A 139887-nucleotide genomic window follows, 5' to 3' on the forward strand; every position below is an offset into this window, starting at 1 on the left:
TAGTAATTCAAATACAATAAATGCAAATATATATAACTTTCCAGTTTAAAACATAACACAACAGTAATGTTTATAACATGATTGGGGGGGGAGGGAAGGCATGGATAAAGAATTCCTTATAAATTCAGGGGTCACCTGATAAAACTGATGAGCAGTAGATTCAGGACAAGTACAATAATGCATTTTGTTGGTACTATATAGTGTGACAAACTGCGTTATTGGAAATGCTTCATTCTACAGTATTTGGCATGGTTTTATTGTTTATAAGAATAACGAAGCCCATGGAAGTGCCTTCAGCTTAAAGTATGGTCTGGCTTGTTTATAAATTTGTATTATCATTTTCTTTTATTTTTTTGACCCATCACTGTCTGATTCCTGTAATAAGGAAAATAGAGAAACCATTAATAACAAAATAGCTGAAATAATAAGAAGCAGATGCTGGACTAGATGGGGCTCTTCCTATGTTCTACCCTTTGCAGAGACTAGGGAGGTCTTGAACTTCTTGCTTTCTTCCTCCTCCAGCAGCTGATATTCTGGCTAATAATAATAATAATTTATTATTTACACCCCACCCATATCCTTAGACAAAGTGAGAGGGCTGCCTCAGGTAGCAGCAGCAGCTCCTACACCCCATTTATCCTGACCTCCTCCACTTCTTTAGCTATCTTGCTGCTGTTGGAAGGGCAGAGTTGTGGGTGCCCCATGACCTGTCCTGCACCCCCATAACTAACCAGTGGCCCTGAGGTACAGAGATGACACACCCCCTTGGTCAACATTGAAGTCAGTTTCAACTACCAACCCAGTTGTTTTGTGGATATGGAAAACTGGAGGGCCGCTTACTGCATCCGAGGAGTGGGGAGAGGAGATGTCAGGGGTCTGGGAGCCCCTTCTCTTTCTTTCTCCACCTGCAGGGGAAACATCTGAGCGGAGAGTCATGGGAAGTGCAACGTGTTGGATACATGAAGCTATCACTCCGGGTGACGCTGCTTCTGAGCATGTGTGGAGCGCGCTTCCAAGGTTGGAGTGGGTGGACGGGCAGCAGTCAGTGTTTGAAACAGGGATTTGGGGTTGATAGGAAATGCCCCCCTCCCCAATCGAGCGGATTCTCTCCCCCACAAAAAAAATATATACCCCAATTGGGTACTGTATATGGGTAGCAATTCTCAATGAATTCAATGGGAGGTTGCAGTGGGTGGACTAGATGACTCTTGGGAGTCCCTTCCGACTCTAAAGTTCTATGCTTCCAGGGCCCTCGGGTAAGCGCGTCAAAGATCTCGGTGTTGACACGTCTCGTGTGAATGCAGCGCGTTCCCCTTTCCCGCCGCAGTACGGGCCGCCGCTTTTTGGCCAGGGGTGCGCCTCCCTCTCCCCATCCTTGCACGTGTGAGTGCAGCGCCACGAGAAGCCCTCGCGTCTCGGAGCCCCTCTCCTCCGCCGCCGGCGCTCTGTGCATGCTCGGGCGCGCCCTCTCTCCAAGCACTTCCGGGGCTGCGAAGAGGATCCGGGGCTAAGCCAGCCTCCCGGCCGGCCGAGGGAAACAGCGCCTGCCTAGCTGGCGGGGCTGGTGACGTCCGCGGAGCCGCCTCCGCTGCTGCTGCCGCCGCTGCCCACCGGGGTCCCCGTCCCCGACCTCCAGCCGGGGAGCCGCCATGTGGTTCTTCTCCCGGGACCCGATCCGGGACTTCCCCTTCGAGGTCGTCTCGCCTTCGGAGGCGCCGCCGCTGCCGTTGCCGGGGGGATCCTGGCTGCTGCACCGCGGCAGGAGGAAGGTCTGTCCGCTCGCCTTTCTCTGTGCGCACGCGCGGGAGGGAAGGGGGCGCAGGCTGAAGTCCAACCGGGAAAGAGAGAGAGATGGGAAAGGGTTTTCTCCCCTCCCCACTTCATTGGAGTTGCAGAAACCATTGCCCCGGGCAGAGCCTCATCTGGATTGAGGGTGGGGGGTGGCAAGTCTTCCCCATTTCTCCAGTGCATGCAGGCTGGGAGATGCAATGTTGGGGTGCCCTTAAAAAGACGGGAGGCCGCATCTGTGCTGCTGAAATGGAGGAGGGAGCTGGGAGAAGCACCCTTCTCCCACTTTTTGTGAGCGGGAAAAGTGATCTCTTGAGCCCCACGCGGAAGTCTTCTGTGGGGAGGGCCACAGTGCATAGGAGGCCAAGAATTTCACTTAGTAACTCCAAGCCAGTCTCTGTCTCTTTACTTCAGCTCAACCTACCTCACAGGGTTGTTGTCAAGCTAAGATATAGCAGCACCCTAAGGACGCGGGTGACGCTGTGAGTTAAACCACAGAGCCTAGGACTTGCCGATCGAATCCCCATGACGGGGTGAGCTCCTGTTGCTCGGTCCCAGCTCCTGCCAACCTAGCAGTTCGAAAGCATGTCAAAGTGCAAGTAGATAAATAGGTACCACTCTGGCGGGAAGGTAAACGGTGTTTCCGTGCGCTGCTCTGGTTCGCCAGAAGCGGCTTAGTCATGCTGGCCACATGACCCAGAAGCTGTACGCCGGCTCCCTCGGCCAATAAAGCGAGATGAGCGCCGCAACCCCAGAGTCGGTCACGACTGGACCTAATGGTCAGGGGTCCCTTTACCTTTAAGGTGCTATGGCACGCAGAAGGGTCATAGGTTCAGCCTCCAGTTAGGAATGTCAGGGAGCTGCTGATGGGGAAGACTGGGCTAGATGTTTTGACCCAGTCCACGGCAGTCTGCGCCCTCCCTGCATTCAGGGAATTGTTCTCCTCCTCCGCCAACTTGGGAGCTGCTCCACCCCAGAGGGAGCTGCCGTCACCATTGCTGGTCAGATCCTGACACCCCAGGTCCAGTCCTAGAGTGTGAGGTGTCTGCCTCAGGCAAGTGACTTTGGCGTTGTGAAATGGCTATTTAATTTGTGTTTATTCTATTGAAGAACGCGGGGCAAGTTCCTGTATCGCAATATTTACTATATTTAGCTATGGCAGGGGGTTGGACCCGATGACCGTTTGGGTCTCTTCCAACTCTGAAATTCTACGGTTCTGCTCTCAAGAGGCCACTGTGGGGACTCGGTTCCTCAGGTGCTTAAAATCATAGGGTCAAGCTTTGGTACTTTGCACCCTGGCTTTGAAGCCTGGGAGGTGGTGGGAACCCCTGCTCCACTTCAAAACGCAAAAGGTGTCCTTGCTCCTCAGCAGCTGCAAAGAGAGTCCTTTTCTTTCTTTCTTTCCGACAGGCCACGGGGGAACCAGTGTCTCTGTTTGTGTACGATGTGAAACCCGGCAACGAAGAACAGACTCAGATTGCCAAGGCAGCCTTCAAACACCTCAAAACCCTACGGCACCCCAATATCCTGTCCTACATTGACGGGTTAGAGGTAGTATATTGAGGGGAGTTGCTAAAGGGTTTTTGTGGAGTGCAAGGCAGGCCTAAGACATTTTGGCACCTGAGATGAGGCCCAGAACGGCGTCGCCAGGGAAGGAATGACTGATCAGGGAAGGTCTCCATCAGGAATAAGGGGGGAACGAACATCTGGGGAACAAGGCTGGGAGCAGACCAGCAGCACCTCCTATTCTCCAAGAGGCTGTTGTCAAGGTGGCATGGGGTAGGCCTGCTGAGGAGGCGGCAGACCTGACCTCCAAGGTTTCAGGTCCTCCAGAACTCTTCATCGGGCTGGATCGGGGTTTGGGAGACTGTGAGAGCCCTGCAGATGACACTGGGCCCTCAATTCAAACCTTCCCAGCTTTCTTGCTGGGGCTGATGGGAGTCGTAGTCCATCAGTTTGTGGAGGAGGTGGGAAACTGAGGTTGGAGCTACAGAGTTTGCATTTAGCTGCCCTGGTTAAGATGGAATGTGGCCATGGAGGTAGGAATGTGCTGTGGAGGTTTCGGGCAATAGAACAGAATAGAATCAAAGAAGATTGGATACAAAAACTCATGGGCTATGTAGAAATGGCAAAACTTACCAGGAAAAATAAGAAATCAAGACAACAAACTTTTTATTTATTTATAAAAGAATGGAAATGGTTTATAGAATATGTACAAATACATTGTAAACAGATAAGGACATTGGCAGGATTATTGTAACAGCCTGCAGTTTCCTAAGAGTAAATAAAGTAGATGGATAAAAGAATAAGTTAAGTTAATTTAGAATAGGCAGGAAATGATAAATAGAAATGTAAGGAACCACAGAAAGAGAAGTAAGTAAGTTTTGAAATGTTAAAATGACTGTAAAACTATTGAAATGTTTTTAACTGAAAATCACAAATAAAATAAAAATTGTAATATAACAGTAACAGCAACAACAATAATTTTATTATTTATAGCCCGCTCATCTTACACAGATCTGTCTGCATCTTTATGCAAAACACACAGAGGCTCCTTTGTAGGTATAAAAAGCAGGAATAAAGGAAGGCCAGGCTGTTTGTATATTTCTTTTATAAGCTGGAGAAACAATTAGGTGATGCCCTATGGGGGGAAAACACATAGTGACTCCAGCCACTGGGTTTCTTTCCCCCTTAGATGGTGGAACCTCAGAAGGCGGCCGACTCTCCTTCATTGGAGGTTGGGTGGCCACCTTGCCTGGGATTCCTGCATTTCGGGGTTTGGACTAGATGAACCTTGGGGGTTCCCTTCCAACTCTACAGTGCTGTGATTCTGTGACTCATTTCCAGCAAAAAAAAAAGTGAGGGTCCTAGTGAGGAGCGTGAAAGGGAGGGGGCTATGGCTCAGAGGTCCCGTCTGAGAAGCTGCTGCTTGTGGATTGTATTGAGCTGGAGCAACCAGAGTCGGATGTGTAATGAGGCAGCTTCCTGGGTTCTTAAGGGGACGTGACTCCTAACATGGTGACGTGTCCTTGGCTTTGGCAGACGGAGAAATGCTTGCACGTGGTGACGGAGCCAGTGATGCCGCTTCCGGCCTACCTGGAGTCCAGAGGCGAAGGGCGAGAGCTGAGCGAGCTGGAGATCTCGTGGGGCCTCCATCAGATTGTGGTGAGATGTGTGGGGTGTCTTGGGAGAGGACTGCTTGCTGCCCCTGGGCCCAGGACCCTGCATACGGGGAAAACACCTGCTGCTTGGGGCGGGGCTGTGGCCCTTCCCATGTTGCTGGACTACAACTCCCATGCCCCTTACCATCACCCATGCAGACTGGGGTTGATGGGAGGGGTAGTCCCAAAACATCTGGAATTCACTTCCTCCAGAAGCCGTGATGGCTACTCTAGGCCATGTGGGCATCCCATGAAACTGGATGTTGGAGGATTTGGGATGGATAAGAGAAAGTCCTTCTTCCCACAGCACCATGGAACTCACTTCCGCAGGAGGCAGGGATGGCCACTGGCTTGAGTGGCTTGAAAAAGAAGATTGGACAAAATCATGGAGGGGGTGAATATCAATGGCTGTGAGCCATGATGGCTGTGTCCTCCACGATCAGAGGCAGCAACACTTCTAAATACCAATTGCGGGAAATGGCAGGAGGGGAGAGAGCTCTTGTGGTCGAATCCTGCTTGCAGGTTTTCCACAGGCACTCTGAGAGAACTGGATGCTGGCCTCTTGGCTCGATCCGTCAGGCTCTCCTTACATTCTCATGGAGGCCACCAGATTGGTGAAGGCTGATGCTTTTGAAGAGTATAATAAAACAAACGAGGCTTTGTGGGAGAGTTGATGGAGAACAGGGTGGAGAGCTCTGTCCTGCTAACCACCTGCTTCCTTCCTGGGGCCGACGGCCTTCCTAGAAAGCCCTCAGCTTCTTGGTCAACGACTGCCACCTCATCCACAACCACGTCTGTCCGGCAGCCATCTTTGTGGACCGTGCTGGCGAGTGGAAGCTGGGCGGTTTGGACTACATGTGCTCAGCTCAGGGGGATGCTGCCGTGCCGAGGAAAGGGGTCCCTGAGCTGGAGAAGTACGACCCTCCAGAGTTAGCAGACAGCAGCAAGAGCGTTGGAGAAAAATGGTGAGCTTGCTTGGCTTCCCCCCCGCACCCTTTCTTTTAAAAAGCAGCCAACCCCCTTCTAGTTTGGTCCAGCCTCTAAAATGCAAGCAGTGGGGTTTCCGTTCACCTCTGCCGGTAAGGTGTGGTGGTTAGAATGTTGGACTGGGGAGATCCAGGTTCGAATCCCACTGCTCAGCCCTGAATCTCACCAGGTGACCTTGTAGCACTCTTGGCCTGATCTCCCTGGCAGGCTTGTCGTGAGAATAAAATGAGGGAAGAAAAGAAGTGCCTTGTTAAATTTGCTTGTTAAATTTATCAGTCCCCTCATGCCATGAGCCTGTGGGTGACCCCGAGAAGCTTGAGCGGGATATGAATGAAATAAAAAAATGAAAACAAGGGATCCCTGCCTCTTAAGAAGACAGCTTTCAGTCAGGGCTGTGGCTCAGTCAAGACCTTAACTGTGCAAACCTAAAGTTTTGGTATGTGCTTGAATTCCCTCCCGAACCATATGGACTGCCTGTAAGCCTCTGGAGCCAAAACACCCTGCAAGCTTTGAGCAAGCAAATCAAGATGGAAGCTGAATAAAGGGGTCAACTGGAGGAGCCCTTGGTCTTTGATTATTTTATTGGTTTTCTATTCCAAATTTTTCTTCAAGGAGCTCTGGGTGGCGTATGTGGTTCTCCTGCTCCTCCTCTAATCCCCACAACAACCCTGTGAGGTTGTGACTGGCCCAAAGTCACACCCAGTGAGCTTCAGGACAAAGTGGGGGGGATTTGAACCCAGGTCTCTTCCAGGTCCTAGCCAGATACTCTAACCACTACACCATCCTGGCTCTCAGGTGCCTCAGGACTCTCCTGAGCTTGCCATAGCATACCAAGGCAGCTGCCTTACTGGAATCAGGGCATGTTAGGAATATTTGTTTCTCTTTGGACTGTCAATAAGTTATGGGTGTCAGTCAAATTTTTTAAAAATACAGAATTTCTGTTTTCAGATGGCAAAGTGGGGTGGGCTACTCGGAAAGGGATTAGCAGTGCCCAAAATAAGGCAGAGGTGCATGGGTGCTTGTGTACCTATTTGTCAGTCAGAGCTGCAGTTTTTTTTAAAGGGGGGAGGCTTTAATCAAACACTCTTAACCACCCCTTTTGTGTCGTGACAGGTCAGCCGACATGTGGCGCCTTGGCTGCCTCATCTGGGAGGTCTTCAATGGCCCCCTGCCTCGGCCATCTTCCCTCCGGTCTCTTGGCAAGGTGTGTGTCCCTCTCTGTCCAGGAAAAAACAGCAGCCTTGTAGGTTAGCAGGTGGAGGCACGTGCCACTGGAGGGCTGCTGGAGCTGGTGGAACAATCTCAGGCTCCTGAAGACCTTAGGCTTTAGAGGAGCAATGGGGGACCTGCGGCTCTCCCGGTGTTGCTAGAAAAACCCCACCAATCATTAAAAAACAATTAAGCATTGATAAAATTAAATCTATATCTATCTATCATCTATCTATCTATCTATCTATCTATCTATCTATCTATCATCTATCATCTATCTATCTATCTATCTATCATCTATCATCTATCTATCTATCTATCTATCATCTATCTATCATCTATCTATCTATCTATCTATCTATCTATCTATCTATCTATCTATCTATCCATCTATATCTATCTATCATCTATCTATCTATCTATCTATCTATCTATCTATCTATCTATCTATCTATCTATCTGTCTGTCTGTCTGTCTGTCTGTCTGTCTATCTATCTATCTATCTATCTATCTATCTATCTATCTATCTATCTATCATCTATCTATCTATCATCTATCTATCTGTCTGTCTAATTTATCTATAGCTATCTATCTATATCTTTCTATCTATCTATCATCTATCTATCTATCTATCATCTATCTATCTGTCTGTCTAATTTATCTATAGCTATCTATCTATATCTTTCTATCTATATCTATCTATCTCTATCTATCTATCATCTATCTATCATCTATCTATATCTATCTATCATCTATCTATCTATCTATCTATCTATCTATCTATCATCTGTCTGTCTATATCTATCATCTATCTATCTGTCTGTCTATCTGTCTGTCTGTCTGTCTGTCTGTCTGTCTGTCTATATCTATCATCTATCTGTCTGTCTGTCTGTCTATCTGTCTATCTATCTATCTATCTATCTATCTATCTATCTATCTATCTATCTATCATAATTGCAGTAAAAACATCACAACACCAGTCCTTTCCTTTAAAATCAGCCAGCCTGTTAGGACAAGAATTCTAAGAGGGGCAACAATTAGGGAGCCAGTCTGGCTTCTCTAGCAAGGGAGTTCCTAAGGCTGTGAGCAGCCACATTTGACAGGCCTTTAGCTTCCTAACTGGCTGTAGGACCATAGTGGGAAAGTTGCAAGGGGGGTGCAGAAGGCCTGGACTGCCCCCCTCTCTCCCAGCTCTCTTGCCTTTCAAGGATGTCATGACTCTTCTCCCTTGCTGCCTCTCCCCCCTTGTCTTCCAGATCCCCAAGTCTTTGGTCCCCCATTATTGTGAGCTGGTGGGTGCCAACCCCAAGCTGCGCCCCAACCCGGCCAAGTTCCTGCAGAACTGCCAGGGGCCGGGGGGCTTCATGGACAACAGCTTTGTGGAGACCAACCTCTTCCTGGAGGAGATCCAGGTGAGTGGGAGGGCGAATCCTGGCTTTTTGCCCTGCAGGGGCAAAGTGCGGGTGTCCTTTGATCTGTTACGACTGAGCCACAGCTCAGTGGTGGAGCGCAGTTAAAAACAGGAATCCGAGGGCAGCAGCTTGCAAAGCCTTGACCTGCCCGAAACCCTGCCAGTCAGCACTGGCAAAATTGCTGAGCTGGCCTCCTGTTTCCAGAGGGGGAGCAACAGCCCCATTAGTCTCATGCAAACAAGAAGAAGAAGAAGAAGAAGAGTTTGGATTTGATATCCCGCTTTATCACTACCCAAAGGAGTCTCAAAGCGGCTAACAATCTCCTTTCCCTTCCTCCCCCACAACAAACACTCTGTGAGGTGAGTGGGGCTGAGAGACTTCAGAGAAGTGTGACTGGTCCAAGGTCACCCAGCAGCTGCATGTGGAGGAGCGGAGATGCGAACCCGGTTCCCCAGATTAGGAGTCTGCTACACCACACTGGCTCTCCAGTTCCTGGATGCCCAAGGGGATGCCGAGGCCTCAGCCAGGTCATGGCTGTGAGCCGGTGACTTCTTTTATCCTCTCCCCAGATTAAGGAGCCCGCGGAACGGCAGAAGTTCTTCCAGGAGCTCAGCGCGAACCTGGACTCCTTCCCTGAGGATTTCTGCCGCCACAAGGTCCTCCCACAACTGCTGACGGCGTTTGAGTTTGGCAGCGCTGGGGCTGTCATCCTCATCCCACTCTTCAAGGTGAGTGGCCCCCTGGACCGGGGACAGGCGCACTCTGTGTGAGCCCAGAGGAAGCGTCCCCTTTGCCCCACCAGGGTGCTCTGTCTTAACACAGACTCCCTCAGTGAAACAGGGAATAGCTGTAGCATCTGAGGAGGCAAGGAAGGGAGAAGGGAGAAGGGAGTGTGGCTAGTAGCAGAGAACCTGCTAGGCCTCTGCTCACCTGAGTTTCAGACTACAACTCCCATCACTCCCAGTTTAATGTTGTAGCAGGTAATTATAACAAATATGAATTATAGCACTCATAATAATAACAACAGGGCTATAAATTGCATTTTCATAATTAACAGCCACATCAGGTCTGCCTTTTAAGCACCGGGGGTGCTAATTGATGTAACACAAACCCACAAGTAAGTCCCATTGAGTTTGGTGGGGCTTATTCCGGAATGAGTATGGAATTGCAGCCTTAGCTGACTGATCATAGAATCCTAGATTTATGGGGTTGGAAGGGGCCACCAAAGGGCATTTAGTCCAACCCCAACTGATCTACCAGTTAGAACTGAGGCACAGAACAATACATGTTTGTTTTAGGTGTCCATGTTACCTAATAGTATATGGATGTTTTTTTCTCACTGCAGGTGGGGAAATTCTTGAACGCCCAGGAATACCAGCAAAAAATCATTCCCGTCATTGTGAAGATGTTCTCCTCTCCAGACCGGGCAATGAGGATCCGGCTGTTGCAACAGGTACAAGGGGTGGGGGGTGCACAACAGACTGCCATGGGGGTGGGGGTGGGGGGAGGTGTTGCACCCAGCTTAGGAGGGGTGTTAATCCCATTAGAAAAAAGCATATGAGCTTGTCATCACCCAGACTCCTGAGCTCAGAGCGTAATGATGCACTCCTAGCCAGGTCTACCTGAATGAAAGTCCTGCTGAGTTCAGTGGGATGTTTTCCCAGGTAAGTGTGTATAACAGTGGTTCCCAGTTAGGAGTCTGGGGACCCCTGAGGGTCCTCAGAACTCACTCAGGGACTCCGCGGCCCCATCCCTCACCTCTCCCCCAACTAATTTTTTGTCATTTTTGCATGGTAATTTATTTTATGGTCTGTTGCTTTTTAGTATAACTAAAACCCTTTGCTTATTAGAGGCTACCACACATTTTGTTCAAAATATTGCTTTGCAGAGGTAACTACCATAGTATCAAAAATTTCAAAAGTAGGGGGTCCATGGCTTGGCTTTTGAAAAATAATGGATCCTCAGTAATTAGCTAATTGGGAACTCCTGGTGTATAGCATTGCAGGCTAAGACAGCATTCACCATCCTGGCGTCCTCCAGATGTGGTTGGACTACAACTCCCATCATCCTCAGCCAGCACACTGATGGGAATTGTAGTCCAGCAAAATCTGGAGGGGGGGCCAGGATAGCGCAGGATGGCTGAATCATGGAGTAGAGGGTTGGATTAGACTAGTCTTCCTCAGTCTCCCACCGGAATGTTGGCCGATGCATTACATAATATTTATTTAGGGCATATTTATACCCTGCTCTTCAGCCAAAAAGGCTCCTACAGCAGCTCACAAACAATCGAAACAAGACAATCCCTACCCACAGGCTTACAATCTTTAAAAACTACAGCATGGAGACACACAAGGAAAAAGGGACAGGGAGGGTAGAGGAAAATCAGAATCAAAACTCAGACACCAATTTCCAAATGGTTGTTCCCATAATGACCAGTTGGCCCATTTCAGGGGCAGGAGATGGTTCCCAGCAAAGCTGATGAAGTGAGCCTTCTTCCCACCTCTCCCACTGAGGCCGTCTGGTGGAATGGCTTTCTCTGGTGACAGGGGAGGGGAGAAGAGGCCTAATGGGGCTGGCCTGTCACAGCAGAGCCGATGGAGGGCGCTCTGCTTCCCAGCTCTCAGTATGATAAAATGCCCCATGTTAGCCAGAAACACCATAACCAGACACTGGAGAGACCTGTCAGGAGTAAGCATGGACCAACGGTACCAAATAGTATGGGAAACAGCCTTACTAGAAAAATTAACCAATAAACTGAAACTGACACAGGGACAAACAGAAGAAGACACCTTCACCCCAGTATGGCTCCCCTTTATCACATACACAGCCCAGCAAGACAATGACAAAAATCCACCAACAACATACAAATCAATATGGCTAACCTGATCCAAAACACACACCCCCTCACACATCGCCACCCGACCCCACCCCCACTCACCTTTCCCCCCTCCACCTCTTTCCCCATTTTCTTCCTAATGTCTCAACAAATGAAACTCATCTGTAAAAAATGTTACTTGAATAAAAAAAAGAGAGAGAGATTGCACATACTTTTGTAAACCAAGAAAATCTTTAATTAACCCCCCCCCCCAAATGCCCCACGTTAGGATCCCTTTCCCCCTTCCTTATGAGTTCCGAGTCCTGGATCTGAATCTTCAGCAGGGACGACCTGGGTTTGAAAGCATGTGAGGAAGGGCATTGTGGGTGGTGGTCTGGGTCCTGAGAAGCAGGCCTCTTTCACCCAGCAAGTCCTTTGCTGACTGTGCGTCCCCCCACTCTCTGCATGTGCCCCTCAATCTGCCAGATGGAGCACTTCATCCAGTACCTGAACGAGCCCACGGTCAACACCCAGATCTTCCCCCACGTGGTCCACGGCTTCCTGGACACCAACCCGGCCATTCGTGAGCAGACAGTGAAGGTGAGGGGCCATGGGATGTTGAGAACCAGGATGCGAGAGGCTCTTTAGTTTAACCCGCTTCCGCAGGAGGCAATGATGGCCCCCGACTTAGAGGGCTTTAAAAGAGGATCAGATGTACCTCTCTTGGAAGAGAGGGCCATCGATGGCTACGAGCCAAGATATGGCTGACCCTTGACCTCTCCCTTTCCTCTCTCCCCGCTGGCAGTCTATGCTGCTGCTGGCTCCCAAGCTGAACGAGAACAACCTCAACGTGGAGCTCATGAAGCACTTTGCCCGCCTGCAGGCCCGGGACGAACAGGGCCCCATCCGTTGTAACACCACCGTGTGCCTCGGCAAGATCGGGCCCTACCTCAGCGCAAGCGTGAGTGGAGATGCCTCGTGGGGGTGGGAGGGCTTTCTGGAGCAGCAGGCGTGGGGAGAAATGCCTATTTCATTACAGTGATACCTCAGGTTAAGTACTTAATTTGTTCCAGAGGTCTGTTCTTAACCTGAAACTGTGCTTAACCTGAAGCACCACTTTAGCTAATGGGGCCTCCTGCTGCTGCGCCGCCAGAGCCCGATTTCTGTTCTTATCCTGAAGCACTATTTCTGGGTTAGCGGAGTGTGTAACCTGAAGTGTATGTAACCTGAAGCGTATGTAACCTGAGGTACCACTGTATTCGTTTATTGCATTTATAGCCCACCTTTCCTCCCAAGGTGGCGCACTTGGTTCCCCACCATTTATCGTATTTTTTGCTCTATAATACACATTTTTTCCCTCCTAAAAAGTAAGGGGAAATCTGTGTGCATCTTATGGAGCGAATGCTGGCTGCGCAGCTATCCCAGAAGCCAGAATAGCAAGAGGAATTGTTGCTTTCGCTGCACAGCGATCCCTCTTGCTGTTCTGGCTTCTGGGATTCAGATTTTTTCCCCCTTGTTTTCCTCTTCCAAAAACTAGGTGCGTCTTATGGTCTGGTGCGTCTTATAGAGCGAAAAATACGGTAATCCCCCAAACGACAACCCTGCAAGGTAGGTTAGGCTGGGAGGCAGGGTCTGGCCCAACGTCACTCAGTAAGCCTCATGGCCGAGTTGGGATTTGAACCATAGTCTCCCAGGTCCCAGTTCTCATTTAATTCCCCAAAAGAATCACCCTGTGAGGTAGGTTAGGCTGGGAGGCAGTGACTGGCCCCAAAGGTCACCCAGTGAGCTTCATGGCCAAGTGGGGATTTGAACCCTGGTGTCTTCCAGGGGAGATGGAAGAAGATGGACGGGTTGTGCTGTGTTGTGATTCCTGCGTTGCAGAGGGTTGGACTAGATGACCCCTGTGGTCCCTTCCGACTACAGTTCTGTCATTCTATGACCCTTTTAATTGCAGACGAGGCAGAGCGTCCTGATCTCGGCCTTCAGCCGGGCCACCAAGGACCCCTTTGCCCCCTCTCGCGCTGCTGGGGTCCTGGGCTTTGCAGCCACCCACAACTTCTACTCTATGAAAGACTGTGCCTTCAAAATCTTGCCCGTCCTCTGTACGCTGACGGTGGACCCAGAGAAGACTGTCCGGGACCAGGTGAGCTGCGGGACCAGGGAGGAAGGGTGCTGAGTGAAACCCCTTTTGGGGGAGGCACGGGGTATCCTTGTGCCTCCCTTTGAGGTCCACAGTCTTTTCTGTAGCCCTAAAAAACCACCCCACTTACTTTGCTTTCCCAGATGTCTCTGCCCACCACCACAATTTGCCACCAAACTATGACTTTCCATGCACAACTCTCCCCCCTCCTCCCAGCACCTCCAGAATTTGTCCACCAGCGACTTTGCATTGCAGGAGGTTGGGCTAGATGGGAATTCTGTATGATTCCTGCTTGCCTGGTTCAAGACTCCCGTGTGCAATTCAGGGATATGTTTTATTTTATAGCGAAGCAGATTTGCATATACTTTATATTGTGCTTAATAATAATATTTTGTGCATTATGGTTAAAATGCTATTTTAATCTGACAGTAGAATTACTCAGTTGCTTATATTATGAATTTATGAATGGGCTTCATGGAGGAGAAGTCTGCCAGTAGCTACCAGCTATGAAGGCTTTTCTCTACTGCAAGAACAGGCTGCTTGGAGTAGGTGGCCCATTGGCCTGATCCTGCAAGCTTTCCTTATGGGGCTCAGGTCCTCTTGGCAGGTTTTCCTGGGCACCTGGTCTTGGCCACTGTCAGAAAAGGGGCGGATCTACACTCATGGTTCGTAACGTGAAGGAAGGGTGAAGGAATGATTTTCGTAACGTGATGGACACATTCTGTTGTTCTTGTACAGTGGAACCTTGGTTCTCGAACTTAATCCGTTCCAGAAGTCCTTTTGACTCCCAAAACGGTTCGAAAACCAAGGTGCGGCTTCCAGTTGACTGCAGGAGCTTCCTGCACTCAAGCGGAAGCCACGTCGGACGTTCGGCTTCTGAAAAACGTTCACAAACCAGAACACTTACTTCCGGGTTTGTGGCATTTGAGAGCCGATTTGTTCGTCAGCTAAGCTGTTTGAGAACCAAGGTACCACTGAAATGTTAATAATGCATTATTAAAATGGGGCACCAGAGGGCGCTGCAAAGCAACCAGGAACCAGCAATAGGGAAACTGCTTTGTAAAGGTAAGGAATGTTTTTGATTTGAAAGTATGCCCTGTGATGTTTTAGAACAATTTATCTAATCCCGTTCTTATAATGTTATAGCCTGGCCTCATCCTGCAGGCTCCAATGTGCTTATGTTCACAGGCGACCCCTCTTTCTCTCTCAGGCCTTCAAGGCGATGCGGAGCTTCATCACCAAACTGGAAACCGTTTCCGAAGACCCGACTCAGCTCTCAGAGCTTGGTGAGCCGCCCTCCGTGATGGCGGGGAGGGTGGAATGGGGACAAGTGTGTGGGGAGGAGGAGGAGCAGCGTTTGCCCCTCCCCTCACTTCGAAGCAGACAGCACTGAATTGACCATTCTGCGCCCTCCCTGCAGAGAAGGACGTCCAGGCTGCCTCGGCTGGCCCAGGGGCGAGTGCAGCTGCCAGCTGGGCTGGCTGGGCCGTGACGGGTGTCTCGTCTCTCACGTCGAAACTGATCCGGACCAACGCCGGGGGGGTGCCAGTGGCCGAGCAGGCGCCTGAGGGGGCCCCTGCCAGCACACCAGAGCCCCCCAAATCAGGTCAGTGGAGGCAGGGAAAGTTAATGGGGGTATCGGCACAGAAGGTGTCTTGTCTCGGGGCAGCAGAGGCTGTAGGGGTGTAGTGGTTAGAGTCTTGGACTAGGACTTGGGAGAGACCGGAGTTCAAATCCCCACTCACTGGGTGTGGCCTCGGACCAGTCGCTGCCTCTCAGCCTAGCCTACCTCATGGGGTTGTTGTTGAGGGAATTAAATGAGGACTGGGACCTGGGACAGACCAGGGTTCAAATCCCCACCCAGACATCATGAAGCTCACTAGGTGACCTTAGCTCAGTCAGTGTTGGCCTACCTCACAGAGCTGTTGTGGAGATTAAATGAGGAAGAGGGGAGAACCCTGTTCGCCACCTAGAGCCCTTTGGAGAAAAAGGTGGGGTAGAAATGCAAACTAACAAACGAGGCCCGTTCTGTGGGTCTGTATTTGCCACAGCAATTCTGCTAGCCCAGTGCCTTCTTCCGCTAGCCAGATACAGATGCTTGGCTACTTCTTTTTTTAAGGAGCGGGCCAACCCTCTGCCCCAGAAGGGGCAGCCCCTGCGTCATCCAGCCATTGGGACCTGGAGGAGGATGTGACGGAGGAGGAGGAGAGTGCAGCAGACCGATGGGATGATGAGGATTGGGGCAGTCTGGAGGTAAGAGCGAGAGAAAGTGGTGGCAGGTGGGGGGGGGGGGCACACACACCAGAGCGATGGGCTTGCTTGCCTGTCCCTGTACAGGGCTGTCAGGTGGTGGCATGGGCATTCCTACCTGTCTCTACCTGCAGAGCTCATTTGCCATGGCAACAGCGCTGCTGGGCTCTTCAGCCTTGCACGGGCTCCGGGGCTCAGTTGAGGGAGCCTCCCTTTTATTTTCTTCTCCAAAGAGGCAAGCCAGCCCAGCTGTGATTCCTGCATTGCCAGGGGTTGGACTAGATGACCCTTAGGGTCCCTTCCTGCTCCACAATTCTATGATTCCATGATGGGAACCAACCTGGGCAGCCAAGAAGGCTGGAGAGAGAGAGGGTGGTACATCTGCAGGGGGGCTCCCCTTTCTGCCAGCTGGGGCTCCCCTTCTTTCCACAGGTGGGGGGCGGGGAAGCTGGAGCCCAGCAGGCATGGCCTTTGGGGCATTGCATAGGAGGAGATATTTGGTGTGGGAAGAAGACAACCCTGGGGTGCGGTATACCCCACTCCCAAACCTCTAGGTTTGGGTGCTTTCTGGCTTCTAAGCTTGCCATGGAAACACCATTCCTGTCTCAGCGGTCATGTGGACTAGAAACCTCCCCGTTTTAAATGAAAACTCCTATTACATTTTAACAGCAGGGGTTTGTCCTTGTCGCCTTATTCCCAGACCACCACCACCGCCGGGAAGGCAGAGACTGACTGGAGTGCCTCTGCCTGGGACCTGGAGCCTTCCTGGAGCCAAAAGAAGACACAGCGCCCCACTGCAGATGGGGGTTGGGGCGGCGCCTGCGAGGGGGACTTGGCCCCCAGCCTGGGTCAGAGGTCTACCACGGCCCCGCCAGATGGGACCAAACTGGCCAGTGATTATAACTGGGAGAGCCTTGGCAGCGCAGACAAGCCGGACCCGTTTTCCTCTCTTGCGGAGAAGCCAGCAGCGGACAGGCAGGTGCGAGGAGACCCGGCCAGCCTCCTGTCTCAAGAGCTTGCTTTGACTAGTCCAGGCTCTGAGTCGCAACTTTTGGGGAAGGGACTTCACTCAGGCACGGGGATAGTGCTTTGTGTGCAGAAGGAAATTGGGTTGCCCCAAACCCTAGAGAGCTGCCCATCACCTCAAGGTCCCGGAGTGGGTTGCAACATTTAATCTATTTAGAAAAGTTCAAAACATGCATCCTTCACGGTCAGACTCGGTGGCAGGCACCTCTGGACACCAGAGGCATTTAAGCAGAGGTTGGGCAGCCAGCGGTCAAGGATTCTTTAGCTGCAATTCCCACATTGCAGGGTGTGGGGCTAGAGGCCCCTTGAGGTCCCTTCCAGTTTACAGTTCTATGATCTTCCTCTCTTTAGGGGAAGGGCTGTAGCTTAGGGCTTAGAGGACATGCAGCAGCACGCAGAAAACCTCTTGCCCAGTCCCCAATACCATCAGGTAGGGCCTGGGGAAAAGATTCCTGCTGGAGATCCTGGAGGGCCACTGTTGTCAATTGTTAAAGACGCTGACAGTAGTTACAGTACTCCCCTTAAAAGAGCTACAATTCCCAGAGTGGTTTAGTTATCAGCCCCTCTTCCCAGGGAACTCTGGGAATTGTAGTTCTGTGAGGTGGATAGCGGGCATCCTAACAAGCTTCATCACCTTTAACAAACTGCAACTCCTAGAATTCTGAGCGGTAAGAGACTGCTTCAAAGGTATTGTGCAGATGGGGCTTTAGTCTGGCTGGTAACTGTCTGAATATCTTAATGGGTGGGGAAGGAGCTGCCCCTTCCGGGGTCTCTTATCTCTATATTCCCCTTGACTTTTTCTCCTCTGTCTAGAGGAACGTGGAGGTGCTGGGCGACTGGGACCTCCAAGACAACTGGGAGGCGCTGGAGTCAGAGCAAGGCAAGTCACCCCTTCCTGCCCCCCTTCCCTTGTAGCTTCCCTGGGGCTTATGGAGAGGCCAGCCTCTGACCCAGACTCAGGGGGGGCTCTCTTTGTGCTTTTTCAGGACCCAGCAAGGCTGAACTAGCACGGAAAAAGCGAGAGGAGCGGAAGCAAGAGATGGAGGCCCGGCGAGCAGAGCGGAAGGCGGCCAAGGGACCCATGAAGCTGGGGGCCAGGAAGCTGGACTGACACACCCCGTCCCTTTTACTTTTTTATTAGGGGGGTAGCAGGCTGCTGGTGGGGGAGGGCAGAAGAAGGGCTGTTTCTGGCATGTTTCCAAATCTCTTCCTTCCCCTAGGTTGTTTTTTTCTGGGCAGGGGGAGAGGGAAAAGATGCAGAGCCTGGTGGGGGTTTTTTTTTGGGGGGGGGGGAGTTTGCTACCTCCATCATCGCTTGCCAAGAAGCGTTTCCAGTTCACTGAGTCTTCCCCCTCCAGTGACGGAGACGCCTTGAATTCCAAATGCCCCCCCCCCATGGGGGGCGGGGAGAAGTTACCCAGCGGGGGGAGACAGTCTCTCTCTCTCTCCCTCTGTCTCCATAGAGTAGCTATTCTGTACAGCGGCTGGTGTTCCAGCACGGGATGTATGTTTGTATGTGTGTGAAATGTGATTCTTGCCTGTTTCATTGGTTTATGCAGAAGCCGACAAATAAATTAACTCTTTACCGATAATGTAAAAAAGCCTTCCATGCCAGCCAGCTTTGGAACCTGTGCCGGCAGGGTGAGGCTGCACCTGTGGGACAGCAGAGGCCTGCCTGCATCTGCTACTAGCCATGATGGCTATACTGATTGTGGCAGTACTGCTTCTGTTGCTGTTGCTGCAAATACCTGTTGCTGGAGAAACAGGAGGGCTCTTTTGCTTAAATCCTTCTTGTGGGTGTGCCTTTCTCCTCCCCAGAATGCAGAAATAGTAAGGGATACACACACACACACACACACACACACACAACTTGTGCACCCGTAAAGGGGATGATCCAAGGGGACGGAGCAACTCGCCTGTGAAGAAAGGTTTGCAGCACTGGGGACTTTTGCGATAGAAGTTTATAAAGTTATGTATGGCACAGATAAATATGTCCCTGCCCCTCTCATAATGCTAGAAAATTGTGCCCATCCAGTGAAGCTGGAAGATTCAGGACAGACGGAAGAAAGTGGTCCTGCACACAGCGCACAGTTAAACTCTGGAACTGTGCCTCTCCACAGGAGGCAGGGATGGCAAACTTGGATGGCTTAAAAAAAGAGGATTAGACAGGAGAGGACTTTTGATGCCTCCTAGCCTGTTCTGCCCTGTCTCCACAGTCAGAGGCAGCAGCAATACTTGCTGGAAACTACAGAAGGGGAAGAGGCTGTTGTGTTTGAATCCTGTTTCCCACAGGCATCTGGATGGCCACGGTGAGAACAAGATGCTGGCCCAGATGGACTACTGGTCTCATCCAGCAAGCTCTTCAAAGGCTAAGCCAAGCCACAACTTGGCAAGCATCAGCAAGTGGGGAGCGGGGGAGAGACAGCACCCACTTTGCTGCTCCTCATGTTCTTCTGCTGTTGCCTCCCTGCTAATCAGAGGAGAGCCCTGGTTTGACTTCAGAGTCCCTGCAGAGCTGGCCTTGCTACCAACGAGCTGCAAGCAAGGAACATACCTTGGTTCCAGCTTATGGTTGGGAGCGAAACAAACCACCAGCTGAGGTTTGCATGTTGTGCTAAGCCGAACCATGGCTTTAATTTGAATAGCACACCACAGCAGCTCCAGTGCACCCCAATCTGTGCTTGTTCATACACGCTTCATGCCAACCAGACTGATGGAGGAGCAAAATGGCATCAAACCTTTTATCCCCTCTCCCACTTTATCCAGTGACTCCCCACCCCTGAGAAAACCTGCCAGTGGCACTGTCTTTTTAACTCTTTAATGCATTTTCTTTCTGGCTGAGATTTTGCCATTCCCTGAGAGGGTCCCTCTGCTCCCTGCCAGGGTGCACATCCGGCAGGTTGGCCCTCAAAGGGCACCCGTTTGTCTTGCCAACACCACCCGCTGCTGCTGGCACGATGGTCTCAGGCTTTACGTAGAATATGGCTGAAAGTAGCATAGCTTTTGTAAAAAGTAAACGCTAGGGACTCTTTTAAAAATGTTTCCATCAAGGCTGGAGGGAGGCGGTTCTGGTCCCGTTGCTGCTTTTGCAGTGTGAGGGGAGAGGGGGTTCAGGTGCATGTGGAGAAGAGAGAGCTGGTGGGGCAATTGGGGGCAGGAGCAGAGGTGCTGAGGCAGCTGGGCGTGGCCTGCCATGTTCCCTGAGATGTGGGGTGGGAGAAGTTCTTGCTGCATCCTCATGGAGGTTGGCTGACCCCCATTCCAGCCCCGGTCCACCTTCAAAGGCTGAAGTGCTGCGATCCAGGCTGCTTCACAAGGGCTGGCAGTCTTCCGCTGCCTCTGGGCATCTGCCAGGTGGTGCTTTGCCCTTCGAGTCCAGACAGGGAGGCACATTTTGGTGACCAGAGTCAAGGGAGCCAGAGTCGTCCAAGGCAGGTCTGCAGCCGGGCAGTGATGCCTCCTATCATGTGGAACTGGTGCTTCCTGGGCACGGAGGGAGGCTCTGCGTTTTATCCAAGATCTGCTAGAAGAGGAGAAGGCACGTGGGTGGGGTGTGGGTGTGAAACAGTGGAGTGTGAAAGCCCTGTGTTTATAGGGTGGGCATCCTATTAGCAAGGGCCTGTGTGGGTAGGGAGGGCCTTCACCCACTGCTGTCTGAACATTCAGTTCCTGCACTGCAGCGGGGTGAACTAAATGAGCCTTTACGTCCCTTCCAACTATTATTATTATTATTATTATTATTATTATTATTATTATTATTAGTTATTTATACCCCACCCATCTGGCTGAGTTTCCCCAGCCACTCTGGGTGGCTCCCAATCAAGTGTTAAAAACAGTACAGCATTAAATATTAAAAACTTCCCTAAACAGGGCTCTATGGTTCTTGGGAGAAAAGAGGCAAGGACTGGTGCAGAATAGGGATGGGAGAGGAGAATGCAAAAGGGCAGAACAGGAATCCAGGCCCCTTTGCACAGGGATGCCTTACCTCTGCCAGCGTGGCACTGCCCACGCCAAAGCTCGGAGCAGCAGCGGAGGAGTCATCAGACATGGAGCTGCCAGACTTGTGCTTTACTGCGGGGACAAGAGGGTGGGCAGCTCAGCTGAGGAATTGCCACCTACATCCCCCCAAAAACCCACTTGCTTGGGTGCCACTGGGCCACAGGAGAGCCCAGCCCCCGTGGCCCTGATGAGGTCCCCGCCTCCCCTTTGCCATGGCCCCTCTTACAGGAGGAGGAGAAGGAAGGACCAGTGGCTCCCGGGGTCCTGCCAGTGCCGCCCGCAGCCGAGGGGCGCCGGGTCTCGGAGAGGCTGCTGCAGCGCATCCGGACTTGAGCCTCTCGCCTCTTCTCTTCCTGGGCCTGGAAACAAAGGCCGTGAAAGGATCACACTTGAGGGAGAAGGGAGGGTGTGTGGGGGAGAACAAGCACAAACAGGTTGGAGGACCCAAGGATGCTAGGACCTGTCATTTTCAACAGAGAAGGACCAGATTTCAGCCCTGAAGAATGATAGAAGTTCATAGAATTACACCTGGCATGGAGAAAGCAGATAGAGGAGAAATATTTCTCCCTCTCTCATAATGCTAAAATTCATGGGCATCTCATGAAACTGAATGTCGGAAGAATCGGGACAAGAGAAAAGAAAGCGTAGAGTTAAACTGTAATTTGCTTCTGTAGGAGGCAGGGAGGGCCACCAACTTGGATGTCTTTAAAAGAGGATGGGACAAATTCCTGGAGGGCTATTGACAGCTACTAGCCACAAAGGTGCTGCTCTGCTGCTACAGTTGGAGGCAGCGATGCTTCTCAATAGAAGCCACAGGAGGGAAAAGTTGCTGTTGTGTTTGAATCCTGTTTGCGAGTTTCCCCTGGTTGGCCACAATGAGAACTGGATGCTGGTTTTAGATGCGCCATTGGCCTGATCCAGCGGGGCCTCCTTATGCCCTTAAAATCAGAGGCTGCCCCTTTCTCCTTGGACAACCCCTGCAGCAAGGAAGCGTGTTCTGAGTCCGCCGCCACACAACTCACCACATGCAGGTCCTGCAGCTGGTGGTGCTTCTCGCCCGGCCCGACATGGACCAGGTGGTTGAAGTTGCTGGGGCCGGAGATGAGCTTGGAGCGGAGGGTTGGGTCGCGCATCATCTCCCTGCAAGAGACGAGAAGGCTAGCAGGAAGGGGAGGGTTGCAGGGCTGGAAAAGGGCAACCCAAACCATCCAGGGGCAGAAGCAACTCTACTCAGGGAAAGGGCCACAGTTCAATCTCCTGCAGCACCTTCAGGCAGGGCTGGGAAAGACTCCTGCCTTAAATCCTGGAAAACTGCTGCCAGTCAGTGTCAACAGTACTGGGCTAGATGCACAAATGGCCTGACACGGCAGAAGGCGGATTCCTAACCCAGTTCTTCTTCATGCACTGCATAGTTACAACTATGGAACTCACTCCCACAGGAGGCAGCAATGTCCACCAACTTGGATTGGCCAGATTCATGGGGGAGGATAAAGACTATATAAAAAAATAAAATGGTTGTTTTAACTCTTCAAATGTCTTAAATTATTGTTGCTCATTTTTCTTACTGATAATTCATTGCCTTATCTATTTTGTAAATGGCTTTGATGTTGTTGGGGTTTTTTTTACAATTAAGTGGTGCATAATATACTAGCCTCCATGGCTATCCTCTGCTTCCACAGTTGGAGGCGGTAATATTTCTGAATTCCAACTGCTGGAAAAAACAGGAAAGGAGAGCTGCTCTTGGGTTCGGATCCTGCTTGTGGGTTTCCCACTTGGTTGGTACAGGATTTCTGGACTAGACGGGCTCTTCTGATCTCTTACGCTCATTCCACAACACAGCAATGTTTTTAAAGGAAGCACGTGCCAAAACCCACATGCCAAAAACACTGCGATAATTAAGCATAAAGCAGCTTTCTGAGACAATAAGACAAGCATTTTAAAGCCTGGCATAAAACAAAACCCTTTTAGCAGATGAGAAAGAGCCCAAGAGGGCAGACTGTTGGATCTTTCGTCAGGAGTCTCCCACTTTGTTCTCATGTACAGGCCCCACATCCCCATTTGCCGCATGCCAAGGTCCCTGAAACAACCCCACCAACGTTTTGCTCCTTGCTTATTTCACACACAGGCGTCCTTCCAGTCATCTCCGCCTTGGAGGAAAGAACCCCTTGCAGCCAGCTTCTGAAAATGTCTGCATGTCCTCTGAGCCCCAAACACAATAGCAGCAGTGACAAAGACCCCACCGACAAGATGGCCGCCTCGTGCCTCACCTCCTCTGGTGTTGCCGCTCTTCCTCAGAGATCCGGAAGGAGAAGCGGCGCTTGTGCCTGGTCCTCACGAGGTGCCGCCGGCTGTTGTCCGTCGGCTGGGGGATTTCAAACTCATCCTGATCTGGAGGCAATAGGGAGGAGAAATCAGTGGCTTCAAAGTTACAAGGAAGGAGATTCCGACTAAACATCAGGATGAACTTTCTGAGAGTAAGAGCTGTTTGACAGGGGAACGGTCTCCCTCGGGAGGCGGTGGACTCTCTTTCCTTGGAGGTTTTTAAGCAGAGATTGGATGGCCATCTGTCTCGGATGCTTTAGTTGAGATTCCTGCATTGCAGGGGGTTGGACTAGATGCCTCTTGGGGTCCCTTCCAACTCTACAATTCTATGGCTCTGTGATACTTGAGGTGGTGGTATCATACTGATGCACATTTTATGCTACGAGGCTCAGTTTGGTCAGAATTGAGTACACACTTCCAGGTAAGGTAAAGGTTAAGGGACCCCTGACCATTAGGTCCAGTCCTGACCGACTCTGGGGTTGCGGCGCTCATCTCGCTCTATAGGCCGAGGGAGCCAGCGTACAGCTTCTGGGTCATGTGGCCAGCATGACTAAGCCGCTTCTGGCAAACCAGAGCAGTGCACGGAAACGCCGTTTACCTTCCTGCCGGAGCGGTACCTATTTATCTACTTGCACTTTGATGTGCTTTCGAACTGCTAGGTTGGCAGGAACAGGCACCGAGTAATGGAAGCTCACCCCGTCACAGGGATTCGAACCAGCAACCTTCTGATCGACAAGTCCTAGGCTCTGTGGTCCCATTACACACAGAGTTAACGCTAAATGCATTACTTCTTGTAAATGTGCCACCATAGCTGCTAGAGGGCTGTGAAAATTTGTGTCCCGGGCTTTTTAGACTTGTCTACCCATGTACTAAGGGCGCATTGGTTGCCAGATGTGAGATATATTGGTATTATTTTCAGTTCTCCCACCCCACCAAGTGGGATGCCCTGGAAAGTGTGAGGTGATAATTGCTTTCGGACAATGTCATATAACTTCCCTGGTAACACATCAGGACTGAAAAGTTGCCTGGAAGCAACATAAGCCCTGGGCCACCTTGGTGTGTGTGTGTGTGTGTATGTGTGTGTGTGTGTGTCCCTCACCTATCGTCTTGCTCCCTCCCCCCACTTACCAGCTGCCTTGTTTCTGAGGTACGTCAGGTGGACTTTCTCACTGCCAAAAGTGCAAAGGGAGCCCTCAGGATTCAGTGCTCGTACCTGGGAACCAGAGAAAGGGACACTTTTCTGAAATATGAAATTTTTGTTCCAGATGGGGTACTTGCCAACCTTCCCTGCGGCATGAGAAGGCAATTCTGCAAAGCTTAGGATGATGCTAACAGCCTCCCCCCCCCCCACCGAGATGAAGCCCTTGATCCATACCAGCACACCCACCCACCAGAGGACCCTGGAGCTCATCAGTTATTCCTGACCAAAACAATCCTGTTTTTAGCACACATATGCAAAATAGGTAAGAGGACAGCTGCAACCATGGGAGTAAGGCCCATGGATCTCAGTGCATCTTACTTCGGAGTAGACATGCATTGCCAGGTCAATTGATCCAAAGACCATCAATCAATTAAAAACACTTGCGAAAAAAACATTAGTTTATCATCGTCGTCATCATCACCCGCCTTGCACCCCAAGGACCCAGGGCAGGTTACAGTAATTAAAACCCAATATTAAAAACAGTTCAAAACAATGTAAAAGCACAGATATGAGTCCTAAAGAGAATATGTATCTCAAGTGTCAAAAGCCGGGAGGATAGGTGCGTCTTCAGCATTGCCGAAAGCTGTATAATGAAGGTATGCAGGGAGGGAGTGCGGAGGGAGTCCCCCAGTTTAGGGGCTGCCACAGAGAAGGCCCTGTCCCAGGCTGCTGAGACGCCAAACTTCTGAGGGTGAAGGACCCCCTCCACCAATCTCAGCCCCTGAGATTGGCTGTAAGGATGTGATAAACAGTTAAATGAAGTCAAGCGATTTGGGGAGTGGGGAGGGTAAACCCTACGGGTGAGGGATTAAGACCAAAAAACCTCCCAGAAGAAACCCCCACAAACCTTTTTCAGAGACACCGTCTGAATCCACTCAGCTTTCCTGACGTCAAACACGTCGACTGCGTTCTCACTGAATACTGACAGGTACGGAGCATTGTAACCTGGGAGGGGACAACAAGGACATGAAGACCAGATTGTCGGGCTAGGGTGCACATCTCCCCTCATTCATCCAGTGCTGCAGTCAGCACTACAAATATCTGGGCGCTTGGGGTGGGGCAGACACGTATGGACCCACAACCCTCTGGCTGCATCATTCAGCCTGGCAGATACAAGTACCTGTCTCTGGATTTGGGTTCAAGTCTTGCCTGGGTTGATGCACTCTTTATTTAATTTTAAAAACATTAACATTTCCACTGATTTCCTCCCCCCAAGAAAACACAGGCTGCACGCCACAGCTACAGATTATAATCTTGTATCTATTATAAGACAGAAACAAAAAACTCCCAAACCCAACACCACTGGTACACTCTTTATTAGTGGGTGGGACATTGACTGAGTGATGGAGCACCCACTTTACCTGCCAGAGACCCCCAGTGGCATTGCCACTTCCAAGGATCAGGTCAGTGGCAGGGGATGGGAAACGCCGGCTAGTCTGAGTGGACTGCACTGGGATAGATGGACCAATGGCCTGGCTTCTTCACTAAGGATTTATCCACACTTATCTGTCCTCTGCTCTTTCTTATCTGCCCTTCGCTCTCTCCAGGCACAGGCACACGCCTTAAAGCTCCATATCTGAGCACCCTTCTTTTTTGCTCCAGAGCTTTTCTTGCAAAACCCTGCTCTTTAAAGCTCAATCAGAGCAAACTGTAGTCTGCAGGAAACCCAAACTGACATTTGCTCCGATTAAGCACTAAAAGTGTAGTTTTTCATAGTGAAAGCTCAGACACAGAGCTTTTTTCCTAAAGTTTTTATTATGTCCCCCCAACTTCCCACCCCCTTTTCCATGGTGTTTCTGTTTCTCTCCCTCTGCTACACCCCATCTTCTATCTCTTAAACCTTAACAAAGCTATTGTAATTTTCAATCCCTTCAGTTGTTCATAGTTCAAATCCTGCTCGTGTGTTTATAGGCACGGGGCTTTTAAGAGCAGACCAGTGCCTGGAAAGAGTGGGGCAAAAAACTAAGGGTGGGTAAGCCCTGAGAGTCTGTCTCTCTGCCAACCACCAGGCCTCCTTCCTCCGCTGCCACCTGGGGGCAGCCATTCCTTAGGCTGCCTCAGTGGGAAAGACGGGGAAGCAGCAGACTCAATCCATCAGCTTTGCCAAACGCCCAGCTCCACCAGGCCCCTCTGACCCGAGCTGTGCCAGCTGGTCATTAGAAGAACAACTGCTTTTATTGGTGCCTGGGTTTGGTTTCCCTTCCTCTACCCTCCCTGTCCCTTTTCCTTGTATGTCGTGTCTTTTTAGAACAAAAGCCTGTTGGCAGGGACTATCTTTTTGGCTGCAGAGTGAGGAACATGAGAATAAACCACGAGTATATTTAAATAATCTAGACCCCCCCAACCCCAACAAAAAGGGGGCACTTACAGCAATTGAGGGGAGGCGCGGGCCACATCAGCTCCTGGGGGCGGCTCCTGCGCCCCTGCCCATCTACGTAGAGGCCAAAGCCACTGAAGCAGAGGATCAGCTCGCTCAGGCTGACCTCCACGGCCTTCAGCGCTTCCATGTGGGTCACGGCGGCCGCCCGGGGGTCCTCGGGGTGGGGCAGGCTCACGGGGGGTCCCTCGTTGAGCAGAGGGTAGAGGGAGAAGCTGGAGGGGCATCCCACGCACAGCCGGTCGCCCAGGATGTCCAAGCACTGAACGTAGCCAGGTGCCTGGATCTCCTTGATACGCCGGTGGGGCGGCCGTGTGGCCGTCAGCTGGAAGCAGAGGACCTGCCGCTTGCAGGCCACGCAGAGGACGGGGGTGGTCCCGCGGCAGACGAGCCCCACGGCCACCGCCTGGCAGCCCTTGGCCTCCACCACTTTGGTCCCCATGGCCTCCGGGGTCTCCAGCTCCGCCCAGGAGAAGATGCGAAGGCTGTGGTTCTTGCCGCAGAGGACGGAGAGCAGCTGGGCCTTGGGGGAGACCAGGAGCAGCTGTACCCGGCGGCAGTCCCCCACCTGAAGCACATCTGGAGGGGGGAATTGGGGGCAGGGAAAGAAGAGGCACAACTCCGTTACCAGCTAAGGACGGGAACTGTGAATTTGCAGAGGGAGGGGAGGAAATGGCAGGTGACCGGGGGTGGGCACAGGCCAGAAGTAATTCCTCCTCCCCTAAATATGTTTACATCTTACATGGGGGTTTGAACCCAAGGGTTTTGCACAGATGCAAAAACACATTAAAAGAGAAGCTTTTAATGTTTGATGCATTATAGTATTTTGATGTTTTGTTGGAAGCCGCCCAGAATGGCTGGGGAAGAAATAAATAATAATAATAATAATAATAATAATAATAATAATTATTATTATTATTATTATTATTATTATTATTATACTCAAGTCTTTGGAACAGTACCACCACATGAGCATCCCGGGGCTCCCAGAAATGGCTCCCAGAGTGGGCCTTATTTCCTAAGCAAGGCAGAGAACTTAAATCCTATTTTTGCGCCAGGTTTCCTCAGTGCAAAAAGCTTTTGAGCTCTCTGCCTTGCTTAGGAAACAAGACCCTCTCTGTGCACTGGCTTGGGAGGTCCTTGGATGCTCTTGCAAGATCTTGCGGGGCTGTCCAAGTTCACGGGAGCATCCCAGACCTGGAGTGATTCTTGCTCCCCATTAAATTTGCTTGTGTTTAAGTCGTGCGATTTCAACCAGCCTGCCTTCGACCGCATGTGGTTGAAATTACGCAAGTTAAATGCGCATCAGACGCGATCGTACTATATTGGGTTTTTTAAAAAAATTAAGGTGGGGAAAGCTGATAAGATATATAAATCGGTAAAAGGAGAATAGAAAACCGAAACTGTGACTGAGTAAAGTATAGAGGTGGTTTCAATATTAACATATTAACAAATAAACGTGGAGTGATGACTCAAGGTTTGTATCAGAGAGAAATCAGATCAGGAGCCATCAACAAGCAAAAAATTAACTGGGTGAGGGAAGGAGCAGTTTGGTGCAGTTGTAGACTAGGCAAGAGGGATATCGATCTTAATAGGTTAAACAGTCCCCCCAAAGGATCCTGGGAATTGTGGTTTGTTTCAGAGTGCTGAGAGACCCCTATTCCCCTCACAGTGCTACAGTTTCCAGAGGAGTTAAAAACCTTTAGAGCAGGCTTTCTCAGCCTTGGCCCTCCAGATGTTTTTTGGCCTACAACTCCCATGATCCCTAGCTAGCAGGACCAGTGGTCAGGGATGGTGGGAATTGTAGTCTCAAAACATCTGGAGGGCCGAGGTTGAGGAAGCCTGCTTTAGAGTCCCCAGGCACCCAAAATATTACAGCACTATGTAATTCGAAAGAGAAACAATACTGAACCATTTGTCCGGAGGTGAATCAAAAACAGGCCGTCTTCTGTACCCAAAGCAATCCGCTCTCTGTCTGCAAAAAGGAAAAGAGGACATTAGAAACACACTTCCTTCTCTCAGTTAGGGGCTCAAAAATTCTGCCCTCAGGCAGATCAGGCATCTCATAGATAGGAGTGCTGAGAGCCCTGCCCAAGCCTTGCTCAGCCCCAATGGCTGATGTTTATGGGTGCCCCCAGCACCCTCTCCCTCCCTCCCTCCGAAAGCAGGCCTGCCCTCTTGCCTGCGTACCTATGATGGCTGCCGACAGGGCATGGGGGATGAAGGGCAGGGTGTTGTCGTAGGCCTCCTTGAGGATGTAGACGGTGCGGTCGTGGTGATGGTTCTCCCGCAGGATGCGGTGCAGCTCTGCCAGAACCTCCACCCACTTCCTCATCTCCCCTTCGCTGTCAGCCAGGAACAGCATCGAGCTGGTTGTGTGTGGGGAGCTCAGCTGAGAGGCCGTCACCTGAGGATGGAGGCACAGGTAAGTTGTTCTGGTCCCTGAGGGGCAAGCCCAGAGGAAACTCCAGGTCATCCAAAGGTTGCCAGGAAGAGGAGGAGGAGGAGAGGCAAAGGGGAGCTGGCCTCAGGGGCACCCAGATGGAGGAATCCTTGCCTTGACTACCTGGCTTTCAGGTCCCCCAGCTCCCTGCTAGGACCCAGATCTCTTCTTCCCCTGCTCTGCATCATGTTGGTGATATTATGTTCTCTGTAATTGCTTTTGGAAACCGTTGCTAGTTGTATTGAGATTTTTACTTATTCTGTCCAGCTAAATATTGTAACATAAGATAATTAGAAGGTACTTGAAAGTATCAGATAGGCCTAGGATTAGAATAAGAATGTTGTACAGTGGTATCTCGGGTTAAGTACTTAATTCGTTCCGGAGGTCCATTCTTAACCTATTCTTAACCTGAAGCACCACTTTAGCTAATGGGGCCTCCTACTGCTGCCGTGCCGCCGGAGCACGATTTCTGTTCTCATCCTGAAGCAAAGTTCTTAACCCAAGGTACTATTTCTGGGTTAGCGGAGTCTGTAACCTGAAGCGTCTGTAACCTGAAGCGTATGTAACCCGAGGTACCACTGTATGGATTTAAGTCAATAAGAAAAGAGATGAAGATAGTAAATTGAAGGAGTAAATAGTGGTCGAAAGCTGATTTTGGAGAACTGTTACAAGGTGATACAATGAAATTCAGTTAGGGGGGGATTCTAGGAAGTCAGTTAATAATGGAATTTAAAATGAACTTCAGAAGGAATGTGTTTTTATTTTTTATTTTTTATTTTAGTATTGTAATGTCTTTTCTTTTGTATGTTTTATACGTTATATCTGTTAAAATCAATAAAAATGTTTGATAAAAAAAGTTTTTATTTATTCTGTTTTATAGTGCTGTGGGGGTTTTTTTGGGGGGGGGTCAGTCTGGATGATGGCCTGCATCCCTTTTGATTCTTGTGGTCCCCAGGGAGGGTTAGTAGGAAATGGAGGTGGTTGCTGAACAACTCAGGCATCAGTAAGAAAGGAGATTCTGGTGAAACATCTGGAAAAAACTTTTTGACAGCAAGAGCTGTTTGACAGTGGAACGGTTTCCCTCACAAGGTTGTGGACTCTGCTTCCTGGGAGGTTTTTAAGCAGAGGTTGGGTCGTCACCTGATGTGGATGCTTTAGCTGAGATTCCTGCATTGCAAGGGGTTGGACGAGATGACCCTCAGGGGTCCCTTCCAACTCTATAATTCTGTGATTCTTGATAAGACAGTGGCCTTAGCTGGCCACTTAAGTATCCTCACCAGCATCCCAAAAGAGGTTGCAAGAGATGCAGCCAAGTGATGGTGCCCTCCAAGCCTGTTCCTGGGTCTCCTCCACCCACCCAACCCATCTAGCTGCTAGGGAGGAGAACAACAACCTGTGCGGTGAATGTGAGCTGAGCTGGAAAAGCAGGCTGGAAGCTGGAGACACAGAGACCTGTTTGCTTTGTGCTGGATCCAAAACTGCGACTGAAGGAGAGGCAAGATCTGTTGGGGTGTTGGTGCTGTGAGCCCCTCCGTCCTATGCTCAAGTTGTAGAGATGTGTAAATAAAACCATATATCCTAAAGACACCACAATCTCCACTAACCCTCATTCCAAGGAAACCGAGCCCTGGAACCGCGAAAGTCTCTCACCACTCAGATTGTGGTCATGCATAATATCTTTGTGGTCAGATAAACTGGGGAGATCATTTCATCAAATTTATTCAGAGGACAGAAAAATTCGCTTGGGTTTTCTTAAGGGTGGGCTCCCTGTGTGCTGTAGCACAACCTCTTTCTTTTTCCTAAGATTTTGTTTGTTTCTTGCTGCTGCTGCTGCTGCTGCTGCGAGGGTCAGGAGTAGCCATCGTATGGCAGTCCAGCCTCCATTCTTTATCCTCCCCAAGGCCCCAGATCTCATTCTAAAGGGAACCTCACCAGCCTGCTGCCTTCCAGATATTTCGGACTACAACTCTGATCATCCCTAATCAGCACAACTGTGGTGTGTGGGGCTGAAGGGAGTTGTAGTACAGCACATCTGGAGGGCGCCAGGTTGGCAAAGGCTGTGCAAAAGATGTCTGGGGTGAGGAGGTTGGCAGAGACGAATGGCAACTGCCAAAATTTTGGGGGGAGAATATTCGGAAGAGAATGGCCTTTTTTCTCTAGAGGAAAAGAGACACCTCAGAAATTTTCTCTGAAAAATGTCTTCTGAGAAATGGGGGCTCCTCTCTCCTTTCCTCTCTCCTTCCTCACCCGGAATATGCAGGGCACGTCTTTGCTGCTGGCATGGATGACGTCTGCTGCCAGGACTGGAGCCACGGAGAACTGTTCATCCCTGTTGCCAAAAGAAAAACAGGAGCCTTAGAGACATCCCTCTCTCCCCTGAGTGGAGGCTGAAGGGGAGCCTTGTGTTATCTGCAGGACCACAACCACAGCAAGCTACCTCAGGGCAGCCATGGGGAACCCAGGGCCCTCCAGATGTTCTTGGACTACAATTCCCATCAGCCACAACCAACATGGCCAATAGTCAGGTAAGATGGGAGTGCAACAACCTTTGGCGATGGAGGTAGAATCCCTGTTGCTCCCTCTTTCATTTTGGGCTATTTCCCTCACCCAGGTGACAAGGGAGAATTAAGGACTACCTAGGGCTGCCTCTGGAAATGGCAATTCCTGGGTTGAATTCTCCTAAAATTTGCACGGTGTGCTGGCACCAGCTAAGGTGTGTCTCCCCACCACACCCCCAATATCACCTGGCATCCTTGGTTACGACATTTGGCATGTCTAATTCCCTTTGGGGGTTAGAGGAATGCCTGCACTTATTTATTTTTTATTTCATTAAATGTATACTTTCTAAGAAAAGCAGTTTACAACACAGACAGAGCAATAATATTCTTGGTAAGAAAAGTTAACAGCAATAATTTCAGACTTTCAAAAAGTTAAATCTCGCACCAGCTTTCTAAACATATTGTCTAAACAGGACTGTTTTTAGCAGGCACTGAAAAAAAGCACAGCGAGGACACCTCCCTAACGTCAATCCTCAGGGAGTTCCAAAGTGCAGGTGCTGCCACACCAAAAGATCAAGCTCTTACAAATGGGGAAGGGGTATTATTATGTGGCACCTGTAGCAGTCGCAGTTCTGCCAATCGAAGCAGAGGGCATTTGGGAGGAAAGCATGGAATTCTTGGCAGCACAACCCCGGCTGCGCATCCCACTGAAAACCAGTGGAATCAAAGCAAACGAAAAGAAACAGAAGGGGGTAATGGAACCGTTTGTTCTTTACTTGGGCACCCCTAGAGATAATGGGTGGTTTCCTTCTTCATTTAGGGTTCCTGGATAATACTAAGGCTCTGTCAGACCTCCACCCCACGGCCGCCCACAGCACCACTTCCTGCGCAAGTTGCACCTGCTTACCTCATGTCTGTAACGTGCATGATGCTCACGTCGCATTGTGCTGCCTTCCCCTCTGGCACATCAAACAAGAAGATCTTGAAATCGCTGACGATGGCAAAAGCCCTCTGCCAGCCTTTCTTTACCCCGGAAGGCTTGGGCACCTTTTGGGGAGTGAAGGTGGTACAATCAGAGAACATTATTTCAGCTGCAAGGAGTCCGCCCCATTCCCCTTCCAGCATCGCCATTTTTGACCACCATTGGCCAAATCACTGGGGGCCGCATGCCAGAGGGATGTGCGGCCAAAAGCCTCGTCCACCCCACAATCTCGCAGGACCCACCCACAGGCACCCAGCCCCTCTCTCTTCCTAGCAAATCAGTTGAGGAAGGTTATTCCCCCTTCCCACTCATCCAATGATCAATTTGATGGTCAGAAGGGGAGCATTTTTCATCCTCAAGGAGGCTGGGCTCCTGCAGTGTCTCCACTTCCATTTTCTCCCCCTTTTCGACACTGCAGTCAATGTTGATGGGCTCTTGGTGTTTATCTGGCAGAATGTGCCCAATCAGATCCCTGAACTGGCGACAGCCACCCTGTCCACATGGACTGCTCCATGCTCTCTCAGACTCGGGGGAGACTCAACCTCTTACCGACAGGAACCCCTCAAATGCCGTCCCTGTTCCACTTGTTGGGTTGACCCCCAAGGTTTTCTGGAGCTGTTCAGGGGGTAGGGGGCAGATGGAGGCCCCTCCAGCACAGGATACGTGGCAGACAAAGTTACAGGCTGGGAAAACAGAGGAGGAAGCGTAAACAGGCAGCCAACAGGACCCCCCTGAGTCACTGCAATGGTGCATGAATTTTATGAATTAAAGGAAAAATGAATCAACAGACCCACCAGACCCACCTCCAAACTTGTACCCTCTCCTATTCTACAGCACACAGGTTGGCCCACAGCTCTTCAGGCAGGGAAGGGGTGTTTCACATCCCTACTTAGAAACCGAACCTGGGGACCTCCCCTGACCTGGACCCCCTTCTCACTCCACCTGACAAGATGCTACTCACCTTCGCAGGTCAAGCCTTGCCGGACCAGCCCCACCAGCAGCGATGTGCAACGCATACACTTGGTGGGTGTGGAGAAGCTGTGGGTTTTGAAACTGTGCGATTTGGGCTGGGGAAATGGAGCAGAGAAGGGGGCGCAGGAAGGATTAGACATATTATTTAGTGCCAGCCAACTTTTTAAAGTCTTTTAAAAAGCACATAGACACACATACACACAATCATAAAAGCTAAGACATCCCCTCCTCAAAAGTGCAGGGACCAGAGCAAACAGGTTTCTTTTGGGGGGGTTTTTCCCCCCAAAGATAGATCAGCCTACAGTGAACCCTCGGTTTAATGGGTAATGTAAACTTCGGGTTGTGAAAGCGGCAAACCCGGAAGTATTTTTCCGGGTCTCTACGCGCTGCGTGCATGCGCAGAAGCGATCCTCCGGTTGCGAAATCCTCGAGATGCAGCCGGACCTCTGGAACGGATCCCGTTTGCAACCGGAGGTACCACTGTATGAAAGCTATTCAACTTAACGGACAATGTGCCTTTCCCTCCCCACTAAGCACCCTTCTGCTACACCATCCAGAGCTCAGTTTGGAAAGGCCTGGGGAGGAAAAAGGGCAGCCCCCTCAGAAGCGGGGTTCAGTCCAGAAACAAGGGAGGGAAATATATTTAAGCCAAGAGCTTGTCACTACCTTCAAGGATCCAGAACTGTTACTGCTCTCTGAAGAACCCGCAATGGATTGAGTGGAAGACATTGAATGTGGCACCTTTGGGGAGAGGGAAGAGGAGGAAACAGCAGTGGGAGAGATCATCATGCCTCTGTCTTTGAAGGTCTCCTGGCTCATCCAAACCTCCCAACACCCATCTCCTCGCCATTGTCAGCACAATGCGTAACACTCAAATCTGTGCACAGCCAACTGGAAGATTCAGGACAGACAAAATACAGTAGTACCTCGGGTTAAGTACTTAATTCATTCCGGAGGTCCATACTTAACCTGAAACTGTTCTTAACCTGAAGCACCACTTTAGCTAATGGGGCCTCCCGCTGCTGCCACGCCGCCGGAGCATGATTTCTGTTCTCATCCTGAAGCAAAGTTCTTAACCCGAGGTACTATTTCTGGGTTAGCGGAGTCTGTAACCTGAAGCGTCTGTAACCTGAAGCGTCTGTAACCCAAGGTACCACTGTACAGTCCTTCTTCACAAAGCACATTGTTAAACTGTGGAACTTACTCCTGCAGGAGTCAGGGATGGCCACCGACTCCTTCATGAATTTTTCTAATCATTTCTTAAAGCCGCCCAAGAGGAAAATGGCAGCCTCGCCACTCCAGAGCTGGCCTGTTTTGGGATTGCCAAAATGGCGACTCACACTGGACCGCAGGCTCCTCCGCCCTTCGGGGTGCAGCTGGACCTCTTCGGTGGCCTTCCGAGCCTCCTGGGAATCTGGGGCACCCCCAAAAACAATAGCGTCCTTCTGGCAAAGAGGGTGACACAGGTAGCAGAGCGTTTAACTGGACACAATTCAGATTTTTGCTAACACACAAACCTCCCCAGAAGCCCTAAGAACATAAGAGCAGCTCTGCTGGGCCCGGCCAACGTTCCATCTTGTTCTCACAGTGGAAAACCAGCTCCTCTTTATGGACCATCCATGGCTACTAAGCACAACGGCTATACTTTGTCACCACGGTCAGAGGCAGCAAAAGCTTCAGCATGGCCAGTGGCTGGGAATCACAAGTGGGGAGAGTTGCTTTTGTGCTTGAATCCTGCTTGTGGGTTTCCCACAGGCATCTACGTCTATCTGGCTGGCCACTGTGAGAACAGGATGCTGCAGGATACAGACCTCTTGGACTGATCCAGCAGGCAGGCTCTTCCTGCCTTCTTATGAAGGAGTACAATTCTAATTTTACTTCTCTTCTGAGTCCAGAGATCCTGCCTCTTGGTTTCTCCAACTAACATTATCAGATACAATTATAGCTCACAACTCATGTGTATTAAACTTGTGTGCATTTTTTAAAAATAAAAAGGGGGTGGAAAGGGAGCGGGTGTCTGGGGAAAAAAGACTTTGGCAATCCCACCTGCCATCTATTGGTTTTTAAAAAAGCACAAATGCAATAACCATTAAACACTTAGCCAGCAGTGCATCTAATGGTGTTTGTTTTAGCCATTGTCTCTAGATGTACACATTCAACATTCAAACATATTATTTAATATAACCCTTCCACTGAGAATATGTGGTTTGGGCTTTATGAGCGATCCCCAGAACGTTTATCCCCTGCATAAACTGAGAGTCGCCTTTTATACAGAAGACTATATTTGTTTCACAAAAAGACTTACGCTGGCACTTCGGAAGGAGAGGAACGGAATCAGAGGTCCTTGGTGTTTGGTGCCTGTCAGGAGAGAAGAGAAAGGACACACACTGGGAATGGGCCCTGTTCTTAACCACAGTTGTCACTGGCCGGCACAGGAACCTGAGTCCATCTAGCTCAATACTGTCTACACTGACCGGCAGCAGTGGCTCTCCAGGGTCTCAGGCAGGGAGATGGTGGAGACTGAACCTGCGGCCTCTTGCAGGCAAGGAAGATGCTCTACCCCCCTCCGAGCAAGGGTGTTCCACTAAAAGGGAAGCAAGGTCCCAGCACTCATGGATCTGAATAAAGGCCTGATTTGAACAGAAACATGGCTCCATCTAGCCCAGTGTTGTCTGCACAAAGTGGCAGCAGCATCTCCCACATCTACATGGAGGTGTTGGAGATTGACCCTGGGGCCTTCTGCATGCCAAGCAGCTGCTTTGCTGCTGAGCTAAACCCCTTCCCCATAGAATCTCCCAGGGTTCATGGGTATTTTACAGTACAACACAAGACACATAACCCTACAGACTGAATACAAACATGGCGTGCTCACTGCCCTGTCCCCTCCTTCTGAAAACTTCACCCTTCTTTAGAAGCTCTTGGGGGGCCTAGACCTCATTTTATCCCCCAAACAAGAACCCTGTGAGGTAGGTTACGCTAAGAGGCAGTGAGTGAGCTCGCCCAGCGAGATTTGTGGTTGAGCAAGGGGATTTGAACCCACATCTCTCCCAGGTTTTAGTCCAGCACCCTCACAACTATAGCCTGAGCAATGGAGAGACTGGCCCCCTACATTCTGCAAAGGCCCACCTCTTGCCCCACTGCTGGGATATGCCATTGGGGGTGCTGTGGTGGGGCTGTCGCCCACCCACGACCCAGCCTGTAGCTCACCTTCCTGGGACCGTCCTTTCAGCTCTCCCTTGGCCTTCTCCAGCTCCAGGCGCAGAGCCCGGTTCTGCTTCTCTGCCTCCTGCAACTGGCTTTGGGACACAGGTAGAGGAAAAGATAAATATGACTTTATGGCATATAGGGAAATTCAGCCTCCAGTAAGAGGGGCTTCCCTTCACTCCAGGTATAACATTTAGAGGAGAGGGGGTTGTGCCATGGACCCATCAAGGGCTCCTTCTTGGCCAGCTGGTAGGAGGAGGAATCACAAAGCACCCCAAAACTCTATCTTGCCTTTGTAAAAACGTGGGGTGCAGAATTTCTAGCTTCCCTAGGCCTCTCCCTTCGCGTCAAAGGCACCTATCCCAATTAACCCCCGTCTCCACAAATTATTGCACAGACTCTTGGGGAGGGAGTCTGCCCTCTTCCACTGCGGCTCCTCCTCTCCCAATTAACCTCCATCTCTGCAAATTAATGCAGAGACACTTTCTGGGGACGTCACCAGATGCCAAGCTCTTAGGTCGTCAGGGCTGGAGTCATTTCAAAAGACGCAAGGCTGTCAGTGAAGTTAACTCTTTATTCAAGGGAACGACATTCAATCCAGAAAATTTTCCTGGTAGGCCTTTCCCCTACGGAGCAGTTGCCAGGACTGAATGTCCCTGCCTTCCACCTTTCCTAAGGCTCCTCCTCTCCCAGATGTTTCCCAAGCAGTCTCAAACTGCGTCTGCACACCTCTGGCCTCTGTTCTGCTCTGTGAGTTTTCAGAGAGGAGGGTGGGGGAGCTTGCTGCAGTAGGAGAGGGAGACACCCCAGATTATTGAGCAGCCTCTTGACTCCCCCATCCTCTGCTTCAGCCTAGGAGTCTGAGCTGCTCCCTGTCACCGGCTCTTCCTGCTCACTAAGCCCTGTTGCCCCTTTGGCACCCAGCCCCTGCTCCCAATCTTCTCTCTCTGGCCTCACCTCGGTGTCCCACCACCAATCCCCTGGTTCTGACTCTTCCTCCTCCGGGGTTTCCCTTGGGGGTTCCCCAGCTGGTGCCTCCCATCCTGTCGGTCCCTGACACAGCTTTGAACCCTGAAACCTTATGATGCAGGATGCAACCCTACTCTTGCACCACCTGCTGCCGCCACCACTGCCGCCTGCTCACCGCTCAACCGCCAGGTGCGAGACCTTCAGCTTATCCAGCTCCTCCTGGACGCCTCCCTTGGCCCGGATCTCGGCTTCCAGGGCCGACTGCAGCTCCAACTTGGCAGACGCCTCCACTTTCTGCAGCCGCCGTGCCTTCCAGAGGGTGTCCTGGAGCAAGAGGCAGCAGGGGGAAATGTCTGCAGAGGTCCTGGGACTGTTGCAGCTCTTGGGATGTGGGGTGAGAAGAGGGGGAAGGGGGAAGAGGCCCCCTATCGCTACCAGGCATCCTGAGCCTCTGGGGGCAAGGGCTTCTTCTCACTGGGGCAACCAGAATGTGGGTTGCAAAGGGGGTAGGACTAGATGACCCTTATGCCCCCCTCCCCACTTCCTCAAGGCATCCACGGCTCTGAGACAGGCTCTCTTACCGGAGTTTTGGGGCTCTGTGCCCCCGTCTGCTTCAGTGCTTCCACTTCCTCCATCATGTGGGTTGCCATGGCCTGGAGGTAGCCCCTCGACTCCTTCTCATCACTCACCCTGAGATGCGGGCAAAGAGGCACACAGAGTTCAAGACAGATGAAAAAAAATTATTGCATATAATTTTTATTAAATTTTCTGTTTTACAATTTAAAATACTCATTTTTACATATTTAAGGGCTACCTTTGAAGGTGACCCAGAAACTACAACTAATCCAGAATGTGGCAGCTAGACTGGTGACTGGGGGTGGCCGCCGAGACCACATAACACCAGTCTTGAAAGACCTACATTGGCTCCCAGTACGTTTCTGAGTACAATTCAAAGTGCTGGTGTTGACCTTTAAAGCAGTATACCTGAAGGAGCGTCTCCACCCCCATTGTTCTGCCCGGACGCTGAGGTCCAGCGCCGAGGGCCTTCTGGCGGTTCCCTCATTGCGAGCAGCAAAGCTACAGGGAACCAGGCAGAGGGCCTTCTCGGTAGTGGTGCCCACCCTGTGGAACGCCCTCCCATCAGATGTCAAAGAGATAAACAACTACATGATATTCAGAAGACATCTTAAGGCAGCCCTGTTCAGGGACGTTTTTAATGTCTGACATCTTAGTGTATTTTTGGTCTTTGTGGAACCTGCCCAGAGTGGCTGGGGAAATCCAGCCAGATGGGTGGGGTACAAATAATAAATTATTATAAATGACCTCCCTTCTCTTTGCATGGTTCATTTTACATACCATAAATCCCTGCATATTTTACGAAAACGATACCATTCAGTATTTCATTATTGCACCCATTAAAGCTTATTTACACTGTTGAATTTATCTTAATGCTGCCAGTGTTTTCAGCTGTACCCAATTATATCCCCTAAATTTATTCAAATAAATGTTTTCCAATCTTCTCTAAACATATGTTCTTATTGTTCTCTTATTCTATATGTTAAGTCTGCAAGCTGTGTGTATTCTGTCAACTTAAGCTGCCACTCTTCTTTGGTTGGGACCTCGCTTGTTTTCCATTTTTAGGCTAACAAAACACAGGCTGCAGTAGTAGCATACATAAATAACCGTTTTTGACACCTGGGAATTTCAGTCTGAATTATCCCCAACAGAAAGGACTCTTGATTTTTTGGGGAAAGTACTTTAAATCATTTCCCCCCCAATTTATTATGGATCATTTCCCAATACTCTTTTACCCTTTTACAGGTCCACCAGATATGAAACAACATTCCCTTCACTTCTTTGCATCTCCAGCACTTATCTCATTCAGTCTTTTTTTTTTTTATAAGACTGAAAAAAGCCCTTCTTCATGCAGCACAGAGTTAAACTATAGAACTCCCTCCCACAAGACACAGTGACAGCCAGCAAATTAGGTGGCTTTAAAAGAGGGTTAGACCACTTCATAGAGGGCATGGCTATCAGTGGCTACTGCGGGCATAGGCCAACTTGGCCCTCCAGATGTTTTGGAACTACAACTCCCATCATCCCTATCTAACAGGACCAGTGGTCAGGGATGATGGGAGTTGTAGTCCCAAAACATCTGGAGGGCTGAGTTTCCCTATGCCTGGGCTACTGGTTATGCCCTGCCTCTACTGCGGAGGACAAGCAGTGGTTACATTTGCCAAAACAAAGGTGTTGCAGCTCAAGCCTGAAAGCTATGCCTTCCCCATTGAATCTGGGAGCAGGCTGCGGTGAATCACAAGAGACTGGGGGGGGATACCCACTCTGCTTATGCTCAGGTGCACCCCTGTCTTCTTCATCACTGCTCCATGCGACAGGCCTTACACAGAGAAGGTGCACAGCTGGTAACTCACCACCGCAAGATGTCCGTGATCTGCATCTCCCAGTTGGCAAGGGCTAACTTGTGGGTCTCTGAAGAGCACTGTTCTTGATCCTGTTGGGGGCTGTCGGCGCTGAGTGAATCCACCTGTTGAAGCAAAGGGAAAAAAGCAAAGAAAGATGTGAAGAAGACAAGCTTCCCTCCTCCCTCTGCCAGTCTGGATGACTTCTGCAGGAATAAGCCTGCAGAGAACTTCGCAGTAAAAAAGAAAGAGACAAAGAAAGAGGCTTATATGACCATTGTGTTTGAGTATCTTGGAGATCTCATTTCCAGGTGACAAGTATTTAAAAGCACAGAAACAAGGACTTGGAGGACTTCATGCTTTCAGCGTTATTTTAAGCGATGACTGGGGACTTCCTGACTTTTTGGGATCGCACCTGAGAAGTGTGTGGCTCTGGAGAAGCAGCCTGCAGGAGCACAATCTACAGGCTGCATCCCTGGGCACAACGCCAAGAGTCACAGGTAAATGTATGCATACCTGGTCTCCAAAATGCAGGGCACTGACACCTTCCCTGGGCAGCAAACTGTGTGGTTCTTTGTGCCAGTCCTTTGGATCCAGATTTCCCCAACTAGGAAGGAAAGGCAATCAGAGAGAGAGAGAGAGAGAGAGAGAGAGAGAGAGAGAGAGAGAGAATGAGAGAGAGAGGAAGAAGAAGAAGAAGAAGAAGAAGAAGAAGAAGAAGAAGAAGAAGAAGAAGAAGAAGAAGAAGAAGAGTAGTTTGGATTTGATATTCCGCTTTATCACTACCCAACTGAGTCTCAAAGCGGCTAACATTCTCCTTTCCCTTCCTCCCCCACAGCAAACACTCTGTGAGGTGAATGGGGCTGAGAGACTTCAGAGAAGTGTAACTGGCCCAAGGTTACCCAGCAGCTGCAGGTGGAGGAGCGGAGATGCAAACCCGGTTCCCCAGATTACGAGTCTGCTGCACTTAACCACTACAAGAGATGGAGAGTCACTTTTCCAAACTCAGAGCTGGGGAGCAAACCTAAGAATGTGGTCTCTTTGGGTTGGATCCAGATTTCCCTAGCCCAGCACTCCCCCTGAATGTTTGGACTACAACTCCCATCCACCCCAACCAGCAAGGCTGTTTTGGACTACCACTCCCATCATTCAGATGGGGTTGATGGAAGTGGTAGTCCGAAATATCTGGAGAGCACCAGATTCGAGAAGGCTGACTTAAGCTGCCCCACTTGTTCCCATGGGAACTAAATGCAAAGAGAGCTTAGCCTGGACCCAGCCCATAGTTCCCATTTACCACTAGATAACCTGTTCCCCATACGCCATTTGCAGAGAATGGAAACGCCAGGATCATGTTTTTTTGGCCGGTGAAGATGGCGTTGTGGTAAAAAGGCACAAGACAAAATCTACTGATGCCACCTGTCAGATTTTTATCTTCTCTTCCGCTTAGTAATGTTTATTTGTTTTTAAAGCAAAGCTTTGTTTATTTCAGGGACACAGAATCACAGAGTTGTATATCTTTTATGCATCACGTTTTATACTGTATTTTATGCTGTTTTTTGTTGTATCAATTGTTTTAAATTTGTTGTTAGCCGCCCTGAGCCCGGTTTTTTGAACTGGGAAGGGCGGGGTATAAATAGAAAATTTATTATTATTATTATTATTATTATTATTATTATTATTATTATTATTAATCTTTATGTTCAGAGAATCACAGAGTTGCAGAGTTGGAAGGGGTCCCCCAAAGGCCATCTACTCCAACCCCCTGCAATGCAGGAATCTTCTGTTTTCAAGTGTGATTTCTGCAGCCTTCTGGAAGTTTATATTGGGTTATGCATTGCTGTTTTATTCTGCTGTGGCCTGTGGCCTAACAAAATAGATGCCATTCTAGTTTTCCTGTTCCTTTGTTCTGACCAACCCATTGCACTCCATTTTCATTTTGCCACCCCACTTCCAAGCGGATCCCTCCCTCTCCTCACCGTTCAGCCTTGGCTTTCTCCAGCTGCTCCTGGAGTTGGGCAATCTCAGCTCGGAAGGCCTCCTGCTGCCTTTCCCTGGCTTGCAGCGCCTCCCGCAGGCCTTTCACCTCCTCCTTTGTGGTATAGGAAACACTTCCTGATCTCCTGGAGCCAGAGGCCAGGAAGAAGGATGCGTTCTGTTTCACCTGGGGGCAGCAAAGTCATTCGGAGAGGAGGGCAGATGCAAACCTACCTGGACCTCTTTCCCCAGAGGAATGCAAAGATATGCAGGTAGCCTTCTGGGGTTTTTTTGCACTTCTCCAAATTTTGCAGCACAGTTCTTGGCTCAAAAAAAGTACCAAATTGCATATGCCAATGCACTTTTTGTTGTTGTTGCATAGAATGTGTTCAAAAATGCACCCTTTAGGTTGAAATGCATATTCCCAAAGCTTGAATTTTGGTGATTTGGAGGTGGGTGGGATTTTGCAGTGCATTGGAAACAAGACAGGACAGAGTGAAAATGAGATGGAATAAAGACGTGGAAAGGGCCATCAGATTTCAGGGGCAAAGCATCTACCTTGCATGTAGAAGGCCTCGAGTTCAACCACCTCTGGCGTTTGCAGAGAGGGCTGGGAATGTCCTCTGCCCAAAACCCTGCAGAGCTGTTGCTGCTGCTGCCAGTCAATGTTCACAATACTGGGCCTCTTCTGCCCCTACATACAAAACTGGCACAAGCCAGGAACGGACCCATCCCTCCGCCTTTTGCCATGCCCCCCCTCTTTACAGTGGGGCATCTCCCTCCCCACTTCCCCCACTTTGTCAAGCTGTACTTACCCTCAGCTCCTCCTGCTCCTCCTTCAGCCTCCTCAGCTGCTGCTCAGCCCTCTCTCTCCCCTTCCGCTGCTTGGAGACTTCGTTCATGAGACCCTCAATCCGAGCCTCCAGCTACAAAGGGGAAGAAGCACTTGACTGTAGATGCTACCTGACTGTGGTGGGGGAAGGAGGTCTGGGGTCCCAGATTTTTGGGGTCTTTACTGTGCTACTCCCCATCCCCAAGCAGCTTCTGAGGCTACAGAGGCCCAGGAAGTGGCTTCCTTCAGAGTTTCCTTCATGCATCCATGCGATATATGTCCTAAGAACATCTAGCATCTATAGAAACGGCCCTAAAGAATCATAGTGAGGTTACAGGAAACCAGGCAAAGGGCCTTCTCGGTAGTGGCACCCGCCCTGTGGAACGCCCTCCCATCAGATGCCAAGGAAATAAACAACTATCTGACTTTTAGAAGACATCTGAGGGCAGCCTTGTTCAGGGAAGTTTTTAATGTCTGATGTTTTATCACATTATTATTATTATTATTATTATTATTATTATTATTATTATTATTATTATTAATTCTGCTGGGAGCTGCCCAGAGAGACTGGGGAATGAATGAATGAATGAATGAATGAATGAATGAATGAATATCATCATCGAGTTGGGAGAGACCTATCTAGTCCAATCCCTAGCAATGCAGGAATATGCAGCTTTCCCTTACAGGGATCGAACTTGCAACCTTGGCGTTGCAAGCACCATGCTCTAACCAACTGAACTATCCATAAAAAGAGCCTAGCTGCTGAATCAGGCCCAAAAATAAAAATAAATGCAGGATCTAAGAATCACAAATGGTGTTCTCCCCGGTGTTTTGGACTACAACTCCCATCGGCCTAACTTACCTCGCAGGGTTGTGGTGGAGATTATTTGAGGAGGGGGAGAATTGTGTACGCTACCTGGTGCTCCTTGGGGAGGAAAGGAGGAATATAAATGCAAGGAACGAACGACAAAATAAAATGTGGGGGTACCTCTTTGCGCCCGCTCTCCGAGCGAGCCAGCTCCTTGCGCAGCCCCTCCACCCTCCGCGAGGCTGCCTCCGTCTCCTCCTGCCGCTCCCGCAGCTGCCGGGAGTGTCTCAGCAGCTGGGCTCGCAGTTCCCCGCACTTGGCCTCAGCACTCTGCAGCTCCTCAGAGGTGTCCTTGTGCTGCAGCTGTTCTTCCTGCAGCTCCCAGGCCTGAGCTTGGAGCTGCTCCTGGGCCTTGGCCAGATCCTGCCCCCCCAAAAAAAGAGACAGCGGTGGTGTAGCGGTTAGAGTGTTGGACCAGGACCTGGGAGTGACCAGGGTTCGAACCTCCACATAGCCATTGTGAAGCTCCCTGGGGGTGTCCTTCTAGGACAGTCACTGCCTCTCAGCCTGATCTACCTCACAGGGGTGTCGTGAGGATTAAATGAGGAGGGAAAGAACCATGGGCACCAGCCTGAGCTCCTTGCAGAAAAGGTGAGTTATATAAAGGAAATATATAAATAAAATAAAGGCGCTGTAGATGTTGGACCCACATGCTCAAGCCTCCGAGAGAGAGAGCCTTCCCTTCAGAAGAGGGCTGAATCTGGGTCTCTAGCTTACTGGAACATAATCAGCCAGTTTCTTCAAAATGTTCAGAAGCTCGAAAATGAACACGCTTCTTGTAACGCAAAAAAGGGGGACTGTTTCTAGTCCTCATTTTAAAGATCTCCCCACAAAAACTATTGCTTATGATGCGAAATCCCCTCATTCTCCTCCCATGGCTAAAGCGTTTGCCATGAAATCCTATTAAAATGACTGTGTTTTAGTGAACATGCAAATCAGCCTCGATTTGCCAGCTACAGAAATGGGAACAATGTAAATTGCACCTCTTCAGGTGAAGATTCAGGACAGAGGGGCGTTTTGTAAGAAGTGAAACCTGCAACAAAATGTTGCAGAATACCCTTGCCCACTAAGGGGACTGCTTCCTGTTCAACAGGCCGGCCACCCATTCCTTCCTTTTGACTCTCCACTCCCCATTTTCCATTCTTCTGACATCCCATCAAGAATGCTCAGTCCTTTTTAAGTTATTCTGGGTGTCCCCAAGTGTTTTTTCACATGTTTGGTTCTCCTCAACATACATTGGGGCTCCCCGGAGGATGCTGATAGTTTCCCCTTGTCCTCCATTTTGGCTCCACACCCCACTTGAGGTCATTAGAGGGAGTGACTGTCCCCCGCTTGCGGAATCTGAAGGCTGGGGGCTCCTGGGCTCTCTTTGGCAGAACAGACAATGCTTTTCCTTGGCTGAAACTACCGTCTCACTATGATGGGACGGTCCAGGTCCCCCGCAGTGGGCCCAGGTGGGATACGGTACCTGTAGTGCTTCATTCTTCTCCTCCTCCAGAATCCTCACACGTTCCTCCAGGGTCTTCACCTGTCTCGATTCCACCCGGTCAAGCTGCTGCCTTTGAACCTTGTCGCTCTCCAACCGATTCTCTGGAAGGGAAGGTACATGAGCCCCAGATGCGATCTAGAGATCCCCCTCCCCTTCCCTTCCAGCTGCCGGCACCAGTGACCTTCTAAGCCCATCTCCTCCAGAGCGTCAGGGATCTGTTAGCTGTGGCTCCCGCATTGTGGGGGTTGGACTAGATGACCCCTGGGTTCCCATCCAACGCTACAATTCTGTGATCCTACCAAACGGGGCAAATGTCTTCCCGAAGACATCTGAAGGCAGCCCTGTATTGGGAAGTTTTTATTGTTTGATGTTTTGCTGTGTTTTTATCATGTTGGAAGCTGCCCAGAGTAGCTGCGGCAAACCAGTTGGATGGGTGGGGTCTAAGCAATTAATAATAATAGTAGTAGTAGTAGTAGTAGTAGTAAAAATAATAATTATGCACCTGAGAGGGTCATTTCCCTCTGCCTAAAGACAGGGCAGGCTGCCCCCTGTGCCCTTAAGAGCTCAGGGAGGAATAGGAGGAGAAGGCCTTGCCTCTCCCAAAGCCCCACCGGTGCCCAGGTACCTGCCAACTGCTTCTGCAAAGCTGCCATCTCGTTCTGGAGGCTCCTGAACTCAGAGTCCTTGGCCAGAGTCTTGGAAGGGGATTTTGCCAGAGAATCTGCACAGGGGTGACATAAGGGCGAAAAAACACAATGTGAGCTCCACGGTCTGCCTAGCCCAGCCTCCAGATGCTCCGAAGGGAAGCCCATGAACAGGATAGGTCCCTCCCCACTGCCTGCCCCCAAGCCTCTGAAACCCACAGAGCAGGAATGGGGAACTTCTTGCCCTCCAGATGTGGCAGGACTCCAGCTCCCAACAACCCCAGCCGGCATGGCTAATGGCCAAGCACGATGGGAGTTGTAGCCCAGATTCCCATCTTGGCTTTTAGAGCCATTGTGGTTCACTGTCAGTGAGAGACGGGTCCTTCCTGAGACGGTTATTTTGAAGGCCAAACTAGACTTGAAATTTAGACACACACCCCCACTGCACAGTATGCTTAAGGCACATGAGTACCGCTTTAAACAGCCATGGTTCCCCCCTCCCCAAAATGTCTAGGAGCTGTGGTTTTTTAGGGTGCTGGGAGTTGTGAGGAAACCTCACCATTTCCCTCACAGAGCTAGAATTCCCAGAGTTCACTGGGGTGAGGGATTGGTTGTTAAACCCCTCTGGGAATTGTGGCTCCAGGAGGGGAATGAGCAGTCTCCTACCGACTCTCAGCGCCCTTACCAAACTACAACTCCCAGAAATGTGGCAGATAGATAGATAGATAGATAGATAGATAGATAGATAGATAGATAGATGTGGCATGTGGCAAATAAGTACCTTGCAGTTTCCGGGCCAGCTCCATTTTCTCCCGTTCTAGGTGGCGGATTCTCTTCTCTAGGCGGGCAGTGCTGGAGGGGGAGGCCGGGTGCCTCTCAGAGAGTAGACTGCAGGGGACAACAAGAGGAGGTTGCAGAGAGGAGGTTGCAGGGCCTTGTCTGTTTTGCATACATTTGCATGAACATGGCAAGTCTCGGGCAAACAACCAACGAGGGTGAGTGAAACAAATTGGCAAGGTTTTCTGCCAGAGCTGAGATTGAGGAGGAGCAGTTAGAAGGCTGAGCTGGGGATGGTCAAATCCAGGGTTCAAATGCTCTCTCAGCTACAAAGGGGGACCTCAAGCCACTTTCCCTGTCAGATCCCACCCACCACCCTCGGCCCCAAATCCCACCGCACATACTGAAATGTGTGAGAATAAAATGGAGACTCCACACACCTCCCAGAAGTGAAGGTAAATCCCACAAAAGGCAGGTGGTGGCCAGAGAAAGCAGCGTGGGATACAGGCGGAAGTGTCTCCTAGGAAGGAAGGGGAAAATAGATAAAATCGCAGGGTTAGAAGGAACTTCAAGGGACACACACAACAATACTTCTGCAACCCTTGGGATTTCCCTGAATCTGCTGCACCTCCCCTCTTGGGAATGGGTGGCACTGTTATGGCTGCGAAATGATCAGCATGCAGCCTTGCACATTGCTATTATTATTATTATTATTATTATTATTATTATTATTATTATTAAGATGCCTGCTCTCGCCACAGGTGTTTTTACAAAAACAAAACAACAAGCGCCGGGAAAATATTAAAACCAACACACTTTAAAAGGCTATAGACCACTGACAGCCAAAGTCCTGCTTGAAGAGGAATGTTTTCGCCTGGCACCTAAAGATTTGCAATGATGGGGTCAGGTGAGCCTCCCTGGGAGAGCATTCCACAAATAAGAGGCCACCACTGAAAAGACTCTGTTCTCGTGTTGCCACCCTCTGGACCTCTGGTGGAGGGGGCACATGAGGAAGGGCCTCAGATGATGACTGCAGGGTCTGGGTCAGTTTCTACGTGGAGAGGTGGTCCTTGAAGTATTGGGGTCCTAAACCACAGAGGACTTTATAGGAAAAACCAGCAATGTTGAACTGGGCCCGGAAACTAACAGGTGACCAATGCAGTTGGGCCAGGATTGGTGTTATATGCTCAGCCAGTCTTTCCCTGGGTGAGCAACCTGGCTGTTGAACTCTGAACCAGCTGAAGTTTCCAAGACGCCTTCAGAGGCAGCCCCACGTATAATGTCTATACAGTGGTACCTCGGGTTACAGACACTTCAGGTTACAGACTCCACTAACCCAGAAATAGTACCTCGGGTTAATAACTTTGCTTCAGGATGAGAAGAGAAATCGCGTGGCGGCAGCGGGAGGCCCCATTAGCTAAAGTGGTAACTCAGGTTAAGAACGGTTTCAGGTTAAGAACGGACCTCCGGAACGAATTAAGTTCTTAACCCAAGGTACCACAGTATTAGAACAGCCCTGAAAGTGAGACAAGCTCCTCCCATACCGACTCCTTGATCATGTCGTCGTCGACGTCAAAGTTGGATGTGTCGGCTGGGCTGGCCACCTCGGGCAAGTAGGGTGGGGGGCTTTTGCGGATGTTGTCCCAGTCAATGCCTTTGAAGAAGGGGTGGCGCTTGAAATCCTCAATGCCCTTCTGGCCCAGGCGCAGCTCCTGCCGGCACAACAGCCCTCGGATGAGGTCCTTGGCACTCTCTGAGACGTCGGTGATGTCCGTCGGAAACTGCAGGTGGTCCTGAGTGTGAGACATGCCAAGGGGGAATCAGGAGGTGCAGCAGGTAACAGGCATCCTCCACGCTTGTGGGGGCAAGGAGGGCATATCAAAATGCCCTGAGGTAGTGTTTGCTGGGAACTGAAAATAAATTTGCATACTGAACTAGGTGGGCCACTGCCCTGATCCTTCTTATGTCTTTATCCAGTGTTTTTGAATGTTTGAAATAGGTTTTTCAGAGTATCATAGAGTTGGAAGGGGACATGAGGGTCATCTAGTCCTACCCCCTATAATGCAGGAATCTTTTGCCCAACATGAGACTCAAACCTGTGACCCTGAGATTAAGAGTTTTGTTTTATTCTGAATTGTATCCGTTTAACATTTTGATGTTGACTTCCCTACTCTCCTTTGGGAGGAAGTACAGCGTACAAACTTAATAAAAGGGTAGGAATATCTATTTAGAATTTCCACCTGGCGCCAAAGAATGTGTTCCCTCAGGAGCAAAAGCAAAGATTGAGCCAGAGGAGGGAAGCAGGGGGTAAGGGAGTCATTTTCCATCCCTGGTCTTTTGGTCTTGAGACAGCAATAACATGTGGTGTCGTGGTTTGAATGTTGGCCTAGGCCCTGGTTTGAATCTCCACTCAGCCACTGGGCTCACTAGGTGTGCCCTTGGGGCCAGTTACTGCCTCTCAACCCTAACCTACCTTATAAGGTTGTTGTTGTTGTTGTGGGGATTAAATGGGACAGAGGAGAACTAATCATACTGCCTTGAGCTCCTCAGAGGAAATAGGGGATAGAAATGTAAAAATAAAACAGAGAGATCATGTGTCCGAGTGTCGCAGTGCTTCTCAACCTGTGGGTCCCCAGATGTTGTTAGACTACAACTCCCATCACCCCTGAGCTCTGGCCTTGCCAGCTAGGGGTGAGGGGAGTTGTAGTTCAACAACATCTGTGGACTCACAAGTTGAGAAAGGCTGCTTTAGAGGGTCAGACTAAGACCTGGGAGAGACACCAGGGCCCAAATTCCTACCTTTTGCCACCATGAAGCTCACTGGGGGATGCGCTTGAGCTCAGTCACTGCCTCTCAGCCTAATCTACCTCGCAGGGTTGTTGTTTGGGGGGGGGGTTAAATGAGGAGGAGGAGGAGAACAACATGCACCACACTTTTGAGCTTCACAGTGGGTGAGGGGTAAAGGTGGTAGGTAGGTAGGTAGGTAGGTAGGTAGGTAGGTAGGTAGGTAAGTAAATTCACTTCCTTCTAAACCTCATAAAGCCACCCACCTGTGGTTTGGGGCTGTTAAGTAAAGCCCCAGGTCTCTGCCCTCAGTGGCATAGCGTGGGTTGTCAGCACCCGGGGCAAGGCAAGTAATTTGCGCCCCCTAACCCTAACCCCCAGATGTTGCGCCCGGTGCGCCCGGCACCCCCTGCACCCCCACGCTACGCCACTGTCTGCCCTATAGTCCCCCCCACCTGATGGCACCCCTGAACCAAAGTGGCATTTCACCTCGGCGGCCCCTCCCGCCCACCCAACGGAGGGATCAACCCTCCTCCTCCCTCCCCAGCCGTATCCAAAGATCACACACAGAAGGCATTAGGAAAACAAGCCCACCAGCAACTCTCCCATTTGCTCCGCTACCTGCCCCAACCCCATTCTGACCTTGCTTTGCCCCACTCACCTCGTGGTTCATGATCTTGCCGTAGGTCTCGACCAAGGACTCGGCATAGAACGGGGTCTCCCCGAAAAGCAGCTCGTACATGCAGACCCCAAGGGACCACCAGTCGCACTCGGGGCCGTATTTCCCTTTCCTGTCCTCCATGGCCTGCAGGATCTCTGGGGAGATGTAATCGGGGGTCCCCACAGCCACAGAAGACTCCACCTGGGGGTTGGGGGGCAGAGAAGGGAGAAAATCTGGACTCCAGCTCAGCTGCATCGTTCCCCGATGGGCAGTGCGATGTAGTGGTTGGAAGGTCGGACTAGGACATGGGTAGGCAAACTAAGGCCCAGGGTTAGGGTTCTCAATCTGGCCTGCAGACGGTCCGGGAATCAGCATGTTTTTACATGAGTAGAATGTGTCCTTTTATTTAAAATGCACCTCTGGGTTATTTGTGGGGCATAGGAATTCGTTCATTTCCCCCCCCCCAATATAGTCCGGCCCCCCACAAGGTCTGAGGGACAGTGGACCGGCCCCCTGCTGAAAAAGTTTGCTGCCCCCTGGTTTATACCAGACAATTCTTAGGACCTGGGAGAGACCACGGTTCGAATCCCCTCACTCAGCCATGAAGCTCACTGGGGTGACCTTGACCTCAGTCCCTGCATCTCTGTCTAACCTACCTCACAGGGATGTTGTTGTGGAGATTAAATGAGCTCCTTGGAGAAAAAGCTGGGAAATAAATAAATGAACCTCCTCTAGATTGGGGGTCTGAGGGTCACCACACCTCAAGGACCATTCACCACAGGTTGCACCCAAGCAGGAGGGTCAGGGTCAGAGTCAGGCCTAGCGATTCTCAGCCCCCCCTCCCCAACACTCACCATGCCATCTGAATGCAGGCGTAGGCAGGAGCCAAAGTCAGCCAGGCGAATGTGCCCATTGGTGTCGATGAGGATGTTGTCCGGCTTGATGTCCCTGCAGAGGGGGGAGCCACAGTGGTGAGCAAGAGCGCTGGGGGTCAGTGGACAGAAGGGGCGAGGCCTGAAACTGGGGCTCATTGAGGGTCTGGGGGCCAGAAGGGACCCCAAGAGTCCCACTTCTGTCTTCCAGAGGAAGGAGAGTCTGGCAGGCTGGGATGAAAGCCACGGCTGGATTAACCATTAAGCAAAATAAGCATGTGCTTAGGGCATCAAGGGAAGAAATTTTTCCATTGCAGGAGTTTTAACGTTGATAGTCACAAATAGCTCAGCTAGGTGTTCATTTTCTCACTTGGAAGTATATTAAAAGTCCCAACAAAACAACTGCAACAAGGAAGGCTGGAGGCCTTGTCTCAACTAAGCATACAAGAAGTTGTGTGACATAAGATTAGTTTGAGGATCTGATCAAAGATTTTGCAATTAGAAAAAGGATAAAAAATCTCAAATATAAGTAAAGTGGAATTATACAAAAATAAACATCATTTTCCACCTTACTGCCGGTTTTGTTTCATTTCAAAAAATAAAATCTTATGATTGTTATATTTTGAATTAGATATATATGGGGCCACCAAAATATTTTAAGTGCTTAAGGCCTCTAAAGATCTGAATCCGGAAACAGATAAATGGGAGAGAAGAGGAAACTCTGCCTGCATGCCAATATCTTCTGCTTCCACTTGGGGTTAGTAGGGAGACCAGATGCCACTCTTCCCTATTTTGGGAGTGAGGAAACTGAGGCAGGAGGGCGTTTACCTGCCAGTTCCAGAGCCAGGCAGGCAAACTTACCTGTGGACGTATTGGAGCTGGTGGAGGGAGTGGATGGCCAGGACCATCTCAGCCAGGTAGAAGCAAGCCATGTCCTCAGGCAGGCGGTCCTCAAACTTGCTGAGGAGGGTGAGGAGGTCCCCTCCTGCGTAGTAATCCATCACTAGGTACTGCGGAAAGGAGGAGTGAATTACAGAAGAACGGTGGGCTGGGGGGTAGGGCTCAGCAGGGCTCACACAACAACTGACTCTCTGCTGCCTGCAAATGAGGAAGGTCCTGGGTTCAAATCTCTGCCATCTCCAGTTTACCAGAGCGGAGGGCTGGGGGAAATCTCCTCTCTGCCCCAGACGAAACAAAGGTTGGATGGCCACCTGCCAGGGACTCTTCAGTTTAGTTGTGATTCTTGCATTGCAGAGGGCTGGGCTGGATGACCTTTGGGGGTACCCTCTGCTATAATTCCAAGACCTGAGAGCAGTGTTCGCCAACCTGGTGCCCCTCCAGATGTTTTGGGAAGCCCCAGCCAGCCGGGGCCAATAATCAGGGGCAATGACCCTTGCAGCCCAAAACACCTTGAGGTCACCAAGTTGAGGAAGATGGCATGATGCCTTCCGATAGGAAAATCTCCCCCCTTCCCATTTCTCTCAGAGCCCCCAGCACTGTGTTGTGTGATGAGGCTCACCAGGTAGTGATCGTCCTGGAAGGCAAAGTGCAAGGTGGTGATCCATTGCCTGTCCCCGCGGACCAGCACATCTCTCTCCTCCCGGAAGCAAGCCGTCTGCAGGGAGAAAAAGGCAGAGAGAAAGGAGCTAAGATCCAAAGGGAACTCATTTTATTTTTCGTTTCTGGCTCCCCACCCTTGTGCTAAATGGACCCGACCCCCCCCCCCAAGGCTCAGTACTCATCAGCCTTGAAAGATGCTTCTCCAACAGGGCCTGGCACATGACAGGGGGCGCATACCTCTGCTCTCTTCAGCATTTCCCATTTGTGCAGAATCTTCATGGCATAAACCTCCTCCGTCTGTTTCATTCTCACAACCGCCACCTGGTACAGAGGGAGGGGGGGACACTTAGACCACCACCCATTTTCTCCCCAGCCTACTCTGGTGGCAGACTTTGCGTCATCATTACAGCACAGCCGATTGTCCATGACTGAGTATGCTGTTTTAAAAAGTGACCATCGTGCTTTCTGGTGCAAAAACCTCTGGCCCATCTTTGCCAGTGTGGCTGGGCGATAGCCAGTAAGATTAGATTGGACCTCTAGGCTCAGAAATATCCCTCTGCCTCCCCCAGACCCTGTGGGGTGGGGCTGAGGGTCTCATAACGCCTGGGATTTTGGAAAAAGGATGCCTTCCTTTGCAGATCAATTCAGAGCCTGCCCTTTCTGAACTTAAAAGAACGAAGGGCCACCATCCCAGGTATTCGCCCATAAGGAATATGCCCATGGGACTTACACCTGCATAAACTTGCAAAGAATTCTCCTGGATCAAATTAATTCCAGCAAAAGCTTCAGACAGGGAAGGGGAGGTGCAGTCTCATCCTTCAAAATTCTGTAGCGGGGAGTGGGAGCAGCCCTGGTCCAAATGCCCATCCTCGCAAGACAGGTGTTTTTATGTCTCCCTCAAAGACAGCGCCCGCCACTGGCACTCACCTCGCCAAAAGCCCCTCGTCCGATCACCTTCAGGATCTCAAAGTCATCCCTTCGCAAGCGCAGCTGCTTGGCCTTCGTGGCGAAAGGGGAGGCTGGAAGAAGAATAAGAGACAGGAAGGGCCCCCCTGGTTTTACTGGGCTATCCATTGGCCGTAATTAAAGAAGAAAAAGATGAGTACATGAAGACTCTCTCCAAAACCGGCCCTCGTGTACACTGGCACTGTTCCACATAATACCTGCCTGTTCACATTTGTAAGGACTCTGTTAGTGGGGCAGTACCTAAACTTCAGGGACGCGGGTGGCGCTGTGGGTTAAACCACAGAGCCTAGGACTTGCCGATCAGAAGGTTGGCAGTTCGAATCCCCGTGACGGGGTGAGCTCCCATTGCTCAGTCCCTGCTCCTGCCCACCTAGCAGTTCGAAAGCATGTCAAAGTGCAAGTAGATCAATAGGTACCACTCCGGCGGGAAGGTAAACGCCGTTTCCGTGCGCTGCTCTGGTTCGCCAGAAGTGGCTTAGTCATGCTGGCCACATGACCTGGAAGCTGTACGCCGGCTCCCTCGGCCAATAAAGTGATGAGCGCCGCAACCCCAGAGTCGGCCACGACAGGGCTCCCTTTACCCTTTACCTTTTTACCTAAACTTCGGAACTCCCTGCCTATTGATACCTCTGTACAGTACTCTTTTCAGCATCTTCTAAAAACATTTTCATTTGGAGAAGCCCACCCAGATGTTTAGCTGATTCAAGTTTTAGTCTATTGTTATTTTAGCTTTTTGAAAGTCTTATATTCTTGTTGTTCATTTTTCTTATTGACAATTTCATTGTTTTCTCTCTTTTGTAAACCACATTTTTTAAAAAAAATAATCAAGTGGTGTATACATTTTATGGGACCCTAAACAGAGCCTTTCATTGTTTTAAAAAAATAACCACACACATTTCCTGCTCATCTTATAGCCTCTGAGCACCTGCCCTTGGTTTCTCGGACCCAAATCTCTTCCTCCGCACAATCACTGCAATACTGTAGCTGGGACAGGTCAGTGATATATGAGCAAATCGGAAGTGAAATGCTTTGCAAATTCTGAAATTTTGATTTCCCCTTACAAAGCTGCAGAGCTTTCACGCTTAGCTAAAATTCAGCAAAGCTGTTGGATTCAGGAAGCAGGAGATGACTCGCTCTAGTTGTTAATTCTAAACCTCCAGTTCGTACAGCCATCCTCTTGCAAAGCTTATCCTAAGCTGCAGGCACCAGTCTGGTTTATGTGCAACCCAAAGTGACGCCAGCAAAAGCTTTTATTTCTATTTCTATTTCTGTCTATTTATCTTGCTCTTCAGCCAGAAACAGCGCCCAGAGTAGCAGCAATGGTAATAAGGTGGTCCTTGCCCTCCCGCTAGGGTCCCTCGTGATGTCTATAACTTCATTTTTTGTATCCAGCAGTTCAAAAACTGCACAAGAGCATGGCAGGGGGAGGTTCATCACAACCCTGGCATGTAGCCCCACTGTTGTGATCACAAGTTGCAGTTCCAACGAAGCCATGCCGGAGATCTCCAAACACAAGTCAAAGGAAGCCAACTGACTCTGAAGCGACTTTTCGGATGACACCATCCATCAAAGAATTAAGCATGCAGAAAATATTTTGTGTATTTTACAGTTGAGAAACAAGAGACAGGTGTCTTGATCAGTGTGTGGACGCTATTTATTTAGTTATATTCTCAAAGCAAACAGCCTTGACAAAGCGGATTATAATACAGCTAAGCTGGTGCAAAACAATGTAATTCAATTACAAAAAACAACAACAGAACAATTTCCTGAGTCTTTGCAGTTGCGCAACTAAGGGGTGGAGGGTTTTTTTGGGGGGTATGTTATTGGACTACAGATCTCATCATCCCTGACCACTGGCCCTGCTGTCTGAGGCTGATGGGAGTTCATAAAGACCTGGGAGAACGCAGGTGACCCATCCCTGAAGTATGGGGCGGGGGCAAGTGAGTTCCTGAACCACAGCAACAAAATATGGAATGGATCATTTCTGAGACTGCGTGGCAGAGCTGGCCAGGATAGTGTGGCCAACCCACAGCAGCAGCAGGAAGCCTGTGATGTCATTGGACTCCAACTCCCATCACCCCCTGCCAATGGTCAGGGATAATGGGAGCTTGAGTCCAACAAGCACTGAAAGGTGCACACATTTCTCATCCCATCCCATTAACAGACCCTCCAAGTGTCCCATTTTCCAGGGACATTCCCAAATTTACAGAAGCCATCCTGGTTTCTAGTCCAGGATCATGTTCTCATAGTGGCCAATCAGATGTCCCAATGAGAAACCCGCAGGCAAGATCTGAACACAAGCGCCCTCTTGGTGGGAAGGTATGAGCCAGACGCTTGATTTCCGTCTTTTGCTGCGCAAGGAACAGGAGGCAGCCGGGATCCATCACCCCCTTCATGGCCTTTAAAGCAGGCCACAATCCCAGCATGCTGATTCACACACCTCCTTGTCTAACCCAGGCATGGCCAAACTTGGCCCGCCAGCTGTTTTGGGACTACAATTCCCATCATCCCTGACCACTGGTTCTGTTAGCTAGGGATGATGAGAGTTGTAGTCACAAAACAGCTGGAGGGCCGAGTTTGGCCATGCCTGCTCTAACCACTAGGTATCACTCCTACCAAAGCTGAAGCCCTGCTCGTCACACTTTTTCCCTGTTAGGAACACTCTGAGAGAGGCTGCTAAGCTCTGCCTGTGGCGTGAAAAGCCGCTGTGATCCAACTTGCTCACCTGCCCCTTTCGGTGCCCGGGGTGGGGCCCTATGCCTGCATGCCCCATCATGCCACCCTTGGCAGCCTTGTGCACGCGGTGGCACCTGTCTCTTCCTGTATGGGCCGCCGAGGCATCTCTGAGAAGGAAGGAGGCAGAGCGACTAGTCGGAGAAGGAGCTTCGGAGCAGGGCTGGAGCACCGCCAACCTCCCGCGCTCCAAGCATGAAATGCAGGGTCAGGCCCAGATCTGGAGCCTCAGCTTTGGAACAGGGCAGGGAAGCAATTCTCCCTTTAAACAGAAGAAGTATTGCTGCAGAGCGAAGACAGCAAAACCAGGGGTCCAGGGGTTAGGTTTGGAGACTCACTCTTTCCCCTCCCAAGAACAAATTATCCAGAACAAGCCGATTCATGGAAGGCTCTAAAACCCCTGTGCATTGCAAAAACCAACTGATCTCGGTGCAGAATTTGCACACCCAACCATTCAGTGAAGGAGAAGTCACACTAAACCACCTTCCCCAGTATACTGCTTCCGTCAGACATGCACAGCAGGCACTATAGAAACTTCTGTCGCCTACAGGACACAAATCCTGCTTGTGGGTTTCCCATCATGGGCACCTGTTTGGCCGCTGTAAGAACAGGAGGCTGGACTGGATTGTGGCCTGATCCTGTGGCCTGATCCAGCAGGCTCTTCTGATGTTCTTATGGACAGCAGGGGTGAGGAACCTCTGAATTTCCAGATATTGTTGAACTCTCCTCTCCCTTGACGGGCTGCAGCTGATGGGAACTGGGAGTCCAGCAACATCTAGCTCGCTACAGGCCCACCTCGCCCCCCAGGCGACCAGGTCTCTTGGCAGGAGGACATTCAGCAGGAGGCTACTTAAGAGCTGACAAATTGCCCAAGCCTTGAGGTGCATGATTAACAGAAAAACCTCCCCTTCCCTCCAGCACCTAACTTGTAGAAAACAGGAGATGTGCTAGGGCTAGGTGAACATTGGACCTTTGGCCCCTTGTTCCACAGATATGGGGGAAAGTTGGGGTGATCTTAATGGCGGGAATGCACTCTGCTCAACCTCAGAGGCACTGTTTTTCAGCCGTCATTTGGCGATGCGGGAAGCTAAACCCCGGTCCCAAAAGCAGGCAAGTTTGCTGGCCAAAATAAGCCCAGCACACTCCTTTTCCCGTACATAAAATTAATCAAGCTGTACAATCTGCCTCAGGCTTGGAACAGGTGGAAAGTGACAGGCGCTGCCAATTTCATTAAGGGATCTCTTTCTCTCTGTCTCTCAAAAGCAACAACAATTGCAGGGGTTTGTTGGGTGAGAAGAAAACCTAAGGAGAGGCTGCTGGGTCATGCCAGTGGTCTATCCAGTCCAGTCCCTGTTCTCACAGGGGCCAACTGGAAGCCCCAGTGGGAAACTTGCCCTCTCCTCTCCTGTAGTTTTTAGTAACTGGTCTTCAGAAGAGACAGAGCATAGCCATTGTGGCTAGAAGTCAGCGATAGCCTTTTCCTCCTGCAGGGATTTTGCCTCATCCTTTTTTAAAGCTACCCAGGTTGGTGGCCAGCACTGCCTCCTGTGGCAGTGAGTTCCGTAGTTTAATAATAATAATAATAATAATAATAATAATAATAATAATAATAATATATTTATATCCCACCCTCCCTGGCCAGAGGTGGCTAACACCAATAAAATCACAGTAAAAACATAATAGGGGGGCAAACCCCAATTTAAAATACAGATTAAAAAGCAATTTAAAATGCAGCCTCATTTTAAAAGTAGCCGATAGATCAAGACCATAAGGGGAGGGCAATATAAAGGTCAGACTGAGTCCAAACCAAAGGCCAGGCGGAACAGCTCTGTCTTGCAGGCCCTGCGGAAAGATGTCATGTCCCACAAGGCCCTAGTCTCTTGTGACAGAGCATTCCACCAAATTGGGGCCAGTACTGAAAAGGCCCTGGCCCTAGTTGAGACCAATCTAACCACCTTAAGACCTGGGACCTCGAAAATGTTGTCATTTGTGGACCTTAAGGTCCTCCGTGGGGCATACCAGGAGAGGCAGTCCCGTAGGTACGTGGGTCCTAGGCTGCATAGGGAGGCTGCATAGGGCTTTAAAGGTCAAAAGCAGCACCTTAAACCTGACCCTGTACTCCTCCGGGTGCCAGTGCAGTTGGTAAAGCACTGGAGGAGTGTGATCCCGCGGCAAGGACCCCGTAAGGAGCCTCGCTGCGGCATTCTGCACCCGCTGGAGTCTCTGGGTCAGCTTCAAGGGCAGCCCCACTGAAAGAAGTATTTCCTTTTACCAGTCCTGAATCTTCAAACATTTGGCTTCACTGGACGTCCACGAGTTCCAATGTTAGGAGAAAGGGAGGGAAAGTTTTCTTCGCCCATTTTCTCCACGCCATGCATCGTTTTCTAAATTTCTACCATCTCGCCTCTTACTCACCTTTCCTCTAAACTAAAACACTGCAACCTTTCCTCATAGGGGAGCCACTCCAAGCCTGTTATCATTTTGGTTGCCCTTTCCTTAATAATAATAATAATAATAATAATAATAATAATAATAATAATTTATTTATACCCCGCCCATCTGGCTGAGTTTCCCCAGCCACTCTGGGCGGCTCCCAATCAAGTGTTAAAAACAGTATAGCGTTAAATATTATAAAGTTCCCTGAACAGGGCTGCCTTCAGATGTCTTTTAAAGATAGGATAGTTGCTTATTTCCTTCACATCTGAAGGGAGGGTGTTCCACAGGGTGGGCGCCACTACCAAGAAGGCCCTCTGCCTGGTTCCCTGTAACCTCACTTCTCACAATGAGGGAACCACCAGAAGGCCCTCAACGCTGGATCTCAGTGTCCAGGCTGAACGATGGGGGTGGAGACGCTCCTTCAGGTATACTGGACCGAGGCCATTTAGGGCTTTAAAGGTCAGCACCAACACTTTGAATTGTGCTCGGAAACGTACTGGGAGCCAATGCAGATCTCTCAGAACCGGTGTTATGTGGTCCCGGCGGCCACTCTCAGTCACCAGTCTAGCTGCCACATTCTGGATTAATTGCAGTTTCCGGGTCACCTTCAAAGGTAGCCCCACGTAGAGCGTGTTGCAGTAGTCCAAGTGGGAGATAACCAGAGCATGCACCACTCTGGCGAGACAGTCCACGGGCAGGTAGGGTCTTAGCCTGCGTACCAGGTAAATTTTTTCCAATTCTACAATAACTGGAAACTCTGCATTCCCAAGGCCCACTCATATGCTGTAAGGACAGGGAAGAGAGGTGGGCAGATGGGCAGCAGCAAGCTTGGGACACAAGTGTCTCAAACACAGGCAGGCAGCTCTCCTCAATCCTTGACAGGAAAATGCCCACTGGGCAAGCACCGTACCCAAAGATGCTGCTTGCATGCAGAATTTCTGGATTTGCTGAGCCTGGCTCCCTGGCTGCACCCTGTGGAAGAGAGATCCAGGAGTCCTGGCTCTCATCCAGGCCTGTAGCTTTCCAGATGCAGTTGGAGCAGCCAGCATGGCTGATGAGGGTTGTCTGGTTCCTCAGCCCTAACCACTAAGCTCTCCTTTTCGGAGAGGCATGCACAGAGGAAGGTGGAAGCCCAGCTCCAATTAACTCAGCATGCATCTGAATTATACCTGCTGCTGGGAATCTCCAGTGAGGAGGTCCCATGGGGGCATCTCTGTGTGCACAGGATACTAGGCTAGATGGGAGCCCTTTGGTCTGATCCAGCAGGGCTGATGTTAAGCTCTTAAGCTTTTATGTGAATTATGTTGATTTTGTTGTTGTTGGCCGCTCTGAGCCCGGCTTCGGCTGGGGAGGACGGGATATAAATAAATTATTATTACTATTATTATTAAGTCTTTAGTTGTGATGCATTGCAGAGGGTTGGACTTGATGGCCTTTGGGTGCCCTTCCAACTCTACAATTCTAAGATTCCGTAAGTTTGGACAAGGTCCGGCAGTCAGCGTTTTCCCTGGGGAATGGGAATTGTGTGTTTGTGTCGTTTTCAGGGGGCTGAAGTTCTCTGCCCTTGGTGAACCTGAACTGGCACGATATGTTAAAAATGCATTAAAAATCATACCCTCATTTCAGTTCAACCTGTTTTAATTAAATCCCCTTCTCGCGAGCAGCCTGGAGAATTTCGTTACAGGGTGGCCAGTTGAGACGACTGCAGATAAATCACAGTAAATGTACTTAAAACACCTCAAGATCCTTCTCGTTCTCTGTTTGTAATTTGGCACAACTTCACTAACGAGCTTCTTCCCTCTAATGAATTTCGCCTCCAGTGGCACCTGGCGCATCCAGTCATTCTGGTCCTTCTGCTGATCGCCTTTATTAGCCCTGTCACATGATCTAGTGAAGGAAAGCTGGCTTCTTCCAGAACATAAATTTATTATCAGAAGAGATGGGGCTGTGCAGAACTGAGCTGCAGTTGTGAAAGTAGCTGGAGAGGAATTCCTACTTCATTTGTTTCAGGAAACACAGCACCAATGTTGGGTTGAAATGATTCTACCCGCCAACTGGAAAATGATAACACAGGAGGTTGAACTGGGTCTCCAGCTGTTTTTGGACTACAATTCCCATCATTCCTGACCACTTGGCCTGCCAGCTGGGGATGATGGGAATTGTAGTCAAAAAACAGCTGGAGACCCAAGTTGGGGGAAACCTGGTCCTGATGAGCCTTTGATTCTATCTCTGTGGATGTCAGCTGACCTCTCAAGAGAATCATGTGGGCAAGGGCATGCAGTGTACAGTTCCGGCCACTTTGCCGCAAAAAGGATCCTGTAGTATGGGTACAGATTAAAGAAAGGGCAACCGAAATGATTAAGTGGGAGAAGCAACTCCCCTATGAAGAATAGCGTTTGGGACTTTTTAGTTTGGAGCAAAGTTGAGTCAGAGGCGAGATGATAAAACGATGCATGGCTTGGAGAAAGTGTACAGTGGTACCTCGGGTTACATACATATGTACCTCGGGTTACATACCTCGGGTTACATACATATATGCTTCAGGTTACATATGGTTCAGGTTACAGACTCCGCTAACCCAGATACAGTGCTTCAGGTTAAGAACTTTGCTTCAGGATGAGAACAGAAATCGTGCTCCGGCGGCGTGGCAGCAGCAGGAGGCCCCATTAGCTAAAGTGGTGCTTCAGGTTAAGAACAGTTTCAGGTTAAGCACGGACCTCCGGAATGAATTAAGTACTTAACCCGAGGTACCACTGTATAGAGAAACTCATTGATCCCTCTCTTAGGACACTAGAGCCCATGAACATCCAGCAAAGAGGAATGTTGGAAGATATAGAGCTTTAAAAGAGGATTGGACATGGAGGAGAGGGGTTTGCTATAGTGAATAGCCATGATGGCAGCAGTGCTTCTGAATGCTTGAAACCTCAGGAAGGGAGAAGAGGGCTCTTGGGCTTGAATCCTGCTTGCTGTTTTTCCCGCAGGCATCTGGTTGGCCGCTGAGCTTAGATGGGCCACTGGCCTGATCTTGCAGACCTCTCCTTATGAATCCACAGCCTCTGATAGAGAGCAGGGGGTGTAGAGAGCTGATGCCTTGGCAAGGCGAGGAGGTGTGGCAGTGGTGGCAGCGGCAGCAGCAGCAGCTGCCTGCCCCCTTTTGGCCCAGAGGAGAGGGCCTCCTTCGCAAATTCTTCCGCTGGGGTTCCTCTGCTCCCAAAGAGTTTCCAGTCTTAGTTCCTCAGTGGAAAACCAGGCGCTGGCCTAGGCACGCCCAGAGGAACCAGCGGGACCGCATTCCTCGCAAGGCGAGCAGGGTGGGGACAAGAGCCAGGTCTGAACCCCACACGCCAGAGAGGAGAGGAGAGGCAGCCCCTTCCCATGGGTCACTGCCCCATTTGCCTGCTCCCAGGCCAAGCTGCCTGCTCCCCGCCCCCACCCCCAAGAATGGGGACAGCAGATGCTGGAACATCCCAGGAGAGCCTTGCCACAAGGTGGCTCCCGATTCATAAAAGTTAATTTGTCAGAAAATGCAGGATCCTACCCTGTCAGGAGGAGTGTGCTTAGTGGCGAAGGGCTATGGCTCAATAGAAGAGCATTTGCTTTGCATGTGGAGAGGTCCAAGGTTCTATCCCTTAAAAATAGGGGCAGGTAGTGGCAGGTGAGGGGAAAGACCCTCTCTCTGCCCGAGACCACCCTGGGCAGGGGGGGGGGAGCCATAGCCAGTCAGATATGAAGATGGGGAGCTTGAGGATCTGGTATAAGGCAGCTTTGCTAGTTGGACTCATGGCAAAACTCAGATAGAAGTTTCAATACCCGGCAGCTCCAGGTGGGCTGGGAAGGAAACTCGCCTGAAACCCCTGAGAGTTGCTGCCGGCCAGTGTGCAAGAAAACACTGAAAAGAAAAGCGGTTCAAGCCTTATCACAGAGGAGGGAGGGAAGTGCTTGGTGGAATTTAAAGAGCCAGAAGGGGTTGATGAGCATGTCTGCAAGCATTCGTGTGTGTGTGTGTGTGTGTGTGTGTGTGTGTGTGTAGCTGATGCCTCTTCATTCACAACCGCAAATAGTGGAAGCAGACCAGCTTGTGCCAAAGAGACCAACAGCTGACCCATGCGAACCACCCTTTCCCAGTGCAGATTGTGGATTATTTCAGCGCAGAGAATGTGAACATGCGCACACCCACCCTCAGGCATGTGCACCCTTCATGCACAAGGAGGCGGGGTTGGGGGGGGAGAGGCTTCTGTGGGGCCTTGGCTAGGTGTGCTGCTGCTGCTGCTACCTTAAAAAGCCTCCCGTCTGAAATAAGAAAAACAGCCCTCCTGAAGACTGACAGACAGGTTGGAATCCAAAACCTACCTACCAGGTTGCCAGACCTGGCCAGGTTGCCCTGACGACAGGAGCAACAAACAGTTCTGGTATTCCTCCTGCCCCCCCCCTCTGATGATGCATCACCCTCTATCATGAGCCAGTCCAGGCAGCAGCAGCTCCCTTTCAGGTGGAGAGGGGATATGCCACTGGTTTTTACACCCACTCAGGGAGTATTGGTGGGGCAGGAAGGAGATCCCAAGGGAGGGGCAGGCAGGCAGCTCTGTGGATAGACAGCCCAGGTTGCAGAGATACTGGCTTGTTCCAGCCATGCAGTGCACAAGCAGCTCGCCCCCTCCCAAGAGGCTGAGCTAGGAAGGGGGCAGGCTGTCACTTCAGCCAACCAGGAAGGCTCAGCAGACCCCACAGAGGAGTTGGAGCACCAGCTCTGCATGCAGAAGGGCTGGGGAAGACCCCTGCAGAACCCCAGAGTTAGTGCACCTGCAGCAGCGCTCGGACTTGCTAGAAGGTGGCTTCCTGCCCTTTATTCAAACCCCATGAGGACTAACAGCTTGCTTAACTTTATGGGGAAGGAGCAGAGTGCATGCTTTGCAAGCAAAAGGGCCCAGGGCTCAATCTTTGGCGTTTCCAAGGAGGGTTGGGCCAAGACTCCCCGAGAGCTGCTGCCGCCACCAGTCAATGTAGGCAACACTGAACTAGATGGGAGGGTCGAGGGTCTGGCAGCTTCCTTGGTTTCTGCACCAAGTCCTCAGGCAACCCTTCTGCTCCTTCCATCCACCTCAGGAATGGATGCACATCCGTTGCCAAACAGCCACCACCGTCACCGAGGGAGCACACTTTGGGTCCCAGATTAAAAATATCTACGCTGCAAGATCAAGGACACACCCACCCAGCACCCAGACTTGAAGAACAGGTCCTGTCTGGTTGCGGAGTGCAATTCACGTGGTTAAGAAGGAGCCACAGGGGGAAAGGGGTTGGGTGGCGAGAGTTACATCACATCTTGCTCAGAAGGAACGCTCAAGTGGTTATCCTGGCAGGAGATGGATCCATGCAGGCAAAGAGGAGGGAGGCCCCTGTGCAGGGTGGGGGCTGCGGCCCCGGTTATTAAGATAGGGGAAGACCAAGGTGGTGGTGGTGGTATTGGTGGTTGGGTTTCTTCCTTGCCTTTGAGTTAAATCATGCTATGGGCAGGAAGCCACAGGAACCAACTTCTCCTATGAGAGCTGCTAATGGGGTAAATTCAACACGTTGCTGAAACACCTCTCTGGCCTTCCTGCTTGGCAGAAGAGCCTAAGAAGACCCCTGCTGGATCAGGCCCATGGTCCATCTAGTCCAGCATCCTGTTCTCACAGCGGCCAACCAGGCGCCTGTGGGTTACTCACAAGCAGGACCCAAGCACAAGAGCCCTCTCTCCTCCTGTGGGTTCTCCAACAAATGGTCTTCAAAAGCATTGCTTCCTCCAGCTATGGAGCAGCCATCGATTGCTCCCTCCTCCACGAATTTGTCCAATCCTCCTTTAAAGCCATCTAGCTTGGTGGCCATCGCTGCCTCCAGTGGGAGGGAGTTCCATAGTTTTAACTACGTGCTGCGTGGAAAAGCACTTTCTTGGTCCTGTCCTGAATCTTCCTACATTCAGCTTCCCTGGAGGTCCACGTGTTTCTACTGCTATCTGAGAGAGACAGTTCCCAAGGCTTTGTTTCTTCCCACCAGAACATTTCATTTCCCCTCCTACTACCCAAAAAGCCCAAGCGTGAAGTTTTCCTCTCTTCCTGCCTGCCTGCAAGGAAGCTCCCCTCCTTGTCAACATCCTGAGGCTGCCAGTTCCCCCTATGAACAGCTGCAGCATTGAGGAGCAGTTCCACCACCAACCGGACAGCAGCGAAAGCCCATTTCGGAGGGGAGTGAGAATGCAGGAAGGCAAGGGAGAGCTGGCTTTTAAAGATGATCACAATGGCTTGTTGCAGACGTTTTGGAGTGCTCTCAGGTCGCCGGCCTCCCCCTGCACCAAAAGCTCTCAGAATGAGAACAGAAGAGCCCTGCTGGATCGGGGAAATGGCTCTCTTAGTCCTGTTCTCACAGGGGCCAACCGGGAAACCTACAAGCAAGACCCCAGCACAAGAGCCCCCCTCCCTCTCCGGTGGTTTCCAGCTACAGTGGTACCTCTGGTTGCGAACGGGATCTGTTCCGGAGCTCCTTTCACAACCTGAAAGGAACGCAGTGTATACACGGATCGCAATTTGCCGCGTCTGCACATGCGTGAGCGGCGAAACCCAGAAGTAACCCTTTCCAGTACTTCCGGGTCGCCGCAGGACGCAACCTGAAAGGACGTATCCCGCAGCGTTCGCAACATGAGGTATGACCGTACTGGTATTCAGAAGCATGGCTGCCTCCATCTGTGGAGGCAGAGCAGAGCCATCATGGCCAGTCGACATCAATAGCCCTCTCTCCTCCATGAATTTTTCCAATTCTCTTTTAAAACCATCTAAGTTTGAGGCCTTCACTGTTTCTTGTGGGAGTGAGTTCCATTGTTTAACTATGCACGGCCTGAAAAAGATCTTTTATCTGTCCTGGGTCTAACAACGTTCAGCCACTAGCTCTAGTGTTCTGAGAGAGGGAGAGAAAAAACTTATCTCTGTCCGTTTTCTCCATGCCACACACAGTTCTGTATACTTCAGTTATGTCACCCGTTACTTGCCTGTTTCCTAAGCTGAAAAGTCCCAAATGCTGCAACCTCTCCATTCCCTAAACATACTGAGGTTAGGAACAAGGTGCCGAGAAAAAGGCAGTGTCCCCACCACTACCACCTTGACCTACACATCCCCACTGCTTGCAGAATCAGCCTCAATATAACAGTTGTTATTAGTACAGGAATCATAGAATCATAGAATCATAGAGTTGGAAGAGACCACAAGGGCCATTGAGTCCAACCCCCTGCCAAGCAGGAAACACCATCAGAGCACTCCTGACATATGGTTGTCAAGCCTCTGCTTAAAGATCTCCAAAGAAGGAGACTCCACCACACTCCTTGGCAGCAAATTCCACTGTCAAACAGCTCTTACTGTCAGGAAGTTCTTCCTAATGTTTAGGTGGAATCTTCTTTCTTGTAGTTTGGATCCATTGCTCCGTGTCCGCTTCTCTGGAGCAGCAGAAAACAACCTTTCTCCCTCCTCTATGTGACATCCTTTTATATATTTGAACATGGCTATCATATCACCCCTTAACCTCCTCTTCTCCAGGCTAAACATGGCCAGCTCCCTTAGCCGTTCCTCATAAGGCATCGTTTCCAGGCCTTTGACCATTTTGGTTGCCCTCCTCTGGACACGTTCCAGTTTGTCAGTGTCCTTCTTGAACTGTGGTGCCCAGAGGCCAGGAGTTGAGGCCTCTGCAGATGTGCCCCCCAGATGCTGCCGAACTAGTACCCCCATCATCAGCATCTCTGACCATTGGCAAAGTTGGGAGTTGTGACAATATCAAGGGAGGTACAGACTGGCTTCAATCGGGGAAGCTGGAAAAACAGCCTTCAGATTTTACATCGTCAACCTGCTGGTTCCTTCCTCTATTGACAACAAAGGGAGGAGTTTAGGGATATTTTAAAAATAATAATTCTATAAGCTGTGTGTCCTTGTTTCTCAGTTCGATCCATTTACATGGTTTTGTGGTATTTTATGCATTGTGACTTGCCGTTATAGTTTAGTCAGTCTTTATTGTACTTGTTACGTGTAAACTGTTTAATTATTGTTTGCTGATATTTAATTTTACCGTTTACTGTTATACTCTAATGGATTATTGAAGATTGCTTTATTCTGTGTAAGTTGTTTATTTTAAAGTTATGGTTTTATCATGCAGGGCATTTTTTTTTCTTGAAAAAGAGGTGCTGGAACTTGTTGACCTTTTTTTAGGGGGAGTACCCAGCCAAAGATAGCCCCTAAAAAAGCTTCTCTTCTTATGCCCTTGCCCCAATCGCCTCATGTATAGTAATATAGAAAGGCGGTGTACAAATTAAAAGTGAACTGAAATGAAATGAAGATGAGTGAGAGAAGTGGTCATTGTGGCTGTTGGCTCGCAGAAAGTCTTGGGTTCAATCTCTGATGGCATCTGCAAAGAGGAGTCTTGCCTGGTCCTGGCAGAGACCCTAAAGAGCTGTAAACTGCTCAGTGTTCCTGGACCCAGCTCCTAGTCTAACACTCTCACCGCTAACACCACACTGATGCTCATATTGAACCCGGAGCCTTCTGACACCTGGCTCTGTCATCTGTGGGCTACAGACCTTCCCACAATTCTCTGGGACTGGCTAGTTGCAAAAAGGCAGAAGAGGGAAGCACGCTTTCTCAGGTGAGATGCATACCCCTCAACTGTCCCATTTAAAGCGGGAAATCCCAGAATCCAATCCCGGCTTCTGTTTGGACCCCAGAATTTCCCATTTGTTGGTCCAAAAGTGCCAGACCAAAAGACACTCACTCTGGTGCAAGTCAGCAGGGTTGTGTCGTTTGTTGGTCTCGGACAAAAAAAACCCCAAGTGGCTTCAGTTTCACGCTCTCGTGAGAGCTTGAAACCAAAAATAGAGGATCCCGATTTAGGTGCCAAAAATGTTGGAGGGTATGGATATGCATTTGTGGAGAATGGCTTCAAGCTGTTTGGAGGAAGCTTCATACAGGGCCGGCACTATCATTGGGCAGAAGGAGGCAACTGAGGGCAGCATCAGCATCGCCCAGCCCTTCCGCCTGAGCATCCTCTCCACCCCTGGCCATTACCCCTGTGTTGCAGGATACAGCTCACATGCCACATGGCCTGCCCTGAGCCCACCTCAGCCAGCCTGCCGTTCCAGGTGCAATTGAGGAGACTATGCCATTCGTCAGGCAGCAAAAGGACTTGGGTAGGCCCTGATCAGACAGTCCAATGGGCCTCTTTGTCTTGAACTGCCTTCTTCTACGGAGTTCAGTAAGTAACAATCTGGACAGCCTTTGCACACACCCTTTCAGAGCGAGAAAGAGGGTAGAACAGACACCCATGTAAGGACTGAGGCCGCCCGAAGCCAGACTGCTCTGCCGCCAGCAGTTTTCCTTATGGTTTGCAATTGCCAGAGCGGGCCTGAGGGATTTTGCTGCCTGGAGGAAGGCAAGATGGTGCCCCCACTCTCCTAATTCCACACACAAAGTGATGGGACTGGGAGACGAACCTTACTTTCATGCTGGCAATGGGTTCGTGTCCTCTGTCGTACTTGAAGACAACCAGCAATTTTAGGCACTCCAGGACAGGCCATGGGGGCACTCCCACCCAGCACTGTCCTCTGAGAGAGGAATGCCTCTGGGGAACAGGGGAACATGCCTTACTTTGTCTAACGATAGGGCCGGGCTGGCGAACAGCTCATAGAAGACTTCAAAGTCATGCAGATATTTACAAGCTGCATTTCTGAATATTGCAAGGTCCAGATAAGCAGCCTTGCTTCCTCTGAGGGACTCCCACAGGGCTGACTAAGACTCAGATGTGACCATGGATAGAAGAACGGGGGGTTGAGGTGGGGGAGGTTACCTAGGGTGGAACGCTCTGTCACAAGAGACTAGGGCCCTGCGGGACCTGACATCTTTCTGCAGGGCCTGCAAGACAGAGCTGTTCCACCAGGCCTTTGGTCAGGGCGCAGCCTGACCCCCTCCTCTGGCAATCTGCACAGAATTTTGCTTGATGGTTGCCATTAATTTGATCTTAATTTGATTTTAATTAATTTTATAATGAATGTTTTAAGAATGTTGGACTATTTTGATTGTTGTTAGCCGCCTTGAGCCCAGCTTCGGCTGGGGAGGGCGGGATATAAATAAAATTTATTATTATTAATTTATTATTATATTAAGCTGCCTTATGCAGAGCCAAACTATTTGCCAAGCTAACTCAGTGTCAGCTATACAGACTGACAGAGGCTCTCTCTCTCTCTCTCTCTCTCTCTCTCTCTCTCTCTCTCTCTCTCTCTCTCTCTTTCCAGGATTTCAGAAAGGCAGTTGTTCCCTGCCATACCTGGGAACAACTGGGGGGTGGGTCACACCTGGGACACCTGGGAGATGCTGCTGGGGGTGGGTCACACCTGGGACTTTCTGCACTCTCTTGTCTTCGGCCCCTTCAACACAAAATTCCAGGGCTGTGTACAAATGTGTGAATAAAACCCATGCAACACAGAACTAGTAGACAGCATGGGTCCCAGCTAGAAGACCGGGCGGGAAAAGTGCATTGTTAGAGAACTGTGGAACTCACTTCTGCAGGAGACAGTCACCAGTTTGAATAGCCTTAAGAGAGGATTGGGCAGATTTGTGGAGGAGAAGCCAGCTATCAAAGGCTCCCAGCCACGATGGCCATGCTCTGCCTCTGCTTTTGAAGGCAGCTATGCTTGCTGGAAAACACAGGAAGGGAGAGGACTCTTGTGCTCAGAGCTTTCTTGTGGGTTTCCCATATGGGCATCTGGGTGGTCCCTGGGGGAATTCAGCAAGCTCTTCTTAAGTCCTTCTATGTGATAGAATTGAATTTCCTGATACAATACAATTCAGCTGTTTTGTAACTGTCACAAAAGAGGATTGTGTTGGGAAAAGGGGATGGGCCTAATGCTTTTTTGGGGGGGGGGTTGAACACATATGCACACTGCACACTGATAGGGTTGGGGAAATGTTTCTGGTCCACAGCCACTGCAAATATCACATTTCCGGAGCCAAAATCCAATATCCTAGGTCCAAGGCACAAAGGACCCATCTTAGTCTCCAGGCTGTATGTTTATTTCCAACTTTAAAACCCAGTGTTAATGGATGCAGTCATACATCGGGTTACGAACGCTGCGAGTTGTGCGTTTTCGGGTTGCAGACCACGCCAAACCCAGAAGTACTGGAACGGGTTACTTCCGGGTTTTAGCACTCACGGATGCGCAGAAGCACAAAATGATGTAATGTGCATGCGCAGAAGCGCTAAATCACGTTACATGCATGCGCAGACATGCCTCCTGCACGGATCACGTTCGCAACCCGATGTCTGACTGTAATAGGAAAAACCTCTCTCTCTATGGGAGACCTTAGAGAGCTGCTGCCAGTCAGAACAGTACAAACTGGTGTAAGAAGTATTTGGTGGTGTGGTTTAAAGATGCGAAGGCTCGGGGGGGGGGGAGAGAAGAAACATGGGAGGGCAGGAACTGTCACCCCCACCCCCGTTTTTTCTTCAGGCCTTCACATTGCCAGTTGTGGGGCAAGCCCTCTCTGACCTCTGCTTACAGTGCTCAGAGGTTCCACTTCCCAGTGTGAGGGTCTCATTCAGTCTAAGGCAGCCTCCTGTGTCCTTAACAAATGGTGCTGAGGGAGGGGTAAATGCTCCACTCTGAAGAGGAGCCCATCTGCTTGTTGCATCCTGGCTCTTACCTCAATAGGAACAGGTGCTACAAGACAGCTGTGCGGTTAACCAAGGCTTGCCAGTCTCAGCAGAAGCAGCTGGCATTCGGAGATCTCAGCTGGCCTCCAGGCTGTTGCTGGGTGCAACTCAAAGGGGTGGATTCAGCTGCAGAACTTTAGGGACCAAGTTACCTAAAAGGGTATCTTCTCCTGTATGAACCTGCCCAGGGCCTTCAGATTATTGGTGGCCCCAATCCCCCCCCCCGCCACAACTTTAGAGGCTCGTGGCAGGTGGGGACAAGGCAGTCTGTCTGTTGGCACCACAGTTTATGGGACTCTCTAGTCAGAAATCCCTCTCCCTTGCCAAGTTTGTCATTCTTTAGGCAGCTCCAGCCCTACTATTAGGCAAAGTGAGGTTGTGGGAGGTGGCAGCAGCAAAGGGATGGAAAGCAAAGGAAGGCACTCACCCACCAGCTAGCAATTAGCCTGCTGCCTTCAGGGACTGTGGAGGTGGTTGTCCCGTCACCACTGTTGAAGCAAAATGGTGTTCTGGTTGGCTTCTGGAAGGAGGGGCACCATCCGGCCCTTTGCCTCAGGCGGCAAAATGTCTTGGGCTGGCCCTGCCTTTCGGCGCCGACTTAACACCACACTCATGGCTTCTCGGACAGTTGCATCGGCCTCCTTTGCTGCCGTTAGGTTAAATTCTATGTTTCAGGTTTTTATTTTTGTTTTCAAACACCATTGTTCCAAGCTGCCCTGACTGCTTTGAAGCGGGAAAGTGGGGCACCCTCACTATTCTAAATGAAACAGAAGTCAGAAGTATCCAGGAGGGCTGTTTCACAGAGCAGAGAAACACCCCTCAAAGTTGTGTCTGAGCTCCAAGGCCTGGCTCCAAGGGCCTCCTGGCCGTTCCCTCACTGCGAGAAGTGAAGTTACAGAGGGCCTTCTTGGTAGTGGTGGAAAGTGAGTGTGCTTATCCTTTTTATGCTCAGAAGTTAGGAATAAAATTCTGAATAACACACAAACACACACACACCGCAGATGTTGATGAGAGGAGGAAGAGAAGAGGATTTCCCAGGATCAAGCAAAACCACACAGCCTTCACCAACCTGGTGCCCTCAGATGTTTCGGACCACAACCCCCATCAGCCTGGCAAAAATGCCCATTACATTGATGGTTCCACACCCCAACCTGGGCAATAATGCAAATCCTGAGTGTGCGAATGTGTTAAAGAAACTGGAGGTGGGAAAGAGCCTTCCTTGCCCCAGAGAAAGGCTGTCAGTCACAGCAGCAAATATTCTAACCTGGCATGAAAGGGTTCTGATGTCCCTAAACCCACCACAGAGTCCTGCTGTTTCAGAAAGATTGAATTTCCACCCCTGGACCTGCCACCAAGGTCCTTCTCACGAGCAAGAGACATGATGCAAATCCCATAGGTGGCATGGCTGGCATTTGCCCTGCCGTGTCTTTACCAAGCCATAGAATCACGGAGCTGGAAGGGAACTGAAGGATCATCCAGCAGAGCCCTCTGCAATGCAGGAATAAGCCCCTGACTGTGATAGAGAAGCCACCAAAGGTTGGCACCTCAAGAGATAGGAAGGTTCCTTTCTGGCTTGGCTACATTCTCAGCGCATCACTCGAGGCGTGTGACATCGCCACACTGCTCCATGACTCAGTTCCCCTCTCTGTGACGCAAGGGCACAGCCGGTCCATTCATTTCCTACTATGCCCTCCTTGGGGCATGACTGTGGGTGGTCCCAAGCAGGGAGGATAACTTGTGGGTTGTTGTGGAGGTGGGACAGGCCAACCCTAGCGGGGAAACTAGCCAAAAGGAGGCTTCACCTGTTCCGTTCTAGATACACACACACCAAAATCAAGCCCAAAGGTATCTCCCAGATTCCTGGCATTTCCAGGTAGGGTTGGGAGCAGTCATGGATAGCTGCTGCCAGTCTGTGTAGACTGCACTGAGCTAGCTAGAGCCAATGGTCTGATTCAGTATAAATTGGTTTCCTGTGTTGATGAGTTCTGCGTAGCTAAGGAAGCTTTGCCATTCTTGCGATAAGCATCAGCCTGGTTCATCCACCACTCACCCCAAGCAACCAGTTTCCTTATTCCCACAACCATGACAGTCAACAGCAAAGGCTGGGTACCCTCTCCAGATGTTGCACACTACAATTCCCATCACCCCTGACCATTGGCCATACTGGATTCTGGAGCGGATGGGAGTTAAAAATCCAAAACATCTGGGGAGAAGCCCTATTGACGGCCCCTAGTCTACAGTGGGTGAAAGAAGAGGGCTTGGGTGGTCCGTTCAGTAGCTCTCAGTCCCTCGTGGTAGTGAATTCTGTAGGTGTTTTTACTCTCCGAATCCCGCAGGTTGAATCAGTGGGAGGGAGGCACTCTGCACATGCTTAAAGAGAAGTACCCATTCTACAGCAGACAAATTGGAACAGGTCCAGAGGGAGGCTGCAAAGATGGTCAGGGGTATAGAGAATGAGCCCCATGTAGTAAAACTGAACAAAATATGGTGTGTTTAATTGGGGCGGGTTTGCAGGTTGTGATACCTCTGCAATTCAGAGTGTCAGATGAGCCCTGGACACAGTGGCAGATGCACAACATACATTCAAGGCCCACTTAAAACACATGCCTTCCCCCAGATAATCCTGGGAACTGCGGCTCCCCCCTCACAGAGATACGGGTGCCATGGAACCACAGCAAACTACAATTCCCAGAATTCCTTTGAGAGAGCATACTAGGTATGCATCTAGGTAGTAAATCTCTGCTGTCCCAGAAAGCTTTGATCTAATGGTCTTTAAGATCCAAGGCACCAGATTTCGGAGCAAGAGGGGTTCACCAAGGGAGCCAATCGCCTTGCCGGGGGTTGATGGTGGTGGGGCTGTCCCTGGCTGGAGATCTTCAAGCAGAGGCACCTGTTGGACACATGCCAGCCAAAAAGCGGGTTGGACTAGACCGCCTTCATGAACCGCGGCCCACCTTCACCTCTTCTGGTATTTTATGTTACTACTTTACATGCTTCAGAACTCAGCCTCAGACCTTCCTCTCCGCCACGCTAAATAAGCTCCTTGCTCTCCACCTGGGAAAAGTCTTAACTCCGAGAAACTGACTGGCCCCGGCCCCGCAAGCCACCCGTCGCGCCGGAGAGGCGCTCTGCACGCGCCCAGGAACCCTCCGGCCCAGAGTCCTGCCGCTGCCCACTCACCCCAGTCCAGGAAGCGCTGCACGTTCTTCTCCCGCCGCAGGGGGGCGCCGCTGCACTCCTGGTGGACGCAGAGCAGCAGGTCCAGCAGCGCCTCCAGCCCCGGCTCGGCCGCCGCCCCTTCGCCCAGCAGCGCCTCCCGCAGCCCGGCCAGGCGCCGCTCCACCGGGCTGCACATGATCGCCGCCGCGGAGCTGGAGCGGGACAGGCGAGGACGCCGCGGGAGCCCGGCCAGCAATGCCGCCGCCGCCGCCGACGCTGGAGCAGCCAGAGGAGCGCCCCGCCCCGATGCTGGTGGGATGGGCGCAACCCGACACCTGGCCCAGCTGGGAGCGGGAGGAGGAGGAGGAGGGCGAGGGCGCCGCCGGAGCGGGAGCGCCCGCAGGGACCAGCGCCACCCTCCTCCCGGGCGCCGATGCCCCAGACGCGCCCCTGCGGTTACTCTATGTTGCCGGCACGGGCTGGCAGCAGCGCATCGCCGGGCTTGCAGGTGTGGGCTCTTTCACAGCCCAACGCGGAGACGCCACGCGGGGCTCACTGTGAAGACAGGATGCCGGGCCACGGGGCAGCGAGGCGCCTATCCTAGAGTTGGTAAGGGTCACGAGGGGCATCTTAGTCTAGCTCCTGCCACGCAGGAATCTCTTGCCCAATGTGGGGCTCGAACCCACGACCCTGAAATTAGGAACCTTCTGCTCCCAGTTCCATCCGTGGTTGAGCTCTTGGGACCATCTGCATGCATAGCTGGTGAGATGGGATGCAAGATGTGACCCTTCCTCTAATTCCAACTGAATCAGTCGCAAAGGATTTGAATAGTAAACAAATAACATTCCTGCATTGCAGGGGGTTGGACTAGATGACCCTTGGGATCCCAGCTCTACAATCCTATGATTCTGTGCTTTTCCCCCCACAGGGTTAAAACTGAGAGGTAAGGGTAATGGTGGCAGGGACAGAATGTCAGGTCCAGCCCTCCTATTAGATCACCTGAGGTGTTCATCACAGGCCACTGTCATTTTGGCACCTAATGGGAATCATAAAATGGCAAAAAAAAGTGGAAAGGTAAAGGACCTCTGGATGATTAAGTCCAGTCAATGGTGACTATGAGGTGCGGCACTTATCTCACTTCAGGCTGAGGGAGTCGGTGTTTGTCCACAGCTTTCTGGGTCATGTGGCCAGCATGACTAAACTGCTTCTGGTGCAACGGAAACACTGAGACGGAAGCCAGAGCACACAGAAACGCTGTTTACCTTCCTGCCGGAGTGGTACCTATTTATCTACTTGCACTGGTGAGCTTTTGAACTGCTAGGTTGGCAGAAGCTGGGACAGAGCAACGGGAGCTCACCCGTCGTGTGGATTCGAACCGCTGACCTTCCCATCGGCAAGCCCAAGAAGCTCAGTGGTTTAGACCACATTGCCACCTGTGTCCCTTTGGTGACCAAAATGGCACCTCCATCCAGAAGGGGAACAAGGAGGGAATGAAAATCTACATTGGGCTCTGCTGCTCCTGTGGATCTCGCCGCCTGAGGCAGAGATGGTTGCACCGGCCCTGCACTGGAGGGATGCCCGTTGGCCACCAACTCTCCCCTTGCAAATAGTGGCCCTGAGAGCACCTGTCCCACAGGGCTGCAAATACAGTCTGCACCAGCATTGCTCACTCTGCCTGGCAGCAACTCTCCAGGGTCTCCCTCTGGAGAAAGTTTTCCCATCACCAGTTACCTGATCTTTTTACCTGGAGATACCTGGGACCTCCCTGCGTGCAAAGCAGGTGCCCTGCTTATCTCATTCCAAATCATAGCTCAATAAGGCAACATATGGAGACCTACCAGCCATCTGCACTAAGCATTCAGAAACTGCATCTAGGTGTCACCTGAGGCCCCCTCCAGTTATGACAGCAGATGGCACTGGGTTGCCTCCCTAAGCCTTGGAGTAGCATATAGCCACCATGACTAACAGCCATGGACTGCTTATGTCTGCTTAAAGGTAAAGGTAAAGGGACCCCTGACCATGAGGTCCAGTCGTGGCCGACTCTGGACTTGCGGCGCTCATCTCGCTTTATTGGCCGAGGCAGCCAGCGTACAGCTTCCGGGTCTTGTGGCCAGCATGACTAAGTCGCTTCTGGTGAACCAGAGCAGCGCACGGAAATGGCATTTACCTTCCCGCCAGAGCGGTACCTATTTATCTACTTGCACTTTGAGGTGCTTTCGAACTGCTAGGTTAGCAGGAGCAGGGACCGAGCAAGGGGAGCTCACTCTGTTGCGGGGATTCGAACCGCCGACCTTCTGATCAGAAAGTCCTAGGCTCTGTGGTTTAACCCACTGCTTAGATCCATCTAATTCCCTTTCCAAAGACATTTAAGCACTGGGGGACTGCAAGTTCCATAAATTAGCACCACTGCCGCTGTGCCTCCCGCACGGGGCTCACTTAATCCACCTTTTCCAGCTGCGGAATCATCAACCCGACCCCCTTGCCCTGCGCCTGTCTACATGCCCAATCCTAAAGTCCTATGTGGTGGTGGTGGGAGTTTTCAGCTTGCATGAAGCTGCACTGCCCTCTGCTGGGGAAAACAGCAACAATGGTTAATACTCACACTTTGGGAGCAGAACAAACACAGCTAGTGCCAGATGGTTCTGCACCCACTTGCCACAAAAGGCCCTTAAGAGCATGGGTAGGCAAACTAAGGCCCGGGGGCTGGATCCGACCCAATCGCCTGGCCCGCGGACGGTCTGGGAATCGGCAAGTTTTTACATGAGTAGAATGTGTCATTTTATTTAAAATGCATCACTGAGTTATTTGTGGGGCATAGGAATTCTTTCTTTATTCCCCCTTTAAAATGTAGTCTGGCCCCCCACAAGGTCTTAGGGACAGTGGACTGGCCCCCAGCTGAAAAAGTTTGCTGACCCCTGCCTTAGAGCCTGAGGCTGTGCATACAGATATAAGAAGAGCAGCTATGGTTTTCCCAGTAGTGATGTATGGAAGTAAGAGCTGGACCATAAAGACGGCTGATTGCCGAAGAATTGATGCTTTTGAATTATGGTGTTGGAGGAGACTCTTGAGAGTCCCATGGACTGCAAGAAGATCAAACCTCTCCATTCTGAAGGAAATCAGCCCTGAGTACTCACTGGAAGGACTGATCCTGAGGCTGAGGCTCCAATACTTTGGCCACCTCATGAGAAGGAAGACTCCCTGGAAAAGACCCTTTCCATGTTGGGAAAGATGGAGGGCACAAGGAGAAGGGGACGACAGAGGACGAGATGGTTGGACAGTGTTCTCAAAGCTACCTGCATGAGTCTGACCAAACTGCAGGAGGCAGTGAAAGACAGGGTTGCCTGGTGTGCCCTGGTCCATGGGGTCACGAAGAGTCGGACACGACTAAACAAACAACAACAACAACAAACCTGCTGGATCAGCCCAATGGCTCATCTTAGTCCAGCATCCTGTTCTCACAGGGGCCACCCAAATGACTGTGGGAAAACCGCAAGCAGGAATCCGAGCACAAGAGCAACTCTCCCTTCTCATGGTTCCCAGCAAGTGGTATTCAGAAGCATTGCGGCTTGTAGCCATCAATAAATTTCTCTAATCCTCTGTTCAAGCCATCGAGGTAGACGGCCATCACCGCCTCCTGCGGCAGGGAGTTCCAGAGTTTAACCATGTGCTGCGTTAAGGAGGACTTCCTTTCATCTGTCCCAAACCTTCCAGCATTCAGCTTCATGTTAGGAGTGAGGTAGAAAAAGCTTTTCCCTTGCCTACTTTCTCTATGTCATGCATAATAGTATAACCTTTTATCATGCTGCCTCTTGCATTTTCTCTAAACCATGGGTAGGCAAACTAAGGACCAGGGGCCGGATCTGGCCCAATCGCCTTCTAAATCCTGCCCGCGGACGGTCCGGGAATCAGCATGTTTTTACATGAGTAGAATGTGTGCTTTTATTTAAAACACATCTCTGGGTTATTTGTGGGGCATAGGAATTCGTTCATTTTTTTCCAAAATATAGTCCGCCCCCCCACAAGGTCTGAGGGACAGTGGACCGGCCCCCTGCTGAAAAAGTTTGCTGATTCCTGAATCTGAATTAAAAAATCCGAAATGCTGCAAGCTTCCCTCACAGGGGATTTGCTCCACACACACCCCGATCATTTTAAGTTCCCCTTTTCTGAACATTTTCCAACATCTGCAACATCCTTTCTGAGGTTGAGAGACCAGAACTGTACAAAGTATTCCCAATGTGGCTATGCGGACAGCATCCCTGACCTAGCAGGGGTTACTGACTGGGAGTGGCTAAATTTCAAAGCACCCAGACCCAATCATATCACCCCTCACTCCTATATTTACTGAGGAAGTTTGTTTCAACACAAGTACCCTGAAGTCACACCCCTCCAGTCTGGAACTGCATCACAAACATAGGAATCACTGAGCTGCGATACCTGCATTCCAGGGGGGTTGGACTAGATGACCGCTGGGGTTCCCTTTCCAACTCTACGATTCCAACTCTGCAGTTTTATGGTTCTATGTTTAGACATGCAAACAGCGACTTCAGCCAGCAGAGGGCAGCAGCCTCATGCTTCCCCTTGGTAGGCACCCACAAAAATGGGTGCGCATGCCCAGATTGCAAGTGTGCCCCACCTCTGCTCCTGCAAGCAAGACTCTCTATCTCTCTCACACACACTTCTAGGAAGCAGGACTTGGACCCTTGTGAGTTTCCTTCCTTGGACTCTGCTCCAAACAGGGCAGGAGATGATGGGCTCAAGAATATTGCCAGATGCTCAAGATGGCCTGTGCGATGATGTGACCTTCTTCCCTTTAGGGAAAAAGAGATAAGCATCCACAGGATTATTCTCTCTGCAGGGAACAGACTTATCCTTGGAACGTGGGAAGGAATCTTTTTCCTTTTTAAGAGGGGAGAGCAGACAAAAGAAGCCCCTCCCATAGCACTACTAGCTTCTTCCTCTTAAGCCCCAGGCCCTATTCTTGCTGCCCCCTCTCGCCTGATCCCAGGCTTCACAGGGGAGGCTGTGGCTCAGTGACAGCGAAGCTGCCTGGCACACAGAAGGCGCCAGGCACAATCTGACCCCAGCCATATTTCAAATTCTCAAAACCTTTATTGGCGTATATACAAGGCTCCAATAAGGTCCGGTACAATAAAACCACTCAGCAAAAACCTTCACGAATCTTCACCGTGTGTTGCAGAAACCTGGCTACTATCTCCACCTTAGCCCCATCCTGAGTAAACATAAAGAAGGCTACCTTGCATTCATCTGAATGCCACTCCTTGCTAACAACCGATTAATGAACTTAGATCAAATTGTTTGATACCGGGGGCAAAAGAACACATGCAACCAGTGCTTTTTTTCTGGGGGGATGCAGGGGAACGCACACCCCTAAACATTTTGTGAATCTTTGTACTTTTGTCCATTTACTATATTTATTTTTCCCAATTTGACCTATAAAATGGTGATTTCCTCGAGTCAAAATGAGAGTACCCCTAAACATTTTTTTAGAAAAAAAGCACTGTGCGCAACTGATTCTGTTTGTCTCTGTCCAGAGTCATAGTCTCTGCACGAATGCTATTTTCTGAAATCTCCCCTGTAGTATTGCTGAAAGAAATACATTCAGTCTTGCCAGCATGTACACCCTGCACTGATTCAGGCTGATCAAATGGCAGAGATAAGTTGCCATTGGCTGTCTACCCAACTTTGCAGAGTTGCGGGGATAAAACAGGAAGAGAGCTCTGGCACTTCCTAAAAAAGGAATTTCCCAAAATAGGAAGAGAACTCTGGTTCCTTCGAGGAAATAATTTGAACATCTAGGTTTGGCTCAAACTTTTGGGTGAAGAAGAAAGTGAAGAATAGGGCGGGGGAGAGATAGTGGTGCCCAGAACAGATTATTGCATGCCTGAAACTCTCAAATCCAAAAAAACTGCAGTGGGGAAACGAGGCTGATTTTCACTTGGGTCAAAGACCCAGTTTGGCAAACATCCCCATGCGCATTTGCATACACAAAAATCACAGGCTGGGAGCCTCAATGGCACCCCTCTGGAGGTTTCACCCAGGGCAAAAAACAAGGCTAGTACCCCTGTGGCTACGGCTCTGAAAAACTGCACCCACACCTGACTGCAACTGGAATCCCCTCTGGCCCCCTGATCACCTGTCACAGAGCACTTGGCTTTGGCAAGGACTGGGTGGTGGCACCAGACACACACACACTGCCAGCCAAAAAGTGCCCCCTCGCTGTCCAGCTGTGATCCCAGGGCAGGGACAGATCAAGGCTTCACGGAGGAGGAATCTTCCAGCTGCCATGGTCCCCACCTGCCTAGCCAGCGCCTTCAAAGCTATTGTGGCATTACAGACTTGAGCCGGCTGCTCTGCAGGCCCAGAGACTGGGCTTTGTGGGTCTCCACCCACCCACCCACCCCCTTCTCACTTGCTCCGGGCTGTTTCCTGGCCCCTGGGACCAGCTGTAAGCAAGAATGTTGGCATGAACCCAGGGCAAAGATAAGCTGGAATGCTTGGACTGCAGGAAACCCTTTTCTAAATGGGGAAGGGAAGGAATGCCTCATCGAGCCGCACACCGGCATTCCTGGGGGTGACTGCACCAGACGGGAATCAGACCAGCTTCCAATCATAAAGTCCTTTAAGGGCACAAGAGAGACTTCCGTCTCTCTCTCTCTCTCTCTCTGGGCAGCCAGCGTCACTTTTCCCAGCACACTATCTCCAGTGAGTTAATGGGGTAATTTGCTCCCCCCCTCCCCAATAAGGACACACCCCTTTCTCCATAATCTCTGCATTTGCATTTTTAGCGCCCCCCCCTTTTCCCTGGCCTGCTCCTCCTTTTGAGAGATACCAGTGTAAAACTCCCCCTCCTCCACCCCACATCCAACTTAGTGGCTGTGCTTAGATGCAACACCTAAGCATTTTCTTTTCTTTTCTTTTCTTTTTTTGGGTGCTACATCAATCCATCTTCCACCTTATGCAAGAGCGGAAGCTCTTTTGTTTTCAAATGAGAATCGTTTTGTGCAAACCAAGACAAACAAGTTTATTTTAAAATACGGCTTGTCTGAACGACCCACCGCCAAACCACAGTTTCCCGTTCTGGCTGGCACAAAACCAATCCTATTTTAAACCGACTAATCGGCTGGATATCTCGGTTGGTTAGAACATGGTGCTGATAACGCCAAGTTTGCAAATTTAATCCTCGTACGGGTCGGCTGCATATTCCTGCATTGCAGGGAGTTGCGCGGCTAGAAGATAATCCTCAGGATTCCTTCAAAAAAAATAAAAATCTATAATTCTAACAACAGTTTGTCCTGATTTTGCTAGAACAGCAACTGGTGGTTTGTTGGGAACAGATGCTTCCAATCACTTCCTTCTGGCTGAAGATGGAAGGGAAAATATGTGCTTATGAATGGTTATTCCTAGCCTTGAGCTTTTTGAAGCACCTCAAGTTAGCGGTAAGAACATAAGCAGAACCGTTCAGGATCTGGCCCATCTAGTCCAGAATCCTGTTCTCACAGTTGCAACCAGATGCCTATTATGGGAAACCTGCAAGCAGGACCTGAGCACAAGAGCCCTCTGCCCTCCTGCGGTTTCCAGCAAATGGTAGTCATAAAGCATTGCTGCCTCCGACAATGGAGGCAAGAGCATAAGCCATCCTGGCTAGTAGCCATCAATAGCTCTTTCCTTTCCAGGAACATGTCTAATCCTCTTTTAAAGCCATCCAATATGGTGGCCATCTCTGCCTCCTGTGGGAGGGAGTTCCACAGGTTAACGCTTTGCTGCATAAAGAAGGAATTTCTTTTATCTGCCCTGAATCGTCCAATATTTCACTTCATGGGCCTTATGTTTTAGTGCTACGAGAGAGGGAGGAAAACCTTTCCTCTATTCGCTTTCTCTTGGCCACCTTCACTTTCTTGGTGAAGATTCCGAATATCTTCAACATTTCCATGACAACAGGGAAAACCATCACATTAACTGAAATAGCACTCTTTTTCGGAGATAAAAACCCACGAACCGGACAAGTGCGTTTTTGACTTGTCATTTATATCATACAATCCTCAATCAATCAGAGCCCGGAGTTTTCTGCATTTACAATACGCACAAACATAATTTGCGCCTGTCAACACCCTGATACCTAACACGCAAGCTTCCTTGTCCTCAGAATTCAATTGTCGGCATGGATGCATAGGGGGATAGGACGGCTGGCTACATGAACCCCACCACATGGGAATCCCTTGCAGACGACCGCGGTGCCTGGAGACGGACATCCGGGTCATACATCCACAGCAGTGCCCAGAGGAGGAATGACCGGTGGGAGGAGCGCAGAAGAGAAGAAATACCTGGTGCATCTGCAGCAGCACAACCGGACGCCTTCATTTGCCCCAGCTGCAATGAAACATGTCTCTCCCATATCGGTCTCTACAGCCCTGGCAGGAGCTGCAAAGGCACGCTCCTCTACTGTCCCCCAAGACAGACAAGATGCCAACTCTATGGAGCTGTGTCTTGTGGAGCCTCAGGCTAAGCAGGACTTGCATTGAATGGTCAGGGGTGTGTTCTGTGTTCCGTAATCTTCCCCACTGAAAGCACTACACCTTTCCAGGTTCATCCAGGTTGAAGTTTCTGGCTTTGCTGTGTAGCCAACAACAGCCCATCTTGTTGGCACTGGAGCAGCAAAGGGTTATTAAACTTTTAAAATACTAAAGTGTGGATGTGTGTGTGTTTGGGGGGGAATGAACAGGCAGCTGCAAATCTCCAAAAATCAACTTTAATGCAAGGGGTGCAGGTGGAACATTCAACAGCTCCCTCCGCTTCTGACACCGAGCTGCACTTTTGACCCCCCTCCGAGGTCTTAGCAGGATCTAATCCCAATAAGCAGCTCTGGACAGACTCAGCCAATCATGTTCCATCTACAGGGTTAAGATACTGGCCCATCTTCCTTCAACCTTCTGGCAGAGGGCAGGGTGGGCGAAATCATTTATCCCTCCGACCCAAACACACACAGAGAGGTTGAAGTCATTTTGGGGTTGGGGTTGGGGGGGGGGAGGCTGTAATGCCAACCCCCCAACTATATATCTCCTTCCTTGGCAGGCCTGGAGGGTAACAAAGACCATCACAAGCCTCCCTTCTCTTCAGACACAACATACAACCTTAATATCTTCAAATCCTTTTCCATGCACAAATCCTGGATTTTCTGAGCCAAACAGACCGCAGGGTCTAGCTCATCCCTGGAGACCTCCACGCCCACCGTGGAGCCCACCCCTGCCAGAAAATCAGTGCAATATAGAGAACCTGCCCCCCCCCTTTCCACTCAATGGCAACCCCATCACCTCACTATCAATTTCTTGCCCAGTGCCTGCATGGTGTGGGGGGGTGGAGGTGAAGGGGAAATGCATTCGGTGCAGCGTCAACCCTTTGCCACCGGGATGTGAGCAGCTGGTCCCATTAAATCCCATTATAGCACCACTTTGTAAAGGCACAGGGTGGGTGGGTGGAGGGGGAAGTGATGTCAAAAAAACAACAACCACCTCTTAGGCAAAGCAGGAAGTGATGCGTCACAGTCTGAGATGTCGAAACAGGTGGTGGTGAATGTTCTCAGAAAGTGACTGTGATGGCGTGGGGGGGGGGCAGTGAGGAGGTCACCCTAAGGTTGCCAAGGCTGGGTGGTGTCACCCAAGAAGTGGGGTCTGGCCCCACAAAGATCCAGAGGCCCTGTACCAGGACCAAAACACCACTGGGTGCGAGGACCTTACAGACACCCTCTCGAATGTCGACTGGGAAAACTACCTGCGGGAGTGAAAAGCTCCAAGGTGTGGGCCTCAGCCCAGGTGAGCCCCTCGTCAGACAGGTGCTGGGACTGGCACCACCCCTGGCACCCACCCTTGCGGGCTCTCGTCTAGAGAAGAGGATACTGACAGGAGAGAGAACCCTCCCCAGCACCACACAAGACGACTGCCTCAAAGATAGCAGATGTATTAAAACATTTCTTTAAAAAACGAAATCATCTGTGGGTTTGGGGTGGTGTTTTTTGTTCTCGTGGGGCGGGGGAGTTCAAAGTCGAGTTCCTGAGGGCAGGCGGCCCACCCAACGCTGGGCAGAGTCAAGAGGTGGGGGCCCCTCCCGCTCGACAGGGAGGGGGCATCATTCGTGCCTGCGCTTGGAGGGTGGCACCAGGTGGGAGGGCAGTTCGGCGGGCAGCTCGTGCCCCTCCAGCTTGACCTTGATGAGGTGGTTGGCGAGGGCAAACTCCTCGTCGTCCAGCAGCCCGTCCTTGTCCACGTCCGCCAGCTTCCAGATCTTGCCCAGGACGGTGTTGGGCAGCTTGGATTTGACCATCTCCTTCTTGGCGCTGGCGCCCGTGATCTTGCCGTTGACGGGCGAGAGGGTGTAGAAGATCTCGTCGTACGTGGGCTTGTCCTTGCTCACCACCCACTCCAGGTCATCGATGCCCTCGCCCGCCCCCTCGCCGTAGCCGTGGCCAAAGGGCCCGTTCATGGTGCCCTCGAAGGCCCCGCCCTTCACCACCTGCGTGGGCATCTGAGCCTCTTCCTGCCGCACCATCACCATCAGGCGCGCAATGTCGTTGGCCAGCATGTCGTCCACCGCGTCCAGCAGCTTCAACTTCAGTGGCTGGAACTTGCTGAAGTCCTGCGTAAGCAGCTGCTCCTGGGGGGGACAACAAGGTGGGCATGTGAAGAGCATGAAGTAAAGTCCAGCATTCCGTTCTTGTTGCATATAATTTTTATTACATTTCCTGTTTTACAATTTAAAGTACAGTGGACGCTCGGGTTGCAAACGTCTTCCGTGCGGGAGGCACGTTCGCAACCCACAGCATTTGCAACCCGCAGCACTGTGTCTGTGCATGCACCAAAACCCGGAAGTAACTGGTTCCGGTACTTCCAGGTTTCGCTGTGTACGTAACCTGAAAGCACACAACCTGAAGGGTCTGTAACCCGAGGTATGACTGTACTCATTTTTTACATCCTTAAAATATAAATGACGTCTCTTTCCATGTTTCATTTTACGTATCATAAATCCTTGCGTATTTTACAAAAACTATACCGTTCAGCATTCCATTATTACATCCACCATAACTTATTTATACTGTTGAATTTATCTTAATGTTGCCAGCGTTTTCAGCTGTACGCAGTTATTTCCCATATATTCAATAAACGTTTTCCAGTCATCTCTAAACATATGTTCTTCTTGTTTTCTTATTCTATATGTTAAGTCTGCAAGTTGTGCATATTCTGTCAACTTAAGTTGCCATTCTTCTTTGGTTGGGACCTCGTTTTCCATTTTGGGGCTGACAAAACACAGGCCACAGTAGTGGCATACATAAATAACCTTTTTTTGACACCTGGGAATTTCAGTCTGAATTATCCCCAGAAGAAAGTACTCTGTTTTTTGGGGGGAAAGTACTTTTAAACATTTGTGTTCAATTCATTATGGATCATTTCCCAATACTCTTTTACCCTTTTTACAAGTCCAACACACATGAAAGAACATTCCCTCAACCTCTTTGCATCTCCAGCACTTATCTGATTCAGTCTTAAACATCTTTGGAAGCCTACTCAGAGTTAAATACCATCTGTAAATCATTTTAAAGTAGTTCTCCTTCAAAGAATAACATGCTGCGAACTGCAAATCACTTTTCCAGAGTTTTTCCGCCCAGTATTCTGTTCTCAATAGTGGCCAAACGTCCCTAAGAACCTGGGAGTTCAGAAAGACTGCCTCTGGATCTGGAGGTTCCATTGGGAATGTTAACAAGCAGCCTGGATGCTGCTGGGTCCCCACTAGTCCAGCCTCCTGGTCTCACTGTGGCTGACCTTTATGGGAAACCTGCACAAGAGCAACACTCTCCCCTCCCGTGGTTTCCTGCGAATGGTCTTCAGAAGCATTGCCGCCTCTTGACTGCGGGGGAAGAGGAGCCCACCTGGCAGGATCAGTCCAAAGGGCCTGAGCGCAACAGCACCACTCTCCCCACTTGCCGTCCCCATAGCAACTGGTGCTCAGAGGCAGGAGGTCTGTGGTCCTTAAGCTGGCAGGCAAAAATCACAACTGACATCATAAGGAGAGCCCAGCCGCCAATTTTCAGCATTGTGATATATCACCAGCTAAACATTGCGATGTATCACAATGTCTGAAACAAGGATGGAGCCATGTAGAGGCATTGGCTGGCTACACGGTTTCCCCCGCGTGATTCTTTCCAGGGCCTGCTCTTGTGATTCGCGGGGTGGGGGTGGGGAGAGAGTTAACAGGAGCTGCAGGAATCAAGAGAAGCATCGTTTGGCTTCCCGTACATTGTGATTTTTGCAACACACACAAACATGCGGCAAGACTCCAGGACCTCCTTGCTCTCCAGGCAAGCCCAAGTCCCGCCCGCTCCTGCCCCAAACGCACTACAAAGGTCGACATCCCTCCATACCTGCATTTTCCTGAGGTTGGGGAAATCCCCCGGCGAGATCTGGTGCTCCCTCTCGATCTTCAGGTAGATCTCCCCCAGGTTGCTCACCAGCTCCTTCTTCTTGCTCTCCTTGCCGAAGACATTGGGCATCTCCTTCTTCAAGGAGCTGATGATGTAGGCATGGACCTGCAAGGGGGGTGGAGAGCAGAGACTGAGAACTCAGAAACTGCAGGTGACACAAGCGGCTGCAAAAATAAATAAATGATGGGCGAGACGAGGCCTGCTGTTGGGAGCCTGTCTCCCTCCAGATATTGCTGGACTACAAATCCCATCACCCCTGGCTTTTGGGTGGGGTGTCCTGAGGCTGATGGGAGTAAGAGTCCAGCAATATCTGGAGGGAGACAGGCTCCCCACACCTGGGCTAGAAAATTGGTCTTCAACAGAAGGACAGCCCTGCCCATGCCATTCCAACACCCTTGGAAATGGGTCCCATCCTGCTACAGAGGAGTCCCAGCTCTCAAGAAGTTGAAGACCACTGACCTAAACAAGACATTGGATGAGGGTGAACCAATGGGCCCTCTCTGCCCTTGAATAAATTAAAATAAAATGCTGCCCATCTGACTGGGTGGCTTCTAACAAAATATAAAAACACCTGAGATCATCAAATGTTAAAAAACTTCCCAATACAGGGCTGCCTAAAAGTCAGATAGTTGTTTATTTCCTTGACATCTGACAGGAGGGCGTTCCAAAGGGCAGGCGCCACTACCAAGAAGGCCCTCTGCCTGGTTCCCTTTAACCTCACTTCTCACAGTGAGGGAACCGCCAGTAGGCCCTCGGATCTGGACCTCAGTATCTGGGCTGGACAAAGGAGGTGGTGCCACTCCTTCAGGTATACAGGGCCGAGGCCATTTAGGACTTTAAAGGTCAGCACCGACACTTTGAATTGTGCTAAGAAACATACTGAAAGCTTTCTCCCCTGCAATCTGGGGAGCCACCTGGGATGGGCACCCTTCCTCCATCACTGGGCAGCCAGAACACACCTCCCCGGCCTTGAAGGAAGGGAAAAAACTCCCCCCCCCCTCGGGACGGGCACCCACCTTGGCCAGCCTGGCCCGCTTGATGAGGTCGTTGAGCTTTCTTAAGGCGGCGTTTCGCGGGAGGGACTGGATGTCCTTGAAGAGGTCTTGCTCCTCCGCCTCGAAGAGCTTCCGGTTGTCCGGGATGAGGAGCGGGTGGGACCAGAAGGAGCCAATGTAGACACGCACCACCTCGGGCGTGTTGATGATCTTGCCCAGCGACCACATGAGGGCACCGTAGACCCGCATCAGCTGCTGCGTCTCGATCTGGTCTGCCTTGTTCAGCACCACCCGGATCTTGTCCTCGTGGTTCTTCAGGGCCTTGATCACCTCGGAGAACTCATCCGAGATGTCCAGCTTGTGGGCGTCAAAGAGGAGGATGATGCGGTCGACCCGCTCCGCAAACCACTCCAGGACCGCCGCAAAGTCGTAGCCTGCAGGGGGGGAAGGAAGGCAGCATAGAATCAGAGAGTCGGAAGGGCCCACAACCCCCTGCAATGCAGGAATACGCAGGCCGCCCATATGGGGATAATGCCATATGCGACCTTGGCATTATCAACACCAGCTGAGCTAACTGGTGACGCAAATTTTATTGAAACAACTACCAAGCATAAAGTGTTGTCTTCCAGGACTAATACCTGTCCAGGTGTTTCGAGTCTTGCATGGAGTCATCTGCAGGGCAGCAAAACGGACTTGGAAAATATTTGCAGATGAAGCTCACATCAGTCTAGTGGTTCCCAGTTAGCTAAGTACTGTGGACCCCTGTTTTTCAGAAGCCAAGCGATGGACCTTCTGCTTCTGAACCTTTCGATATCTGTATGGCAGTTTTTGTTATGTCAATGGTGCCATGGGTGGGTTACGCAGACCCCCTGCGATCCAGAGAGCCCCAGTTGGGAATCACTGATCTATAGCATGAAAGGGGAGGGTCTGGAGCTCATGGGCAGAGGACAGCTGTCCTGCATACAGAAGGTCTCCAGTTCAATTCCCACGAGCATCGCCAGGTACAAACACACCCAGCCTAACCCCCTGGAGAGCCGTAGCTGTCAGTCAATGTAGACCCAGCCTCTCCTTCCCTCCAAGGTGTCCAAATTTATTTTAAGCTGGGTTTCCAAAAGCCTCATTTATTTTGTGCTGCCTTTTCCTTAATCTAGGCTGCATTTCAGAGACTTGTTCTTGCACAGACAGCCTTTTTATTTATTTTAACTGGCCTCGGTTTTTTAAACATGTACACGGTGCTTGTACTATTGGATTTTATAAACAGTTTTTGTGAGCTGTATGCTTTCTTGGACAGACTAAACCCCCACCCCCAAAAGCAGCCTGTTCATTCAAAAAGGGCCAGCTGAAAAGCAAAGTGGGTTGCCATCCTGGGTGGATCCCAAGGGAGATCTGCAGCAGTGTACAATTCAGAGAGCTGATCCAAGTGGAGACAAGACAGGCCCACCTTTAACCTCCCATGCTACAAGCTACCATATAAATTCCTGGCTGGAGATATAAAGGCAGCAGCATGGCTTGCTATCTATTGAAAGGTATTAGTAAAGGTAAAGGGACCATTAGGAGTAGTTGTGACCGACTCTGGGGTTGTGGTGCTCATCTCGCTTTATTGGCCGAGGGAGCCGGCATACAGCTTCCGGGTCATGTGGCCAGCATGACGAAGCCGCTTCTGGCGAACCAGAGCAGTGCACAGAAACGCCGTTTACCTTCCCGTCGGAGTGGTACCTATTTATCTACTTGCACTTTGACGTGCTTTCGAACTGCTAGGTTGGCAGGAGCAGGGACCAAGGAACAGGAGCTCACCCCGTCGGGGGATTCGACCCGCCGACCTTCTGATCGGCGAGTCCTAGGCTCTGTGGTTTAACCCACAGCGCCACCCGCCTCCCATTTGAAAAGTATTGGAAGACACTAAATGCAGATCTGTTTTGAGATCTGGATCTCACAACGCTGGGACCATTGGTCTTATGGACCAACAGACAACCTGCATCCAAGAGAGTCATGCAGACTAAAACCACCACCACTTTTCAATCAGCCTGGCTTGGTTTTATTACATATGTAATATTGATGGAACATGGCTTATGGGCTCTGAGGACACATGGAGGTTGGTGGAATGATACTTTTGCTGAAAATTTTAAGGTTAAAAGTTAAATGTAGTTAGACATCTGGTTCTCTCTCTCACTCTCTTGGTGTGTGTGAAAAGAGATTGTTGAATATTGATTGTTGCTTCTAAATGGTGCTTTGAAAGAAAAAAAAAGGACTGAAGACAAGTCTTCTTTGCCTGTGCCCCCAGGCCTATTCTTACCACTACAACACGCCTGCCTGTGCACTGGGACAGCCAGTCCACTTTCCAAGCACAGAGGCGTCAACAGGAAGCACGATGCTGCTCACAGGCACTTCTGCTCAATGGGGTTTCCACCGTTTACATTTCCAAGCAGGGCCCCCAACTTCCCTGGACTTGGACTCAAAACACACAAATTGTGTATAGAGCTGGAAACAAGATGGAGCCCAGTCTCTGCTGCATCCCATAAACTACACATGAGATAGCAAGCATATACAGTTTCTGGAGGGGCAGCTGTGATTAAGTTTGCTGCAGGAAAAACGTGGCAATGTGTGGCATTGCAGGCAGCGTTTGAAATCTGCCAGGCGCATTTTGCACCTGGCTATCGGCCACTTTTCTTGGGAGAAAAGCAATGACCAAACTAGGCAGCATCTTAAAAAGCAGAGACATCACCTTGCCAACAAAGGTCCATATAGTTAAAGCCATGGTTTTCCCAGTAGTGATGTATGGAAGTGAGAGCTGGACCATAAAGAAGGCTGATCGCGGAAGAACTGATGCTTTTGAATTATGGTGCTGGAGGAGACTCTTGAGAGTCCCATGGACTGCAAGAAGATCAAACCTCTCCATTCTGAAGGAAATCAGCCCTGAGTGCTCACTGGAAGGACAGATCCTGAAGCTGAGACTCCAATACTTTGGCCACCTCATGAGAAGAGAAGATTCCCTGGAAAAGACCCTGAAGTTGGGAAAGATGGAGGGCACAAGGAGAAGGGGACGACAGAGGACGAGATGGTTGGACAGTGTTCTCGAAGCTACCAGCATGAGTCTGACCAAACTGCGGGAGGCAGTGGAAGACAGTAGTGCCTGGCGTGCTCTGGTCCATGGGGTCACGAAGAGTCGGACATGACTAAATGACTAAACAACAATAAAATCGGCCACTTGTGACCAAGTGAAGATGCCCAGGTGCCCGGATGCAACTTTCGAGCCATCTGCGCCCTAAATGGCAGCTAGGCGTTCCACTTTGGCGACTATAATCCTGGTTTAAGGAGCCATTTGGCGCCTAGCTTACCGTATTTTTTGCCCTATAGGACACACTTTTCCCCCTCCAAAAATGAAGGGGAAATGTGTGTGCGTCCTATGGGGCAAATGCAGGCTTTCGCTGAAGCCTGGAGAGCAAGAGGGGTCGGTGCACACCGACCCCTCTCGCTCTCCAGGTTTCAGGAAGCTATCCTCCCAGCCTGGCAAGCTCTCGGACCCATTCTGGGGCTGGGGGGGGGGAATAAATTTTCCCCCTTTATTTCTCCCCCCAAAAAAATAAGTGCGTCCTATGGGCCGGTGCGCCCTATAGGGCGAAAAATACAGTATATACCCGATTTTCTAACACTTCCATCTCTACAGTCTTATGACAACCTCACCAACTAACCATTTAAACCAGTATTATCCTAAAGGGAATTGTTTTCAAACTATATAAAACCTTCACAACAATTGGCCAGCCCTCCCCTTATCTCATTAAGACTAAAATAGGAGAAAGATTTTGGAGAAGAGCTAGGGGGACAACTTTTAGCTCTCTGTCTTGCTTGAAGGGGCAAGGCCTGCTCAGCATGCTGGCTCTCATAGAGTATGGGGGATTCACAATGTACACACAATGTTCATGTGCACATGGAACCTTCATTGGAACGGAACCTCTGCATAAGATGCAATCGTACTGCATTCCGAAACACAAATCTCAGCTGGCCAGTGGAGCTGAAGGAACACCCCCATCATAAAAACAACCACCTGTCAATGCTCCTGCTTTACACACGAGGAGGTCTGAGGCTGAGAGAAGGAGCAGTTGAAAGAAGTGGCTTCTGCAAGGCTAATCACAAGAGTAACTTTTTTTTAAAAAAAGGGAAGAGAAATGTTTTGTCAGCACTGAAGCATGAAGTCTCGTTCTACAGCTGAAGAACAGCAAAGCTCAGAAAGGCACAATCTGGCTATTGTGGGCTGGCTGAATTTGCATTTCTCCAACTTCACAGATGGGCTGGTGATGTTGGGCTCCCCGCCTCAAGGGATTCGACAGTCACCAGCCAATCCATAGCATTGCAGTGTTTCTCAAACCTGGGTCCCCAGCTATGGCTGGACTACAACTCCCATCATCCTTAGCTAGGTAGGACCAGTGGTCAGGGATGATGGGAGCTGTAGTCCAACAACAGCTGGGGACCCAAAGTTTGAGACACTGCAAGAAATACAAACTCGGCCAGCCCAGGACACTGGCCAGAGGTTCTCCCAAATAGACATCAGATGAGCCCTGCCAAATCAGGCCAATGGCAGCCCATCAAGCCCAGAATCCTGTTCTCACAGCAGCCAAACCAGATGCCCCAGTGGGAAACTGGCAAGCAGGACTCAAGAGCACAAGACTCCCCCCTCCCCTCCTGTGCTTTCCAGCAACTAGTATCCAGAAGCATTTACTGCCTCTGACCACAGAGGCACAGCATGGTAGTTAGTAGCCACAGATAGCCTTGACAGACCTTTCTAGTGTTCCTATTTTCCAGGGACAGTCCCAGATTTACAGAAGCCATTACAGTTTCTGATTTGATCCAGGAATGTCCCGCTTTTCCTTAGGATGTCTCTATTCCCATCTGAGACATGCTGGAGGTTAGGGAGTTATCCGACCCCTGAGCCACCTGAAGGCAGCCCTGTATAGGGAAGCTTTTTAAATGGTTTATTATGTTTTTATTCATGTTGGAAGTGGCCCAGAGTGGCTGCGACAAACCCAGTCAGATGGGTGAGGTATAAACAGCAACATTAATAAATAATAATAATAATAATTGAATAGGTAAAGGTAAAGCGACCCCTGACCATTAGGTCCAGTCGTGGCCAACTCTGGGGTTGTGGCGCTCATCTCGCTTTATTGGCCGAGGGAGCCGGCATACAGCTTCCGGGTCATGTGGCCAGCATGACTAAGCCGCTTCTGGCAAACCAGAGCAGCACACGGAAACGCCGTTTACCTTCCTACCTGAGCGGTACCTATTTATCTACTTGCACTTTGACGTGCTTTCGAACTGCTAGGTTGGCAGGAGCTGGGACTGAGCAACGGGAGCTCACTCTGTCGCAGGGATTCGAACTGCCGACCTTCTGATTGGAAAGTCCTAGGCTCTGTGGTTTAACCCACAGCGCCACCCGCATCCCTAATAATTGAATAGGACGTCCCTATCAGATAAATGTTGGAGGGTATGCCTTGATAAGCTGGCTCAGCTGTTTGGGGGTGGTCAAGAGGCCTTTTTTGTTGTTGGGTCGGAAGCCATTTTCAACCTACTGAAAAAAAGAGACTAAGACCTGCTTCAGGTCCACCCTTGCAAGTCTGAGCACATCTGAAGAATTCCCCCCTCCCCTTGTTGGCTTGCCTGAACCTGCCTCTAGGTTTTAACCCAAAGCCCAGAATTGTCCCCTTGCTCTGGACTGGCTAGATGCTTGTGGCCCTGCTGTGCTCAGCTTGATCTCCTGCCCTGACAATCTTTTATCTGCTCATCTCATGCCAAAGTCAGCCAATTTACAGACAATGGGTTGAAAACAGGAAGTGGGGGGGGGATGACTTTGGGAGGGAGAGATGAGCAGCTGCATTTGCAGAGCCTGTTCACTCTTGCTAACAGAGCTTCACACAAGGAAGAAGGCTGAACAAGAGAAGCTGAATCTCTCTCCCTGACCGTGCGATGCTCCCAGACATTTATTTTTTTTATCTATACACCGATATTCATTAAAAAAAAATGTACCAGAGCGGTTTACAACAATTACTGCATCTATATAAAGGCCAAACGATAAACCTAACAAAGTTAAAATCAGAAATCAGCTAACGATTATGGAAAGATCCATTCATTCTTAATTGCCTGCATGAGTCTGACAGAACAGAAAAGTTTTCAGCAGGTGTTTAATACAGGAAACCGAAGGCGTCTTGCAGAATCTCTAGTGGCAGAGCATTCCGCAACTCCACATTCCACATGGAGGTGGAATGAAGAGGAACGACACCAGAGCCAATGACAGTAAAGGCTTGTTTACTTGTTGTTCTTGTTGTCAAGTGTGCCTCAACAACTCTGGAACCAGCCACCAACGCTTCTGTGGATGATCTCAGTGACCTCTTTGGTACTCTGGACCTAAGTTGCTCAAGGCTTTGTAAATTAATACAAGGACCTTGAACCTGGCTCAGCAGCAGATGGGCAGCCAGTGCAGATGTTTTAACAAAGGCATCACATGTTGTCAGAAATATTCCTCCATGAGCAGTCTGGCAACCACATTCCATACCGTCTGGAGCTTCCAAGGGCAGGCCCACATAGAGCGTATTGCAGTAGTCCGGCCTTGAGGTTACCAGTGTGTGGATTACAGTGGGTCAGGAACGGTTGTAGCTGGAGAATCAGCCAAAGCTCATAAATCAGTCAGGAAGCTCTCCTAGACGGTGTAGTGAGAGCCCCAGAATAGGGTGGAGAAGATCTCTGGTCCTCCAGATACTGTTGCCCCAGCCAACATGGCCAGGGATGATGGGAGCTGTAGTCCAATTTCACCCAGACGGTTCTGGATGAACCTGCCTGGGTGCCAAGATCCTTGGGTGAGCCCCTTCTCAGTCCCATCAACACAAGAAGTAGGCCTGGTGGTGGTGATGGTGGTCTGGCGGAGCCTTTTCTGTAGCTGCTCCCAGACTGAGGGATTCCCTCCCAAGGGAGGCTGGACTGGCTAATAGTTTCCTGTTCAGACGGGCCTTGTAGAATTAAGGTGCAGATGAGGCAAGACACTGGGCATTCTGTACTTTAATCACTGGTTCTAACTGTGTTATGATGTCTTAACTATTGTTTTTAGTTAAAGAAAGTTATTTCTGAGCGGACATGTACATAATTGCACTGTAAGTTAACCCTATTCCTGTGTGGGATTTGCTTCAATGGTTTATAATTCTGAATTTTAATTTGTTGTAACCCATCCTGGGGCCTGGGGGTAATAAAGTTAATAACAGTGACGTGAATTCTTAATGAGTGCCTGCTCTTCCGCTCATACATAGCAGACATGGCTAAGCCTCTTTGCGAAGTTTTCAAATTTTACATTAGTGCATAGCTGTCAACTTTTCCCTTTTCTTGCAAGGAATCCTATTCACAATAAGGGAATTACCCTTTAAAAAAAGGAGAACATTGACAGCTATGCATTAGTGACCGGAAGGGGGGTGGAATTTTTTAACGTCCACTCAAAATTATTTTGGAGTAGAGCTTGCAGAAAATGACTTCTAGGAAGTACCTCATCTCAGACAAACCCACCACAGGAAAGAGGCATGCTGGTTGCTTTGAATTTACGCAGTTTGCCTTTTCCAAGGACTAGAGAACAAGACAAACAGAAAGAGTACAGCGACTGATGGGGTCGGGGGGACAGACAGCAGTTCTTTGGGACCCTAGAGATTCTATAGCCTGGTGTCCAAACAACTCACACGTCAGTCACAACCCCAATGTTGCTCACTGGCTAAAAAATCCTGAAAGGTCAGAGCAGCAAGGCTGCCTCATCTCACAGAAGTCACCTAGAAGGGTACTTGCACATTTTACTTCCTAACCCTAAGACATACCGTATTTTTTGCTCTATAAGACTCACTTTTTCCCTCCTAAAAAGTAAGGGGAAATGTGTGTGCGTCTTATGGAGCAAATGCAGGCTGCGCAGCTATCCCAGAAGCCAGAACAGCAAGAGGGATTGCTGCTTTCACTGCACAGCGATCCCTCTTGCTGTTCTGGCTTCTGAGATTCAGATTTTTTTCTTCTTGTTTTCCTCCTCCAAAAACTAGGTGCGTCTTGTGGTCTGGTGCGTCTTATGGAGCAGAAAATATGGCACTTAAAGGAAAGTGTAAGAACATAAGGCGACACTGCTGGATCAGGCTGGTGGCCCATCTAGTCTATCATTCTGTCCTCGTGGGGGCCAGCTTGTGGGAAATCTGCAAGCAGGACCCTGGCACAAGGCCCTCTCCCCTCTTGTGGTTTCCAGAAACTGGAATTCAGAATCATTGCTGCTCCAAGTGTACCTAAGAGTCTGGGGTCACTGCTGGCAGCTCTCCCGCTGTTCCAGGGACGGGTAGGGTTCCCAGCCTTCTGCAAGCAGAACAGGTGCCCTGCCACTCAGCTATGGGTCTTGCTTGAGGCCCCAACTCAGGGCAGACGGGATGACGACAGCCACTGCCTCCATACACATCCAGAACTCAGAATAATGGAGGCCCTGGTGCAGCAGAGACGACAATTCACAGAAAGGCATCTGCATTCCTTTCCAGTTCAGCTGCTCCGGATCAGAGTCCCATAGCTGCCAGCAGAGGCTTTTAACTCATGGTGATCAGGGTAGTGAAAAGGGAGAAATACCACCACCACTTGGAAGTGGGGGGCTGAAACTCGCAGGAATTTTAGGAGAACCGGCTGGATTTCAGGCTGATGGCCCATCTAAGCCCAGCAGCGCTGCCTCCAACTGCGAAAGCCGAGCGGAGCCATTGCAGCTAGTAACCACAGAGGGCCCTCTGGCCCATGAATTTGTCTATCCTCCTTTTTAAAGCCACCTAGGCTGGCAAGCCATCACTGTGGGAGGGAGTTCCACAGGTTAACTCTGCACTACGCAAAGAAGTGCTATCACCTTTCCTGAATCTTCCAGGACTGGGTGCCCACGACTTCTCGTGTTACAAGAGAGGGAGGAAAAAGCCTTTTCTCTGTCCACTCTTCGAAGGGCTTACTTTGAGCGGCAGCAGTGAGAATTAGACATCAGGCACCAGCTGGGTGGTTTCTGCATGAAGTGAGACTTGGGTATTTCTTCCTTTTTTTTCAGTGAAATAAAAAATTTAAGGTCTTTTATATAAATGATAAAGGTTCATAAATGTACCAATCTAGCACGTACATAGATATGGGGACCACATGTCTGGAGCAGCACAGGAAGACCGCCCTGAAACCATTTTGACTCCCAAACTGACCAAATGTTTGCTCTGCAAGGAGGGAGGGGGTGAGAGAACCTTCCCATTGTCTCAGGAATTAGGAAATCACCATCTCAAAGGAATGGCCAGACTACCAGGAAAGTCAATCAGATAAGGTATTATCAGATAACCTGGCAGACAGGAAAAACAACAACATTCAAATTTCTGTTGTAGACCACCTTTTCTGTGATGTAGGTAGGATGTTTGTGGGGGTTGGTCTTGGGTTACACCCCTTCTGTGATGTATGGAGGGGTGGTCTTAAGCTCCAGGGCAGGGAATTTAAAGTGTCTATATAAGGGCAGGCACACCTGGGTTCTGGGTCCTCCTCCTTTCCTGCGTGAGAGGGGAGCACCCTGTTGCAACAGTTCAATAAAGATCAGGCTTACTAGCTGCTTTGCTTCTCAATATTCTCTGCCTGGCTCTGTTATTTTCTCTGACCGATGGAGAACCTACAAAGGACTCTATAAGGGCTCTTGTGTCCCCCATAAGGGAATAAGGGCAGATTTTTGTTTATTACATCAGATATTCGGTGGAAGGAACACACTCATTGTAACTGAGGAGGGAAGTTGTGGCTCACCAGCTGTAGAGGAACTTTCCCAAGGGCAGCTTCCAGGCGAGGTTACTTGGCTGCCAGGCAGGAGGTCACCAAGGGCCAAGGCTTTCCCACAGGCCAGGGCTGGGTGCCCTCAGTGCAGAGAGGGATGTCGCCTCCCTCTCCCCCTCCCCATGCCCACCTCTATCCCTGCCCCAGAGGGGCACATATCATACCAAACTAGGCTTTCACAAACCCTTCTGCTCACATTCCTACCACAACAAGCCACCCTGCAGCTCAGGTTCCCTGGCTTGTACACTGCAGGCAATGAGGGTGTGTGCACTTCATGCATGCTCAGAGGCACTCTCCTCGTGCTCCAAAAGCCAGGCTATGAACTTGCATCAGCCACCGCCCGAGGTTTATGAAGGAAGGCAACTGCAGATGGAGCCGTTGGAAGGTTTAGGACGGATAAAAGGAAAGTCCTTCTCCATGCAGTGCAGAGTTAACCTATGGAACTCACTCCCACAGGAGCCGCTGACGGGCACCAGCTTGGATAGTTTCAGAAGAGGACTGGACAAGTTCATGGAGGAGAGGGACTATCCTCGGCTACTAGCCATTACAGCTGTGCTCTGCCCCTCTCCCCCCAACCCCACACCAAGACACCACTGCTTCTGAATACCGCAGGAGGGGAGAGCTGAACTTGCACTCAGAACTTCCACTCAGATCCTACTTGCCAGTTTCCCAAAACAGGCATCTGGCTGGCCACTGTGTGAACGGGTTACTGGACCAGGTGGGCCACTGGCTTGACTCAGATGATGTTCCTTGTAAAGGTAAAGGGACCCCTGACCATTAGGTCCAGTCGTGACCGACTCTGGGGTTGCGGTGCTCATCTTGCTTTATTGGCCAAGGGAGCCGGCGTACAGCTTCCGGGTCATATGGCCAGCATGACTAAGCCGCTTCTGGCGAACCAGAGCAGTGTACGGAAACGCTGTTTACCTTCCTGCCTGATCGGTACCTATTTAACTACTTGCACTTTGACATGCTTTTGAACTGCTAGGTGGGCAGGAGCAGGGACTGAGCAACAGGAGCTCACCCCGTCGCGGGGATTCAAACCTCCGACCTTCTGATCTGCAAGTCCTAGGCTCTGTGGTTTAACCCACAGCGCCACCCGCGTCCCATGTTCCTTGTACTGGCATTCAAAAGCTCAGCTGCGAGAGAGAAATGGTGGCCATGCCAGCCCCAGCCCAGGAGCAGAATTCAGGGCGGCCAAAGGAGGCTGGCGAGAGATGGGAAGCAGACACCGCAGGCTTATCGCTCTCAGATGCTGCAAGGGGAAGAGGGAGACCAGAAGGTGCCAAATCTCCCTCACAGCAGAATCGCCTTTGTTTGCAAAAAAAGAAGAAGAAAAAAGAAACCCCTGTGATTTCCAATTCATCAGAAAAGGGGGAACTTTCCCCATGCTGATGTGCACATCTTGCTTCCTAGAATGGAAGTGTCATTTGGGGAAGTTAAGCTATTCCAGGCCGAGAGAAAGCACCAGTGGCCAGGGAGGGAGGCAAACGGAGCGGACGGGAAGAACACCTTGCTTTGCGCACAAAGGATCCCCAGTTGAACTCACGTGGGGAAAGGCCTGGCGCTGAAATCCCAGAGAACCAGAACAGTCAGTCTCTCCCGATAGCACTGGGTCAGGTGAGTCAGTGGCCTGACTCAGGGCAAAAGGGCTTCCTTTTTCCAGATCTCTCTTTGGAACGTTTGAGGAGAAGAAGGAAGGAAGGAAGGTTTTGTAAGGGGATACCTCAAATGGTTTCCCCCCTCTGAATACACAACACACTCTGAATCACCATCCCAGAAAAGCTTTTCCACCTTTCGGATTCCCTGAAACATTTCCAGGTAAACCTCTCGCAGGCTAAACTTCCTGGCCTGGACGAGGTGTGGAAAAAGTGAGGCCCTCCCAGCCCTCGTGAAAAACAATAGGAGTAAGAATTCCAACTTCCTGTGAGTCACTGCAAAAAGCGTTGACATCACCGGACAGCCACACCCACCGTTTTGCAAAAGGCTCCCTGCCAACAGAGGAGACCAGAGATGCAGCAATGAGGAAAAGCAAAAGGGGGGGGGGCCTGGGAGGCAATAGCCGGACACCCTGTGCTCCATTCCTTCCCGTGTTCCAGGCAGGAAGGTGGAAGCAGGGCGAGTGATTGGGGCAGGGGGCGGAAGAGAAGTTCCACCACAGCCCCACTGTGACACTTTGCAAAGCAAACAGCCAGGAATGCGGGGCTTTCCGAGTTTACTGGTATCTTATTTTAAGAATCTGCAAAGCACTGCATATTAAAAATTACCTTGGCGGTGAACACAGGGCCATATATGAAAATAAATAAGATTAATAATGGAATTGTAGAGCTGGAAGGTGTGACGAAGCAGGCGCGCTCCAGAGAGCCTCTCCCAGCCTCTCGGATGCCCAACTGTGACACAGCAGCCTGGCATCGATGCCACCCACCCTTTCACTCCTGAAACCCCAGAGGGGAGGGAAGCTGGGATACACTAAAGCAATTACTTATTTAAAAGGTTCTGAGCCTATGACCCAGGACTCCTAAGTCCAAACTGCACCTTTGTGGTTTGCTCAGTGTAGTGGAAGTCCAGACACTCTCCCAGACCCGCAGAAGAGCGAGCTGGTCTGCTTACAATGCCAATCCCAAACTCCCAGTAGCTTGAAGGCTGGTGTCTGGGCACATGGGGATTCAGAAACCTGGAGGTTGCCAACCACACAGAGTTCAGCAGTCAAATTAAGAAACTTAAATAGGAAACAAAGGTAGCGGGAAAGCAGGCAGAACCTTGGAACAGGATGCAAAACAAAGCAGAGCACCAAGGCTCTAAGTTGAACTAATCCTATACACTCGTTCACGTTTACTCCCAAAGCATCATCAAAGGCTGGTCAGCTTCACAGATGATCCTGTTGTGGAAATCCAGTGCTGGAAAGGGAACTGGATCCCCACCCCCCCGACACTGGGAGGGAAATAAGGTGCAATAATTTTTTTTGGGGGGGAGGTGTATTTTGCTCCAGCAGGTATAATAGTGACAGAGGTTGACAAAATCAATCCTGTCACCCTGGCTTCTGAAATGAAACTAGCATTTCCTGCACACTTCTATCCAACTGAGCTAGCCAGACTGCTTTTTCTGCAGCTTTCTGCCTGCGTACCTGAAGGGCTGTAAGATACTTCATCTTAAGGCTGCTGCTAAGCACAAAAGCTTACGTTCAGCAAAACATACAACAGTTCCTCTTCCTGCCGGCGGCTCACCATCTATTAGACAAGCTATAAAAGGAAAAACAAATGAGGAGGGCAGAGGAGAGGAGAGCGAACACTGAAGCATCTCTAAGCTCACCGGCCAATGCCTAGGGCCACATTGGCCTTCCTCTTGCCGCAGCGTTCTTTCTGCGAGGCAGGGGCTGCGGCCTCCCATAGGGGACTTGGTCACCTTGCCGGTGGCAGAGATCAGGACGCAAGATACCCTGAAGCACAACAGCCCATCCACTGCCATATCCTTGTCTCCCCCCATGCCTGTGGAACGTGAGGGAGGGGATCAACACACACTTGTTTTGCCCTCCGGCGCTCAGCAGAACGGCTCCTGAGCACCCTCTGGGAGGCCCCTGCCAGACCAGCACCAGAAGGGAATCCAGCTCCCAGCAGAGCTCAGACTGGCTTGGCCACATATCTCTGTGAGAGAGGGCAAAGGGCACAGAAGGCACGCATAGAGGTCTGCCTCCGCAAGGGCAGGAGTTGGCTGAGACTGCTTGATTCTGAGCAAACTAAGCCTCCCAAGAGTTAGACCATTATACAATTTTTCTTTTTGCAGGCAACAACAAGAAGTGAAGAAAACACACCCACACACCCCAAAAAAGTTGGGAAGCCACTGAAAAGATACTCATACAGTACAGGTCAGGACAGTAAATACAACCAATTTAAATAGATATTAAATCAGGGAGTCCATTATTTCTTTTCTACGTTCAGGTCATGTAAGTTGTCAGTTGATGCGTAAGACACAAAGTTCCACAAACTTTATAGAAGCATTTTATAGGTTCTTCATGAGCACATGAAGTTTGCGAGCTAGTTTCTTGGTGACTGCGAGATTCCATATATTAAAGCATAGTTTTTAAAAAATAAAATGTGTATGAGCGCTCACTTGCTAAACCAAAGCTCATTGACCACCACATCCTGGTTTCTTGCTTGTGGGGTCAAGTGGAGCCTTATCGCTCATCTGCAGCACTTCCTGATAGCAGGGCAAGGAGAAAAGTCAAATTTCCAGGCCTGCAATAAGACATATGTTTCACTTCTGTCCCACTCGGGCACCAGGACAGCAAAGGGCCCCTCCATCTCCCTATAACCTCTCCTCTGGGGCAAGGCCTGGTTCCCTTCTCTTTCCCCAACCCCAAAGGAAGCAGAGGTGCTAGCCCCCACCCCACCTGGAAAGGAGACCGTAGCATAGCCAGGAGATGATGGAAGCCGAACTGGGGGTGTCTCAAGACGTAGGACAGGCAGAGGGAAGATGGGCCCCCGAGACAGGAGCCTGGGAAGAAGGCAGCTATTTTTAGCCGCCGTCCATCTGCTTGGCAGGAGCAGAGTTTCGCTATCAGCGCAGCACGAGACGCCGTCTCCGCTTGCCCCGGGCCCAAGGAGAGGGGGGCAGCGACACTCCCCAGGCATCAGGAATGCTGCTCCTTCCTGGCGAGGCATGTACACCACCTAGAACACCCTTCTCATGCCAGCCACATATTTTCAAGCTACGCCTGGAAACTTCAGCGAGGGGAATTGGAGGGGGGAGTTTCCTCCAAGGAGGCCTGAACTTGGCCAGGAGACACAGGCTATAGGCCAAAAGCAGGGGGGGGGGTGGAGGAAGAGAGAGGCTCTTCTCTGCCCCTCCCAAGGACGGAACATTTCACTTAAGAAGCCACAACACGCTGGGCATACATTCAACCTCCCAGATTATACACCCCATCGAAGCAACACTCCTAATTTTAAACCCACCGCCCCCAACGAAGGGTTAGAAACCCCGTCTCCCCCAACTGGGGAGGTGGTCGGGCAGCCCCTCCTTTTAGAAAAAACCCTCCTCTGTTCCTGAACATTTGTTTTATTGGGACAGCCCCAGATCTTCCTTTCCGGGCAAGGAGCTTGGTTGGGAAAGGAGGCGACATAGCTCCAGGCATCGAGAGCCACATCAAATTGAGCTTTCTGACCCAGATTCTGTTACCATTATAAAACTCTAGAAGACAATCCTACTTTTTAAAGGCAGGATTAAAACATCCCGCTCACTCAAGGAGGCTGCAGCAAATTAGAAGCCAAGGGCCTGGCAGAAAAGAAATGCTTTTGCCTGAAGCTATGTAAGGTTGGGGACACGGGTGGCACTGTGGGTTAAACCCCAGAGCCTAGGACTTGCTGGTCAGAAGGTCGGCGGTTCAAACCCCCCACAACGGGGTGAGCTCCCATTGCTCGGTCCCAGCTCCTGCCAACCTAGCAGTTTGAAAGCACGTCAAAGTGCAAGTAGATAAATAGGTACCGCTCAGGCAGGAAGGTAAACGGCGTTTCCGTGTGCTGCTCTGGTTCGCCAGAAGCAGCTTAGTCATGCTGGCCACATGAAGCTGTACGCCAGCTCCCTCGGCTAAGAAAGCGAGATGAGCACCGCAACCCCAGAGTCGGCCACGTCTGGACCTAATGGTCAGGGGTCCCTTTACTTTCATGTAAGGTTGGTGCCAGGCAAGCTTCCCCCAGGAGAGCATTCTACAAGCAGGGAGCCATCACTGGGAAGGCCCTGTTCTCATGTTGATGCCCTCCGGACCTCCCATGTTACACTGATGGAGGAGCTTCACTGGGAGCGTAGCTGCTTTCAATACTTTTGAGGAGGACATCCCTCTGGACAGGGCTGGGAATTGGGAAACTGTGCCCCTGTAGGTCATGCTCCTCCTATTCAGCAAATTGGTTCTAGCATTTGCACCATGGTGTCCCACAGCAGCCACCCAGGAAGACCTACATGAAGCCACTGAGTGAGTTTGCCCAAGGATCTGGAATAAAGTGCCCTCGGTATGCCAGCAATGCTCAGCTCTCTTCCGTCCAGGTCTTGGGACTTGCTGAACAAGCACCTGTAGCAAGTTGGACAGGTGCTAATATTCTGAAGCTCACTTCGGTAAGATGGTGGGGCTGTAGCTATGAGGTCTGTCTGACCACACTCATAGAAACATAAGAGCCCTGCAAAACCCCCAGCAAAGAAACATAAAGTTCTTGCACACCCGGCCCCCAAGGACTCAGCTATACAGCTGCAAATATAATGTTCGAAGTTCGTTTTAAGTGCATTACCAAATGTGACCTTAGGTGGCGATGGTGAGCTAATGGGAAATTCAGTACATATTTTAAAACTTATTTTTTAAAAGCATTTTCACAGTGCGTGTTTTTTTAAATATATGTCTAGATTCAGCCCAAGTGTTACCTCTGCTTATACGCTGCTTCTCTCCAGACAGGATTCCAGGGGTGTCAATTATGCTGATGCTGTCCAGGACTGGGTTGGGCAGCTGGGCACACATGAACCTACGAGGAGGGAGGAGAGGATCGTTAAGCCATTTGTCTCAGCCAAAAAAGCAAGCATAGGGAGGCAGACGTGGCCTGTCCCCCTCGCCACACTTTTTGGGCAACAGAGCTAACTGATTCATAGAGTTGAGCCACGTTTCAAAGTGGGGCCTCCCACCCTCCAGCACCCACCTTCGTGTGGCACCACCCACAAAGAGAAGGGAAGGGTGCCACGAGAATGAGTGGAAGATAACTTGGGAAACAATTCACCCCCTTTACTTGCCGGGCTCCCTTGAACTTGTTTGCAGATTCGGATCAAGACCACCACAACAGGAAACTGATCTTGAACCTTTTGACAGTGGCCCAGGGCATAATCACTAAGTTTTGGAAGCCCTTTAACCTCAATAATCTAGACAATTATTGGTATTTCAAGACTTGGCAAATCGTCCTTCTTGGGGTGGGGGGACTCACATGAGCTAAAATTGTCCTGAGGCCAAAGTGCTTGAGATTCCTTCTTTGCCATTTTTTCTCATTTGTTTCATCCACAAACACAGTGGCTCAGGAAAGTCAGGTCCCACAGGTCTAGGTGTCTGGATTTAATACAGCCCAAAGTTACGTTTTAATCTTTTAAGTATGAACTTGCCACTGTTTTGATTTAGACCATCAAACCCTTTGAAATCACGAACCACACACCTTTCCCCTCTGGTTAGGTTTTATTTCTGATTCAATAAATTGTGTGGCTGCATCTTGTGTATTTCCTTACTGGCAACTGAGACAACTTTTCATTTTATTTCATTGATTTTTTGCAAACATAACAAAGAGATTATAATCTTAAAGTGTCAAAGCCTGGAAGGACAAAAGCCCAAAGATACAAAACAGCTCCAAGGTGATAATAAAGCATTAACTCATACAAATATTCCCTTTACAAATAATAAAGATTCACTAGAAATAAAACTGTTCCCCCATGAGTTTCATTCATTAATGAGAATAAAGGTTCTATGTAGTCTTAAATGAGCCAGACACTTGCAAATACTGATTTTTAAAAATACATAGAAGGAGAGGATGCCACTGTTCCACTGAGAGTTGATCCACTTGGACTCGTAACTTTCAGCAGGGATGTTGGGGTTTCAACGAAGGATGCAGGCGACTGCCTTAGGCCTAGCCTGAGACCATCTACCGGGACCATCGACAGCAGCTCTCAGGAAGAGAGTCTTCTCCGCTCTTCTTACCAATGACCAGAGAGATGCTTGTGGGATTTGAACCTGGGACCTTCCTGCATGCAGAGCAGGCACCCTCCCAGCGAGCAGCGAAGGCCCTTCCGCAAGCTTCCCGGACCCTGTGTGAGACACGGGTTTTGCACCCCAGAATTGTGTTGAGGTTGTCAAGAGCTAGACGTTCTGCTTTTCAAAAACGCTTCCTCTCGATTTCACAAGGAGGAAGGCATGACCACGGGACACAACAGGAAGATTTGGGCAGGGTAGGAGTTGCGGCAATCGACGGGGCTCAGATGGACAAGTACCTTTTGCCCAGGGATGGGGAACTCAAAGATGACCTAAAAGATACTGTGCAACTGCAAACCATCTTCCTAGACATGTTGTTCATGATGGCTGCTGCGGCTGATGGGTGCTAGGAAATCTAACAACATCAGGGGAAGGCGGTCAGGTTCCCCCTTGAGCTAGAGACCAGGCCTGTGGGCTGGTCATAAAGTCCAGAACATCGCCACACCACACCCCCCCCTACAATTTGGTCTCCAGGGTATCTTGCTCCAGCAGCTGACTGTAGGGTATTTATTTCGCCTGGAGACCAAACCCAACGCAGCACCTTTAGACCTGGAAAGAATGTCCCATCTGCACTCCACATTTAAAGTGGTATCAGACCACCTTAAACAACCATGGCTTCTTCCCCCAAAGAATTCTGGGAGCTATCATTTGTTACGGGTGTGAAGGGTTCCTAGGGGAACCCAATTCTCCCCAAAGAGCTATAATTCGCAGAGTTCCCATAGAAAGAGGGAAACCACTCTAGCAATTGCAGCTCCCAATTCTTGGGACCCTGAACAAACTGCAGCTCTCGGGATACTTTAAGGGAAGCTGTTTCTGTTTAAAGTGACATGATACTGCTTTAAAAGTACAGTGCGAATTAGGCCAGAGTCTCAGCCGGCTATCCCAGCTCCTGATACACAACAGCTCTCCTCCCATCAAGGCCATCTTTGACATGGACAGAGACTAAGGGAGCAACGCATCAAGGCACTGAGGCCTGTGCTGTGCTCAGAAGAGGAAGGTCAAAAATTAGGCTCATGGGTTTGAGACCCATGTTGGGCGAAAAATCCCTGCACTGCAGAGGGTTGGGCCAGATGACTGACACGGCCTCTTCCAGCACACCCCAGTACTTATCCCGAACTTTCAGTCGCTGCTGACTTTGCCACCAGAACATTCTCTGTCCTCTCTGTCTCAAAGCACCTCTCAGAGGCCATAGCTCATGCATGCAGAAGGCCCCGGGTTCAGTCCTCCCAAAGGCATCTGCAGGGAGGGCTGGGAGAGGCTCCCTGAAACCCTGGCATTGCTGCCAGTCAGTGTGGGCAGCACCAAGATAGATGGACTCGGAGGAAAGCAGCTTCCCATGTCCCATGCCAAGAGAGATGGGGCCGCTTCCCCTCTCCTGAAATGCTCAAGACATCCTCCCATGACCTCGCCTGATCCATCCTCCGCCCTTGCGGGAATAATAATAATAATTTTTTATTTAAACCCCTCCCTCCCCGGTCAGAACCAGGCTCAGGGCGGCTAACACCAGTAAAATTACAACAAAAACATAATGGGGGGGGGGGAACAATTTAAAATGCAGCCTCATTTTAATAATAGCCCATAGATCAAAACCATAAGGGGAGGGAAACATAAGGGTCAGACTGAGTCCAAACCAAAGGCCAGGCGGAACAGCTCTGTCTTGCGGGCCCTGCGGAAAGATGTCAAGTCCCGCACGGAATGCTTTCCTGCACAGCCCAGCATGGGAGCAAGAGGCACCCTCTGCCTCCTTGGTGCTCAGCACTGCAACTAGAAGAGATGAGCTTTGGAATATTGCAGACAGATTTGCAGGGCTGCTGCTGCTGCTGCTGCTGCTGCTGCTGCTGCTGCTGCTTTGGAATTTGCTCCCGCCTTCTCCCCGCAAGCAGCAGTGAAGGCAACAAAGACCAAAGGCCACCTCTTCCTCCCTGCACCAATTCCTCCTTGCGCAGCCCCTGCTTAACCCACAAAAGGCTGTGCACAAATCCAACTCCTGAACGCGCGGCCTGCGCTCCACCTGTACAGAGGTCCTAAGCCAAGGGTACGGGGAGGTCAGCCGTCGTCAAGGACACTGGCAAGCTGCCTCGGATAATCTTGTAAGGATCCTCTGGAGATAAGGCACCTCCCGTCCTGGGCCCCCTTCTGCTTGGCCAACATGACCATCCAGCCTCCAGAAGGACTGTGGATTCCACCTACACCTACAGCATTTGACTGGGAAGCCTTCTCAGATTACTGGGCGCAGCAGAGGGTGAAAGCAGAAGGAGAAAGGAGTTAGGTATTAAGCCACCAGCAACCCATACATTAGGGACGCAGGTGGCGCTGTGGGTTAAACCACAGAGCCTAGGACTTGCCAATCAGAAGATTGGCGGTTCGAATCCCCGCGACGGGGTGAGCTCCTGTTGTTCAGTCCCAGCTCCTGCCAACCTAGCAGTTCGAAAGCACGTCAAAGTGCAAGTAGATAAATAGGTACCGCTCCGGGGGGAAACTAAACAGCGTTTCCGTGCGCTGCTCTGGTTTGCCAGAAGTGGCTTAGTCATGCTGGCCACATGACCCGGAAGCTGTACGCCGGCTCCCTTGGCCAATAAAGTGAGATGAGCGCCGCAACCCCAGAGTCAGTCACGACTGGACCTAATGCTCAGGGGTCCCTTTACCATACATTTAAAGCACCAAGATACCACTTCAAGTAACCATGGCTTCTTCCTCCAAAGCAACATGGGAGCTGTTTGTTCGGGGTGCTGAAAGTTGTGAGGAGACCCCTCCTTGAGTGGCTTAACAGCCAATCCATCTTCCCAGGGGTCTGTAACTCTGCAAGGGGAATTGGCAGCGTCCTTCAAAGTCTCCACACCCTTAACAAACAGCAGCTCCCATAATTCTTTGGGGAGGAACCCATGACTTTTTAAAGTGGCACCCTAACTCTTTAAATCAGGGTCTCCCAAACTTGGGCCTCTCCAGCTGTTGTTGGACTACAACTCCCATCAGCCCTAGCTAGCAGGACCAGTGGCCAGGGATGGTGGGAACTGTAGTCCAAAAACAGATGGAGAGCCAAGTCGGCGAAACCCTGCTTTAAATGTATGGGGTGAATGTGGCTTTAACAGCCCTCCCCACCACACGATTCCGTGTAGGGCAAGCCAGGCAAAGCCGTCTGTAGATAAAATTCCCCAAAAGCATCCAGTTGGCAGCCAGCCACTCCAACAGCATGACCAAACTTCTCAGGGTGCAAGGAGGACTGGATACAAAATGCTGAGCTGGCCCCACACGAAGATTAGGGATGCAGCTTTTCAAAACAGTTTTCGGAAGGGCCATGCCCCCAGCAGAAGAGCACAAGCTTTGCTCAGGTCCAAGGTTCAATCCCCACATTTCCGGACGGTGCTGGTTGAGACACCTGTTCGGCAAACCCACCACTGCCAGGCAGCACAGCCACTAGCAAGCCAGATGGACCAGGTATCCTTAGCTTGTGGCAAGAAAGCATCCTATGCTCAGAGCTAGTTGAAAGCCACATGCGGGTCTGCAAAGCGCACCAACCTTGCGCAGGGAGATTTCTGGCTTACCAATCTAAACACTACAGAGGTCAGGTGGGAGTGGAACAAAAGTGTAAACACTGTCAGGGTGTAAAATTAACTAGGAGGCCCAAATTCCTCCTCTGAACTCCCAGACTGTTTTGCTAGCAAGGGAATCTGCCAGAGTTGCAAGCCGACCCTAAGTCTGCCGGAGGTCGCAGGGAGACCCAGCAGGAACTAACAATCCCTCTTTGTGTTGACCCTGCTCTCCTGAAACAGACTTTCGGCAGCATTAACTCGTGACTGGCAAGGAATTTGATCTCGGGGCTCAAAAGGGCCCTTAAAGAGACCACTTGGCAAAAACTCTTGTTATGGGCAGTGTCAGACTTTGCAAACACTCGCTCAGATCTTCCCAGCCCACCCTTCCTGAGCAAAATTCCAGGGCACACTAGAGGGATCGGGGCTGCATGAGGACCACCCCCCTTGGAAATCAGGGCAATTCCTGACTGACGCCAAGATCCAGGGAATGAAAAGTCCATCACCACAAGAACGTTGTATCAGAGGCAAAAAAAACCCAGAAGTTAACACCACCCCTGCTGTATGGCGGAAAGAATTTAGAATGAAACAAATTTATCAGCAACACAGGAGGTAATTCCTGGATCAGGTAAGCTTGACCACAGTAGCGGTGACTTTAGGACTGGACTGCTGCAATACACTTCATGTGGGGCCTCCTTTGCGCTTGACCCAGAAAGTGTGGTTAGTGCAGAATGCTGCAGCGTGGTTGATGAGTGGAGCAGACCCTGTCGGAATACCTGCTCAGAAATGTGCACTGGCTGCTGGTTTGTTAGTGGGCTAAACCCAAAGAGACTTTGTATACAAGGTTCTCTCAACAGCGTGGAACCAGCTTACTTAAAAGATCACCTTGCCCCACACATGCACCCCCTCGACTGCAGAACTAGGACTTTTACAAATGCACATGTTTGTTCCATGGATGCAAGGAATTTGATCCTTCAGGGCGACAGCATCTAAATTTTAGAACTCCCCATCCATTGACATTAGACAAGCATCTTTGCTGTATTTTTGGTGCCTGCTAAGAACCTGGGACGCAGGTGGCGCTGTGGGTAAAAGCCTCAGCGCCTAGGGCTTGCCGATCGAAAGGTCGGCGGTTCGAATCCCTGCTGCGGGGTGCGCTCCCGCTGCTCGGTCCCAGCGCCTGCCAACCTAGCAGTTCGAAAGCACCCTCGGGTGCAAGTAGATAAATAGGGACCGCTTTCTAGCGGGAAGGTAAACGGCGTTTCCGTGTGCAGCTCTGGCTCGCCAGAGCAGCGATGTCACGCTGGCCACGTGACCCGGAAGTGTCTCCGGACAGCGCTGGCCCCTGGCCTCTTAAGTGAGATGGGCGCACAACCCCAGAGTCTGTCAAGACTGGCCCGTACGGGCAGGGGTACCTTTACCTTTACCTTTAAGAACCTGGCAAGTAGATAAATAGGTATCGCTCTGGTGGGAAGGGAAACGGCATTTCCGCGCGCTGCTCTGGTTCGCCAGAAGCGGCTTAGTCATGCTGGCCACTTGACTGTACGCCGGCTCCCTTGGCCAATAAAGAGAGATGAGCGCCACAACCCCAGAGTCAGTCACGACTGGACCTAATGGTCAGGGGACCTTTACTTTTACCTTTAAGAACCTGGCTTAGGCAGACCTATCTAGACATGTACATTTGACACACATTTTAATACAGTGGACCCTCCGGATACAAATTAAATTCGTTCCGGGGTTCTGTACTTAACCTGAAAAGTCCGTAACTGGAGGCGCTCCTTCTGCGCACAGTGTACAGAGCACTTCTGCGCATGTGCGCATGGTAAAACCCGGCAGTATATACTTCCTGGTTTGCCACATTCACAACCTGAAAGTTATGTATCCAGAACGGTACGTAACTCAAGGGTCCACTGTATGTAACTGCATCCAATTATGTATATGAATATTTTGAAAAGGTTTAGGTCAGCTTGTTTTTAACTTCTGGCTTCACCGGTATTTGTTAACAACTTTTAGACTTTATGTAAATTGATTGGAGGTTTTGATGATTAAGCAGTATACAAATCCAGATAAATTAATAAAAAAAACAACAACACCAAACTAGTGGGATCTGCAACAAAGTTTTGCAGCGTGGACAGGGGGTCCTCTCCTTCAGGGCTGCAGCCAGCCACATGCTCCACCCCTTCCTCCCGTGTTTTCTCCCCCAAATCAGGATTCCATGGCAAGGACCAGCCCTCACTTCTGAACATCACTTAAGAGCAAGAACAACAGATGCTATAAATAAAAGATGCTCCAGAATGCCAGCCCACAACTTTTAACTTTGCCAGCCCCACTTCTAAGAGCTCTGTGATGCCTCAGCAGGACAGGAGCTTGGGGGTGGGGTGGGAGGACTGAGGAAAAGTACTAGCCTAAACCCCCACCTGACAAAACAGATCCTGGGGTGCCTGCATTTTGCCACTGACTGAATGCACACACAACTATCAAATGAAAGGCTTTTACTTGGCCAATTTTGTAGTTTTGTTCCTTTGGAAAAGGCTTGAAAAAGCCCCTCTGCTCTGGGAGGGGGGTGGGGCCTGAGCTACACTGCTAGGCCTCAATAACTCTTCCCCCTCCAGTCTGGGAACTGGCTGGGCGTGTGAGCCAAAGAGGGGATTTCTGTTGCTCTTTAAATCTGCCTGCCAAAGACAGATGGGAGAGGGCAGAAGGAAGGGACAGTGCCCTAAAAGCCCAGGCTGGCAGCAGGGCTGGCTGACTGGGCACAGCCAGGGCACCAAGTCAGGCTGGAAAAGAAAGTGGAATTGGGCGGGTTGCACTTTTGGATCTTATCAGCTGCAGGATGTAGAGCTCCAAAAAGTGAGCGGCAGGATCCACATCCACTACCTGGGCATAAGCCAGGGAGAGAAAAGAAGGCAGAGCAAGATTATTGACAGTAGATCCACCCAATGGATTGAAAGCACAGCCAGAGGACATACTTAACACAAGTGACTCTCCCCCAAAGAATCCTGGGAACTGCAGTTTGTTATAAGTGTGTTTGCGAACTTTATCTCTGTGAGGAGGAAACTACAGTTCCCAAGATTCCCTGGTGTGCTCTAAATGTATGGTGTGGACCTATTCAGAGGAGGCTGCACTGCAACACTCCCCCCCCACCACAAAAAATGTTTCCTTGCTCATCTTCCTTTAGGGAAAGTTTAATTTGCCGCTTGCATTTGATATGGTACAGCACCCCACTTCTTCCCAAAGTTGTTCATCTGTGGCTTAACCCACAGCGCCACCCTGGCCCTGCCCCTAGTGAGTGTTATATCATGTCTGAGTGGGGATTTGAACTTGCTTCGTGGATCTTGCTCTCATCTAGGTGGTCCATGTCTTTTTGGCAGGGGGGTGTGCAAGATAGCAGGTCCCTCCATTCATATGACTGGCTCAGGTTCATATGTCAGCTACAGGGCAACCTCAAGAGGGGAAGTCACCCTCTTCGAGCCTAGCAAAAACACCAAGTGAGTCCACCTTGAGTTTCCTGGAAAGCGGGAGCAGCTACCACCTAGGCCACCCCTGACTACACTGACCGGCAGTGGCTCTCCTGCGTCTGAAAGGCTGACCCTAGAGATTCCAAGGATTAGACAGTAGACCTTCTACCTTCAAAGGGTGCATTCTACTACTGAGCTCCTAAAAACAAAGATTCTAGTCCTCATGGGTCGGAATAAAGAGCCGGTTTAAAACAAAGGAAGCTGCCTTATTGTCTCGTTTGCATCAGCAAGGTTTACAGATAACGGGTCTTTCTTCAGCCACACCTGGAGATGCTACTGGGATTCAAGCCCCTTGGAGGGAGCCCAGGACCCGCCCCCCTGCTGCATCCCCGTACCTGTTGAGAAAGGCGTTGCCGAAGGCGTTGAGCTTGCGGAAGGGGCGCCGGGGGTCGACGACCAGCGCGTTGCCCGGGATGACGCCCTCGCTCTCGCCGCCCATGACGGCGATGAAGGAGTCCGTGGTGGGCTCGGGCCCGATGCGCATGCCGGGGAAGTCCTGCTCCAGCAGGTGGCGGATGAAGGTGGTCTTGCCCGTGCTGTACTGGCCCACCAGCAGCACCATGGGCTTGCTCTCCCAGTCGGCGGGCTCCAGCGCCGGCGAGTGGAAGTCGTGGAAGCGGTAGTGCTCCTCCAGCGGCAGCAGCTTGCCGGCGTACAGTTGCTTCAGACCCTCCGAGACGGTGCGGAACAGCTCGGGTTCCTTGCGCCGCCGCGCGTCGCGGCTTACCCAGCTGAACATGGCTGAGCCCAACCCTACTGCGGGCGAAGGGTGGGGGAAAGGAAGAGAAAAATAAGATTAAAAAAAAGAGGGAGCGTTATATGCGGGGCCGGCTCCGGGTTCAAGAGCGCCTTACGCGGCAAGCAAAGTAGCCGACGGCAGCGCAACGCACCGCAGACGCCACGCGCCGCTCGGCGGCTCTCCTTATCAAGCCGCGGCGGCGGCGCCACGCCCCTCCTCAGCCCTGATTGGCCGCTCGCCGACGTGCTTGCCCCGCCCTCTTTCCTTTCCCGGCAGCCCTGAGAGCCGCAGAAGGCAAAAGTTGTTGCGCGCCTCTTTAACTTTTGAGCGTAGAGGTACGAAAGGGAGAGATGGGCCCATCTCAGTCGGAACCGACACCGTCCACCTTGGGACCTTCGTCCAGGGGTCGCAAATTAATGGAAACAGTAATTTTTGCTCCGCCATTGTAAGACCCTTGCCACCACCAAAGCAAGGTAACGCGGGGGGAGAGAGGAACTCTGCACATGCTCAGAAGCACTCAGGCGCCTCTGAATTCAGCCTTAGCAATTAAGAATTGAGGCGGGGGCCTCCTAAAAAAAACAAAAACGAGTGCTCATGAGCATGTGCAGAGCGTACTTCCTTTTTGCAGGCTACTCAATACCTCCATTGTTTCCCCCTCCTTTTACAGTACACACATATTAATTAAGTAAACTTATTAAGCCAGCTGTTCTCTAACAGTGATTTGCATTAAAAAAAACCATACACATTAATACATTATACCATGGGGAGGGGAGAGAAAAAAATATATAAAAGAGTAACGCTTTTTCATACAATACCCCTTATAACGTCCATAGGATAAATAAAACAGAATCATCTCAGTCCATCAAAGACCCAGGGGGGAAGGTAAGTCTTTACCTGCCTCTGAAAAGATGTCAGCAAACCTCACTGGGAGGAGTATTCCTCAGAGGGAGCCAATACTGAAAAGGTCTTTTACCTATATTATGTGGGGACGTGGGAAACGAGGTCCCCTATCTGCCAAAGCAGAAGGCCGAAGTTGATTACTAGTTCCCAGCTTTTGTTTCAACTCTTAGCTTGGTTATCTAAACCTGGATTTGAAACTGCACTTTAGCCACCCAGTAGATAGGCTTAATTAGTAATCTTATTTTCATAACAAGTGGCCAGTGTTTTTTTCTGAACCAAGTGCTGTGTATCAATAAACTGAATGGCTTGTTCCAGTCGGTCATAAAGCCGTGGCTTTTATCATTGGTTCCTCTGCTTCGTGAGCTAAAGTGCAAACCCAAACCCAGATTAGATTGCCTAATTAAATCCTACTTTCCAGTTCTTAGAGCATCACTGGCAGCCTGAATAAGGAAAGGATTCTTACTATTTTAATATTGCTTTCTTTCTGTGTTTTGCCATCGGGTGAATAGTATTATATTTTGGGTCTGTATGAAACGGGGGAGTGGGTGTCAGTGCGTGGTTTACCTGCCGTAAATGATAGCAAACTGAAACTTACATGCCCCAGCCTACAGATCTGATAAACTCCAGCTCCTTTTCTGCTTTCCTGTATCATATGATTCCCTGAGCAAGAAATTGTCCCTCCCAGTTGTTCTCATAGGACCAAAGCATTGCTTTGCTGTAACAAGTTTGAACATGCAGAGAAGGACCACCGTAGCATCTGCTTTGCATGCAAAAGGTCCTGGGTTCAAACCCTGTGGGTGTCTCCAGATAACAAAAGGCTCATGTAGCTAGTGCTGGCAATAAATGCCTGTGCTCGAGACCCTTGAGAGTCACTGGGAGACAGTGTGCTGTAGTGGTTAGAGTGTCAGACTGTGACCCAGCACCCCTGTTGGCCACAAAACTCACTAAGTGGCCTTGGGCCAGTCGCTGCCTCTCAGCCTGACCTACCTCGCAGGGTTGTTGGGAGGGTTAAATGAAGAGGGTTAAATGAAGAGAATCATGTCCGCCACTTTGAGCTCCTGGGAAAGGTTGGATATACTGTACAAATAATATTTATATATGGTTGTCTCCAGTGTGGTGTAGTGGTTAGAGTCTCAGGTTAGGACCTAGGAAACCAAGGTTACTGGGTGACTTTGGGACAGTCACTGCCTCTCAACCCTAACCCACCTCACAGAGTTGTTGTGAGAATTCAATATGGCCTAGGATCTGGGAGAGACCAGGGTTTGAATTCCCTTGGCCATGGAGTTCACTGGATGATCTTGGGGACTAGTAACTGCCTCTCAGCCTGATCTACCTGGCAGGGTTGTTGTGAGGGGGAGAATCATGCACGCCTCCTTGACCTTGGAGAAAATTGCATGGGATGGGTGGGTCAGGGTGAGGCTGGCTGGGGAGTTGTAGTTCAGCAAAACTCCTGGAGGGCACCACGTTGGGGAAGGCCCACTTAGAACAGATGAAGAGCATTCATTTCTTCATTTGTTAGGGATATTTATAGTCTGTCCTCCATCTATACCAGGCATAGGCCACCTCGGCCCTCCAGATGTTTTTGAGACTACAACTCCCATCATCCCTGGCTGCTGGTCCTGCTAGCTAGGGATGATGGGAGTTGTAGTCCCAAAACATCTGGAGGGCCAAGGTTGCCTCTGCCTGATCTATACAGGTGCCAGGGCAGATAACAAAGCATAAAGTAAACAAATTGCACCATAAGCAGCTATAAAACAGTCAAATGCAGCAGCTGATAAGCAGAGGCAGCTAAAACCACAGAGCAGGCATAAAATAAATAAAAATAAATCACTGACTTAAATCAGGACTTTGGGGTGCCCTGGGAAGGATAGGCCCTGAGTTATCTGGGTCCCTGATCAGAATTTAGGTTCTGGGACTCAGTAGTACCAAGCTGCGCGGGCCCATTGAGCAAGGAGAATAAGAGATAAAGGATCAGCCTTAAGCTGTATGTCTGGAATGTGTAAAGAAATAATAAAGGGCAAGATGCCTTGATGGTGATGTGGGGCATCTCTGGGTTGCGAGTGATAGCCTCACCTGAGCTCCCTTCGTCCATGTCAGCGTCCTTCTGCCTCCGCTCCATTCCCTCTGCATGGCAAACCCGCCTCGGCCTCGGCAGTTTAACAGCCCGGTGGCTCTGGCTGGCCGGAATCCCTCTTTGTGAACTGGCCTCATGCATCGCCCGTGATGTCAGCAGGTTCTGGAATGAATGGTCCGCAGCTGGGGAGGAACCTCTCATTCCTAAGAATTAGACCCTTGCCTCTCCTGGGGAAGACCCCGGGCCAATTTCAAGGGGTTCCTATCCGTATATAAAGCCCATCTGCTCCAATTCAGCGGCAAATGTGGGTTTTCTCATTGAAACGAACAAAAAGCGCTCAGGAACAGACCTGGAATGCCCAGATCTATACCTAGAAAGTGCGAAGGAAAGGTAAGCATGGGTGAGCCCTAGTTCGTGGTCATTTATGAAAAGGAATAAACTCTGCATGCACTCATTCAGCTGCAGTTCCTGCATTGCAGGGGGTTGGGCCCCTTCCAAGCTCTGCATTTTTGTGATTCTATGATTCATGCGCCTTTCTATGTCCCAGCACTGGAAATTGTTTAAGAGCCCTGACCCCGAGAGAGGCCAAACCTTGAACGTGCCTTTATTGGGTTCACCCACGTTCTGGCTCAAGGCTCTTGGCATGGTCCAAACATAACATATCACAGTACTATGTGATTCCCCCACCCCAATCAATATTAGTTAGCCAAGTGAAGGGAGACCTTTGGCTCTGCTTATCCACTCAACTTTCTCTTTCGCTGCAACACGATCTGTCTGTTGGGTGAGAAGTGGAAAGACTTTTGGGTGTGCATGCAGAGATCACAGCTCTTGTGTTTCACATTTCCTGTTTTGCCTCTAGCAGCGAGGAGTCCTGGGCTGGCCCTGATCCCCCCCCCTCTTTCAGGTGGTGAGATATAAAGCACACTGTCATGCAATAGCTGAGTTGCAAATAGAACCGCCTAATGAAAATTGGCAGAAACATTTGGGACAGGGCCTCACATGGCAGTCCAAAACTCCAGCTGAATGGATGTGAACCTGTCGAGATATATCAGCCGAGTTAAAGATCAAGGTGGGAGTTTCTGTTTGCTTTTATAGTTCTCCATTTGAAGTTTGAACACCAGCACAGTCCTCACAACCTTTTTCCAGAAGTTAGTGTATAAAGAGGCTAAATGCATTGCAATGTGATAGTTGAAACGAGGATTTCTGAAGATCCCCTCCTCCTTCGTGTTCCACTATCCTGACAAATGATGCTCAGCGTGGTTTTGACCAAGGAAAGTTTAGAAGCAAAAGGAGCCGTTTTTAAAGTCAAAAGTTGCAAAGCCACATGATCTGGATCAACAAAAAGTAACAGCAAACAAAACAGAATGTGCCTAGCGGTGAGGAGTGCATAGATATTAAATGTCAGTCACAAGCCAGCCAACTGTGATGTTCTAAGGATAATGAATTCATGGGAAATTGGGTAAAAATGGGGGGTGTTTCAGCCCAAAAGAGCCTTCTGTGGTGGCATGACAATACAAAACCTCAGCGTCTTCAACGAGCCTGTTTGTGGAATATATAAATATGTGAGTAAAGAATGTTACAGATTTTCAGCTATTTCCTGAACTTCAATTTGGGAATAATCTGCAAGCTCTTGGAAAAAAATGCAAATCTCACCCCACCCAGTTTAGGGTCGCAAAACTTCTGTGGCACCTGGGGGGTGGGAGTATCTCCTCTTTTCCGTTCCCCATCCAGGATTTTGATTGGTTTTCCTTTCGCCCCACCCCACCCAACATTTGCTAAGCTGCCCCTGCTCCCTTTCATTCCCCCTCATTCCACCAGCCACGAAATTCCAATCTGCTGCGTCAGGTTTAAAGGCAGTTCTTTTAAAAAATTTTTAAAAATCTCCTCCCAAAATCTGAGCCAAGGGAGAAAAAGCCTCAAAATGAAAGGACAAGATTTTTCCTCCCAAATAAGGGAGCGAGGCATCCTTTGGAAAGCCTTTCCCTCACAGGCGATGTGGGCCTCATATTTTCCACTGCAAAAGTCCTCCGTTTGGAGGGAGGGAAGGTTGTAGAGAGCACACCAGAACTCTAGAGCTACGTGTTGAGGGGGAAGGGAATAAAGTGAGCCACAAAGCGTGGAGAGGAGAAGGGCTATTATCCCTCCACAGAATCGAAAAGTTGGCACCCCAGCGGTCATCTAGCCCAACCCCCTGCAGTGCAGGAAGCACAGCTAAAAAATCCCTGGCAGGCGGCCATCCAAACTTCTACTTAAACCTCCAATGAAGGAGAGTCCATCACCTTCCGAGGGTATCCATTCTACCGCCACAAAGTTCTTCCTAATGTTTAGTCGGAATCTCTCATCTTGTAATTCAATCTGTTGGTCTGAGTCCTTCCCTCGGGAGAAGCAGAAAACAAGCTTGCTCCATCTTCCGTGTGGCAGCCCAGATATTTGAAGGTAGCGGGACGCGGGTGGTGCTGTGGGTTAAACCACAGAGCCTAGGACTTACTGATCAGAATGTCGGCGGTTCGAATCCCCGCGACGGGGTGAGCTCCCGTTGCTCCATCCCTGCTCCTGCCAACCTAGCAGTTTGAAAGCATATCAAAAGTGCAAGTAGATAAATAGTTACCACTCCGGCGGGAAGGTAAACGGCGTTTCCATACTCTGCTCTTAGTCATGCTGGCCACATGACCCGGAAGCTGTACGCCGGCTCCCTCTGCCTATAGAGCGAGATGAGCGTCACAACCCCAGAGTTGGTCATGACTGGACCTAATGGTCAGGGGTCACTTTACCTTTTACCTTTACCGCATCACCGGCACTGCATGACCTACTGAGGCATGAGGCCTCCTCCGTAAAGGAGGCCCTTGGCAGCCAAAACAGTCAGCTTCCGCTGCTTCCTGTGGGACAGAAAGGCCTCTTCTGGTGCTCAGGAGGGGTCCCATCCCACTGCCCACCCTGCAGTGTTTTATTGCACAGTGATGTGCTGAGCCGCATCTCCAGGGGAGGCTGGCTTGCCATGCCCCAAGGGTGTGCCTGGTGCCTGGCAGAGTCAAATCAAGGCAGGTGTGGGAGCAGAGGAGGCAGAGAGAAAGAGACCTGGCGCAAGCCTGCAGTTCTCTTTCCGCCTGCCCCAGAATCCTTAGAGAGGATCCTTTCTCAATCAGCTGGGCACAATGGCCCCCCTGTGAGGCTGTTTTCCTCCCCAGCCCCAGAGGCTGCTGTCATGTGAGCCTCCGAAACGGATGGGCCGGCATCCAAAGCCTCCTTTCTGGAAGCAGAGGGCGGCTGGGATTCTTTCCGGCCCAAGGTCAGGTGATGGGAGACACAGAGGAGCATTGACCACTTTGGGGTGGGGTGGGGAGCGGGGAGGCTCCTCCGAGAGTATGTCCTATCACTCTCCCCATAAAAAGGACAGAGCCTTTCATAGGCCCCAAGCACTAAAAAGATTGTGGTGCCTTTATCCCCTGTGTAAATTCAAAATGAAAACAATACCAAACAGTAAAATATTTGTATTTATTTATTTTTTGGAATGATGCAAAATACGTCGAAATGGAGGCATGCGCATGTTATGCGCAACACACGACAGGATCTGGTTTCCTCACATTCTGTATTTCGCTCTGCTGCAGGAGGTTAGCCTGCCCACTGCGTAATCCAGCACGGAGTGGGTGCTTTTCCTCATGGAACAGTCTGCAAGGAATGCCTGGCTGTGACGATTTAGGGCAGGGCAAGGGAAGCTCTGGCCTGATCCTGCTAGGAAGCTGTAGTAAACAGGGCCTCCAATCAGGAAAAGGAAGCCATTGCTCTCTCAGCGGGGGCCCACGCTTGGGCTGTGGAAACTCCAGGCGCCTGGCCTGACATCATGACACTCTTATGTCCATTGCACAGCCACCAATGGAGCAAAGGTGAGGAAAGAATGTGTCACTCTGGCCTACATGTGCTGCTGAGTTAGGCCACAGGCCTTGTCATCTCCTTAGCCGCCTGATGCCATCTCTCTTGGGGTGGGCCTCTAGAACAGCCTGTGGTTCAGCCATAGCCCAGACACCCAGATATGCACCCACCTGGGAATCCCTGGGGTGGGGGCACCATGATCAGAAGTGCCCTCCCAGTGGGATCAGGCCGAAGGTTCTGCACCCCGCTCTCCTTGAATGGTAGTTGGGAGGAGCCCCCAAGGCTCATCTAGTCCACCTCTGCAATACATGGATCACAGTGGACAACAGGGTTGAAAGGCCCCCAGGTCGGAGCTGAAGTCTCTCGGTTTGCCTGGCCCCTTCCTGGTGGCACCGGGGGGGGGGGAGGGGGGAGCTTGAATCTCCAGGTGAAAAAAGACAGTCACGTAACCGAGAAATTACACAAAACAAATGAAATACCGTGAAGATCCCTGAAACTAGAAGTAATTGACTAGAAATATTATCGTATAGAAATAAACTAAATAATAAAAATCAAAAAGTTTAAGGGGGAAAAACCCTAAACTTTTTGATTTTTATTATTTAGTTTATTTCTATAAGATAATATTTCTAGTCAATTACTTCTCGTTTCAGGGATCTTCACGGTATTTCATTTGTTTTGTGAATCTCCAGGTGAGCGAGAGTGCCTTTAATAGTAATAGTAACAACAACAACAAACATTATTAAGAAGCTGTGCATTCTTCAGCCCAACAAGGAGCTGGCTGTAAATTGCAACACAGACACACTGGGGAACCTGCCCTTCTCCTCTCTCTTCCCCTCTCCCAATTAACCTCCATCTCCAGGGCGTGCCCCATGACATCGCTGCAGGCCTCCCTCTGTGACATCACCAGGGGCCGCCCCAGGATCTCAGGTTTGAGTCCTGAAATCTCAAGGTCTGGGATGCTCTTGAACTTGCAACCCCACTGGCCAACCACATGGCCATTATGGGAAGCCTGCCATTGTGATTCCCACCACTGCTTTGGGAAGGCCCCAGACCCCACCCTGCCCCAGAGAGCTGCTCCAGAGCCAGAAAGGGCCACTTGCCAAGGAGGAGGCAGGCACACCCCGTGTCTCTCTCAGCAATGGTTCCTCCATCCAAACAGGCCGGTTTCCATGCCAGGGAAGGAAGCAGAGGCTGGGGACTTTTCCTGTTGACTTGGGCTCAATCATCAGCCACAATGAGGCTGTAACAATGGGGGCAGGGTGGCTTTTAACCCTTCACGGGGCAGGGGATGGGGGCTTTTATCCCCACACTTCTCTGCAAAGCAAGAAAGGAGACAGAGTCCCAGACTGCCTCCATCTCCCCAGCTGTGCCATCGGGGCAGGACAGTGGGGCAGGCGTTTGGAGAGCCCCTCAGCAGAATGAGCGGTAGGAGGGAGGCAAACCCAGCTGGACCGGCTTAGCACATTTTGATTTTTTTTTTATAAGATATTTATTAAAGATTTTCTTAATACAATAGAAAAAACAAACAAAATAACATATAACTTTATAATAGCCATATTTTCTTCGCTTCTTTGGACTTCCTCACGTCTCTCGTTCCTGCGTTCCAAGTTTATCAAACTTTACACAGCAATTTATCACCTTATTTCAATTCTTATTTTATAATTTTCCAATATTGTGTCCTTAATTTTAGATAATTTTACCCAAACCTTAAAAGCTTAATTTTAGCATAATATTTATCCAAAATTTATCTTTTCTTATATTTTCACTTATCTTCATATTCCTTTCAACTAACTTAATGGTGCCATATTATTTATAATCTTGCATCTTTCTTAACACTCATACAATTTGCAATATTTTTGTAAATAGTCCTTAAATTTCTTCCAGTCCTCCTCCACAGCCTCTTCTCCCAGGTCTCGGATTCTGCCAGTCATTTCTGCTAGCTCCATATAGTCTATCAGTTGCATCTGCCATTCTTCCAGTGTGCGCAAATCTTGAGTTTTCCAGTGCTTGGCGACAAGTATCCTTGCTGCTGTTGTTGCATACATAAAAAATGTTCGGTCCTTCTTTAACACCCTCTGGCCGGCTTAGCACATTTTGAAGGAAGGAAAGCAAAACACACACAACCGTCTAAAGCTGCAATTCCCAGACTCCAGGGACCACAGTTTGGAAGCCCCTGATCAAAAGTGTTGGGGGGCGACTGAGGGAGAGTGCATTAAACCCAGCTCCAAAACTATCTCCTTGCCCCACCGCTACTCCTTTTGTTCCTGACTTCTGGAAACTCACCATGATGCATCCAAGACTAGCTCTGCACACAAACATGGGTCTGCGTGAGCCGATGGGTGGGGTTCGAGGAGCCAGGCCAAACTGCGAGGCACGCAGAGGCCAGCTCCACCCAGGATCAGGCCAGCTGCTGTCTGCATGTTCTTGGCGCTTCGGTGATGATGCAGAGCAGCCAGCAGGGAGCTGTTGCTCCGGTGCAAGCCAGATTCCCAACTGCGTACAGCTGATTACATGCCTGTAACTTAATCTAGAGAAGACAGAAGACCTGCCTGCTGGGGAGGAATCTTCTGATTCAGGGTTTGGAGCTTAGCCTCAGCACTGGATTCCCCAGAAGTATGTGTTTAGGGCACCAGCAAAACAAAAGCAGAAAAAAATGATGTTGTTTAAAAAAAAAAGCATTGAAGTATTCAACATGCATGGGAAAAATCAGAACTTTGTTAAACTTCCATATTCTCATATATATTTTTATTAAATTTTCTGTTTCACAATTTAAAATACTCATTTGACATCGTTAATATATCAATGACTTCCCTTCTTCTCTTTCCACGGTTCATTTTACAAATCATAAATCCTTTACAAAAACAATACCATTCAGTATTCCATTATTGCATCCATCAAAACTTGTTTACACCGTTTTCAGCTAGACTTCCATATTCTCCACTCCACACTTACCTCCCTCCATTGGGCCCCTAATGCTCAGCTTGTTCTGGAGGGTGCTGCGCTCCCCATGCAGAATCAGGACTGCAACTCTGGCGCAGTGCTTTGGTGGGAAATGGTGGCCTGGGGTGCTTTTTACCAGCTTTGTAATAAGTACGGAGCCGGCCACATAAATTCACACCTTGGTAACTTCCGGGATGGGCTGCTGCAATCCATTCTACCTGGGGCTGCCCTGGAAGTCTGTTCAGAACCTCCTATTGATCTAAACACATCCAACAGTCCCAGCAATGCAGCACAGGGTATTTAATTTCACCTGTAGTTGCTGCTCCATTTCTGAGCTCCATCCCAAGTGCTGGTCCTAACCTTTTAAATCTTCTCCTCTCATAGGTTCCCACCACTATGTTTTGATCAAGGCCAGACCCCAAAGTCTTTGCCCTCTGAGGTTTGGCAGTTGGGCTTGTGAGGGGGGTATTCCTGGTACCTCAGTTGTGGGGCACCCTCCCCAGGGGCCTGGCTCAGTCACTCCCTGCTCCTCAGAACTTGGCTTTTTCCGAGGGAGACTCCGCCCATTTTCAAAAAGGAGGAAAATGCAAAATATATAGTTCACTCTCACCTAGGAAAACAGGCTGGTGGGGGTGTGTGAAATTTTGCATATTTATTATTTAATTGCTACATTTATATCTTGCCAGTGCCTTCCTCCAAGCTGCTCAGGGCAGCAAGCATGAGTCTCTTCCCACCCACCCAGATTTTATCCTCACAACAACCCTGTGAGGTAGAAACAAAATAAATAAAAAATCATTCCAGTAGCACCTTAGAGACCAACTAAGTTAGTTATTGATATGAGCTTTCGTGTGCATACCAATAACTAACTTAGTTGGCCCCCAAGGTGCTACTGGAAGGAATTTTATTTTGTTTCGACTATGGCAGACCAACATGGCTACCTACCTGTAACTAAACCTGTGAGGTTCTGCTGAGAGAGAGGTGTTCCAAGGTCACCCAGTGAACTTCCTGGTTTGAGTGGGGATTTGAACTCGCCATCCCATTGCACTTGCCTGACTTTTGTGCTCTAGCCATCAGGCCACATTAACTCTGCTTTCCTAGTTACCCCCTTCCACCTTTGTTGACAATTGCTGCTTCTTCTTCTCCTCTTCCTTCCTTCCTTCTCTGGCCAAGGGCCGCTTGGCAGGGCGGGCGTGGAGAGGGACATACTTGTGCCCTACAAAACTGACAGCCAGGAGACAGGAGGGGGACTGGCTGTCAATTCATAGGTCATAGTAGTGTGCCCTCGGTTTGGTTCTGCCTCGGAGCAGGATGCATCGTCCGAGCACCACTTCTTCCTGGTTGACCCATCAGGGGAAATGGGGCACAAAGCCCACCTTGGATGCACCTGCAAAGGCCAGAACCACCTCCTATCCATGCTCTTTTCATGGGCAAATGGGCCATAGCTGGCTCCTGTCATTTCCGACAAGGCCAAGATCAATGGATCATTGCAGGGGGTTGGACTAGATGACCCCTGGGATCCCTCCCAGCTGCACAATTCTATGAAAGGCAGCTTCCAGTGTTCTCTGGCAGCACCCACAGCTCAGTGGGCAGAGCAGCTGCTTGGCATGCAGAAGGTCCCAGGTTCAATGACCAGCTGCTCCCATGATGGTAGCAAGTGATGGAGGGAACAGGTGATGGAGGAGCCCAGGTGGAGGTAGCAGGTGATGCAGGGGCCTGAGGCACTGGAGAACTGGCTGCCTGCAGAGTAAGCAATACTGGGCCAGAAGGACCAACAGCCTGGCCTGGTCTGACAGCATCCTGCCTTTCTGAGGGTACCTCCAGACAAGCTGTTATTGAGCATTGATACAGATTTGTTTTGCCCCCAAATTGCACATGGCTGTTATACGGCATTGCCATCTAGCGGTTGTGATGGGAAACTGCATGGGGAGGGGGGAAGCGTGTGATAATACGGTACTCATATAACCTCACAAAGGTTTCGTGCATGCTCAGTGAGCATCTTTCCATGCACCTTTTGTGGGAACAAATCAGGAACAACCTCTACAGGATTATTTTGTGTCAAAGTCTTTCCCGGACGTCACCAGCCCCACCTCTTCAGTGAAACACCCTCCCACGTGGCTTTGCGGTTTCTTATCAAGCCCTCAAAAATACCCCTTTATCTCCTCCAACAAACGGTGCTCTAGGCTTGCAGGGCGGCTGCCCATAACACATGTGCCACACAAAGGACAGACAGCAAGGAGGTTTAACAGAGGGGCCAGGGAAATAAATGCATCCACCCCCCTCCTGTACGGAAATGGGATTTCTAAAGTGGTCAAATTTAAAAAGCATTGCCTATCAAAATGGCCCTTGGGCTGCTGCATTGCGGGGTGGGGTCAGGATTCTGCCCTGACCCACAAGGTAGAAAATAAAGCTATATAAAAGGCTTGTTGTTCTGAACAGAATTATAGAATCATAGAATGCTGCGGTTGAAAGGGAACCCCAAGTTTCATCTAGTCCAACTCCCTGCAGTGCAGGAATCCCAGATAAGGAATTGCTGACAGATTGGGGCTATCCAATCTCTGTCTAAAATCCTCCATTTAAGGAGATTCCACCACCTTCGGGGGTATTCACTCCACTGCCCAACAGACTTTCCCGTCAGGAAGTTCTTCCTAACATTCAGCTGGAATCTCCTCCTTATGACTAGATGACCACTAGAGTTCTTTCCAGCCATACAATTCCACGAAACGTCCCGTTACTCACTCTCTCCATCCCTGAGCACATGATCCTCAAAGCGCGTGGGTCAAAAGATCTTTGTCCTCCTGGTCTCTCGGTGGCATCCAGATGCTTTTTTGGGTGCCCATCCAAAATAACAGCCCCCCCACTGGAATGGTTTGAGGCTTCCACGTGGAGTTGCTGTTACAGCCGATAGGCACCCCCTCCCTTGTCTGGGCAGGAGCCCCACACCTCCTTTCAGCTAGTGAGGGGCACTGCAGGCTGCTTCCACTGGCTGCCTTTTCCATGCTGGAGGGGACGTCTTTGGCCTTTGCTCAGGAGTGACCACGGAGCTGGGGTGTACCTGCAGTGGACAAGCTGTCAGAGGAAAGGAGGATTAGTCCAATCTCTTTGCAACACATGCGGGCCTTCATCGCCTTCTTCGGATTAAAATTTTACACTCACATATCCAACATACAACATACAAATAAGACTTCCCTCCTCCCCTTTGTGGGTCCTATTGTTCATCATTTCCTCCTGCATCTTTTATGATAATCCAAAATATTATACCTCTCCATTGCGTTGAAAATTCACTACTGTATTAAACTACAAGTGATATTCTAATCCTACTCAAAATTTTAACTGTTTACAATGGTTTTTAAAATAAGTTATAAATTTCCCCCATTCCTTATTAAAATTTTGGTCTCTGACTCTTCTGGTCATTTTAGCCATTTTGGCGCAATCCATCAACTTGATCTGCCATTCTTCTCTGGTAAGGACTTATTTCCATCTCAGCAGCAATTAAGCACAACCAATGGATTAAGCCATAATGAGTGCCCCCGCACCCCTCGCAGCGTTGTCCCCACAGAGCTAAAGCACTCTGCCTGATCTTTAGAGATCTTGTCTAAAGAGCAGACAGGAAGATCTTTTACATACAAGACAGATAAAAGAAAGTTATTCACGCAGCGCATAGTTAAACCATGAACTCCAGTCCACAGGAGGTGGCAGCAACCACCAGATTGGATTACTTTTTTTAAAAAGGAGTGGGCAAATTTGTGGAGAACGATAAAGCTATTAAGGGTGGCTCAGAATCAAAGAACAATGGGAGCATGACATAGGCTATGAAATTAAAGGTAAAGGTAAAGGTACCCCTGCCCGTACGGGCCAGTCTTGACAGACTCTAGGGTTGCGTGCTCATCTCACTCTAGAGGCCGGGAGCCAGCGCTGTCCGCAGACACCTCCGGGTCACGTGGCCAGCGTGACGACGCTGCTCTGGCAAACCGGCACCAGAGCAGCACACGGAAACGCCGTTTACCTTCCCGCTATAAAGCGGTACCTATTTATCTACTTGCACTTAAGGGTGCTTTCGAACTGCTAGGTGGGCAGGAGCTGGGACCGAATGACGGGAGCTCACCCCACCGCAGGGATTCAAACCGCCAACCATGTGATCGGCAAGTCCTAGGCGCTGAGGTTTTACCCACAGCGCCACCCCCGTCCCTAGGCTATGAAATTAACCCTGCCCAATGGACTAGAATGTGATCTAAACCTCCCTTTAAGTCCGTATCAGCCCCAAAAAGGGAACTCACTTTGAAACTCACCTACAGGTGAAACTTAGCACCACGGAAACTGGCGCCGATACGCCCAGGAACCTCACCAAGATGTTGGAGAGGCTGTACTTCCGCAGGCACATACCTCCACATGTGGTGGCAATGCCCTAAAATCCAACCCTTCTGGACTGCAGTCCTACAAGAGATGTGCAAACAGGTATTAGAACTCACCCCAGAATTGGCCCTACTGAACATCTTCCAAGATCATAGTGACATTACAGAGAGCTTATAACCCACCTACTCTCAGCAGCCAGAAGCCTCATGGCTAGACACTGCCAGGAGTAAACATGGACCAATGGTATCAAATTGTATGGGAAATGGCCTGGCTGCAAAAGCTAACCAATAAACTGAAACTGGCATGGGGAGAAATAGAAGAGGACACCTTCACTCCAGTATGGCTCCCCTTTATCACGTACACAGCCCAACAAGACAATGACAAGAACGCACTGACAGCATACGAATCAATCTGGCTTACCTGACCCAACAAACCTTCCCCCCCTCCTCACAAATGCAAACAAACCTCACTGCAGACAACCACAGACAACCAGCCACACCCTGCCCCCCTAATACATCTCACTACCAAGGAAATGTAATAAACGGATCAAAAGAGAACCTACTCAGTTGACGCTGACACAAACCCCCACATGTAAACTATACCATGGGTAGGCAAACTAAGGCCCGGCCCAATCGCTTTCTAAATCTGGCCCACAGACGGTCTGGGAATCAGTGTGTTTTTACATGAGTAGAATGTGTCCTTTTACAGTGGTACCTCGTGTTACAGACGCTTCAGATTATGCGATTTCGGGTTGCACACCGTGCCGAACCCGGAAGTACCGTAATGGGTTACTTCTGGATTTTGGTGCTTGCGCATGCGCAGAAGCACTAAATCGTGCGCAAACGCGCCACTGTGGGTTGCGAAAACGGTGTGGGTTACGAACGTGCCTCCAGCACGGATCACGTTCGCAAGCTGAGGTTCCACTGTATTTAAAATGCATCTCTGGGTTATTTGTGGGGCATAGGAATTCGTCCTTTTTTTCCTGTTCTTCAAAATATAGTCCAGCCGCCCCGCCCCACAAGGTCTGAGGGACAGTGGACCAGCCCCCTGCTGAAAAAGTTTGCTGACCCCTGCACTATACGAAAGAATATAAGCCTCCCCACCCCTCCTCAACTTTATACTGTACTCAGCACTAATGTCTCACAACACATGTAGCTGATTTGTAAGAAAGACTATACAACCTGGAAAAAGAGACAAGGCATGTACTTTTGTAAACCAGTAAAATCTTTAATAAAAATAAATGAATAAGGGTGGCTCAGCTCCGCCTCCACAGTTGGAGGCAGCAATGCTTCTGAAAACCAGTTTCTGGAAACTACAGAGGGTGGAGAGAGGGGCTATTTGTACTCAGGTCCTGCTTCACAGGCCACTGTGAGAAGAGGACACTGGAAATATTAGTATTAGTATTAGCAGTATTACTAGTATTAGTATATTATTTTATTTATACCCCGTCCATCTGACTGGGTTGTCCCAGCCACTCTGGGCAGCTTCTGACATAATTTAAAACACAACCAAATATCAATCATAATATCAAACCTCCCGATAGAGGGTTGACTTCAGATGTCTTCTAAAAGTCAGATACAGTGGTACCTCGGGTTAAGTACTTAATTCGTTCCGGAGGTCCGTACTTAACCTGAAACTGTTCTTAACCTGAAGCACCACTTTAGCTAATGGGGCTTTGTGCTGCCGCTGCGCCCCAGAGCACGATTTCTGTTCTCATCCTGAAGCAAAGTTCTTAACCTGAAGCACTTTTTCTGGGTTAGTGAGTCTGTAACCTGAAGCGTATGTAACCTGAAGCGTATGTAACCCCAGTTACCACTGTAGTTGTTTCCTTGACATCTGATAGGAGGGTGTTCCACAGGGAGGGCACCACCACCAAGAAGGCCCTCTGCCTGGTTTCCTATAACTTCTCTTCTTGCAATGAGGGAACTGCCAGAAGGCCCTCGCAACTGGACCTCAGTGTCCAGCCTGACTGATGGGGGTGAGACACTCCTTCAGGTATACAGATGGGCCATTGGCCTGACTCAGCTGCCGCCTCTTATGTTCTTATGATAAATCACCTGCCTTCTCTTTAAGAGTAAATGACAGGATCTCTCTCCCTTCAGTGCTGGAAAATTCTGCCTTTGAGGGACTATCAGATGTTAGCCATCCCTGCCCTTAGCCAGTCCCCAAATTCACAATTTCTCCATCTCAGGAGGCAAGGAGCAAACCGGGCGTATAACCCAGGGAGGCAGACACATTTTCTTGGCAGCTCCCTGGCACCCAGGAGAACTTTGCCCTGCTCACTTGGCACCCACAGGAAGCAATGCTAACAGCCGTGCCATAAAGAGCTGCAGCGAAGGGACTCTGGACCCGCCAGGAGCAGGTGGCCAAGGAGCTCCAGCCCAGGCCTCTGCCTTCATCTGCTGGGCTTTGTGGAACTTTGCCCAACTGCTAGGGCTGATGATCGGTCAGGGCGGGAAGGCTTTAAGGCTTTAAATGGCTTTAAATGAATAAAGAAATAAAGTTGCCATGCCTTGCCCTAGCAAGGCAACTTTCCTACCAAACCACAGGTGCCAAAGTGGGGGCATTGCTTTCATTTTCTTTTTGGTGGGGCATTGGGCCAGCTGCAGTTACCACCTCACCTTGGCCTCCACAGTCACTTACAGACTCACTGTTAAGAATCACCGTGTTCATGGAAGAAAACCATACTCGGCTACGACTAATCGCCAAAGAAGAAGAAGACCACCTCACCATCAGCTTCCTATAACTCAGTGGTCCCCAAACCTTTTCAGGCTGTCTTGGCCCCATGAACTCACTCCCAGTGCTACCTGCGCTATCCTTTAAAAAGCATCATTAGAACAGCGGTTTGCATAACCCGCTAAGGAAGATAATAACACCATTGCATTCAAAATAATTAATTGCACAATTAATTTAAAGAAACCCAGTTAATGCTCTATAGTTGAACTAATTTGACACAACTGGTCAACTTTTCAAAGCTTTTCAGAGTCTGAAAGTCATTTACAGTGCCCCCCCCCCGGTAATTGCGTTCTTAATATTCTATTGGGAGCTGTCCAGAGTTGCTGGGGAAACCCAGCCAGGCTTGCTTAGGGGTCTCAGAGCCGGCTGCACAGCACACCCCACTGAGCCCACCACCTGCCCTGTTGCACCTGCCCCCTGAAGCAGCTGCCTTTTCCTCTTCCTCCTCATACCCAATGGTAGAGCCGGCCCTGAACGCCTCTCCTTTGGCAAATTGAGAATGCCCCACCCCCTCCATCGCCCCCCACCCAATGATAGCTTTGAAAGCAGGCAATGCCCGCTTGCTCCCAGAGTCCAGGCCAAACATGCCAGCTGCACCCTCCAAATCAAGAGGGCACCTGGGAACAGTGGGTGCCCTCAGGGCAAGACTTTGGGGCAGAAGCCACACACCCACACCCCAAAAGGGACACAGGAAGCTGACTTATTCTGAGAGCCAGAGCCTTGGGTCTAATTAGTTCAATATTGTCTACCCTGACTGGCAGCAGTGGTTTCAACCTGACCTGAGGGGGTGTTATCAAACGCTTCCCCCTCCCCAGCAGCCACAGGACTGCAGGTGAAGGAATACACACATTTAAATAGGCCCTAAAGATCCCTAGACATCTGTAGACCAGCAAGTCTGCCATCGAAAATGACCTAATTGCACCACTGCTTAAGGGGGGGGGACAGGAAGGGAGAGCCCCCAAAATAAGCAGAGCTCCCTCCCTCCTTGGAGAGCATAACCTGAGCCGGGGGGCGGCGAGAGAGACACAGGTGGATGGAGCAGGAAAGGTAACACACACAATAAAAAAACACACACTCACCTTTGCCAGCAATGAAGATGGCTGTTGATAGCTACCAGCTATTATTTGTCTTTATGGTGGCAGGCAGCAATGGTTCTGAATCCCAGTTGCTGGGAACTTTGGGAGGGGAGACGGCTCTTGAGTTCGAGTCCTGCTTGCAGGTTCCCCCAAAATAAACACCTGGCTGGCCACTGCGAGAACAAGGGGGATGTGCTAGGTGGGCCATTGGCCTGTGTTGTGATCAGCGGTCCTCAAGCCCCACCGTGCGCCCCCAGGTCTGTCCCCGAGGATGCCCAGGGTGAGAACTGCTCAGCCACCCCTCTCCCAGGGCGCTCATAATGCCCAGGCAGGTTAATGATTACCGCGGCTGCAAATATTTGAGGATTGCTGCGGGGATGCAAAGTACAGGGCACAGGAAGACTTGTGAGGGGCCTTGGCAAAGCTCAGGGCCTCCTCCACCCTGACCTACTGGAGAGGACACTCCCCAGCCCCACCCCAAGAACCAAGCAGGCGGGGAGAAGCTCCCTCCTCCTTCCCGTCAATGCCCCCTCCCCTTTGTCTGTGGAACTGAGAAGCTGATAGGGGTTAATTCCTGGTTCGTATTTTTAAGAGGAAGTGTCAGGCTTAAAGACTGCAGCCCCACCCTCTCTAAACTCTCACGCTCCACCTGGAAAAACCCTTTCCCCTAGAACGCTCCAGTTCCCCTGGATGAACCAGGCGTACGCAGTGGGACAAGAGGGGGTGCACTCTGCACATGCTCAGAGGAACACCCGCTGGCGGTTTCCCCCTTCCGCAGTGCTGTCTGTCCCTTGCTCATGTCCAGCCCTGTTGGGGAGTGGGAACAGGGAATCAGGCTGGCCCCTGTTGGCTGGCACAGCCCAGCCTGCTGCTGACAGGATCCGTGCCATCGTCAGCATCATCATAGAGAGCAATGTGGTATCCTGACTTCTAATAAGCTACAAAGTAGGGGGAAGAAAGAGCAAGCGAAATCTCCATAACTACAAAAAAAGGGTCAGCTATAGTGGGATGGATGCATCTCTCAATATTGGTTCATTTCCCCAGTCTTAAATTTATTTCTCCACATTTCTGCAGCAATTTGCATTAAAAACACACACACAATTAAAATTTGCAAGTATTTTAGTGCAACTTTCTCCTGATAAACCCATTTTGTAAGCTGTTTCCCCTAATATAATGCAATGGTGTCTGCTCTTTTCACTAATACAGGCATTTATGTGCACACTTTATCCCAGTAAATGCATCTTGCTATACATTATGTGGCTGGAGAAGTGCTTTGCAAAATTCAGAGAGGTGCAAAATTCAAAGGGAGGCTGCATTTCAGTTCAAGGGCCCTTTTGGCAGCTGCCAAAACTTCAGTTGCCCCCAAATGCAGAACCTTGCAGGACTCGCGACTTTTGCTCTAGTTATGAAAATATGTGGAGTTTAGCATTAGCTGGAAAAAATATCTCATAAATTACTTGTGGCCTAAGGCCTGGAGGACCCTGAGATTTTATCTCATACGCAACAAACAACCTCTCCTTGTGGCAACATGAAAACTGGTCCTAAATACTTTGCCAAGCTAATATCCAGTCTCTCCCAGATGTTCTGTGCTGCTTTCTTGTGCTTCTCCTATTTGTTTGTTTGGTTTTATTGTATTGATTTGTTTTATTTACTTCAATAAAAAAATAAAAATAAAAAAGACCATTCTGGAATGTTCAAATCTGGCAAGTTCACCTTTGAACTTGAACTGGATCCAATATCTCCTCCCATCCTTCTTCCCAGGGGCTGGTGGATAACTTGCTAACTCAGAACACAAATGCAAACCCCCCCCCCCAGTCCAAGACGCTCCTGAACTTCCACATTCCTCCTCCTCTGTTTGGGGCTATGCAAACTCATGCAATTACACACAACGATCGCCTACTGTCACCCAGGACCGAAAGTCCCATTTCTCTGTCAGGCATGAAGGTCAGTTGTGGGGCTCCTGTTCCTCCCCCCTCCCAGTGGGTCTGGGGGCCCTGCTGTCTAATCTCAGGTGGGAACAGAGGGCCTTCAAGCTCCCCTGAGCCTCTTGCACCCCATTCCCAGCCTTCTCCAAGGAGCACAACCTACCTTAGGGTGACAACGGGACGTCCCTTGCAGATGAGCTGAGCTGCAGAGGTATTTTCCGGGTGCAGGGGGCCTCTGGGCAGAGGGCAGCCCCAGCCAGGCCTCGCTCAGCATCTGGGGCAGAGGGACCATCCTCAGCCCCCCTCCCTCCGTTTTTAGAGCCAACCCCTGCAGGCACAAACCCTGCCCTTGAATGGGCTTCTGACCTCAGCCTTCTGCTGGCAGGCCCTTGGGTGCTCTGGGTGGCCCAGTTGGGTGCCTGGAAAGGGAGGCTCCTTTCCTCTCTTATCTCCTGCAAGCAGTTGGGTGTGACCTGAGCCCAGCCAAAGGCTGCATTTTCAAGTTCTGCTCTGTTTTTTCCTGGCAGGGCTCGGCAGCCTGGGTCCCTTAGCTCCTGGCAGGCAGAATTTCAGGAGCTATAGCGCTCTCTCTTTTTTATTTTCCTGAAATGGATGGGAAATGGCATGCAGAGCTACACCTGTTGGATGTTTGCCTATCCTGCAGCCACTAAAAGTCTGGGGGTTCCAGGCCCTCTAACATTTCTCGAATGAAAATAGGGAAATTTCTCACTCTCCCCCAACTGACCCTCGTTAAACTCCCCCTCTCCATTTTTGTCCCCCACCTGCAAAGCATTTCCTATCAGAAGAGAGGCAGGTGCCACCACCACTACACCAATGGGACACAGCACACACGCCCTGCGAAAACCCCTTAATCCCGATGTTATTTTATTTTTTTCTACGGGAGATTTACAAAAAGAAAAACACACACCAATAAATAAATTTTAGAAAGGGGCAAGAGACACAATTTTTTTTTTTTTAAATCAAGACACCTTGTGCACTGCCAAAGAGCGAGCCGGCAGTAAATCACACTGTTCAATGCTGGAGTTAACTCTTTATTAGCAAAAACACAATTTTCACAGACTTGGCTGAGTCTCAGGCCTAATGAGCGCAGCAGGTGGGTCTGGCCCCATTAATCAGTTACCAAGACCAGGCATAGGCAAACTTGGCCTACAACACCCATGATCCCTAGCTAACAGGACCAGTGGTCAGGCATGATGGGAATTGTAGTCCCAAAACATGTGGAGGGCCAAGTTTGCCTATGCCTGGGCAAAACTGAAGGTCCTCTTGTCTGCAGGGCTTTCTTCCAGGCAATTGGAGACTCTGCCTGCATGTAGCCTGTCGCTGCTCTGCCCATTTCACCCCTCTTCTGATTCTATCGCAGCAGGAGGGGGACACCCATGACTCTTCACCAGCCTAACCTGCCTCTCGGCCTCCCCCTCTCCTGCTTCAGCTTCTGCCTCTGATTCTGGACTGCTCTGCCACCGACTCTCTCAGCTCACTGAGCCCTGTTGCTCTTCCCAGTCTTCTCCCTCTGACCACTCATCGTTGGGATACTGCCAGGGAGACGGGGGCATTTGGCAGGCCCCCAGCTGGCTCCAGCCACTGGCTGGCAGCCGGGCAATCTCTGGTACAGCATCAATCAGCAACACAAGCCTCAGATACGTTTAGAGACTCGGCACACTCTTATTAGCAGAGTGAATAACTTCTCACAACGGAAGTGGCGTACAGAGACATGTGTAAGCATTGTTTACAGGCATTTATTCAGCATAGTTCAGGAACAAAGGAAAAACATGTCTGCTTCCCTTCGTGTCCAAGCACACAGCAGTATAGCAAAAGCAATATACAAACGGAAGTTCCCAGCAAGCCTGTGCTGGAAGTAAACAGGCATGTGACACACAGCAGTCATGCCTGTTCCTTTTAAGGTGGAACGGAACTATATCCTAACAGTCCCACCACCACTCCCCAGGCTCAGGGTATCCTTCCCTTGGTGGTTCCCCAAGCTGGTTGCTCCCACCATTCCTCTGCATCCAACGAGTCCGTGACATGCCTCTGTTAAGAAACAGTGCTTCTGGACATGTGCCGAACGCCTTCTCCTCCTCGGCACTGGGGAGCTGCTCCCAGCTCATTCAACTCTGGCCTTAGGGGCCTTAGATTCTGCTCCAGCGGCCAGCCTGAGCTCTCCAGTGGCTCTGCATGGGTGGGCGGGCTACCCTAGGAGACAGTGGGAGTTCAGGAGAACCCTGGACTAGTGAACTCACAATGGGGGGCTGTGTGGCGGGCAATGAAATTCCAGAACGCCTCCACTTGGCCTCAGAGTCACAAGCCACCTGACCAGCGCCATGGCTTCCCCAAGGGAGCTGCTGCCCTTGACCCTAGTCTGGGCGCTGGTGCTGCTGGGAGGGACAAAGGGGGCTGGTCCCGAGGGTCCCTGCGAAACACAAGTACGATATCGAGAGAGCAGCTCAGAGACTGGCGGCAGCTGGCTTGGCACAATTGCTCTGCTCAGCAGTGTTTGTGCCACGTGGCTTTTTGTTTTTTATGCAATCCATTGCCTATGTGCCAGCAAGGACCGGTGCAGCCAGGGGCTAGAGGGGGACTGCGACCTGCGTTGGAAGGTGAGGGAACATCTACCTGTCTTCCTGTGTACCTACTGTCGGAGGGAACCGGCAGGGAGAACAGGTTGTTTGCAGAACAGAGAAAGACTGGGAAACACCAGTTAACTTTCTTTATTAAGGAAGCGGAACAGAGAACATGCAGAGACTTCTATGGGTTACTCCTGTCTTAGCAGTTGTCTGGACTGGCTTGCAACTCCCTGCTTCACTCTCTAACCTTCTGTGTCAGGCCTCTTCCTCTGTCTACGGCGAGACTCAAAGGACCCTCTCTGTTTCTGCTTGGTGACACACAGTAGACGCCTTGATCTGGGAGTTTGTGGGGCTTGCAGGCTGCCAGCAGAAAAGCTGTCAGGGTGTTTCTGCGGTGGAGATGGCAATCTGATTCCTGTTGGCTGGGGCACCTGCCCTCCTTCCAAGCTCCCAGCGTCTAGCACATCCCACCTTTTCCCCTCCTCTGAGGTGTGGCTGGTTTCCCAGGAGCCTGGATCCACATTCTCTCCCTGGGGGAAAGGTGGCTCAGGTGGGCTTCCACCTTGGTCAGGTGGCTTCAGGGCAGTCTTTATCAGGTACGGTGTTGGGGTGCAAATATCCGCCCAGCACCCCCAAGTTACCATGGATAGTGTTGGGGTGGCCATAGCTGTGCACTGCCAGCCATCTAGGTGGGGAGCAACTCTTCCCCATGCCACTGCAGGAGAGCGATCCCTGCAGAGGCTTGGGAGGGAAGCTGCGCCTGCTAGCCTTATGGTTGGTGGGGCGCCGCTGGCGGGCATGCAGGGAAAGAGGAGGCCACCGGCAAAGCCATGCAGCTCCCCCACTTGCTGGGGTGCGCCTGAGAGGCTGGCGCCCTGGCACGACGCACCACTAAGCCCTATGGGAAAGACGGCTCAGGCTGGCTTCCATCACTCCTCATCTAGCCAGTCTTTGACACTGACCTTCCCATCCATCTGCTCCATTTATCTTCCATCTTTCCTCCAAGGAGCTCAAGGTGGCAAACGTACTTCTCCTCCTCCCCATCTTATCCCCACAACAGTCCTGAGAGGTAGGTGAGGCTGAGAGGCAGTGGCTGGCCCCCGAGGTCACACCCAGTGAACTCCATGGCTGAGTGGGAATTTTAACCCCATTCTCCCAAGTCCTAGACCGACACTCTAACTGTGACACCACAACGGCAGGAATCAGTGGGAATCGACTACTTTAGAAGGAAGCCCTAGCCTCTGCTGCTCATGCATTGGTGATCTCTGGAATAGGCTACTGCAATGCTCTCTCTCATTTGCGGGTGGATTTTGGGGCCCGATTTTAAGTGTTGACCTTTAAAATTGCATATGAAGTATTAAATGTGTCAAAAGTTATTTCATCTCCTCCAACCTTATCATACTTAGCAGAATATGTCTATCCCACCTGTATTCATTCAGAAACATGTGGTTTTTGTACATTGTTTCTCCTCTCCAAAAGCGGGCATTTTTACAAGCGAAGGTGCACCCTAAATAAAACGCACATCCCAAAATTCGGAACATTTATAAATGATTTAAACAGCACAGATTCCACCCTGGGATAGGGGGATCCCACTGTTCACTTCCTCCTTTTTTTGCAAGAACTGCCCTCTTGTTCCTCCCAAGATTCCTGCTCTTTGACCAGTTATTCTTAGCCATAACAAGAGGACCTGCCCTCTTATCCCAGGACTTATTGCGCTTACTCAGGAGCCCGGGGTGGAGAGACTATGCCAAAAGCCGTCTGAGGGTTTGCTGGATCCCTCGTACCTGGAGATTTAGGGAAGGCTGGCAAGATCTGCCTCTCAGCCAGGCTTGGAGCCTTTATCCATTGATGGTACATTTCTCAGGGGCCTTCTATAGGGGCCCGCATGCTTGTGGCAGGTGGGGCCACCGTCAAAAGTGAGTGGGGTCCTTTCCTTCTCTTCCACTTCCCCCCATTTTACCTCTCCCCAAAACGAGGGTTGCATGAATTGGGCTGAGGTTGGCAACTGGCCACCATGGCTGGCTTCAGGCTGCCCACCCTTCTCCTGTGTGTTTGGCCACCCTATCCTCAGAATGATAGAACTGTAGAGTTGGAAGGGACTGCCAAGGGTCATCCAGCCTGACCCCCTTGCTATGCAGAAATCACAATCAAAGAATCCCCTGGGGACAAGTGTTTGTTCTGAGTGGTCTGTTGCCTCTCCTCTTCCCCAAGCAGGGCGGCCAGGCAGCTTGTGGGGAAGGAGAAGAGAACCACCTCGCTGCATCTCAGGAGCTGGCCTGCACCCGAACCAGGGGCACGTCTCGCAAGCCGGTCTGCAGCCAGGCCCAGCAAGCCTACGCCCGGCAGCTGGCCTGCATGGAGCAAGAACTGGAAGGCTTCCTCTCCGAGGTGAGGAACCGGCGGAACGCCCTCGGAGACATCGTGGTGGAGGAGAGGTGCCCCCAGAACACGGAGCGGGGCCAAGACAAGCTGCGCATCACTGTCTACGAGATCTCAGACACCGAGGGGGCCGGGCGGCCGCAGCAGAGAAGACGCAGGCGGAAGATGCAACTTTCATATTAATTATATAAAAAAGACATACATGAGAGCTGAGTTGGCCTGGCTTGGAACATGGGTGCACATGGGTGTATATTGGTATACATGGGTTATGTGGAAGTACCTGGGGGTACACACTGGTATACCTGAGTGCATATGAGTGCATGGCTTGCACACGGGCGTGTACATGGGTATACATGAGTGCACGTGGGTGCATGTGAGTATACATATTTGTATGGGGGACATGGGTGGCGCTGTGGTCTAAACCACTGAGCCTCTTGGGCTTGCTGATCGGAGGGTCGGCGGTTTGAATCCCCATGATGGAGTGAGCTCCCATTGCTCTGTCCCAGCTCCTGCCAACCTAACAGTCTGAAAGTGCAAGTAGATAAAAAGGTACCGCTGCGGTAGGAAGGTAAACAGCGTTTCTGTGTGCTCTGGTTTCCGACACGGTGTCCCGTTGTGCCAGAAGTGGTTTAGTCCTGCTGGCCACATGACCCAGAAAGCTGTCTGTGGACAAACGCTGGCTCCCTCGGCCTGAAAGTGAGATAAGCATTGCAACCCCATAGTCACTTTAACCGTCCAGGAGTCCTTTACCTTTTCCCCCTACCTATTTGTATGGGCATACATGGGTTACTTGGGGGTATACATGGAAACATATGGGTGCAGAGGGGGTGCACATGGATGTGCTGTGGGACTTCATGTGGCTAAAGAGAAAGTGCTATGAGGTCAGAGCTTGAGTAAAGATGGGCAGTCATGCTTAGCTACAGAGACTAAGGGGAGCCAAGAGGACTCAAATGTTATTTATTGCATTTCTATCCCATGATTTTCTCCAAAGAGCTTTATTATTGGCTTCTGCACCAAAGGAGCCAAGCCTATCATTGCAGTATTGGGAATAAAACATGGAGAGAGGAGACATTTGAACCCAGTCCCCGGATCTTAGTCACAATACTGCATATCCTCCAACATTTCTCCAATGAAAATAGGGGCTTCCTATTCCATTTTTATTATTATTATTACTATAATATTTTATTTATACCCCCACCCATGAAACTGGGTTGCCTCAGCCACTGTGGGCAGCTTCCAACATTTATAAGAACAATAATAAAACATTACACATTCAAAAAACTTCCCTATGCTGGGCTGCTTTCAGATGTCTTCTACAGGCAGCATAGTTACGTACTGTATTTTTTGCTCTATAAGACTCACTTTTTCCCTCCTAAAAAGTAAGGGGAAATGTGTGTGCATCTTATGGAGCGAATGCAGGCTGCGCAGCTATCCCAGAAGCCAGAACAGCAAGAGGGATTGCTGCTTTCACTGTGCAGCGATCCCTCTTGCTGTTCTGGCTTCTGAGATTCAGAATATTTGTTTTCTTGTTTTCCTCCTCCAAAAACTTGTGGTCTGGTGCATCTTATAGAACGAAAAATACGGTATTTATCTCCTTGGCTCAGGGTGTATGTGTCGGGAGTTATATAACTCCATACCCTCCAACATTTATCCAGTGAAAATAGAGACATACTAAATCAAAGCAGGACATTCCAGGATCAGATCAGAAACTGGAATGGCTCCTGTAAATCTGGGACTGTCCCTGGAAAATAGGGTCTGATGCTGTTTGGTCTGATTTGTGCGGAGACTTGTTCAGATCACCTCAGCAAGGACTGGAGTCTCCATCTATTGGCAGATTGAATAACCAGCAAGGTCTTGCCTTGTTAGCAAGCAGGGTGGTACATCTACTGCAGATTGATCAATAACAGATATCAAATCAAGAGGAGTCCAGCTTTCCTCCAGCCCAAGGCAGGGATGGCGATGATGACACAAAGGAGGGCAGCTGTGTGACTCTGGGCAGGAGGGAGGCTGGGCCAGAGAGGCCTCTGGCTTGCATGAAACACCAGGCAAGGCCAGTGCCTCCCTGCCCGCCCCACTTTCTGGCTTCCCCAAGCTCTTGGCCATGGCTGTCAAAAGCTCCTCCCTGGCGTGGTCCTTCCTGGCCGTGGTCTTCATGATCGCAGGGGCCGCTGCTGTCCAGAGCGCCTGCGGACATCACTACCGCTACCGCAAGCCACGAGCCGACACCTACGAGTGGCAGGGCTACTTTGTGGCCCTGACCATCCTCCTGGGCAGCGGCTGCGGCCTGGCCTGGTGCATCCTCATTGTCACCTACAACATGGGCCAAAGGGGAGGCCAGGAGTTGCCACAGATCCCCTCTGCAGGTGAAGAGATGCCCGCAGCCATGGTGAGCCTCGGGGAGCTGGTGGGGCAGGAAGGAGGCAGGTTGCCAGTGCGAGAAGGAAGCGGAAGGGAGCCCCTTCTGTTGCAGGAGGCCAGGTGGTCACTTCTGCGGACCTCCAGAGGTTGCTGGACACAAGAACAGCCCGTAGGTAGCTCAGGCCAAAGCGAGGGGCCTGTGCAGTCCAGCACCCAGTTCTCACAGTGGCCA

General features: G+C 50.3%; 5 protein-coding genes and 1 long non-coding RNA gene across 12 annotated transcripts in view; 4 read left to right on the forward strand and 2 right to left on the reverse strand.

The window, feature by feature from the left end:
• The first annotated feature begins 878 nt into the window (after positions 1–878).
• On the forward strand, positions 879–18389 carry SCYL1 (SCY1 like pseudokinase 1). Its single transcript, XM_081893011.1, has 17 exons — positions 879–1769; positions 3199–3339; positions 4831–4953; positions 5694–5914; positions 7050–7140; positions 8402–8557; positions 9127–9285; positions 9903–10010; positions 11859–11972; positions 12178–12333; positions 13327–13515; positions 14723–14798; positions 14933–15118; positions 15632–15765; positions 16463–16741; positions 17602–17668; positions 17775–18389. Exons 1-17 carry the CDS (start codon positions 1650–1652, stop codon positions 17897–17899), a joined length of 2445 nt encoding a protein of 814 aa, XP_081749137.1. The 5' UTR covers positions 879–1649; the 3' UTR covers positions 17900–18389.
• Positions 18390–19590: 1201 nt separating this feature from the next.
• On the reverse strand, positions 19591–73850 carry CDC42BPG (CDC42 binding protein kinase gamma). 3 transcript variants are annotated; one of them, XM_081892986.1, is made up of 37 exons: positions 73661–73850; positions 53561–53652; positions 52871–52954; positions 52593–52688; positions 51935–52083; positions 51056–51149; positions 50202–50402; positions 48301–48549; positions 47197–47276; positions 46761–46867; positions 45961–46056; positions 45315–45436; positions 43967–44209; positions 42962–43072; positions 42149–42333; positions 40689–40779; positions 40185–40297; positions 38337–38445; positions 37931–38079; positions 36790–36878; positions 35888–35940; positions 34923–35024; positions 34249–34323; positions 33572–33677; positions 33160–33293; positions 32536–32675; positions 31378–31459; positions 28878–29094; positions 28600–28662; positions 26679–27266; positions 25158–25255; positions 24238–24322; positions 23055–23175; positions 21810–21927; positions 21014–21146; positions 20774–20859; positions 19591–20311 (listed from the first exon to the last, which is right to left on the reverse strand). In XM_081892986.1, exons 1-37 carry the CDS (start codon positions 73833–73835, stop codon positions 20252–20254), a joined length of 4896 nt encoding a protein of 1631 aa, XP_081749112.1. In that variant the 5' UTR covers positions 73836–73850; the 3' UTR covers positions 19591–20251. The 3 variants fall into 3 exon arrangements, with proteins under 3 accessions (XP_081749112.1, XP_081749113.1, XP_081749111.1); XM_081892987.1 differs by having other exon boundaries at positions 19591–20308; positions 34923–35027; XM_081892985.1 differs by having other exon boundaries at positions 34923–35027.
• An 8537-nt stretch (positions 73851–82387) lies between these two features.
• Positions 82388–115588, reverse strand: EHD1 (EH domain containing 1). 2 transcript variants are annotated; one of them, XM_081893033.1, is made up of 6 exons: positions 115442–115588; positions 112065–112482; positions 103331–103428; positions 87143–87555; positions 86067–86231; positions 82388–84304 (listed from the first exon to the last, which is right to left on the reverse strand). In XM_081893033.1, the coding sequence occupies exons 1-6, from the start codon at positions 115581–115583 to the stop codon at positions 83780–83782; spliced, it is 1761 nt and encodes a 586-aa protein (XP_081749159.1). In that variant the 5' UTR covers positions 115584–115588; the 3' UTR covers positions 82388–83779. The 2 variants fall into 2 exon arrangements, with proteins under 2 accessions (XP_081749159.1, XP_081749158.1); XM_081893032.1 differs by having other exon boundaries at positions 112065–112485; positions 115442–115576.
• Positions 115589–115692: 104 nt separating this feature from the next.
• LOC309359465 lies at positions 115693–116857 on the forward strand. Of its 3 annotated transcripts, none has more exons than XR_014163840.1 (2): positions 115693–115832; positions 116302–116857. It is a non-coding gene; the product is annotated as an uncharacterized lncRNA (long non-coding RNA). The 3 variants fall into 3 exon arrangements; XR_014163841.1 differs by having other exon boundaries at positions 116305–116857; XR_014163842.1 differs by having other exon boundaries at positions 116347–116857.
• Positions 116858–134627: 17770 nt separating this feature from the next.
• On the forward strand, positions 134628–137503 carry LOC309359391 (uncharacterized protein). Of its 2 annotated transcripts, none has more exons than XM_081892949.1 (2): positions 134628–134951; positions 137130–137503. In XM_081892949.1, the coding sequence occupies exons 1-2, from the start codon at positions 134676–134678 to the stop codon at positions 137478–137480; spliced, it is 627 nt and encodes a 208-aa protein (XP_081749075.1). In that variant the 5' UTR covers positions 134628–134675; the 3' UTR covers positions 137481–137503. The 2 variants fall into 2 exon arrangements, with proteins under 2 accessions (XP_081749075.1, XP_081749076.1); XM_081892950.1 differs by having other exon boundaries at positions 134629–134951; positions 137133–137503.
• Positions 137504–139301: 1798 nt separating this feature from the next.
• The window catches only part of LOC309359249 (uncharacterized protein), a 3429-nt gene continuing 2843 nt past the window's right edge, over positions 139302–139887 (forward strand). Inside the window, exon 1 of the mRNA XM_081892709.1 lies at positions 139302–139683. Within this exon, the coding sequence (XP_081748835.1) occupies positions 139399–139683 (285 nt within the window). The 5' untranslated portion in view covers positions 139302–139398. The remainder of the gene's footprint in view (positions 139684–139887) is intronic.

This window comes from Podarcis melisellensis, assembly GCF_964234715.1.
Source record: "Podarcis melisellensis genome assembly, chromosome: 16".
Lineage (NCBI taxonomy): Eukaryota > Metazoa > Chordata > Lepidosauria > Squamata > Lacertidae > Podarcis > Podarcis melisellensis.

Coding starts and splice junctions, on each gene's coding strand:
- SCYL1 (XM_081893011.1), top strand. CDS start 1,650: ATGTGGTTCTTCTCCCGGGACCCGATCCGGGACTTCCCCTTCGAGGTC. Junction 4,954..5,693: donor GGGGCCTCCATCAGATTGTG/GTGAGATGTGTG, acceptor CGGCCTTCCTAG/AAAGCCCTCAGCTTCTTGGT. Junction 8,558..9,126: donor TCTTCCTGGAGGAGATCCAG/GTGAGTGGGAGG, acceptor TCCTCTCCCCAG/ATTAAGGAGCCCGCGGAACG.
- CDC42BPG (XM_081892985.1), bottom strand. CDS start 73,835: ATGTGCAGCCCGGTGGAGCGGCGCCTGGCCGGGCTGCGGGAGGCGCTG. Junction 38,446..40,184: donor ATCACGGACATCTTGCGGTG/GTGAGTTACCAG, acceptor CCCGCATCTCAG/GGTGAGTGATGAGAAGGAGT. Junction 34,324..34,922: donor GGAGGAGCCTGCGGTCCAGT/GTGAGTCGCCAT, acceptor CTCTCCCCAAAG/GTGCCACATTCAATGTCTTC.
- EHD1 (XM_081893033.1), bottom strand. CDS start 115,583: ATGCATGAGGCCAGTTCACAAAGAGGGATTCCGGCCAGCCAGAGCCAC. Junction 112,483..115,441: donor CATGGACGAAGGGAGCTCAG/GTGAGGCTATCA, acceptor CGCCCGCAGTAG/GGTTGGGCTCAGCCATGTTC. Junction 87,556..103,330: donor GAAGCAGCGTATAAGCAGAG/GTAACACTTGGG, acceptor CCCCCCCTGCAG/GCTACGACTTTGCGGCGGTC.
- LOC309359391 (XM_081892949.1), top strand. CDS start 134,676: ATGGCTTCCCCAAGGGAGCTGCTGCCCTTGACCCTAGTCTGGGCGCTG. Junction 134,952..137,129: donor ACTGCGACCTGCGTTGGAAG/GTGAGGGAACAT, acceptor CTCTTCCCCAAG/CAGGGCGGCCAGGCAGCTTG.